Source organism: Marmota flaviventris, chromosome 9 (assembly GCF_047511675.1).
Source record: "Marmota flaviventris isolate mMarFla1 chromosome 9, mMarFla1.hap1, whole genome shotgun sequence".
NCBI lineage: Eukaryota > Metazoa > Chordata > Mammalia > Rodentia > Sciuridae > Marmota > Marmota flaviventris.
In genome coordinates, this window is record NC_092506.1 from 70,240,632 (window position 1) to 70,384,810 (window position 144,179).

The following is a 144,179-nucleotide window of genomic DNA, read 5'->3' on the forward strand; positions in this document are numbered from 1 at the left end:
TTGGCCTTGTATTTTATTTTATTTGTTTTAATATTATTTATTAGCACAGTAACAAATGCAGACATAAGAAGTCTACAACATACAACCAATCCACTGAGTGACTCCTATTTCACACCCTAACAGCTTAAGGTATTTCACTACAGGTTTTCACAAGTCCTGATTTAAACCTTTTAAGTGGATTTACATATAAAATAAAATACATTAACTACTGATCTCCTACATGGTGTCTTATATATATGAGATGACAATGTCTAAAAACTGTTAAATAACAATGTTCTCTTTCAGGAAGGGGAAAAAATTCCAGATTTTTTTAAAAACAAAAAGTATGTAGTCTTAGGACTTTTACATAAATGACCATATGTGTAACCTGTACAAAATTAAGCTGTTTTAAAATTAGACTATAAGTAATTGAACCCAAATGTCTAAATGTACATTCTTTTCCGTACTATATTTCAGCTAATATTGCAAAACTATTGACAGTTTTAAAAGTTGCTGTTATCAATTTTGTCTTCTGTAGCAAGATACCTTAAGTTACAACAAAATCTTAGGAAATAAGACTAAATAATATCTGTTATAGAAATACCCTACCCTTTACCAGCTCCCACCCTCCCCCACCCCATGAAAATCATAAGCAGCTCTCTTCTGTGACAGACAAATAATGTAAGAATTTTGAAAACCCAATTTATGTAGCGTATCTCTTGGTCCACCGTCTGGCCATTCTGTCATGTTCTGCTCTGTTGGTCATATACTGAGTGGCAATACTTCCCACCAAGGGATCAGCAGGATTACAGTCTGTAAGAAGTGAGCAGGTAGAAAGGAGAACTGTAGGAATGGTTAGTGCTGGACTCCAATTATCTTTCAATATATCCAAGCAAATAACTTCTTGACTATTAATATTACACCAGGGATAGATTCTTGTTCAAAATGTAACCTTTGGAGGCTTGAAGGGATATTCTGATGTAAAAGTGATATCGAGGAAAAATACACCACCATCGTACACAGATCCTGGAGGCCCTAGAACGGTTGATCTCCATTCACAGATGTTATCACCTTTGGGACCAGCACTGCAGTTTGGTGGAGGGTCTAAAGTGATGTCTGCCAGTTCCTTCTGAATCCCCTTGGTGCTGGTGGAAATGAGCTTGGAGTTTTTGCTCATGCTGACTCGACTCTCCTTCTTCTGGGGGGGTGTTTGTTTCTTTCTCAGTTTGCTGGTTGGAAGACAAAGTTGAGGAGGAGGAGCTGGCGCTGGCCCTCAAATCATCATCCGACAGAGCAAACCCCCTACCCCACCCCGCAAACCACCCTCTCTTTGTGTCTGGCTCCTCAGTGATGCTGCAGCTGCAGCTGCGGCTGGGCCTGGCCACTCAAGCGCAGCAACAGAAACTATTAAGCAGGCAATGGCTTCTGTATTTTATTTTAAAGAGAGAGAGAGAGAGAAGAAACCACTTGAGTAGCTCCCATTCCTTCCCTTCATCAAACATACAAATCTATAGCCATTTGGCTTCCCCTCTTGTTATAACCACGAAGCATGAATTCTGCTAACAATGGTCTTCACATTTGGATTCTACTCTCTCTTGTCCTCATTCTCTCCTACTCTCTCTTGCATCTTTTCTCTCCTCCTCTAGTGGGTTTTTTCTACATCATCATTTATATGTTATCATAACTCCTGGGTTTTTTTTAAGAAAACTTTCTTTGTTCTCATATTACCCTCCTCTAGCTATTGCCTTCATTTTTCTTCACAGTAAAACTTGCCAAAAAGTTAAAAATAATATCTACCTTATCTAAAAGGACATGACCAACAAATATTAAGCACCTTTCACCAGATTGTATCTATTCCAAATGTTCAATAAATAATTGCAAGAACAGGAATAAATTAATAATCGCTACTGACACCGAAATTTCCTTATAGATACCAGCACAGCACTTAGCAGTATAAGGAGAGTCTCTCTTTTTCCCATATGAGGATGCTATGAAGTTGGTACTTATTTTATTCCAATTTTTAAAATTGTGTATTTGAAGCTTTAAAAGTCAAATTTGCCCAAGGTCACACAATTAATAGAAGACATGACTTGGACTTTCTTATGTCTAGCTCCACAGTAAAAGATTAAATTCCCTGGAACTCACCCCATCTTCTATTGCTTTAGCACCCTCTACATACCTCTAACTCACAAGAAAAGAGCTTTTACAAGAGGTAAAGGAATACCAGGAAGCATTTCTGTGAAGCTGGATGATCCTGGCACAACTTCTGATTCCTCAGGATATCAAATCATGGGCAGATCCACTAGGAAAATTCCAAGGGAAAAAAATATTTTTATGGGGAAAACTAGATTTAACTCACAGTAAAAAAAAAAAATGGAGAAAATCTTATGTGGAGGATTAAATAAGGTAAAAGAGGCTCTAATGAGAAGAATATAGTTTAGAAGAGAGGCTAGATCTGAGTATGGGTTAAGAAGAGAAGAAGGTGGACAGATGGTTACCTTTTCATGGCTGAATGGATGCACCTTGTGGAAGAGGATAAATTGTGGGAATCATTGACATAAATTCTTAAGAGGACATGAGATAATGTGACCCAGGACGATGAGCCCACTGTGACCTTAGTGTAGGTATTTAAATTGCTCCTATGAATTCATTTAGGGAAAGCACCCAGCACAGTGCCCAGTATCTAGTCAGAGACAAACTGTGGCTATTACTATTATTATTCAGGATTCATCACATAGCGGTTATTGAATAAATGGAAACTGCCTTTTTATAGTAAAGTTTTAGAATTGTGTATTAGCAGAATCCCCCATGTATCAGAGATGAGTGGAAATGGCTAACATTTTTTTTCATTCTTACATATTTTTATTTTACTTAGTTATTTACAACGCCAGGATATACCCTGACATTATCACAAAACCATGGAACCGAACCCGCTCCAATTTAGTCCCCAGAACTTCCCCCTACTCCTGTCCCCAGCTCCCCTCCCTCCACTCCACCAATCCCTCTTCAATCCATTTACAATTTACTTTTAAAAAAAAAAAAAAACAATGTCTCTTAGGTATACCCAGTGCTGGGACTCACCATGCCACATCCAAGCATCCACACATGAAAGTTTAGTCAGACATAGAATGAAATGGACATAATTTTCCTATGTTTATATATGAATACACCACCAATGTAACTCCACATCATGTTTAAACACAAGAATGGGATTCTAATTAGAATAAGTTATACTCCATGTATATATGTCAAAATATACTCTACTGTCATGTATATCTAAAAAGAACAAATAAAAAAGAAAGCTCAGATTCATTCTACTGTTCTTCCCTTTCTAACCCCTTCTCTATCTTGCTAAATCCTCTTTATCTATTCCACTGATCTTTATTTTGATGAAATTCCTTCTCTTTCTTTTTTCTTTTCTCTCTTTTTTAACTCCCTTCTTTATTTTGAATTGACGTCCATTAGACCTTTGACTTTTGAGTACTGGCTTATTTCATTTAGCCGGATAGTCTCTAGTTCCCTTCATTTACCAGAAAATACCATAAAGTCATTCTTTATGGTTGAGTAATACTCCATTGTGTGTGTGTGTATATATATATATATATATATATATATATAATATTTTTTATCCCGTCACCTGTTGAGGGGCACCTACATTGGCTCCATAGCTTAACTACTGTGAACTGTGCTGCTATAAACATTGATGTGGCTGTGTCACTGTAGTATGCTGATTTAAAAATCTGTTGGATACATGTCAAAAAGTGAAGTAAAGCACTTACTCATTTGGTTTTCTCAGAAATTCCTTAGAGAAGATATAAATATTATCCACATTTTCAGGAAAGCTAAATAGTTTATATAAGATCAGGCTGTAAATAGTTGTTACAGGCAGGACCAAACTCATGTTTTTAATCACCATCCCATAATTATCAATAAAGTTATTAGGTATTATGCAATCTGTTTCTCTAGTGCATATAATAAGGTTCAGAAACATTACAAAATGGGGGGGTAGACAGGAAGAAGGAGAGGGAGAGAGGGAGGAAAATCATACCAACAAAACCTCATTAACTCTAGCTCAACATAAATGGAAGAGAAAATGGATAAGAATCAGAAAACATTCAGCGAATGAGGCAGTGAACCCACTCTCCATATTAAGCCTGACAAGTTGACTGGCAGCATTGGAACATCCTCCAAGATGTTCTAAATCAATGGGGAAATTTCAGGACCAGAGGGAAAGATGAATGTGAAAGAATGCTTCAGAAGTGTTCCCATTAGATAACAAAAAGTCAAGTGGGAAACATGGCAAGTTAAAATACACTGACTGCAAAATCAATAACCATTTGAAGAATGTAGCTTGAATGTTTCAGAGGCCAGAACGCCCTTCCACGAAAGAAAGAAAGAAAGAAAGAAAAAATTGAAGAAAGTGTGAAAGACTAAGTACATCTAGCAAAGGCAGGAGAAAAAAATATATCAAAGATGGGGAAGGGTTGCCTAATCCTACTGTGTATCAAACATTTAATTCTATATCTGCTCTTTGAAATATGTTAAATATGCCCATTTGACACAAGAACATTGAAGCTTAGAAAGGCAAAGAAAACTTCCCAAGGTCATTCAGCTATTGTGGGGAGTTGCAAGCACAGCTACTAAGGATCAGAACATGAGAAATCTTGACTTATAAACCCATGATCTTTTCATTCCCAGGGATGAAAAAAGAAATAGACAGATATGGAGAGCCTGTTCAAGAGGTTTATCAAGGAGAAGAAAATGGCATGGAGTCTCAAATCTTTTCTTTCCTGCAAGGTGGTATGAGTTCTCATACCTCAGAATTACAATTCCATTTTTTTACATCTCTACTTGCGGGATATTTGGCCTATTATGGATCAGTATCAGGTACTGTGGATACTCCTCAGGTTCCTTGGATCTTTTTCCGTTTTTGTATTTTTCATGGAACTAAACACAAGGTAGATAAGTTAGGGGCTGGGACTGGTAGAAAACACATGAAAATACACACACACACACACACACACACACACATTTCCTTTTCTTATTTAAAGAAGGCCTCACAGAGGAGGAGCAGTTAGAGCTTTCTCACCATAGCTTAACCAACAGGTGTCTACAGGTGCCAGTTTTATTACTCATGCAAGGCAGGGCTCTTCTGTATCTAACAAAGCTTCTTTATGATGCACCACATCTTCTTAGAGTTCATATCACTTTTCTAGAAGAACTTAATCCTCTTAAGGGATATTTAAAGATATCAAGAACATCGTGATTCATTCTCTCGCTCGCTCTCTCTCTCTCTCTCTCTCTCTCTCTCTCCCCAAAACTTTAGGGACTGTTCTTGCAATATTTCACTCCTGGTACTAAATTCTTTTCCAGATAAAGTTCTGGGTAGAAAATGATAGAAAGTCCAATTCAAATGACTTAAGCAATAAGACAAATTTATTGTTTTATGAAACAATTCATATAAATCCTAAATAAGGTGATTCCAGAGTTGGTTAATTCAGTTACTCAATGTTCTTAAAGACAAGTTTTCCATCCTCAACATATCAGTTTTGATCTCAAGGTAGCTCCTGCTATAATTTAAAGAGGCTGCTGTATTTTTCTAGGTTCCCAAATAAGCACAATAATGCATTCTTTTTAGAAAGAAGGAAAACTTTCCTAGAGTTTTGTCACTGGACTTCTTGCCTTGTCTCAGTGCCCAGGATTGGCTTGCAAGAAATTTGGAAAAATGTAAGTTCAATGAGGGAACGTTGCATCTTGGATTCACTTCAGTAGGCACAGAATTCACAATATTTGTTGTGAATTATATTTAAACAACTATTTAATTTTATAATTTGCAATAATAAGAAAAAAACAGTGATAATATAGTATATCTGTTGAGACCTACATTCAAATGGCCCTGGATTATTTTTTGTGCCCTCTTTTGGGATGCCAGGTGAACAAACTTAGAATAATAATAAATCTACATTCATAAAACATTTTTATCATTGCTTCATATAAAGTTGTTTATTCACTTATTTATTAACAATGTAATAGAAATCCATGAACTCATCACTAAAAACAAAATTTAAGATCATAACTATAACCTACATCTAACCTATGGACACTCCCATAACCACTTTTCCTGTCTAACTTCATCCAAGATAATCATCCTAATGAATTATATCGATAGTCCCTTGATTTTCTTTCATTTTTCTAGTTTATCATGTATTTGCATATTCTAAAAACATTTTTACTTTATCATCTTCAACTTCAAAAAAAATAGAACCACTGATAAGTAATATTTGGGCATTTATTTCAAACTTGATATTGTATTTGCTAATGTTCCCCCACATTTTCACAGGTCATCATAGTCTATTCACTTTGACACTTATGCAATAGTCCACTCTGCAAATGTATTTTCCTATTTCCCTGTTGTTTATCACTTGAGCCATTTCACATATTTCTACTATTGTAAAAATAGCCATTGTAAACAGCTGGTATCACTCCCATTGTATGCATGTAGGAGTTTCTCTTGGGTATTTACACCTCTATGTGGTTTTGCTGGATCAGGAGGTACATGAATAATCGAACCTGGTAGGGTAAAGAAAACTGTCTTCTGAAGTAGCTGAACCAATTTACATGTCTAATAGCAACTTCTAACAGAATGAGAAGCTCCATAACACCCCCCCAGTATATGGTGCTATCATTTCTCTGGTTTCATTTTTTCTATTTGTGCTTTCTTTGTTGATTTTCAGAGTACACCTCCCCCCCCACACACACATACATGTGCCTATGCACACATATGTTTGATCCAATCCCTCATATGTTTGATCCAATCCCTTTATTATTTGTCCCTGTATGTGGGTAAGTAACTTAATCTATCTCTTCCTCAATTTTTCACCTAAAAAATAAGGTAAAATACAGTTCTTACCTCATAGAGTTGTTTTGAATAATAAATGAGTTAATATAGAGAGGCGTCATCCTTGCATAAAAGACAAATAAATACCATGTCCCTGAACGGCCCCTCTTCATTTCCAAGAATCTAGTCAAGTTAAGAGAACAATGAGAATGAGTCTGGGCTAGAATGTACAAGTAAGTATTATCTTAAAAAGCACTGGCTTTCTTTCACATATGATGGGAGTCAGAACAAGTTAATGTTATCTGTATAAAGCTGTTTTCTTGCATGCACACCAAGTTCTTTGAGATGCTGGTCATACAATGGGACAAAACAAGCAAAGTTGATGCTGCTTCTGTAATTTCACCTATAAAGCACCTGGTGTGGATCAGAGAACTGTGGACAGAGAAAGGCTCATTCAGCTGCCTGCCACTGGGAAAAGCATGGTGGGGTCATAAAGGCACTATATTCTGGCAAAGTACCATGTGAAACAGGTGCACCTGTACACCAGAAAGTCCATAGCTACTGGACTTTCTGGCAAAGCACCTGCCCAGCATGATGCCACTGGGTCCTCCCTGTAAGAATTTCTCAAAAAACCTTATGTCTTACATCGCAACTCTGGGTCTTTTTTTGGTCTCTTGGCCACCTATCCATCTGCCGCTGGACAGTGGATGGCACAAAGAGCAATTCACATGGTAGCTGACATACAATTAAAGTGTTAGCTCTCATTATCACATGGAACCTACTATGTGCTATGTCTTAAAATGCCTTATCTCATTTACCTCACAAAATCCTATGAGGTACTGATGTTATCATTCCCACTTTACAAATAAACAAGTTACAATTTTAAAAAGTCAAATAATTTGCCCAATATCATACAGTTAGGATTTGAGAGGACTAGAGTAAGCCCTCCCAAAATCTGACACAGAACCTCTGTTTTTAACGATATTGCCTCTTTTCTTCACCATGAAATTGAAACACTCCTGTGAAATTTTGCAACAGGAGAAAGATACTTGAAAGTGACACTCTGACCCATTACATATGTGAAAATAGAGTTTCTACCTTTCAGAGCAGTTAATGAAATTCAGAATGGTCAGTATATATAGTGGTAACAACTGGCACATAATGTGTGGTAATAAGTGCTAGTTACAATTATTATTTTCTCATAATATCTCACAAATTCAATGTGACTAGTCTACTACCTATTTCATCAATGGGAATGTGAAGCTTCAAGAGGGTAACTTGCCTAAGAAAATGTGCTACCAGACTCCTAACAGACCTATATGCTTGCCTGATTGTAAAGTCTATGCACATCTTACAATAACAAATGGATGAAGTTCTGTGCCAAAGAAGAGGAATTATATAGCCTATGTGGGGACATGCAAATGTGGACAACTGCTGTTATTAAGAAACAACCTAAAAAATATGGAAAAGAATTAAGTCAAATTCCAAACAAATGGATCTACCTAGATCATCTCACTGAAAATTTTTCATTCCTACTTAAGGTCAGGTCATTGTTTCCATGTTGTACACAGAGAAAGAAATTAAGATATATTTAGGATACTTCAATAAATATATGCATACTACAGTAACTGTGATAAGTATCAGGAGTGGTGAATATGGCCCTTAGAATATTAAATCCTGTGGCATATGATTCATGTCAAAATTATCTACTTTATAGTCTTCACTTCTACCTACATAAATAGTATGAACATTTTCCCATATTTGAAAGGCTTTGGGTTGAAAGATGAAATTGATTTGTTCTGTATGACTCCAAAGAAGAGATCTAAGACCAATGTATGGGGCATTACTGCTATTAAAAATAAACTAACATTTATTAAGCAATTATTATCCATCAGGCAATGTGCTAAGTACTTTATGTGAATCATTTCATTTAATCCTGACAATGATGTAAGTGGTAGGTTTCATTCTGTGGATGAAAAAACAGAGGGTTAGAGCAGTTAAATGATTTGTTAGTAATTTATGACTGATGAACAGTGGATTCTAACTCAGGATTGCTGATATCCAAAAATGCATATTCTCTACCACAATGGTATATGCTTAAAAGTAAGAAAAGCATTGAAACAGAGCTGTCTGAACAGTGTCATGTCTCCATTGCCAGAGGTATAAAAGAAAGGGCTGGGAAACCATTTGACTGGATTCTATTAAAGTGATTTGAATATTTATTAATTCAACCCATATCTATTAAACGCTGACTTTATAGAAGTCACTATCTAATAAGCTAAGGATTAAATTAAAAGCAGGATTCTTTTCAAGAAATTGGATTTAAGTGCGAATGAATACTAAACTAAATGATTCTTTAGTTTCTCTAGCCATGTAATTCTATGATTCATTATTTCCTTTATTTCAAATAATGCTAGTAGTTCCTAAAACAATGAAAACAGAAGGAACTTCTGTAAATCCAGCTGATTATTCTCTTTCTCAATATTTTGCTCACTCTCCTAGTCAATATGATGATTTTAATTGTGTTCAATGCCACTTGGAGTTGAGAAGTGAAATCCAGGCATCTCTGCAGCTTTTGAAATCTCACACTGTGATGTAGAGTGAGCCGCCCGTTTCCTAAGTATGTGGTTATGTTCTCACTGCAATTTCATCAGAGATAGGAGATTATCCATTTTTCTGCTTGAAATAATCATTTCATTTCTTGTCTTCAGTTTCAATAGCTTATATATTTGGATAACAAGAGTATAGACATCACTTTTGTTTCTTCTATTTACCAAACATTATGAGACATTTCCCCACAAATGACGGAGCACATTGAAAGGAATTACACAAGTGCCAACATTTCCTAACTCATTAAAAGTCTATTGAATTTTTCAATTATATACTTGGAGAAGATTTTATAACTAAAGTGGTTTTGAAAAAATCATTCATGGTCATTTTTACATTATGCAGTTTCTGGCAAAGATATAGCCACAAAGAAGGATATTTCCATAGTCATCAGATTTTATTGATTCTGTGCATCTGATAGGAAAGTGGCAACTGATTATTACAAAGTTGGGCAGTAATCCTTATGATCCAATTTGTATTTTGTGACTTAAGTGTATGTCACACCACAAAAATAGAAGAGCAAGGAAACGCTATGAGGCATTGAAAAACAGCTTAAAACTTTCAATGGTTCCACCATTGCCCACAGTGGCTTTTCATCAGATTGGTCCATAGAGCTTTGAATATAACATTCATGGGAGTCTCACTTTTCAGCTTTTTAACTCAGGAGGCCTGCCGTGAGCCTAGACATCAGAAACACATTTGAAGTCTACTGTCTTAAAGAAGAACTACTGATTTGCCTAAAAGGATCCAGAGTCCTTAGCATGGTCCTAGAATCATGATGTTTAAATACCACATTCCATCCTCATTTCTCAACTACCTCATACTGAACTATTGAATCATACTGAACTATTTGCTGTTTTTTGAAAGCATCATGATTTTGCTTGCAATGTCCTCTTTGCTGGAGTAAACTTTTCCCCCTTGAATACGTGGTGTATTATGTCTTCCCTGCTAGTGTGTGAGCTCCCGGAAGTCAAGTTCCATAGTCTATTATTTATCTCTTATCCATAATGCTTGGACAACTAGCTACTAGTGGTTCATGCTAAATTACTCTTTATTGAATGAAAAACCAAGTGAATGAGTAAATGGCATCATGATCTACACAATCTTTTTTTTTTTTTTTTTTTTTTTTTTTTTATTGGTTGTTCAAAACATTACACAGCTCATGACATATCATCTTCCATACATTTGATTCAAGTGGGTTATGAACTCCCATTTTTTACCCCAAATACAAGTTGCAGAATCACATCGGTTACACATCCACATTTTTACATAATACCATATTAGTGACTGTTGTATTCTGCTACCTTTCCTATCCCCTACTATCCCCCCTCCCCTTCCCTCTCATCTTCCCTCTCTACCCCATCTGCTGTTGTTTAATTCTCTCCCTTGTTTTTTTTTTCCCCCCTTTCCCCTCACTAACTCTTATATGTAATTTTGTGTAACAATGAGGGTCTCCTTCCATTTCCATAGTTTCCCTTCTCTCTCCCTTTCTCTCCCCCCACTCGTCTCTGTTTAATGTTAATCTTTTCCTCATGCTCTTCTTCCCTGTTCTGATCTTAGTTGCTCTCTTTATATCAAGGAAGACATTTGGCATTTGTTTTTTAAGGATTGGCTAGCTTCACTTAGCATAATCTGCTCTAATGCCATCCATTTATCTGCAAAATCCATGATTTTGTCATTTTTTAGTGCTGCGTAATACTCCATTGTGTATAAATGCCACAGTTTTTTAATCCATTCATCTATTGAAGGGCATCTGGGTTGATTCCAAAGTCTAGTTATTGTGAATTGTGCTGCCATGATCATTGATGTGGCAGTATCCCTATAGTATGCTCTTTTAAGGTCCTCAGGGAATAGACCGAGAAGGGCGATAGCTGGGTCAAATGGTGGTTCCATTCCCAGCTTTCCTAGGAATCTCCATACTGCTTTCCATATTGGCCGCACCAGTTTGCAGTTCCACCAGCAATGTACAAGCGTACCCTTTTCCCCACATCCTCGCCAGCACTTATTGTTGCTTGACTTCATAATGGCTGCCAATCTTACTGGAGTGAGATGGTATCTTAGGGTGGTTTTGATTTGCATTTCTCTGACTGCTAGAGATGGTGAGCATTTTTTCATGTACTTATTGATAGATTGTATGTCCTCCTCTGAGAAGTGTCTGTTCAGGTCCTTCGCCCATTTGTTGATAGGGTTGTTTGTTATCTTGTTGTTTAATTTTTTGAGTTCTTTGTATATTCTGGATGTTAGGGCTCTATCTGAAGTGTGAGGAGTAAAGATTTGTTCCCAGGATGTAGGTTCCCTATTTACCTCTCTTATTGTTTCTCTTGCTGAGAGAAAACTTTTTAGTTTGAGTAAGTCCCATTTGTTGATTCTAGTTATTAACTTTTGTGCTATGGGCGTCCTATTAAGGAATTTGGAGCCCGACCCCACAATGTGTAGATTGAAGCCAACTTTTTCTTCTATCAGGTGCAGAGTCTCTGATTTGATATCTAGGTCCTTGATCCATTTTGAATTTACTTTTGTGCATGGCGAGAGAAAGGGGTTCAGCTTCATTTTGTTGCATATGGATTTCCAGTTTTCCCAGCACCATTTGTTGAAGATGCTATCCTTTCTCCATTGCATGTTTTTAGCGCCTTTATCAAATATAAGAAAGTTGTAATTTTGTGGATTGGTCTCTGTGTCCTCTATTCTGTACCATTGATCCACCTTCCTGTTTTGGTACCAGTACCATGCTGTTTTTGTTACTATTGCTCTGTAGTACAGTTTGAAATCTGGTATCGCTATACCTCCCGATTCACACTTCCTGCTTAGAATTGCTTTTGCTATTCTGGGTCTTTTGTTTTTCCATATGAATTTCATGATAGCTTTATCTATTTCTACCAGAAATGCCGTTGGGATTTTGATTGGCATTGCATTGAACCTGTAGAGAACTTTTGGTAATATCGCCATTTTGATGATGTTGGTTCTGCCTATCCATGAACAGGGTACATTTTTCCATCTTCTAAGATCTTCTTCTATCTCTCTCTTTAGGGTTCTGTAGTTTTCATTGTATAAATCTTTCACCTCTTTTGTTAGGTTGATTCCCAAGTATTTTATTTTTTTTGAGGATATTGTGAATGGGGTGGTTTTCCTCATTTCCATTTCAGAAGTTTTGTTACTGATATACAGGAATGCCTTTGATTTATGCGTGTTGATTTTATATCCTGCCACTTTGCTGAATTCATTTATCAGTTCTAGTAGTTTCTTTGTAGACCCTTTTGGGTCTTCTAAGTATAGGATCATATCGTCCGCAAATAGTGATATTTTAAGTTCTTCTTTTCCTATTTTTATGCCTTTAATTTCTCTTGTCTGTCTAATTGCTCTGGCTAGTATTTCAAGGACTAAATTAAATAGAAGAGGTGAGAGAGGGCATCCCTGTCTTGTTCCAGATTTTAGCGGGAATGCCTTCAGTTTTTCTCCATTTAGAATGATGCTAGCCTGAGGCTTAGCATATATAGCTTTTACAATGTTGAGGTAAGTTCCTGTTATCCCCAGTTTTTCTAGTGTTTTGAACATAAAAGGATGCTGTACTTTGTCGAATGCTTTTTCTGCATCTATCGAGACGATCATATGGTTCTTATCTTTAAGTCTATTGATGTGGTGAATAATATTTATTGATTTCCGTATATTGAACCAACCTTGCATCCCAGGGATGAATCCTACTTGATCATGGTGCACAATTTTTTTGATATGCTTTTGTATTCGATTCGCCAGGATTTTATTGAGAATTTTTGCATCTATGTTCATTAGAGATATTGGTCTATAGTTTTCTTTCTTTGAAGTGTCTTTGTCTGGTTTCGGGATCAGGGTGATGTTGGCCTCATAGAATGAATTTGGAAGAGCTCCTTCTTTTTCTACTTCTTGAAATAGCTTGAAAAGTATTGGTATTAATTCTTCTTTGAAGGTTTTGTAAAACTCCGCTGTATACCCATCTGGTCCAGGGCTTTTTTTGGTTGGTAGTCTTTTGATGGCTTCTTCTATTTCTTCCTTTGTTATTGGTCTGTTTAAATTGTGTGTGTCTTCCTGACTCAATCTGGGCAGCTCATATGACTTAAGAAATTTATCGATGTCTTCACTGTCTTCTATTTTATTAGAATATAGGGTTTCAAAATACTTTCTAATTATCTTCTGTATTTCTGTAGTGTCTGTTGCTACACAATCTTTTAAGCTAAAACTTTGAATCCTAGACTTTTCTCTGGTGTCCGGTCATCATAGTCATGAAGTTACCTAGAGCTGAGGATTCCACAGCTATAGGATTTGTTTTGATACTTTACTCCTGTTCTTTCTAATTACAAATACAGAAAAGTTTTGTCCATGGACTAGTGTCAACTTTATGCCCCTTTATGATACCACATGGTCTTTGGTCAAGTCTAGACACCCTGTCATGCTCTACAAGGCTTTTTATGCTCTGTTTCTACCTGCCAGTAGGCCATTTTCACATGATTACCATAATCATAACTCACCATCCAGCCACATGGACCACTCAGACCTTCAAGATGGGCCATTATCTCATTCTCACCACTGTGTTTTTATGTATATTTTGCATATATTTTTTCCTTCTTTAAAATCTTTTCACCCTGGTATATTTCACCTGCCATAAAAAATTTTCAGCTCAGCTGTTCAGCTTTCCTGGAAATTTTCCTCAGCAAATTCTCCCCCTCCCGATATGTCAGCTTTTTATCACTGTGACCAAAAGACCAAAAAGAACAACTTAGAAAAGTTTATTTGGGTTCATGTTTTCAGAGGTTCAGTCTATGGTTGAACAACTCCATAGCTCTGGGCCCAAGATGAGGCAGAATATCACAGTGGAAGAGCATGGTAGAGGAAAGCTGCTCAGCGCATGACAGCCAGGAAGACGAAGACGAAGACGAAGAAAGACAGACTGACAGACAGAGACAAAAAGCATGCAAGGTGCCAGGGACAAAATATAAACTCCAAAGATATGCCCCCAGTGACCTACTTTCTCCAGCTGTACCAACAGTTACCACCCAACTAATCCATTCAAGTGGATCAATCTACTGATTATGTAAAATCTCTCATAATCTAATTATTTCAAATCTGAACATTCTTGCTTTGAGGGGCACCTCATAGCCAAATTATAACAGTCTTGCTAGTTGCACATCCTCCTGGTAGTCCTAGGTTCAGATGATTGCACAGCTATCTGTCTTATCTGTCTTTCCCAATAGTCTAAGGAATTTTCAATGAAGAGATTCTGGCACCTAGGGCAGACATATTTCATGTGATTCTGACAACTCTACAAGTTGTATCTGTAATGTAACTCAAGACTTTCCTTCCATCAACTTGTTTAAAATGCATTTAGTTTGATGATGTAAACATAGTTTTCCTTAAATTAATATCATCTGGAAAACATTTTAATGAAAGATATTATATTATAATGAGAGATGAAATTTGAGAATTAAAAATCAGGAGATATTTTATCAGGAAAATGTCTTCCAAGAGGGTTTTTGCAGAATGCACCTGCGGAATTGAAGGTCTTCTTTTATAACATAAACACTGTGCTAGACACAGAGTACACAAAGGTAATTCCTACCCTCAAAGAGTTAGCAACTAAATTTAATTATTAAATATGAACCACAGTATCAATATTGATCAATTCTGACCACAATTCTGAGCACAAATGTGCTCAGAAGTAATTTTGCATAGTCATAGAAGCTTAAACAAATTTGTGTTCTCTGTTTCCTCTTTTTCTGATTGTAAATCCCACTTTATTCAAGATGCCTTTAACTCATTTATTCATTCACTTAATAAATATTTCCTGATCATGTCTCAGGCACTTTGCTGAGCTCAGATAGTTCAAAAATCACAATAAGATAAATACTTTTCCTTAAGTCATTTATAATAAAAAGAATTAAATATAATAAACATAGTAAACCTAAAAACAAAGCTAACTTTACATAAGGTTAAGGAACAGCTGCAAAGTGAAGATAAGATTTTACAGAAGTCTTGAGGAAACAGAATTTGCCAGAGATTTGTTTATTAGAGGCAATGACAGAGTTGAACATATAATTTGTTTTTACCGGGTACAAGAACCAATAACCTCCAGCTGTTCACACACAATTAGTAACCAATAAAGGTGACAACTTTTCTAAAGATAGGTGCTTGGTATTTCCCTCACTAGATTCCTATGGATTATTTTCCCAGGCTCTTGACTTTTTTATTTATTTTTGGTTCTCAAATAATAAATGTATATATTTATAGGGTTCAAGGTAATGTTTTATATATGTAGACATCATATAAAATTAAATCAAGATAATTAACATATCCATCACCTCACCTACTTATTTTTCAAAAATGTATTTAGTTGATGAAAATTATATAACTTTATAATGTATGTGTTACTTGGAAATATGTATATATTATGAATGACTAATTAACTAATGTCACCATGATGTACAAAAATAGATATCATGAATTCACACTTGGAATTAAAATTCTGTTTCTCTTGACCAACATCTCTCTAATCCCAGCCAACCCCACCCCAGCACATTGTAAACAACATTCTACTCTTTGCTTCTATTTGGTTAATTTTTTTAAATTACACATATAAGTGAGATCATCTGGTATTTTTCTTTCTTAAATTTTTTAAAAGTGTTCTTCCAAGATAGATTTCTAAACCAAATAACAAACTATTATTTTCTCTATTTTATTCATATTGGTTACAGGATTTTCAACAAACCTTTATATATGTATAGGGAACACTCAACAAACTATATTAGCTATATTTGTTTTCCTATGCCATAAAACCTTTGACTTGAGAACAACTTTGCTTTTACCACATTTTGCAAACTTGGATTGTCCCATGCCTTCCAAACATTAAAAAGTGGGAGTTATGGAAGAGAAAGAGTTTCACAAAAGTTCTAACACATCTGGACAGCATCTCAGTAAATAGTTGATCTACATCTTTTAAATACTTACTGAGACAAGTAAGAAGACTTGTGAAATATACCAATTTGGAATTTTTTTCTTAAATTTCATCTTTCTAACTGCAAATGTAATATATTCACATAGTAAAAAAATACAGAAAAATAATAATAATCACAATGGCTGTCATCTAGTGAACACTTTCCTTTCTTTGGGCCCTCCATTATGTTGTGCATGTATTATCTCACATAATCTTCATCAGGACATAGAGAGGTGTGTATCAAAATTACCTTATTTTATAGTAAAGGAAAGGGGGCAGCAGCAAAGAGTAGTGCCTAATTAAAAACTTAGGGTGTCTTACTGCAAATCTCACACTCATCTTCCACAAGGCAAGCACCACTTCACCTAGTTGCTCATTTTTCTTCTTTACTTAATTAGTGTATTTACTCATTTAAATATTACTTTTTTTATTAATTCCTGCCATTTTATTTTATTTGTTGTGGTTTTTAAAATTAATTTCTTTTTAATTTATATATGATAGCAGGATGCATTACAATTCTTATTAAACATATAGAGCACAATTTTTCATATCTCTGGTTGTACACAAAGTATATTCATACCAATTCATGTCTTCATACATGTACTTTGGATAATGATGTCCATCACATTCCCTGCTGGTGTCCCTCAATGTATGCTACTGAATCTAAAGGTGATGGCAGCAATAGCCAACGTAGCTCAAGATAATAGTTGAGATGCCCTAAGATGGAAGCAATGTCTTACAGATATGGGGCTGAAAGGGTGGGCCTCACACTCTTTTTGGGATGCTTGCTGTGAGATGCAGCTGCTTCTAGGCCCTGTCTGTTGTCAAAATGTTAGGGGCTACTGCGTGGGGAAGGCTATGGTGATGACTGCAGTGTCCCAAGATGGAAATGGGTTGGGCCTAGGCTCCCAAGTGGGTGGGGGGTAGGGGGATAAACTAGGACCTACCCTGGACCTGGGTCCTGCACAAAGTAGTTGTGGGCAGATCTGGGCCGGGTCTGGACTCCAATGGTAGTCTTCTGGCCAGTAGGGGTGGTCCTGTGCTGGAGGCTGGGCTCTGGGTAAGAAAGACAGTCTCTGCCCTAACAGAATCTGCATTCTACTAGAAACAGTAGACATTCCATAACTAATAATGAATGTGATAGTATAACAAAGGAAAAGTATGGAGTGAGTTAGGAATTTGTAACCAGGAGACCAAATCTAATCTGATGGATTACAGGCTTTCCCAAACCATCTATGTCAGCATTATTTACACGTAGTTGAATAATACGATTTCTGACATTATATGTTACTTTGGTCATTTAATGCTATATCCTGAGTGTTCCCTGAGTAATAAAATGTTTGTTTTAACTTCCTACATAATATTTAGACATAGAAATGCATCCATTTATTTAACTATTTCCTATTATTGGGAAATTTGTTAGTTGCCTATTTTTCTTTGTTATAAGCAATAATATATAACTTTGTTGCAAAAAGCTCTTTCTATATGTCAGATAATTTCCTTGGGAAAAAAGAATTTTAAAATTGGAAAACTAGAGTATTGTAGAATTTTGGAAAGCATATTTGCTAAATGCATGAATATATAAATGAATAGTAATAAGAAAATTGTCACCATTTCAATTTGAAAGATGTGTAGGGCTGTTCTAAGAGAAAGGAGTGGGTGCTAGGCAGTTCTTACTGACTCAAGTCCAAATTTTCATTGTTGACCAAAAAGAAACACTGTTAGAATCTTCATTAGTTACACTTCAATGTGTACTTTTGTATAGAACTACATTCCTTCATTAGCATACAATATCTTCCTTCTCAGTCTTTACTGCCTGGAGTCAAATTCTGCATGTCATATAATCACCAATAGGAAATGTGGTTGTGGCTCTCATGCACATTCCCTGTCTCCCCCACTGATAGAGGAGAGCTATGGAGAGAAGCTATACAACCACTCACACCTTTGCTAACTTCTTAGGTTCCAATTTTCTTATCTTAAAACTGAGGAATAACATATCTGGCTTTGTGGCTGTTAAGATGTTGAAAGATTGAAGATGGAGAACATCCACACGCTGCAGCCAACTGTGCATCTGGCACTGTAAGGTGCTTTATCTGTTGAATATAATTTCCACAATGGTGGCTTTGGTAGTGTTCAGTTCATTTGTCAAGAAAAAATAAGTGAGGAAAGGGGACCAAGAGGGAGGGAATGACAGCTAAAGGGCACAGGGTTTCTTCTTGAGGTTATAAAAATGTTCTAAAGTCAACTTCTGTGATGGTTATATATAGTATTAAATATACAAAATACTATTAAATTGTGCTCTTTCAAATGAGTTTTTAAACGAGTTATTAAGCTAAAATATCACTCTAGTCAGACAGATTCTGGCGTATGTAAGACTATATTTTAATTACTAAATAAATATTTACTAAGCACCTGCTACATGACAGGAACTATTCTTAAGATAAAGTAATGTATATGCCAAATAAATTCCTGCCTTTATGAAGCAGGCCCAAAACATATGAATATATAATAAATAAACACCAGGCATAATTTCTATGAAAAAAAGAGAGAAAGTCCAAAGACTATTTTAAGTAAGGGGAAGGAAAGACAGCTCTGTACAGGTATCATATAAATGAAACTGAATGACATAAAGTAGCAGCTAAGGCAGAGGGAAGGGCAAGTACAGTGGGCCTAAATAAAAAATAACTATGTCACATTCAAGAAATAGGGAAAAATCTATCATGTCAGTTTGTGCTACTGCCAAATTTAATATTTGCTTCTTATCTGTATTCTCATTATAATCCCAGTTCTTTGCTGATTTCACAAAATGGCACAATTTCACCAGAAATAATTTTTGAATTATAATAGCATTTTGGGGAACTTTTTATATAACCAAAATTCCCCATTTGGAGGTATCTTAGAGCTAAAAGGTAGCAAAATTCCTAAAAATCAACCATTTTCTCTCTTCTCTGGGAATAAAAAGATTGCTTTAAAAAAATTCTTCAGTGAAGCTTCATTATGATCACATACTATATATATATATATATATATATATATATATATATATATATATATATATATATTGCATATGTGTGTGTGCATATCTGTATGTATTTCAAAATACCTTCTTCAAAAATTTATTTGCCCAAAGCTGACAAAATTTTAGAAACAATTCTTTTTTTCCTTAAACATCTTTTCAATTTTTTTGATTAACATATAATAATTGTTCATATTCACAGGGTACAGTGCAATACTTCAATATAGTATTTTCTGATTTAATTAGCACAATTAGCCTTTTCTTTTTCTTATCATTACTTTGAAGTTCTCTCTTCCAGTTATTTCTAAAATATATAACAGATTATTATGTACAATAGCATCACACTATTCTATAGAATACTATTGCTCCAGTTTTCTGCCACATAATGTAATGAAACAGTTATTACTAATTACTTCTATCTGTGTATCAGTAGCTGTTATACAACCTTTCACTATTCCCTTTCTCTACCCTCACCCCTCCCTGTCTTTAGCAATCACTATTATGCATTCCAATCAAATTTTTCAAATGCCACATATTAGAAAGAACATGAAGTATTTCTTTTTGTATCACTTATTTCATTCATTTACGTTCCATCCATTTTGGTACAAATGTTATTATTTTTTTGTTAGTGAATGATAGTCCATTTCTTTATTCACTCATCCACTGACTTGAATCTAAGCTAATTCCATATATTGGGTATTGTGAATAGTGCAACGATAAACTTAGGTATGCAAGTGTCTCTTTGATAGGCTGATTTCATTTCCTTTGTATATTTCTCAGAAGTGGAATCACTGAACAATATGTTGGATCTATTTTTCATTTGGGGAGAGGAACCTCCATACTGTTCTCTGTGGTGGCTACACTAATTCACATCCTCATTGATAGCGTATGAAAGTACCTTTTCTCCATATCTTCACTAGCATTTGGTATTTTTCTTTTGTCATTTTGATAATAGCCATTCTAACTGGGGCAACATGATATCTCATTGTGATTTTGACTGCATTTCCCTGACAGATAATAAAGTTGAGTCTTTTTTCATCACTTTATTGTCTATTTGAATATCTTTCTTTGAGAAGTGTCTTTTCACATTCTTTCCCCATTTTTAATTGGATTATTTGGGTCTTTTGTTATTATTAAGTTTTTCAAAGTCCTTGTATATTCTGTATATCCATCCCTTCTCAGATTTATAGTTTGCATTATTTTCTCCCAGCTGTGAGTTGTCTCTTCACACTGTTTCTTTTGACATACAGAATTTTCTTAGTTTGATATAATTCCACTTGACTATTTTTTTTTTGCTTTTGTTTCCTGTGCTTTGGGAGTATTATCTAAAAATACCATTGCCTATACCAATGTCTTGAAGTGTTTCCTTCTAGTATTTTCATAATTTCATGTCTTACAAGCAAAAGTCTTGTTGCTCTAATCATTGCCTATATCCCACAGTATATTTTCCTCTTTTCAATAGTTTTCCTATCATTTCTTTAGATCATCTTCCCCTTTCTTCCAAATCTTCTTATCTAAAGCCTACCTCCAACCCTCATTTCCATACTAAAAGTCACAATTTCCTTTAAAAAGTATATCACCAAAACAGGAATATACACATGGAAGGCAGGTTTTAATCTCTGGATTCAGTCTTACTTACAGTAAAACATCACATTTTCTCAACCTCTAAGAGAAAAGACAGAAATATACTAAGTAACTTCAATAATACTATAAATTTACTATTCTAACCTCCCTGACCTATGATAATTAATTCTTGCATTAGTGGGTTCATTCAACATTTAATGCTGGGGCAAACACACTACTACTACTACTACTACTACTACCACCACCACCACCACCACCAATACAAACAACTTATTGGAAATACTTAAAAATGTGAAGTTATTCTTGAGACCCATCAAAGGGAACAGAGATGCCAAATAGCACAAAATGTGGGATAACCCTTACTGAGGATTGCATTTGTTATATTTCCAGCAAAGAATTACCTGATATTTTTTTTTATTGGTTGTTCAAAACATTACAAAGCTCATGACATATCATCTTCCATACATTTGATTCAAGTGGGTTATGAACTCCCATTTTTTACCCCAAATACAAGTTGCAGAATCACATCGGTTACACATCCACATTTTTACATAATACCATATTAATGACTGTTGTATTCTGCTACCTATCCTATCCCCTACTATCCCCCCTCCCCTTCCCTCTCATCTTCCCTCTCTACCCCATCTGCTGTTGTTTAATTCTCTTCCTTGTTTTTTTCCCCTTTCCCCTCACAAACTCTTATATGTAATTTTGTGTAACAATGAGGGTCTCCTTCCATTTCCATAGTTTCCCTTCTCTCTCCCTTTCTCTCTCCCCACAGAATTACCTGATATTAATCTAGTCTACCAAGCAAAGAAAAGGCAAATCCAACATAGGTTTTAGAATCATTTTTTCAATAATTTCAGTCAACCCTGAGAGATAGAACCACCAGCAGATGTTTCTGCTATACTCTGCTCATTTTTAATGACTGGCCTTAAGCTAGAAAGCAGAACTTGAAAACAAATACTAGAATGGGAAATAATTCTCCTAACAGAAATTTAGCAATTTCTCAAATATATCCAGAGGGTCTTAGAACAAAATAGAAGACTCAAATACAAATCAATGACTTTTCAAAGTAAAACAATTGAATAGGCCCAAACCATCTTGGATTCCCCCAAGCAAAGAGCCCACATCTAGAGAGAAAGATTGATATTTGGGATGATCCATGTCTTAAGATGCTTTGAAAAGGGCAATTATCTCTAAATATAAAATGGAACCCCAGCAAAATGATTAAGCACACAAGGAACCTCTAGATGGTAAAGGAAGTAACATCTAAAAGCAGACATTCTTTTAAGAGTAGATTATCTAGAAACTAAGAGACTCTGGTTCATCATTATGTCAAGCAGATAATCCTTTAAAAGGTACTTGCCATTGTGAGGCTCTTCAAATGCCCAGATCTTTTATGTGCTTAAATAAGCCATTATATAAGGCCAAAATTCAGTCCCATCATCAAAAACCAAGTGCTACAAACTATATGGGTGTGAGTTATATGAAGATAATTTGTGACATCCCCAAAGACAACTGGCTGTTACCACTAGATGATCTCAAGTAGAACCTTGCTTAGATCTTGCATAAAATCAACACCACATCAAGGACAAAGTGCCCATTATAAACCATTGCTGTTGGGTGAATTTTAGAAAAATCATCAAAATGACTCTCTTACATGCCTTTCCTGCTAAAACATAATCCTGGCACTGTAATGGTAAGACATGAATGGAAAAAAAAACTCCAGGATTAATTTGGCCTTTCTTATTCTGATTGTTGTATGCTGTTTTTCAGTATTGTAAAAGTTTTTTTTTTCCTGTCAAAAACAACACCTCCAAAAGCCTCACAAAGCTATTTGATTTTGTGTTTCTTCCTTGGAGAATCTCAACTACATTTCCAGGACTCCCTTTACTAGAATAGTCACTAAAGAGCTTTGCAAGCAATTATACTTCTTGAGGCATTGTCCTTAATTTTCAAAAATTAATAAAATTAGAGATGAAAAAGAAGTAATCACCACAGACATCTCAGAAATCCAGCAGATCATTGGGACTATTTTGAAAACATATACTCCAATAAATTGGAAAGCCTAGTAGAAATGGGTACATTAATAAACAAATACAATCTGCCAAAACTGAATAAAGACATAGCAAATCTAAAGAGACAAATACTTTATAATGAGTTACAAGCAGTAATAAAAGGCCTTCCAACAAGGAAAAGCCCAGAACCAGATGGATTCTTGGTTTAATTCTAAAAGAGAAAAAAAGAAAAAATATAGTTTAAAAAAGAACTAATGTCAATACTCCCCAAATTATTCTATGAAATACGAATGGAACATTTTCAAATTCATTCTATGAAGCCAGTATCACACTCATACCAAAACCAGATAAGGACACATCAAGGAAAGAAAACTACAGACCAATATCTCTGATAAACTTAGATGCAAAAATTACTAGCAAATATTATTCAATAACATAATGAGAAGATTGAACACCACAACCAAGTTGGTTGTATACAATAAATGCAAGGATGGTTTTATATATGCAAATCAATAAATGTAATTTATCACATTAACAGAATTGAGGACAAAAAACAAGTAATCTCAATAGATGCAGAAGAAGGCCTTCAACAGAATTCAGCACCCATTATAATAAAAGCCTGAAGAAACTAGGGATAGAAAGAACTCAACATCATAAATATTATATATGAAAAATCCAAAGCCAACCTCATTGTAAATAGGGGAAAACTGAAAGCATTTCCTCGAAACTCTGGAACAAAACAAGGATGTTTATTTTCACCACTCCTATTTAATATACTAGAAATTCTAACTAGAATAATTAGGCAAACGAAGGAAATAATATGAAAGTAGGAAGGGAAGAAGTTAAATTATCATTGTTTGCAGAGGGTACAATCCTATACCTAGAAGATTCAAAAATACTCCACCAGAAGACTGCTTGCACTAATAAACAAATATGGCAAAGTAGCAGGTTATAAAATCAACAACAACAAAAAATCAATAGCATTCTTATTTTTTTTTAATTTTTTATTGTTGGCTGTTCAAAACATTACATAGTTCTTGATATATCATATTTCACACTTTGATTCAAGTGGGTTATGAGCTCCCATTTTTACCCCATATACAGATTGCAGAATTACATCAGTTACACATCCATTGATTTACATATTGCCATACTAGTGTCTGTTGTGTTCTGCTGCCTTTCCTATCCTCTACTATCCCCCCTCCCCTCCCCTCCCCTCCCCTCTTCTCTCTCTGCCCCCTCTACTGACATTCATTTGTCCCCCTTGTATTATTTTTCCCTTTCCCCTCACTTCCTCTTGTATGTACTTTTGTATAACTCTGAGGGACCTTCCATTTCCATGCAATTTCCCTTCTCTCTCCCTTTCCCTCCCACCTCTCATCCCTGTTTAATGTTAATCTTCTTCTCCTGCTCTTCGATCCTACTCTGTTCTTAGTTACTCTCCTTATATCAAAGAAGACATTTGGCATTTGTTTTTTAGGGATTGGCTAGCTTCACTTAGCATAATCTGCTCTATTGCCATCCATTTCCCTGTAAATTCTATGATTTTGTCATTTTTTAATGCAGAGTAATACTCCATTGTGTATAAATGCCACATTTTTTTTATCCATTCATCTATTGAAGGGCATCTAGGTTGGTTCCACAGTCTTGCTATTGTGAATTGTGCTGCTATGAACATCGATGTAGCAGTGCCCCTGTAGCATGCTCTTTTTAGGTCTTTAGGGAATAGACCGAGAAGGGGAATAGCTGGGTCAAATGGTGGCTCCATTCCCAGCTTTCCAAGAAATCTCCATACTGCTTTCCAAATTGGCTGCACCAATTTGCAGTCCCACCAGCAATGTACAAGTGTACCCTTTTCCCCATATCCTCGCCAGCACTTGTTGTTGTTTGACTTCATAATGGCTGCCAATCTAACTGGAGTGAGATGGTATCTTAGGGTGGTTTTGATTTGCATTTCTCTGACTGCTAGAGATGGTGAGCATTTTTTCATGTACTTGTTGATTGATTGTATGTCCTCCTCTGAGAAGTGTCTGTTCAGGTCCTTGGCCCATTTGTTGATTGGGTTGTTTGTTCTCTTATTGTCTAATTTTTTGAGTTCTTTGTATACTCTGGATATTAGGGCTCTATCTGAAGTGTGAGGAGTAAAGATTTGTTCCCAGGATGTAGGCTCTCTATTTACCTCTCTTATTGTTTCTTTTCAATAGCATTCTTATATATCAACAATGAATCTTCTGGGGAAAAAAATAAGGAAAAAAATTCCTTTTACAATAGCCTTAAAAAAAATACCTAGGAATAAATCTAACCAAGAAAATGAAAGATCTCTACAATAAAAACTATAGAACATTGAAAAAAGAAATTGAAGATCTCAGAAGATGTAAAAACCTCCTGTGTTCACAGATATGCAGAATGAATATTGTTAATATGGTCATACTACTAAAAGCAATACATAGATTCAATGTAATACCCATCAAAATTCCCATGACATTGTTCACAGGGAAGTGCTAACTTATGCTTGAGCTCCAGCAAAGATGGGCTAACTGACACCTGTCCCCAGAACAGTGATGGGTAAAGCTCCAGTTATCTGCAGTATCCAGGATGGAAGCTTCTGTGCCACAGAAAGCCAGCACCCACAGGCCACACAGTTTCAGATAGTCACCAAGTGCTTAGATAGAGCACTACATAGGAACAAACAGAGGGGAGCAAATGCACATAAACTCACTGCCACCAACCTGAGGAGTTCAGACAAAGGAGGTCCAAATGATAATCTACCTCACTCATGGTGATGGAACCCTGGTGATCTTCAGCAGCCAGAGTGAAGACGTTTGTGCCAGATATTGCCCAGAAAGAGCCTGCATTAAGAGGCTCCACAGTTTCAGACAGCCACAAAGATCATTGTTGCTATGAAGAAGCCCCTACCCACAGCACTTAGCAATAGTCCTGAGCCTGCACCCCGCACCCCAGGAACCCCCCCCCCCCAAACAAACAAACAAAAAAAAAACAGTAGATGAAACACCCTCTAAGCATATATACTCAGGTCTCTGGGATGACAAAGCACCAGCTGGTGAGAAAACCATAGCAACTAGGGAAGTAACTCCTGTACCCCAGCACTTCTATGGGAATCCACAACTGTGAGGGGCAGAGTCACCAGTTGACTCAATTCTCATTCATGTGCACTAACCCACAGAAGGCAATTCCTGGGGAAATCCCTAACAGTCAAAAGAGAACCTTGTGCATACCCAATGGCACTACATTCCTAGAGGCCTACAGAGGAATATCCAACAGAAATCAATCACCACCCAGTGTGCTCAGATACAAGCCCACTGGTCTGTAACCTGTGAACTCCAGAGGAAGCAGCAGACCCTCACACCCACCCGCCATGGCCCACCTCACACAACATCCAACACACTATAGTATCTACCTTAGATCACCACACCCACACATTCTGAAATATATACAGGGAGCCCTTGGGTTGGGCAGCACTGGATTCATGAAAATTTTTCCAGGAAGGCACACAACACTGCATCTACTAACAGAATGACCTGACCACTAAGTGACAGACAATTAAGGACCATCTCTTCTGACCCAACAGAAAGCTAGTATGTACCTGAATACACCAAAAATTGAGATGAAGACTCCTAGAATTGTACCAGAAGGAAGCAAATGTGCCCACAATCTGTACACCCAGAGAAATTTAAAGGTAAAGTTGCAGAGCAATGAGTATCTTGTAAATATCCCAAATCCTGATGAAATCCAAATTAGTAAAACATAATAAGAAATCTCTCATATTGGCATGGATTATCATAAATAATTCTAATGCCAATTTTGATCTTACAGATATTATTTTTCATACTGAATAGACAGATACTCCCCTACTATTCACTATTGCTGCTCTCAACACATTTGATTGTATCCTTCTAATTTTTTTAAGTATTAACTGGAATCATTCTTTATTTACTTTCCTATCTCAAGTTTACACTTGCTCTTCTTAGTCTTTCTTTTCATCTTGCATTACCTACTCCTTTTTCAAACCTCCCCACATTATTTCTTCATTTTATCACATTTTGTATTTTTCCTTTCTATCTTTTCTGTTTCTTTTTCCCATTACCCTTCCAATACCTAATTAATGTAATAGTAATTTTACTAACTTTAATAGCTAACTTCTCAACCTATTCCAAAACATGAATATAATTTTATACCTAGATTAGAGGAACTGTGGAGATCATTTTCAGTAAGTATTTTTTATCTAATTTTATTAGTACATGACTTTGCTCTGACTCAATTATAGTTAATAGAGTTTAGTATCTTCACCTCAAAGTGATGGCACAGCAGCATAGCAGAGTATAAATATTGAGTGAGAATATCAGATATTCATCCAACCTGGGCTCCTGCTATAGTTTGGATTAAGGTGTTCCCCAAAATCTCATGTGTGAGACAATGCAAGAAGATTTTGAGGTGAAATAATTATGTTTTGAGAGCCTTAACCCAACAGTGCCTTAATCCCTTTTTAGGGATTAACTGCATAGTGATTGTAGGCAAGAAGGGTATGGCTGAGGAGGTAGATCTCTGTGGGCATGATTTTTAGGTTTATATTTTGTCCTGGACAAGTGAAACACAATCATTCTCTCTCTCTCTCTCTCTCTCTCTCTCTCTCTCTCTCTCTCTCTCTCTCTCACACACACACACACACACACACACACACAAAAATGGCAAGTCACATTTAGATGTAGGCCAATTAGGATTTCATCTGATTTCTCAGACTTCTCCCTCTCCCTCTCTCTCTCCCTCTTCCTTTCCCTCTCCCTCTCCCTCACTCTCTCCCTCTCCCTCTCCCTCTCCCTCTCCTTCTGGGTAATGTCCTGAGCTACTTTCTTCCACCACACTCTTCCTCCATGATATTCTGCCTCACCTTGAGCCCTGGGGAATGGAATCAACAATCTATGGATCAAGACCTCTGAAACTATGAACTCCAAAATAAACTTTTCTTCTTTTAATTGTTATTGTGAGGTCTTTTGGTCACAGTAGGAAAAATCTGATTAAAACAGAAATTGGTACCAAGATGAGGCCCAGACATTGGACACAGAACTACAGGACTTCTTTGCCCAGCTGAATTTCTGTCTTGCTTTGGTCCTATCCCTTCTTTTTATGCCCCTATTTTCCTGTATTAAAATGTTTATATTCTGTACCTTTATATAGTGGATACATGTAACTTGCTTTTGATTTTATAGGCGCTCACCTTGAGATTTTACCTTGAGTCTCAGAGGAGACTTTGGAATTGGACTTTGGGGCAATCCTGAAACTGTTAAGACTACGGGGACTCTTGGAAATAGACTAAATGTATTTTGCATTGTGAGGTTAACATGAGCTTCTGGGGGTTAGTGGTGGAATGTTATGGTTTGGATGTGAGGTTTTCCCCAAAAGCTCAGGTGTGAGATGATGCAAGAAGATTTAGAGTTGAAATGATTAGGTTATAAGAGCCGTAATCTAATCAGTGCATTAATTCTCTTCAGGGATTAACTGAGTAGTGATTGTAGGCAGGTAGGGTGAAGCTGGAGGTGAATCCCTAGGAGCATGCCTTTGGTGTTTCTCCTGAGTGGAACATTCTCTTTCTGTCTACTTCCTGGTAATGTCCTGAGTTCCTTTCCTCTACTGCAGTCTTTCTCCAGGATATTCTGCCTCATCTTGAGCCACAAGGAATGAACTCAACCATCCATGGATTAAGACCTGTGAAACCATGAGCCCCAAAATAATGTTCTCCCTCCTCTAATTGTTCTTGAAGGTCTTTTGGTCACAGCAGTGAAAAGGCTGTCTAAAACAGCTAGTAAGAGAAAGAAACTCACCAAGTAATCTCTTGCATTAAAGTAGAACTGATAATAATTCCAGCAGATGGATAGACATACAAACAAAATGAAAAAGCAAGAGAACAAACCACTACAAACAGTCTACAACACTTCAACAACTAATCCCTTGACACCACAGAAGAGGAAACATTGGAGAAAGAATTTAGGAAGTTCAGAGTTCAAGTGTTCAATGAACTAAAAGAAAATGTAAGGAATTAACAAAGAGAGAAAATATAGGAAATAAAACATCATATCAATAAAAACATAGCTACACTGAAAAAGAACCAAAGAAAAAGCTTGGGAATGAAAGACTCAATAAATCAAATGAAAAATTCAGTTGAAAGCATTATCAATAGCTTATACCACTTAGAAGACAAAATCTCAGGCATTAAAGACAAAGCACATAATCTTGAAAATTAAGTTGATGATAAAGAAAAATGTTAAAAGACCCTGACTAAAATATTCAAGAAATTTAAAGTAACATTAAGAGATCAAACATAAGAAATATTGGTGTAGAAGAAGGCACCAAAATAAAAACAAAAGGAATGCAAAAGCTTTTCAATGAAATAATATCAGAAAAAGATTCCAAACCTTAGGAATGCAATGTAAATACAAATACAAAGTCAAATAAGCAAGGTCAAAAAGATCCTACGACACATCATTATTAAAACACCTAACATACAGAATAAGGATAGAACTTTAAAAGCCAAATGACAAAAATGGCAGGTCACATTTAGATGTAGGCCAATTAGGATTTCAAATGATTTCTCAGACCAGACCCTAAAAGATAGGTCTTGGAATAATATCTACCAAGCCCTGAAAGATAACAGATATAAATCAAGATTGCTATATCCAGCAAAATTATCCTTCAGAATTAAATATGAAATAAAAAACAATCTATGATAAGCATAAACTGCAATCTTTAACCATAAAGCCAGTATCACCACACACTCAAAGATATATATCATGCAAAAGAAGTAAAAAATAAATATCAGAGCCAGCATGTGGAAGAATCTCACCAGGAGAACAGTCAACTAACAGGAAATCAAGTCTGAAGTAAGCTTTGGAAATAAATCAAAACGGAAGCAAATAAAAATTATCTGTCTATAATAACATGGAATATAAACGGTCTAAACTATTCAACCAAGAGATGTAGTTTTATATAATGCATTTAAAAACAAGACCCAACCATATGCTGTTTACAAGCAGTTCACAAAGACCTCTGAAGGCCATAGGTAAGAGGATGGTGGGGCAAAAGTTATGCCACACAAGTGGAGAGTGAAAGCCAGACAAAGCTATTCTTGTTTTTAACGAATAGACTTCAAGCTGAAATTAATCAGAAGAGATAAAGAAGGTTAACCCATACTGGCTAAAGGAATCATCTGACAGCAAGACATAATGATTTTAAATAGTTATGCCTTAAATTTTGGTATATCTACATCCATATAAATACAATGGACTCCAATACAATAATACTGGTTGACATCAAACACCAATCTATTGATAAACCAGACATAAACTAAGTAAAATCTCCCCAGACTAAAATATACTACTGATCAACTATAAGATAGTTGTAACTTTGTGGATTAGTCTCTGTGTCCTCTATTCTGTACCATTGGTCCACCCGCCTGTTTTGGTACCAGTACCATGCTGTTTTTGTTACTATTGCTCTGTAGTATAGTTTGAAATCTGGTATAAAGGGGCTAAAAGCATGCAATGGAGGAAGGATAGGATCTTCAACAAATGGTGCTGGGAAAACTGGAAATCCATATGCAACAAAATGAAACTGAATCCCCTTCTCTCGCCATACACAAAAGTTAACTCAAAATGGATCAAGGAGCTTGATATCAAATCAGAGACACGGCATCTGATAGAAGAAAAAGTTGGCTCTGATCTACATATTGTGGGGTCGGGCCCCAAATTCCTCAATAGGACACCCATAGCACAAGAGTTAATAACTAGAATCAACAAATGGGACTTACTCAAACTAAAAAATTTTTTTCTCCGCAAAAGAAATAATAAGAGAGGTAAATAGGGAGCCTACATCATGGGAACAAATCTTTACTCCTCATACTTCAGATAGAGCCCTAATATCCAGAGTATACAAAGAACTCAAAAAATTAAACAATAAGAAAACAAATAACCCAATCAACAAATGGGCCAAGGACCTGAACAGACACTTCTCAGAGGAGGACATACAATCAATCAACAAGTACATGAAAAAATGCTCACCATCTCTAGCAGTCAGAGAAATGCAAATCAAAACCACCCTAAGATACCATCTCACTCCAGTAAGATTGGCAGCCATTATGAAGTCAAACAACAAGTGCTGGAGAGGATGTGGGGAAAAGGGTACTCTTGTACATTGCTGGTGGGACTGCAAATTGGTGTGGCCAATTTGGAAAGCAGTATGGAGATTTCTTGGAGAGCTAGGAATGGAACCACCATTTGACCCAGCTATTCCCCTTCTCGGTCTATTCCCTAAAGACCTAAAAAGAGCATGCTACAGGGACACTGCTACATCAATGTTCATAGCAGCACAATTCACAATAGCAAGACTGTGGAACCAACCTAGATGCCCTTCAATAGACGAATGGATAAAAAAAAATGTGGCATTTATACACAATTGAGTATTACTCTGCATTAAAAAATGACAAAATCATAGAATTTGCAGGGAAATGGATGGCATTAGAGCAGATTATGCTAAGTGAAGCTAGCCAATCCCTAAAAAACAAATGCCAAATGTCTTCTTTGATATAAGGAGAGTAACTAAGAATAGAGTTAGGACAAGAGCATGAGAAGAAGATTAACATTAAACTGGGATGAGAGGTGGGAGGGAAAGGGAGAGAGAAGGGAAATTGCATGGAAACGGAAGGAGACCCTCAGGGTTATACAAAATTACATACAAGAGGAAGTGAGGGGAAAGGGAAAAATAATACAAGGGGCAGAAATGAATGAGAGTAGAGGGGGTAGAGAGATAAGAGGGGAGGGGAGGGGAGGGGAGGGGGGATAGTAGAGGATAGGAAAAGCAGAAGAATACAACAGACACTAGTCTGGCAATATGTAAAACAGTTGATGTGTAACCAATGTGATTCTGCAATCTGTATATGGGGTAAAAATGGGAGTTCATAACCCACTTGAATCAAAATGTGAAATATGATATATCAAGAACCATGTAATGTTTTGAACAACCAACAATAAAAATTATTAAAAAAAAGAAATTATTTTAATACCTGAAGATTAAATAATATACTTTTGAATAAGGAGTAAATCATAGAGGAAATACAGGAAAAAAAATTTAAAATTGTTCAAAATAAATAAAATCAGACATACAACATATCAAAATCTCTGGGACAGTATGAATGCAGTTCTAAGAGAAAAGTTTATATCACTGAGTGCCTACATTTAAAAAAAGAAAGATCAGCTAGGCATGGAGGGGCATGCCTGTAATCTTAGCAGCTCAGAAGGCTGAGGCAGGAGGAACACAGGTTTGAAGCCAGCCTCAGAAAATTAGCAAGGTTGTAAGTAACCTAGTGAGATTCTGTCTCAAAATTCAAAATAAATAAATAAATAAATAAAAAGGGCTGGGCATGTGGCTTAGTCGTTAAGGACCCCAGTGTTCAATCCCCAGTACCAAAATTTTTAAAAACGCAAGAAAACAATATAATGTTACATATCAAGGGTCTGTAAAAGGAAGAACAAACTAACTCCCAAATCAGTAGAAGATAGGAAAAAAATAAGACGAGAATTTAAATGAATGAAATTGAAAGAAAAAAAAAAAAGGATCAATGCAAGAAAGAATTGGTTCTTTGAAAAGATAAATAAGACTGTTAAACATTTAGCCAACTAATCAAAAGAAAGAGAGAGAACACTCAACACAACAAAATTAGATATGCAAAAGTAGATATCAATCAGACACTTCTTTTTTTCCCACATTTTTATTGGTGTATTATAGTCATTTATATTGATTTAAATTGTTGTTATATTTTCATACGTGCACACAATACAACAATATAATTTGGCCAATATCACTCTCCAGCATTTCCCCCATCCCTGCCTACTGCCCAATTCTTTGTCCCTTTTCTCTACTGATCTCCTTTTGATTTTGTGGGTATACATTCCACTTTTTTCTTTTTATTCTCTAGCTTCCACAAATGAGAGAAAATATACAACTGTTAACCTTCTAAGTTTTACTTATTTTACTTAACATCATTATGTCTCTAGTTCCACACATTTTCCTGAAAATGACATAATCTCATTTTTCTTTATGGCTGAATAAAACTCTATTTTGTATACATGCCTCATTTTCTTTATCTACTCATCCATTGATGGAAATCTTGTTCTATATATTGGCTATTGTTAATTGTGTTACTATAAACAGGAATATGCATGTTTCACTGGAGTAAGATGACTTTAATTCTTCAGGGTAAATACCGAGAAGTGGTATAACTGAGTCATATGGTGGTTCCATGCCTAGTTTTTTATTGCCTAGTTTTATATTGATTTCCATAGTAACTGAACTAACTTATAAACCCACCAAAAATGTAAAAATGTTCCTTTTTTCCTAATCCTCTCCAGCATTTATTACTATTTGTATTCTCAATGACTGCCATCCTAAATGGTGTAAGATAAAATCTCAGTATAGTTTTGATTTGAATTTCCATAATTGCTAATAATATTGAACATTTTTGTATGTATTTGTTGGCCATTTCTATTTTAAAGGAATAAAGTTGACAAATAAAATACAAATTTTTAAAGGAATAAAATCAGACAAGAGTCATTGTTTCTAGTTGTCATGAAAATGCAACTTAATTATGAAAGTAGCACATTCTATACAGTATTTTAACTGATAATGCTCATGATTATAGTGAATCAAACATTTAAAGATACCATTTATGGGCGGGCATGGTGGTGCACATCTACAATCTTAGCAGCTTGGGAGGTTGAGGCAGGAAGATCTTGAGTCCAAAGCCAGCCTCAACAAATTATTGAGGACTTAACCAACTCAGTGAGAACCTGTTTCTAAATAAAATATAAAAAAGGGCTGTGGATGTGGTTCAGAGGTTAAGTGCCCCTGGGTTCAATCCTAGTACCAAAAAAAAAAAAAAAAAAACTACTGGTGGAATATTACCAAAATCTTGGTATATATTGAATATTCTACCCATGCTAAGAATCACAGGATGTTTTTTATAGTTATGCCTCAACAATTCCCTTTGTAGAAATACACTCCCAAGGGATGTTTTGAAAATCAATTTATAAACAATATTCAACATAGCATTATTTTTTGTTTATTTGTTTTAACCACAAGTATTTATTGATGGATCAAAGAATACAACTATAATAGGACAATAAGGCACAACTGTGGATTAAAAGTTTGCTATACAGCCAAAGGAATGGGGAAGCTATAATCTTAGGAACCTTAAAAATGCAAATCAAGGAGACTCTGAAGTACCTCTCTAGCCATCAGTAGCAGACAATTCTTTCCTTTTATACAATTCCTATATTACATCACTTGATCACAAAACTGATACTTCCTAAAGAATTTCTTATTCATTTATACTTGAGCCATCAAGCCTGGCCACTCCCCTGTTCCCCACCTTTATCCATCCCTTTGTATTAATATTTGTTAGCAATTCCCTTCCTAAAGATTGGTTAACACATCTTGAATAGCCTTCTGAAGCAAAGGAAACAAGCAAGCAAACAACGAGTCAGAGAAAATCAGCCAAGGGCAGATAAATGAATAGACTCACAGACATACATAGGATGTCAATGGCCAAATTCAATGAAGTCTAATTAAGCTGACTTTGGCAGAGAAGTTGCTCTGGCTCACTCAAAGGCCTATAATGCCACCTTACATTGTCTTACCAGGGCCAGATCCCTTGTTTTTAAGGGATCAGTGGTGGCCTGTACAAGGAGCTATCAACATAGCAATATTTAAAAGCACAAAGATTCAGAGACAACTCTAGTACCTAGTTATAGGAAAATAATTACATTAGTCATGAAAGACTGAACATAAGTCAGACCATGCTTTGAATGCTATCCTAAATTTTGGCAATTTTTTTACATTCAGAGTTCTACCTCCTAATATAGAGGTAGAACAACTAGCATTCCCAGAAACCTGTTAACTTGGATGCAGGTGTGTGACTCATAGTCAGAGAAGAACTGGAGGAAATGAGCAGTATTTGTGGGCCACTGGACAGGAGGAAAACAATCTTCAGCCAGCTCAGTAATGGATACGCTCGTACTTTGGTGATGGTAGCAGTGGAGCACACAGGAAGAGAAGTGGCTTTGAAGTTAAAAGTTTAATTTGGCTAGGCTTTTCTAAACATCAGATTCCAGATGAAAGTGATTACAGACCAACTACAAAGAGAACCTGAGTTGCTTTGGAGTATTTATAACTATTTAGCATTAATTCTAAAATTGGTACATTCACTACTTTTTAATCTCTTTCAATTATCATGATAATTCTTACTCATTCAAATGCATTGTTCCCTACATAAGCAACTGGAATATTTCCATAAGTACTTACACTGATGACAACTGAACAATTTCAACTTAGGTCAGAAAGGAGGGATTCAGAAGAAAACCCAAGTGTTTGAGCAGCTCCTATTTAGAATTAAGAAGCATGGGACCTATTAACCTGAATTTTCTTCTTAAATTTTCACAATCACCCAGAAAATTGGATACTAACATGCCCACTTGACAAAACAGAAGCTAATGACCGAACAATCAGCTAAGTCACTTCTCTAATAGAAAAGAGTGTTCACTTTCACAAGAAAAAACATGTCCATTTTTCCAGATGAAGAAAGAAAGCCAGAATCACAAGCTGGGATCTGGTGGATCCAGGTTCAGCCCTGGATCAATTGCTATTTTATCATCACTTAGTCTAATGATATATGCATAGTGAACTGTCAATTCCTGACAGTTTTCATTATTATTAAGATTTGAACTAATATCTGCCTGTCTCTGAAGTTCACCTGCATCAGAATCTATCACACTGCCTCCTAAATTTCATTGAGGTTGGTGTATACACATATGTCCTCAGTAATAAAAGATATTCAGTATATTTGATGCCCCTTGGACATTGATATTGGCTCACTTCTAGACTGAGGTCATATTTATTCAGAATTTGAAATTGCACAGGGTTGATAATACATTACACAGGAACTACTCCAACCCACTCTTCACCTTCCATGCTAAGTGACATGAAAATGATTTCTAGCTGGTAATTTACGACTGCTAATTTACCTTACCAATATTTTATGAATATGTATTGAATAATTTTACATCAACAGCTTGTTATAAATAAAAAGATGATTGATATTCATCAAAGCCCACAGAATCAATTTTCAATCTCCTGCCTCAAACACAATGTCACTTTGTGATTGTTAGATTTGCAATGACATTAAATGTCTGTCTTGTGAAGTTCCAGTGATGATGCAGGACAGGTACTTACTCAAACAAGTCATCTCTCAGTTACAGCAACAGAATAAGGCAAAAAGGAGAAAGTGGGAATAAAAAAAAATTAAAAAAACCTCTATTAACATTACTTGACAGGTGGCAAAGTATGATGATTACAACAAGGGCTTCTAGAGCCAGACTGCATGGGTTCTAATCTCAGCACTATAACATTACTAGTTGGGTGACCTTGGACAAACAATATAATCCTGCAACTCTAAAGTAGCGTGGTAACAGTACTTTCTGCATTGGTTTATAAAACCTGAAGACTAAAATTTTTAAAACATTTAGGAGAGAATCTGGCATATAGAAAACACTATGCAAATATAACCTAACACAGCAATTATTTGCCATCAGAGGACTTTGGGGGGGGGCAGTTAGAATTTATACTGCTGCACAGGCATAATGTTATATTATGTTAGAATGTGTTTTAGAATATTTATTGTCACTGGTATGAACTTTGACATACTGAAATACCTTATAGCTATGAAAGGTAGTAATTACTGGCAGTCAGACTAATGCAGGGGAGGAGGTACAGGTGTACCTGGGTTTGAATCACAATTCCCCTTGTATGTGACCTAGTGAAAGTTATTTACCTTCCGCAAGTCTCAATTTTTTCATATGTAAAATATGGGTGATAATACTGAAGATTCAAAGTAACGATTATTATAGGGCATATACACCTGTTAACCCAAAATAAAGTATGCATTCAATAAATGTTGATTTTTCTGGATAATTCAATTATCAATTGAATGTCTTTTCAAAGCTTTCTATATGCCATATGCTTGAAATAGGGGAAAAATCTATTTCTTAAGGAGTTTACAGTATATTGAGAAAGAAGGTAGGTCTGGTAAGTGCTATAATACAGGTAAGAGTATAATGCTATGGGATTACAGCAAAAGGGCACCCAAATTGGCCATGGCACAAGTGAGGTAAGGCTGGACAAGGTTAAGAGGAGGGGAAGCCTGAGTTATAAGGAGTTGAATTATATATGATTATCAGATTGACAAGGTGGAGTTACAAGAAAAGGATGACCAAAATCAATAACAAGCCAGAAAACAGTTTGAAACTCTATAAACAAAATTGATGGACTGAAGGAAAGGATTTGTGTTTTAGTCACCTTTTAGTCAGGGCTCACGGTTTCAGAGGTCTCAATCCTAGACAGCCGGCTCCATTCTTCAGGGTTCCAGTCAAGACAGGAACAACATGGCAGAAGAGTGTAGCAAAGGGAAGTAGCTTCCATGGTGATCAGGAAGCAGAGAGAGAGATTCCACTAGCAGATACAAATATATACCCAAAGCCACATCCCAATTCCCACCTCCTCCAGCCACACCCTACCACTTCAGTTACCACTCAGTAGTTAATCCTTATCAGGGAACTAAATCACTGACTGGGTTAAAAATTTTACAACCCGGGGCTGGGGATGTGGCTCAAGCGGTAGCGTGCTCGCCTGGCATGCGTGCGGCCCGGGTTTGATCCTCAGCACCACATACAAACAAAGATGTTGTGTCCGCCGAAAACTAAAAAAATTAATAAATAAAAATAAACAAAAATTCTCTCTCTCTCTCTAAAAAAAATAAAAAATAAATAAAAGGCACTTATTTGATTCCTTAAAAAAAAAGAGAGAGAGAATTTTACAACCCAATCGTTTCTATTCTGAATCTTCTTGCATTGTCTCACATGTGAGCTTTTACGGGACATCTCACATCCATTGGTCTTTATCTTTCTTTGCCTTGTTCTAACTTAATTTAAACATGTCTTTAACTTCTAATTCTAACCTCAACCTTTTATTTCCCTCAATCTGATTTAGATGTTTATTTTAGCATCCCAATCATCATTTTAGGCTATTCAAATTCATCAAGGTTGTTCCTACAGTCAATCCTGCATTCCAACTATTTCTACTGCCTGCAAGGCTCTTCCCTTGATTGTAGATGATTAATTCTATCCTTTTATCTAAATCTTGGCTTAAATTCTCATTCATAATAGCCTGTTTGTTACTTGGTAGTAATTTTTAATTTATTTATTTATTATAATTAGATGCATATAATAACAGAATGCATTTTGATTCATTGTACACAATTACAGCACAACTTTTCATTTCTCTGGTTGTACATGATGTAGTGTTGAACCATGTGTGCAGTCATACATGTACATACATACATTCCACCATCTTTCCTGCCCCCATGTACCCTCCCCTTTTTTCCTCCCCTTTGCCCAACATAGTTCCTTCATTTTTCCCATGCTTCCCACCTATGAGTCAGCATCCACTTATCAGAGAGAACATTTGGCCTTTGGCTTTTGGGAATTGGCTTACTTCACTTAGCATGATATTCTCCAACTCCATCCATTTACCTGAAAATGCCATAATTTTATTCTCTTTTAATGCTGAGTTATATTCCATTGTGTATATATACCACAGTTTCTTTACCCATTCATATATTGAAAGGCATCTAGGTTGGTTCCACAGTTTAGATATTGTGAATTGACCTGCTATAAACATTGATATAGCTGTGACTATAGTATGCTGATATAAATCCTTTGGTTATAGACCGAGGAGTGGGATAGCTAGGTCAAATGGTGGTTCCATTCCAAGTTTCCTAAAGAATCTCCATACTGCTTCCCAGATTGATTGCACCATTTGCAGTCCCACCAGCAATGGATGAGTGTGCCTTTTCCCCCATATCTTCACCAACACTTCTTGTTGTTTGAATTCTTGATAACTGCCATTCTGATTGGTATGAGATGAAATCTTAGAGTAGTTTTGATTTGTATTTCTCTAATTACTAGAGTGTTGAACATTTTTTCATATATTTGTTAATTGAATATATTATCTTCTTCTGAGAAGAGTCTGTTCAGCTCCTTAGCCCATTGATTGGTTTTTTTTTTTTTTTTTTTTTTTTTGGTGTTAAGTTTCTTGAGTTCTTTATATATCCTGAAGATTACTGCTCTATCTGATGTTCAGGTGACAAAAAATTTGTTCCCAAAATGTAGGCTCTCTCTTCACCTCATTGTTTGTTTCTTTTGCTGAGAAGAATCTTTTTAGTGTAAATCCATCACATTTATTGATTCTTGGTTTTATTTCTTGCACTTTAGGAGTCTTGTTAAGGAATCTGGGGCCTAATCCAATGTGGTGAAGATTTGGGCCTACTTTTTCATCTATTAGGCACAGAGTCTCTGGTCTAATTCCCAGGTCCTTGATCCACTTTGAGTTAAGTTGTGTGCATGATGGGAGACAGGAATTTAGTTTCATTTTGATGCATATGGATTTCCAGTTCTCACAGCACCATTTGTTGTTGGTAGTATTTTTGTTGCTATTACTAATATTGTTTTGCATCTTTCATGCCTTATAACAATGCATTTATTTATTTATTATTTATTTTTATATTATTTAATTCCTGTCTTAATAGTGGACTGAAAGCCTCCCAAGGGTGGAAAACATGCCTATTTTTGTAACTAATCATCCCCTAGAAGAAGTTCAGAAATAAAGCCAATACTGAGTAACTGCTATTAAAAGGCTGAATTTGTAACTTCATTGGCTACATATTCTTGCCTCTGCAATTTTATTTACTATTTTCTTGTTCAAGATTTTTTTCTCTTTTGAAAAATATTTTAAACATTTTTTACATTTAAGTGTTGTGAACTTTTATGTCATTATTTTGTTACTATGAGATGCTCATTTTTTTAATTCATCATTTCATTAAATTGATATAGCAAATTTCCCGGCCCTTTCATTATTTCTCAGAGAAGCTTCCCATATTCTGGTTAATATAAATGGGGCTGTAATGAACTCCTCCTCCCTGGGCTATAGTTGATTGAACACATGTGACACCTGGCTCAAAGCTAATCAACTCATTGACTAGCCAGCAACCTAGCCAGCATACCCTTTACCTCTTGGAAATCTCCACCAAGTTGTTGCAATGAGGTAAGATCATGGAGAATTAACATCAGCAGCCAGACTCTCCTTGTATGTGTCAACTGGGAAGAAGTATGAGCTCCTATTCAGAAATAAGCATGGGAGCAGGACAGGTATACAAAGAGGTAGAGACTAAGAAGCAGGGAGCTCCCCAGTTGGGTCTCCACAGAATACTCCTGTGAGGTTTTACTGAGCCCTTCCAATAGCTCTCTTTTTCTTGAATCTACTTAGAGTAAGTTTTGATTCCATGCATCCCAAAGATCCCCAACTAAGACAATCACCTTGTAGGAGGCAGATAGAAAAGAGGGAACAGAGGGCACCATGAGGAAGCCCTGGTCTAAACCAGCAAAGACATTCACTGTCTTTGGTCCTTCCAGCACCTAGAACCCACATTTATCCTAAAATAAGTTACTAAAGTAAGTTCCTAGGCTTTGCTGATATGTAGATATCATGAGGAGAACATGAGACAGGAGACTGAGTTGACATTTGCATTGAAGTTTTTATTAATAATTAACTGAAGTTTAGAAGAAATTGAGAAGTTACATTCACATTTATTCAGGCTTTTGGAATATGGAGGGTTGGTTAGAAACTATATTAGATGTGACCTTTATCCCTCCAGAAAGGGTGAAAGCCATAGCAAGTTAATCTCCCAGGCACCAAAGAAGTAATGAATTTCCAAAGTCCATGGATCTTTGTCTATTCAAAGACAGATCTTCTGGGATTTTTTTTTCTTATTTCTTCAGTTCTTTTCCTCAGTATCAAGATTTTCTAACTCCTATATTGAAAGACTTTTTTTTCAGTCATATTTATTTAAAATCAGTTTCTCCCTGCCACAATATTTTCTCTGGGCTTCCTTGTTTTTCGAGGAGGTGGAAAGAAACAGAAGAGGAAAAGGAAAAGAACAGTAATGGAAGGAGCACTTCAGCAGTGTTACCTCACCCTTCTCCGTTATATAATGCAACTCCAAATGTGAGCTCTAGCAGAGCAAGGGTTTGTCTATTTGTATCACCAGCTCCTGGAAGAGTACATAGTATATCATAGGCCCTTGATACATTTTGATTGTTATTAAATTAATTATTCTGTTTAAAAAATGATCATGAAACAGCCCTCTGACCACTCAACTATAAAAGTACAACAGAAGCTTTCAGGTTCTGCAACCAGACAAACAACACAGCTATGTTTCCCTGACTGTTGTTGCAATAACATACATGGTTATGGTTTATAACTCACAACTATCCTGTAAAACATTTTTATATGAAAGTCTCTTGAGTTATGCATTGAATTTTCCCCATTGTTTGGGGGATTTTAATTGTGCCAAATAGCACTATAATTTACTATAAAATTTATTTCTAAGAAATTATGCTCTGAAGACTAGAGATGTGACTCAGTGGTAGAATGCTTACCTACATGCATCAAGCCTGGGTTCAATCCCCAGAACCATAAAAAATGAAGAAATTGTGCTCTGAAACATGGATGCAAATGTAGGTTACATTAAGACCATATTAAAGCATAAAAAATGCATAAGCTGATTATGATAAAATTGTAAACCCATGAGCTCTGGATGCAGCTCATACTAGAGAATTTGTCTAGCATGCTCAAGACTTTAAATTTCTTACCCAGCAGTAATAAAATAAAAAGGAAAGAAAAATAAAAAAGGGGGATCCAACATGGCGGCCGGCGAGGAAGCAGCACTTTCAGTATCTCCACATTAACGGGATCAGAAAGACCCATTAATACACCTAAATTCTACCTACTGAGGAACTTCTAGCAAAATTCTGCTGAAAGGAGACCTGCCGGGAATTAGTAAGTTTATTAGAGGTGACAGTTTGTCCCAGACGAGTGAATCTTGACCACGCGGCGCAGAGGTCCAGTCCCGTGGCCTCCGCCTGCCCAGCTCTGCAAGCGGCCCCCGGCAGCCCGGCACGGTGAGAAGGGTCCCCGCCCTCCCGGCTCTGCTGGCGGCCCCGCTCCCGCTGCAAACGGCCCCCCCCCTGCCAGCCCGGCTCTGCGAACGCCCCCTCCCACCCGGCAAACGGCCCCCGTTTGGTCCAGAAACGGCTCTGGACCAACAGGATTGAGAGACTGTCAACACACTGAGGGCAAAACTCAGCCCGGAGGGCACAGCTTTGCCTACAAGAAGAGAAGAAAATGGATCGCTAAGACCTAATTTTATTTCTTATTTTATTTTTTCTCTCCCTTTTCCCCTTTTTCTTTCCCCTTCCAAGTTTTATTGTTCTGTCCATTCTCCTCTATGCTATCTATCTCCCTCTCCTTCTTTCTTTTCAAGAGCACCTTCCTTCCCCTTCCCCCCAACTTTCATCCCAAGCATTACATCCTCCATTTCATGTAACTGTCTAAATGCAAACAGGTGAATGTTTCGAGGCCGTCTATAGTGCTCCTAAATACCTAGCTACTACCAACACCCTGATCCAATTGACGGTTAGTATCCCCCTTCAGTAGAGCAATCTTCTAAAGTAGCCAAGGCATACTAACCCTTATACCTTCATAGCACCTAACCTAAAGTCCTAAGAACAAACAACAAATCACTATATGCATACAAAATCCGGAAGCCCTTTATAAATTGAATGAACCAGCTCTAAAGTACAATAAAGCCCAACATCTCTAGGCATAATCTCCCACCACAAAGGAGAGACAACAGAGATATACAAAGCCAAAACAAATGTATAGGAGAAAGCAGTTACAAAGCAGTCAAACAGAGCTGGAAAGTAACGTGAACAACATGAAAAAACAAGGGAAAAAAGGATTACAGATAATGCAGGACAACTTAAATCTACAGGAGGACCTAGAAGCATCAGAAACATGGACAGGGTAGGAAATCAAGGCATACCTAACTCAGATGGAACGGAATATTAGAGAAGACATGAGACAGCAAGTCCAAGTATTGAAAGTATATTTTGAAAACGAACTAAACAAACAAATTCAAACTGCAAAGAACGAACTTTACCAGGAGATAGAGATCTTAAAAAAAAAACAAACAGTAATTTTAGAAATGCAAGAAACCATAAACCAGATTAAAAACGCTAACGAGAATATTACAAATAGACTAGATCAAGTAGAAGTCAGAACATCAGATAATGAAGAAAAAGTTTATCAACTTGAAAAGAATATAGTCAACACAGAAAAGATGCTTAAATCTCATGAGCAATCTATCCAAGAGATATGGGACCTCATCAAAAAACCAAATTTGAGAGTCATTGGGATAGAAGAAGGCACAGAGGTTCAAACCAAAGGAATGGACAACTTATTAAATGAAATAATCCTAGAAAACTTCCCAGAGATTAAAGATGGAATGGACTGCCAAATCCTGGAAGCCTACAGGACCCCAAATATCCAAAACCGTAATGGACCAACTCCAAGACATATAATTATGAAGATAGCCAACATACAGAACAAGGAGAGAATATTAAAAGCTACGAGAGAAAGGAGGCAGATTACATTCAGGGGTAAACCAATTAGGTTAACGGCTGATTTTTCATCACAGACTTTGAAAGCGAGAAGATCCTGGAACAATGTATTTCAAACGCTGAAAAATAATGGATTCCAACCAAGAATACTGTATCCAGCAAAATTAAGCTTCAGATTTGACAATGAAATTAAAATCTTTCATGATAAACAAAAGCTAAAAGAATACACAGCCAGAAAACCAGCACTGCAAAGCATTTTGGGCAAAATTCTACAAGAAGAGGAATGGAAAAATAGTGCCCAAAACTAACAGCGGGAGGTATCTCAGTAAAGGGGGAGGAAAATAACCAAAAAGTAAAAACTAGCCAAACTAAAATAAATAAACATGACTGGAAGTACAAATCATATTTCAATTGTAACCTTAAATGTTAATGGACTAAACTCACCAATCAAGAGACACAAGCTAGTAACCTGGATCAAAAAAACAAATCCAACAATATGCTGCCTTCAAGACACTCACATGATAGGAAAAGACATACACAGGCTGAAGGTGAAAGGTTGGGAAAAATCATACCACTCACATGGCCCTCGGAAGCAAGCAGGAGTGGCCATACTCATATCGAATAAAATCAACTTCAAACCTAAGTTAATCAAAAGGGATAAAGAAAGTCACTATATCCTGTTAAAAGGAACCATCCACCAACAAGACATAACAATTATCAATTTGTATGCACCAAACAATGGTGCGGCAACGTTCATAAAACAAACTCTCCTCAAGTTCAAGAGTCAAATAGTCCACAACACAATAATAATGGGTGACTTCAACACACCGCTCTCGCCATTAGACAGATCCTCCAGACAAAAGCTGAATAAAGAAACTATAGAACTCAATGACACAATCAATAACCTAGACTTAACCGACATATATAGAATATATCAATCATCATCAAGTGGATACACATTCTTCTCAGCAGCACATGGATCTTACTCAAAAATAGATCATATATTATGCCATAGGGCAACTCTTAGTAAATATAAAGGTGTGGAGATAATACGATGCACCATATCTGATCATAATGGAATGAAACTGGAAATCAATGATAAAAGAAGGAAGGAAAAATCCTGCATCACATGGAAAATAAACAATATGTTACTGAATGATCAATGGGTTACAGAAGACATAAAGGAGGAAATCAAAAAATTCTTAGAGATAAACGACAATTCAGACACAACATACCGGAATCTATGGGACACAATGAAAGCAGTTTTAAGAGGGAAATTCATTTCCTGGAGTTCATTCCTCAAGAAAAGAAAAAACCAACAAATAAATGAACTCACACTACATCTCAAAACCCTAGAAAAGGAAGAGCAAAACAACAGCAAATATAGCAGAAGACAAGAAATAATTAAAATCAGAGCGGAAATCAACGAAATTGAAACAAAAAAAAATCATTGAAAAAACTGATAAAACTAAAAGTTGGTTCTTTGAAAAAATAAATAAGATCGGCAGACCCTTAGCCATGCTAACGAAGAGAAGAAGAGAGAAAACTCAAATTACTAACATACAGGATGAAAAAGGCAATATCACAACAGACACTATGGAAATACAGAAGATAATTAGAAAGTATTTTGAAACCCTATATTCTAATAAAATAGAAGACAGTGAAGATATCGATAAATTTCTTAAGTCATATGATCTGCCCAGATTGAGTCAGGAAAGCACACACAATTTAAACAGACCAATAACAAAGGAAGAAATAGAAGAAGCCATCAAAAGACTACCAACCAAGAAAAGCCCTGGACTGGATGGGTATACAGCGGAGTTTTACAAAACCTTCAAAGAAGAATTAATACCAATACTTTTCAAGCTATTTCAAGAAATAGAAAAAGAAGGAGCTCTTCCAAATTCATTCTATGAGGCCAACATCACCCTGATCCCGAAACCAGACAAAGACACTTCAAAGAAAGAAAACTGTAGACCAATATCTCTAATGAACATAGATGCAAAAATTCTCAATAAAATCCTGGCGAATCGAATACAAAAGCATATCAAAAAATTGTGCACCATGATCAAGTAGGATTCATCCCTGGGATGCAAGGTTGGTTCAATATACGGAAATCAATAAATGTTATTCACCACATCAATAGACTTAAAGATAAGAACCATATGATCATCTCGATAGATGCAGAAAAAGCATTCGACAAAGTACAGCATCCTTTATGTTCAAAACACTAGAAAAACTACGGATAACAGGAACTTACCTCAACATTGTAAAAGCTATATATGCTAAGCCTCAGGCTAACATCATTCTAAATGGAGAAAAACTGAAGGCATTCCCGCTAAAATCTGGAACAAGACAGGGATGCCCTCTCTTGCCACTTCTATTTAATTTAGTCCTTGAAATACTAGCCAGAGCAATTAGACAGACAAAAGAAATTAAAGGCATAAAAATAGGAAAAGAAGAACTTAAAATATCACTATTTGCAGTTGACATGATCCTATACCTAGAAGACCCAAAAGGGTCCACAAAGAAACTACTAGAACTAATAAATGAATTCAGCAAAGTGGCAGGATATAAAATCAACACGCATAAATCAAAGGCATTCCTGTATATCAGCAACAAAACTTCTGAAATGGAAATGAGGAAAACCACCCCATTCACAATATCCTCAAAAAAAATAAAATACTTGGGAATCAACCTAACAAAAGAGGTGAAAGATTTATACAATGAAAACTACAGAACCCTAAAGAGAGAGATGGAAGAAGATCTTAGAAGATGGAAAAATGTACCCTGTTCATGGATAGGCAGAACCAACATCATCAAAATGGCGATATTACCCAAAGTTCTCTACAGGTTCAACACAATGCGAATCAAAATCCCAACGGCATTTCTTGTAGAAATAGATAAAGCTATCATGAAATTCATATGGAAAAACAAAAGACCCAGAATAGCAAAAGCAAGTCTAAGCAGGAAGTGTGAATCAGGAGGTATAGCGATACCAGATTTCAAACTGTACTACAGAGCAATAGTAACAAAAACAGCATGGTACTGGTACCAAAACAGGCAGGTGGACCAATGGTACAGAATAGAGGACACAGAGACCAATCCACAAAATTACAACTTTCTTATATTTGATAAAGGGGCTAAAAGTATGCAATGGAGAAAGGATAGCATCTTCAACAAATGGTGCTTGGAAAACTGGAAATCCATATGCAACAAAATGAAACTGAATCCCCTTCTCTTGCCATGCACAAAAGTTAACTCAAAATGGATTAAGGAGCTTGATATCAAATCAGAGACTCTGTATCTGATAGAAGAAAAAGTTGGCTCCGATCTACATATTGTGGGGTCGGGCTCGAAATTCCTTAATATGACACCCATAGCACAAGAGTTAACAACAAGAATCAACAAATGGGAATTACTTAAACTAAAAAGTTTTTTCTCAGAAAGAGAAACAATAAGAGAGGTTCATAGGGAGCCTACATCCTGGGAACAAATTTTTACTCCTCACACTTCAGATAGAGCCCTAATATCCAGAGTATACAAAGAACTCACAAAATTAAACAGTAAGATAACAAATAACCCTATCAACAAATGGGCCAAGGACCTGAACAGATACTTCTCAGAGGAGGACATACAATCAATCAATAAGTACATGAAAAAATGCTCACCATCTCTAGCAGTCAGAGAAATGCAAATCAAAACCACCCTAAGATACCATCTCACTCCAGTAAGATTGGCAGCCATTATGAAGTCAAACAACAATAAGTGCTGGCGAGGATGTGGAGAAAAGGGTACACTTGTACATTGCTAGTGGGACTGAAAATTGGTGAGGCCAATATGGAAAGCAGTATGGAGATTCCTGGGAAACCTGGGAATGGAACCACCATTTGACCCAGCTATCACCCTTCTCGGTCTATTCCCTGAGGACCTTAAAAGAGCATACTATAGGGATACTGCCACATCAATGATCATAGCAGCACAATTCACAATAGTTAGACTCTGGAATCAACCTAGATGCCCTTCAATAGATGAATGGGTAAAAAAAATATGTGGCATTTATACACAATGGAGTATTACGTAGCACTAAAAAACGACAAAATCATGGATTTTGCAGGGAAATGGATGGCATTAGAGCAGATTATGCTAAGTGAAGCTAGCCAATCCTTAAAAAAAAATGCCAAATGTCTTCTTTGATATAAAGAGAGCAACTAAGAAAAGAACAGGGAAGAAGAGCATGAGGAAAAGATTAACATTAAACAGAGACGAGTGGGTGGAGAGAAAGGGAGAGAGAAGGGAAACTGTATGGAAATGGAAGGAGACCCTCATTGTTACACAAAATTACATATAAGAGTTTGTGAGGGGAAAGGGAAAAAAAACAAGGGAGAGAATTAAACAACAGCAGATCGGGTAGAGAGGGAAGATGAGAGGGAAGGGGAGGGGGGGATAGTAGGGGATAGGAAAGGCAGCAGAATACAACAGTCATTAATATGGTATTATGTAAAAATGTGGATGTGTAACCGATGTGATTCTGCAACTTGTATTTGGGGCAAAAATGGGAGTTCATAACCCACTTGAATCAAATGTATGAAAGATGATATGTCATGAGCTTTGTAATGTTTTGAACAACCAATAAAAAAAAATAAAAATAAAAAATAAAAAAGAAACATACAAACAAAGAAAAATATCATAAATCCCGAATCAAAAGGCTGGAAGTGAAGACATCTACTCCAATTTTCTGGCTTCTAATGTATGAAAAAGGATGCATGAAGTTGATAATATGAAGATTTAAAATCTCTTTTGTACCATAACACATTTTTAAAAAATAATAAAAGGGAGAATAAAATTGTATCAAATATTTACAAAAAATATTATTCAAGGAAATAACTATTAGATCGAAAGTCCTTATAAAGTAAAAAAAAAAGCACTGGGATCATAACAGAATAACAAAGAATACAAATGAAAAAAGTCACAAAAGAGGAAACACAGTTAATAATAAAACATGTAAATATTATTTAATAAAGTAACTTCAATTATAGCAATATAGTAATTAACTATATCAAGAGTGAGGTAACATCTTTCATGTTATATATGTCTTTAGTGAATTTACTCATTGTGGAAAGCAATAAAGTATAACTTTTCTATATGGTTCGTAATGTTTTATTCTGTTTCCTCTCTTTGGAAAAACACTAGAAATCAAGGGCATGAAAACAAACTTATTGACACTAATCATATCTCTGGAATTCAAAATATAGAAAAAGTCCAATCCAAGAAGAAGTTAATCACAGAATTACTTATACTGATGACAAAAATGGAAATAAGCAACTTAATTATTCAACCTTGAGAAATGATGAAGTAAATTCTGATACCAATTTACTGAAATATTATGCAGTCATTAAAAATTCAGGTTTTGAATACTACTCAAAATGCAAACTAACCATTAACTGAACAAAGCCAGATATAAAAATATCATGTGGATTTTTATAACAGTTCTCTAACATAAATTAAAACAAATATTCATGAAAATTTCTGAGATGCAACACACCAAATAATAATAGTAACAGTAGAAATAATAATAATCAAGCTAAGAACATAGAGATCCATTCCATTCAAACTGACACAAGCCCATATCCAAAAAGCCGGGAAATTATTAGCCACTAGAAACAAATAAACAACTGAATAAGTATATAAATCTACATTAAACATGTAAAAAATCAAAAATATAATGAAATGATGGCTCAATACTTTCACAGGCTACAGAAACTTTCTGTGATAAAATCAGAAAAAAATGGGAGGAAACTATTAAGAAGTTGATTTATGACTACAAAAAAAAGTATAATAGATTGTCTTTTAAAGGTTTACCAAAATGGTATTCTGTTGCAAATAATCTCAGCAAACCCACCCCAGGTTTTAGTATACCCATGTCTCTCATAATAAAGCTAAATTTATCTTTTTACAGTTTGCTAATCTTTTTATTATTAACTATCAGTAAAGATGAAATTATGATCTATAATAGAGCTATAAATTCTATATAAACATATAGCATCATAACAGAAATATTTATATTATTTTAAACCAAATCTGATTACATACACTTTCACCTTCAAGAAGTTCAATGATGTAACTAAACCAAGTTTATTCAGAAAAGAAAAAAAAAAGATCCCTACTTAGATACTTCTCTTTTTCTTTTCATGAAAAAAAAGATGAAAATCCTAAAATTTCCTCCTATTCTGTACTATCAAAGTGTAAGACCTGGTAGATAGCACGATTTTAATGGAGTGCTCCAATTAGCTATTGGTTCTAGAAAGTGTGCCTGGAAGTCACTAAAGCAATGAAAAATTTCAAAAGAGAAAAAAAAATATATAAGAAATTGAAATGTGATTGTCTCTTGAAGCAAAGATATGAATAAGCCTGGCAGAAGACTGAAACTTAGTGAGATATAATGAAAGAATTTTTAAGAAAGAAGATGTCTAATCTTGGATTTTATATTTTTAAAGTCTCCAAAGCAAAAACTCCTCTGTAAAGAAAGGGTACTACAACATGTATGCTCTTTGTGAATGGCTTGAGGAGAAACTATGGAAAAGAGGACCATGTATCTTATTCAAATTGGTGGTAATAAACTGGTAAACAAGAAGGTACAGTGATGTGGAATGTTTTTGGACTTGTGGGGCCATAAGCCCTGGGAAGGCTAGGGATGTCTGTCTTATTCTTCACAGCTTAGAAATTGAGCCAAAACTGAGCAGATCTCAAACAAGTACATACTAAAAAAATGAACAAACTACCATTGATAGGCAAACACCAAACACAGCAATGTGAGAACACAGGGCAGAAAGTGTTCAACTCTTCCTGGAAATAGGAAGAAATATTTCTGAAGCTTAATTGGATAAGGTCCAATTTGAGGAAACTTTTGAGCTGTTCAGAAAGCAGCAAGATGAATGAATTCTAGCCAGAGAGGACAATACATCCAGGAGCACAGATGGGGACATGGCCTGGTGCATCTGGGGATCTAAGGATTGTTTGGTGTGCCTCAATCTCAGAGTACACATGAGAGTGTGAGAGAGTACCAGGAGAAAGACTGAAAGACAAGTAGAGGCCAAATCCTACAGACCATATTCCATTGGGTTTGTAAATTTTCCTACAGAGAAATGGTCCTGTACATATGGGAAAAAAAGTAAGATTATTATCTCTTTTGTTCAGGACACTACACTCTGATGAATACAATTCCTGAAAGAACCCCTGTGGTAATTTGGATATGCACTCTCATCCATGCTAAAGAAAATGACAGTTGGCACCATCTAAAACATGTTCATTAGATGCCCAGAGGTATGGGGCACTTCAGCTCACAGGTCAGCAGCACAACACACCAGACAATGAGACAAGGAGACTCCCTTGCCTGTCAGTGCAGTGTCAATAGAGATCAGATGATGCCGGGATGAGATAACATCCCTTTATACTCATAAATTGATACACATAAAATCATAATTGAAATCCTAATACATCTAGGAGAAAAACCTAATTAGGATCATAAGAGTGTAGCACTGAAATATAAGGAGCGTAGGAAAAGAAGCTCCAGGTCTTTTGATTATCGTATGCCTAAAATCTGCATATTCATGCTCATCTGGAAACTTGCCGTGAGCAATGTGGTCCTTATGCTCCTTCTGCAACTGCCATATTCCTTCCCCCACCCCTTGATCCTTCAAGTAAATATTTGATTTTTTTTTAAAAGAAGCAAGAAGTCCCCAAAAAAACCAAAGGCTGAATGTTCTCTCTGATATGTGGATGCTAACACACAAGATGGGAGAACAGGGGCAGAATAGAAGTTCATTGGAGCAGATAAGGGGAAATGAAGGGAAGGGCATGGGATTAGGAAAGACAATGGAATGAATCCGACATAACTTTCCTATGTTCCCATATGAATACACCACCAGTGAAACTCCACATCATGTACAACCACAAATATGGGAAATTTATACTCCATGTATGTATGATATGTCCAAATATACTCTATTGTCATGTATATCTACAGAGAACAAATTTAAAAATTGCAAAAAAATAAAAAGAAGCAAGTAATGGCAAGGGTGGGAAAGCAAAATTTCATCACTGTATTTTGAAGTCTCAAACAAAATTGACAATTCAACTTTCCTTATTCTTTCATATGCTGTTAATTTTTCCTGACATTAGTGGCAATTCATGATATTTTTGTGTAGGGTTCTGTGTTTGGGGTTGGGGTATCTGATAACTTCATGATTGTGGCATGCTTGGTGGCTAGGAAGTTTCTGTGCAAAGACACAGAATGCCTTGCTGCTGGGAAAACTTCTGTGCAAAGACACAGGATGCCTGGCTGCTATAGCAATGTTCTTCATGAGGAGGCTCTGTGTTAGAGTCTTATCAGCCTTGACCTCTATCTCAAGCACACAGCTCCTAGGATTAAAGGGACTCTCTTGTAAGACAACCACAATGTTTCACTGAACCTAAACCTGCCCACATAACAGTACCTTTATACAATGAACTTCCTTGAGAGCTACACAAAGCTCTTATCATTGCACATTGCATCATAGTATGTAACTGAGGAATAAGCTGCATAATGTTGCTAAATCTGTAACCTGCCTAGTAATACAATGAACAATATGTACTAATGATGCCAATAACCTAAAGGAACCTATTGATAAAGAGGTTAAATAAAGCATGACAGCTTGGCCCTTCTGCCATTCTGCCATCATTCTTTCCTGCCTCTGCATCTTGTCTCTGTGTCTCTTTTTATTTTCCTTACATTTTTGCAAAACTATAGACCAATGATAAAGACCCAGAAGGCAGGTACAGTAGCCTAGTGAAAAGGAAAGGGAGAGAGGACAGCTGACAAGAAGCCCTAGGACAGAGTCCATAGAATATTAACAGGACTATGAAGAGATATCTGGGGTTCAAGAACCAGAATGAGCCAGGCACAATGACACATGCCTTAATCCCAGCAGCTCAGGAGGCTAAGGCAAAGACAATCACAAATTCTAAGTCAACCTCAGCAATTTAACAAAGCTCTAAGCAACTCAGTAAGACTCTGTCTCTAAATAAAATATAAAAAAGGGCTGGGGATGTGGCTTACTGGTTGAGCACCCCTGGGTTCAATCCCTCATTTTAAAAAAAACTAGAATGGACAAAATATTTGATCTTATTTTTGCTTATCACTAATTGAAATTCAGCATTTTCATAAACTATAAATTACAAAGCAGATAAATGTCACTTTATCACCAGGAGAAAAGATAAATATTTTCATGTAGGATAGCCACTTACACCAATCACCATTTTGAACTTTCAGTAGTATTTAGACTTGTCCCTAGTCACACTGAATCACAGTCTTTCTGTCTAGCAACAGGACTAGTTTTCATGTCAGGTCTGGAAGCCCAACTCTCTAAAATATTCTATAAGTTTGTTATTTAGTTTATAGTCATTACATTCCATTGAAATTTCACCTCACTGCAGTTAAAATGGCAATCATCAAGAATACAAATAAAAATAAATGCTGGCAAGTATGTAGAGGAAAAGATACACTCATACATTCTTGGCAGGCCTGCAAATTAGTAGGCCAATTTGGAAAGCAGTATAGAGATTCCTCACTATCTATCCTGTCACAGCTATCCCACTCCTTGGTATTACAGAGAAGATCTAAAATCATCATACTACAGTAAGACAGTCACATCAATGTTTATAGCAGTGCAATTTACAACAGCCAACTTATGGAACCAGCTAGGTATCTTTCAACAGATGAATGGATAAAGAAAATGTGGTACATGTATGAAGTGCTACTCAGCATAAAGAATGAAATTATGGTATTTGCTGGTAAATGGATGAAACTAGTGAACATCATGCTAAGTGAAATAAGCCAGAATCAAAAAGTGAAGAGTCAAATGTTTTCTATCATATGCTGAAACTAAAGCAAAGTAAGCAGGGAAAAAGTGGGGTGGGGACTGATTTCCATGAAAATAGAAACAAGATCAGTGAAGTAAAGGAAGGGGACTGAGGGGGATAGAGGAAGGAAAGGGAAAGGGAAGAACTGCAGAATGAATTTGACCAAATAATATAATATTCATATATATATATATTTATCCTCCATAATTTTATATATCTTTTACAATTAAAAAATTGTAAGTGCTCTAAAAGCTATATTAGACTGTCAAAAAAGTGTGCACCACACACACAAGATGATCTCTTGGCATAGCATAAATTATCTTCTAGAAATTAAGAGACACAAATCATTATCATCTTTCTTTCTATATTCAATTTGGTGTCTTTAAAAGGTAAATTAGGGGTAAAGTGAAAGGTTGGTAGCCCCCACTAATTAGAATGAAAGCAATAGGACTAGTTTTCATATCAGATCTGGAAGCACAACTCTCTCTCTCTCCCCATATATATATATATGGAGGGAGGGAGAGAGAGAGAGAGAGAGAAAGAGAGAGAGAGAGAGAGATGGATAGATATATTCACCACAATGAATTCTGCCTTTATGCATATCTACAAAGCACCTATTTATAAAACAGATAAATAAACACAAGTCCAGTATAGTAGAGGAAAGGAAACAGGGAAAAGGAGAAGGGAAGGGAAAAAAGAAGTACTGGAGATTGAATAGAGCAAATTATATTCCATGTATGTATAAATAAGTCAAAGTGAACCCCACTATAATGCAATAGCTATAATGCACTAATAAAATGTTTTTAAAATATCTACATTTTTTAATGATCAGTAACCCCTGAAATAAGAAGTGTTTCTCTAGATTTTTTTCCTTTAGAAACAAATAGGAAGAAAAACAAGCAAGGAGAGTTACAAGCAACCAAGAATGGAGCAGGGAGCAAAGACGTAGCTTCCAAAAAGAGATGAGCACTCTAAAACCCCTGGGCCTATCAGAGTAAGACAAGAGGGCACACACCAAGTGCCACTCTGTGATTGGAGAAAAGGACACTAAGGTTAGGAACCATGTGCTACTCTCCCAAATTTTCTCAAGAAATTCCAAAGACAGAAAATTTGCCAAGAAGCTACTGTGCACAATTTCTAGGAATACTTCCATATTCGGATGCAACATTTATTAAAGCCCCTGCATAACATGGCCACTGTGGCTTTCTTCTAATTCTGGAATATAATTGATTTTAGAAGTCCAAAACCCCTTCATCGTTCTCACTGCCACATTGCTTGCTTCCCACTAAGTCCTATGAAAGGGACAGAGAACTTCCACGCTGGTGTAAAATGCTGATTCCCCATAGGAACTTGGAAGTCCCCATTCTCAAGAATACTGGGTTTCTGAAGAGAGAGGAAAAGGGAAAGAAGCAGCATTTCTTCAGTGCCAGACATGTGATGAATATTTATTTTAGTTAATCCTTAAGGCAATAATTTAGGGAAATATTACTATCACCATTTTTCAGCAAACTCAAACTCAAAGGAATTAATTAATTTACTCAAGTTTGTATAAAGCAGTCAAGGCTACTTGGCTCCAAACCTCTTATTCTATATCTGCTGTGCTCTTTAGAATCGTAAACAAGAATTCACATTACAGAACCAAATCCAGGCTTCTTCAATTCCACAGAATCATGATTTTGATTGGATTTTTTATCTCACTATGCCTCAATTAGTTCATTTGTAAGATGTGGATGACATTATTTACTTCACTTAACACAATGCATTTAACACATAATAAGTGGACAATAAAAGTAAACTATTTCATCATGACACAGGGGAAAAAACTAAGAAAGAGAAGGCAGCAAGAAACCAAAGACAGCAAGCCAGGACCTTGTGTCTCACATGATTTGCACAGCATTTTGATCCATTTTATAATTCAGAAAACACTTATTGCATGTACAATAAATACAAAGGACTCTGAAACACACAAAGATGGCTTGAACCAGTTTCAAATTTTGAAGATTTGTCCCCTAAGAATTATTGAGATATTACCATGGACTATGCGAGTGAGATTACATAAATGTAAAGCCAGAGTTTCATTACATTGTATTGTAATTTGGGGCTTGACATGCTTCTCTTCATTTATACAGAGGATCTCTTGAAAGCAGAAACTCTTAGACTGTATTACCTTCTCAGTGTCAATCCCAGTTCCCTGAACACGTTTACTTAGCAACCATTTCAGAAAGAAGGGAGGGGAGGTGGGAAGTAAGAAGAAAGTGGAAAAGAAAGAAGCAAGAGCAGGAACAGATAAGGGAGAGGATCTACAAGGCAGCACAATCAGAGGGTTGTGGTATGTCAGAGGCAGGCAAAATTAACTGTCTGGGAGGATTGTGGCATTTGACATAGATAAGGTATTTTCAGGGATAAGTTGATACTTAGTCATTCATTATGCCTGATGCATAGGAAAACTCAATAAATGTGTATGCATTGGATGAGTGAATGGATTAATAGCACAGGGCGTGAGAGAATCTTGAGAAATCACTGTAGGACTTTGGGCATGCCATTTATCTTTCCAGTTAGACTGTTCAGCTCTCCAGACGAAAGAAATCACAGGCCCGTGCTTTTTAATGTCTCCTACAAACATTTTCATTCCCAAATTAATTTTGTCAGTTTATTATCTGAAAAATATAAAAGAGAGTAACTTTACACTCTGCTAGATGATAACTAACCCACACTTTATAATTCTATGCTACCCTGTGGCTTCATGTAGATAATTTGCAAACACTGGGCACATAAAGAGTTATAGGCTCTACAACTTTTTATAATGTCTGAGATTCGTTTAACATGCTAAACCAGAAAAAAAAATGTATCTAGTGCTTTTTAAATGACACATTTTCATGTCCCAGGGAAGTAGGAAGGCCTGCACAGTAAAAATCAAGAAGCTGACAAGTTACATGAGCAACCTTCTTTGTATCTTTCCTGGACTAGCAGCTTCGATGTTCTGCCTCATTAAATAAAACTGCTTTCTATTCCCTGTGCTATTGAAAAGACAGGTCATAATACCTGAGAACTGAACCGACATTTAGAGCTCATTCTCCCCCCTACAGATGTTCAGCAGTGAGAGCACAGTCTGAAACAAAGATGGTGAGCAAGGGGAAAGGACAAGATAAGATGGGAAATTATTTAAATGCATCCTCTGCAGAGACTATTAAGGTCATCTAACAATGTTATGACTCCTTGAGGAAAAGAGTGGGTGGGAGAAAGGAAGAGAGGCACTCAATAAGGGAGAAAAAAAGAAGGAAATAATATGGTAGGCTGCAGCTTGCAATTTTCAAAAAGGGAATATTTGCATTTACTGAGATGTATTCTGTATGAAATCCTGGGCAAGGCATTGCAGATACTGAGATACATGAGTCACAGTCCCTGTCTGTGAGCTCTTATAATATAATGTGAAAACAGGTTTGTAAGCAGATGTCTTCATTGTAATACAAGGGCCATATTAGAGGCTTTTACACCATGCGTCAAGACTCGGAACTTTCAGTGAGCCAGTAACATGAGGAAGAACAAAACTTATGTGAATTCTAGCACTGCCATTTATCGTCTTGTGAATTTTTGCCCAAATTACATAATTTCATTTAGCTTTTTCTTCCTATTTTAATAGTAACTAACTTCTAAGGACTGTTGAGGATATTAGATGAGACAACATACGTGAAAGTTTTTATCTCACAGCATGCACCATAGAAGTTATAATGTGTGCTTGCTATATTCTTTGAGAATAGTCAATTCTGTTCTAGAAGACAATAAAAATAAAGAGAATTAATGAAATCTATTAGAAATGTTAAGCTTGAACCAGAAATCAGCAAGTACTTTGTAAAACATAGGTAGAATTCACAAGATATAATATCAATAGTAAGTAATTTAGAAACTCAAAAGACAAGTTCAAAATGGATAGAATACACAGAATGTATGAGAGAATATATCCAAAACCTGTAATCGCTCCTAGGCTAATTAACAAGTTACAGCTAAGCCAGGTATACTTGCTCCTGCACCTCTTAAAAGACCAGTTTTGTATTTGGACCCCAGGTGCCTTCTGTTTGTTGGTACCTGGGGCTCTTTTGTCCAAATTTCAATTCTGGTCTTTGTATACAGAACATCAAGGAGGAAGGCTGAGACAATGGGGAGAGACAGACAGACAGAGACAAACATCTACAGAAAATAGACACATAGCATAACTTGGGTATTGTGATCTATACATATCAATTGCATTTTAGACCAAGTCTATTAGTTCACCTGATCTCTTTCCCCTAGCTTCTGTTTTACTTGCTCTCACTGTTTTGAATTAATTTGCCACTCAAGCATGTCCATTTAGTCTGTGAACCTTTCTATCTCATGACCTCTGAGATTGCCTAGTAGCTTAAAAGGACACTGCCATTGCTTCAAGATAATTTCCCACATGTCAAAACTTGTGCATATTACTTCCTTCCCTTCTTCTATCTTACTGAAATATAACTCAAGAATAAGTCACAGCACGTTTTGGAATTGGTATGGGTCGATTACATTTTTCTATTTGATTCTATTTGTAAAACATACACCTATCTTTGCATGTTCCACTCACAGCTTATGCTGCAGAAGCATCCCCTCACACAACGCCATCCCTCTGGTGGTAGCACATGGTTTAGGGATAGCTTGAGTCCAACATCAGCCAATCATTAGTTGACTGGTGACTGAAATTAATGAGATCCAGGTCAGAAAGGTTAGCTAGACAAGTCATATAAAATGTTGAGAATATGAACCTGAGAAATTGTTGTCAGTTATAAAGATGAATTAATTGAAGTTGGTAGAATATGTTATGGCTGAAGGCTGGTATAGAATGCAGGTTAAAAGATGAGTCATTTTCAGTATGATGAAAAAGGAAGAGAATGTTGGTCTATAGAATGAAAGAAAGAAGAAGATTCACAGATAGCAGAAAAGATGCCACTGAAGAGCAACCACAGATTCCTCATGGATCAGAAGGATGAGAAATTTTGCCTTAGTTGCAACTTTCAATTTCTTTAGTGAGGTCCGGACATTCAGAAGCTCCCCTTCTGGGCTCTCCATTCCAGCAGAGTATAAGAAACTTCCATTTACTTTGTAGCAGGATTTTATTTAGTGTTTCTCTTTTTGCTTTTAATAATCAAAACAAGCTTTTATTAAAATATTACTTGTTGATTTTAATGTTCCCAAAAAGTCTCACTCAAAAGCCACTTGCACATCTAATTTTAAGAGTGCATGTTGATGATAGAAATATATAACTCAACTGGCACAGTGTTGCTTATACATTTTAGTGTTACCATATTTGTATGTCATAAAAGACACTAGCAATGCAGACCTTGGTGAATTAAGAGTGTTTGTTGACAGCAGTGAAGCATCCACAAGAAACTTGGGGCTCCTTCACCTCTCCCAACTGCAAAACTCCATCCCAATGGCCTTCCCAGGTCAGTCTCATGCTACTGGACAGGTTAATGACAGGAAAAAAAAGTAGCACATTGCCAAACTTGCCTGGTTTATAGAAATGCCAAGAAAAACTTTCATCAGTTAGCAAACAGTATGAGAGACAAGGAATGTTGCAGTTCCAGAAAACTTATTCCATTTGGCAATGGGAAAACGTTTGGCCCAGTTATGATTTCTTTAAAAAGTTAATTATCAAAAAAACATTATCTACTTAAATTCTGACTTTATTGGAAATAAATTGTTAGCATTTGACAAATTCACAAAAATCTTTGTAAGCGTGTCACAGAGAACCTAAGTTTTATTATACATGTTTTACTACTGAATTGATTTCTAGCACTAAAAATTATTTCTAACTAAAAAAAAAAACTTTAAATGGGAGATTTTAATGTTGCTTTAACCTCTTTGCACCTCTACTACATTTCCCAGCACTGTTTTAGTGACTTTTGACATATCAAGTGTTATCCTCATGTATAAAATCGTAAACTGAAATTCGGAAAAATTATATTACTTGTATTACTTGCCCAAGGGCACACAGCAAGTAAATTACAGAGCTCATATCCTAATTAAATTGTGTCTGGCTCCAAATCTAGCTTTTTCCATTTCATCATGCTACTTCAACTCAATATGATATGTTAAGCTGATGCTATTAAAGCAATAAAATGTGTTTGAGTTTAATCATTTTTATGGAAACATGTTTGACTGGTTCCAGCCTTACTCAAACACAATAAACTGTTTAGACTTTTTCATTGACTCAGATCATCAAGATCACTGATACTAACTAAAATGTTAAAAAAAAAAAGTGTTGGTCCAGGACTCTCGATGGAGATAGAACTTATTACCTTTAAAATAAATAACTTTCCATCATCACAGAGATGTCCCATCATAGGTCTACTAAATGAACAAGGGCCGCGGAAACTCAGCATCTCCAAAACTATATTCACTTTCTCCAAACTTCCCATTTCCAAAAATACAATGATAAACTGATCTGCCTTGTACTTTCCTGAATCAATGAATGGGATGACCATTCACTCTGTGTACCACAGTATAATTCTGGAAATCACCCTAACTCCTGTTTTTGATCCCCAACATCTAATGTGTTCCTGAGCTGGATAAACTCCTGCTGTTTCTTATCTCTGCCTTGCATTGTGTCCTTAGAAGCTGGCTCAATATGAAGGGTATCAGTGAATTTACATGCAAAGTCCCAGGAAGGCATCAAGGAGAAGGAAGAAAAAGAAGTCAGGTAGTTATGCCCAAGTCCCCACCCCTCCATTACCCTGTGAACTGGACCCTGTCACAGAGCCTGTCAGTTTTCCCACACAGCACTTCCTTGCCAGGTTCCAGTGATTATTCTCTTCACTTGCTAGGGATGGAAATAACTTCCCATTCTGTCTGTCTCCTTTATGAATCATCAACATTCTGCCCTCACCTTTGTAAACAGTTTCTTTATTTAAACTGTATAATAAACAAACTAGTTTGAAATATGTCCTCAATTTCTCATATTCTGATTAATACATAATTTAAACCTATGCAGTTTTATTATATGCATTTTTCAAATTTGTCCACTTCTCTTCAATACTAATGCCTTTGCTCTTGTTTGGAACTTCCTCCTTTACATCCTGGATTTCAGAAATGGCCTCTTGCTTAGACTCTAATCCATTCTCCATTTTCTTATTTAGAAATGTCTTTCTTATTTAGTAATGTCTTTCTAAAAACTAAATTTAGGAGCTAGAATTTTAGTTCAGTGGTAGAGCATTTGCCTAGCATGTTCAAGGTCCTGAGTTCAATTCCCAGCACACAAAAAAATAATACAATAAAAAACAAATCTTATCAACTCATAATATCACTGTCCTGCCTAAAATCCCTCGGTAATCCCCCATTGTGCCATGGTAACTGCAAAGTCCTCAGGATGTGCTACAAGTTCCATTGATCATCTGGACAATATTCCTCATGAAGTCTATTGCTCAACAACCCTCCTATGTATACCCTGGAGTGCTGTTTTAGTAAAGTTTCTTAGTAGTTCAACAGATATCCACAATGCTTAATCCCCCAACCCAATACACTCTTACCTAATTCATTTATTCTGTCCAGATCAACCTTCCCACTCAACCTCAATTGCCTAACTCCTACTCCTACTTCAGGATGAACTTTGGGGAGCTGCTGAGACCTCCTTCCATTCCGAAGTAATATAGTTGTTTTTTTCTCTGTGGTCCCAGATACTTATCTCTGTCATAATACTAATCAAACCACTTGCCCCCACTAGACAACAGTTTCCCTGAAGACAATAAAGAAGTCTAGTATCTCTGTACCCATAGTTTCAGAAGAGTACTTGACAGAGAATGCATATCCAATAAAGATTTGTTGCATGAATTAAATTAATTGCCCCAAATATTTCTCCCAGCAAAACACGAACTCTACATTTTCCCTATATCCCCCTTATCAGGGTGTTTTGGGTACAGAAGTGTTTGTGCTCTGTGTGTTTATCTGAAATATGAAGTGATGTTGATTTGTATGCATATTTATATTTCAGGCAGTCACATTGTGCTATGCTTTAGTAATAGCTGTATAATTCTCCCACTGGGAAAGCAGTTTCTATAATTGCAGCTGCTGATTTCTTTTTATATATTTTATATTTTATGTACTGAAATCAAATTAAGAAAGAAAATTCTTCTGAAATGAGATTTCTGGCCCTGAAAACAATAAATCCAAAGGTAGGAACCTATCTATCCCGGAGAAATATCAGGTAAATTACCACCAGAGATTGTAAATTGCCTGAGAAAATACAACTTTTAATTCACCCACATAGAACAGGATATAAAGTTAGAACAAAGATGATATGAAGAAGTCTAACAAAGGTCAATCTAGAATCTTGAACTTGGTGGATTTAATTGCTGAGATAACTACACAGAAATAGCACCATCATCTATTATGAATATCAGTGTCATAGCTGATCTTCTTCTTTCTGAGCTCTTTTTGCCTATTGGCAGGCTCCATGGTTGTAGTTTGCAGGAAGTATGGTATAGGATTGTCTTTCTTTATCTATAATAAAATGCTGCTTGTTGTAGGATCTCTGACAAACACGTTGCCCCTCTTCTCTCAGAAGCCATAAACCTCCTGTGTTGTGAGAATGCATTTTTTTCCATCTGTCAGGTGCCTATTGCTGCCTACCATATTGCTACTACTAAGTGACTTAAATCCACATGATTTATATCACAATTCTGTGAGTTTGTAAAGTGATCTAAACTCAGCTGGGGGATTCTTTTGCTTTTCTACTCCTATGAGGTCTTTGGTCAACAGGTAGGTTTCATCTGAGGTAGCCCAGAGACTAGGATCTCTCTCCACATAGGCCTTGCTCTCCAGCATGCAGGATTCACGGCCTAGGTGGCTCCTAATCACCTGTTCTGTGGGCCAGGCATGTTGGGGTTCTGCCAAAGCCATTTCTCATTATCCTATGCAGGTTCAGAGCACTTTTGGCATGGGTATATCTTGTCTCTAATCCCAATCTGCCTTTGGATGCATGGAGACTGACAAAGAGTTGGAACAACTGTGAGATTCTAGCCAGGGCCACTCCCCAGTGAAACTCAATGGTTTTTTCCCAACTTCTCTACTGACTACCCATATGGGGTATCCTGTGGAAACTGGTCCATCAAGCAGCACTGAACTAAAGCCCCAATAACACATGCACCTCCTAATGAGCTGTGTTGCACCCTCCCACACTCGCTCCTCCTGAGCACACCCCTCCCCTCACCCATCAGATTCTAAGATTGAGAGGGGGACATAGGGTGGTTTGTAAGGAAATGCCTGGGTTCTCTCTGTTCACATTTTAAGCCTTTATAAGCTTGTAGGGATTCTTCCCATAGTTGTTTCTATGCTCCTGTGGCAAAAAGAGACACATATTCCCATAACCCTCTGAAGGTTCCTTTGGCCCGCATCAGGTGTAAACTTTTTATCCCAGCCTTTACCCCTACTGTTCTTCTACTGCCAAACATAATCTCAATATCAACTCTCTATCTGATAAAGAATCATGGCCATCAGAGGGAAATACAAATCTTAATACCATTCTACAGCTCAGCCTATTCTATAAAAAGGAAGAAAATAGTCCAATGTTCCTATGTGCAGGCCTAAGGACTTCTCAGACCTTGTTTAAAAAACATGAATTGCACCAAAAATTTAAATTAGACTCAGCTATGATCTTCCATTCTAGGTGAGGCCAAATCTATCCCACCCCAAGGTCATTAACTAATGGGAGGCTCAACACAGACAGATCAAATTCATTGCAAAAAGAGGTCCCATGTTCTCCCAGGCATTACAAATCACATGGTAAGGGTAAATAATCTAGAGGCTTACATCTTTTTCATGACCACCCATGAAAAAGCACATAGGTTATGACCCATGTCATAAGGTAGCAGTTAAATTCAGAGGTCATGCATGGAAGTAGGGGCAGAAACTGCTGGCCACTAAAGGCTCCAATATCAGGGAGATGTCACCTAGCCAAAGAGACCGTTCCTCAGTGCAGGCACCTATGGAATCTGAACTCTTCCATTTGTTTGTTTCATGTTGCTCAGAGAGCAGCCTCATCCTCAAAAGTAATGAGAGATAATGTCTCACAATTTTCTGCATCCAAACTTGGCCTGATTACCAACTGGGGAAAAAAATGGTTAAATGCCCTGTGCATGAGGTTTTGCACAAAACAGCAACTTCCCTTACTTAGCTTCTACCCAATCTCTATCTCTCCAAGGCTTGAATTTGAAATGTAAATTGCAGAGGTTTATAGGGATTGCAGAGTTTACAAGACTTACAAGGCTTGAAGAGAACAAAATGACCCAAAGGAAAAAAAAGTGTCACTTTGAAATTCAAGCCACTGTGAGACCTAAATGGCTGGCTACCTTATCTGCTCTCTCATTCTACCACCCTGCTTTCTTTCTTTCTTTTTTTTTTTTGAGTATTAATTGTAACTTTTATTTTATTTCATTTTATTTATTTATATTGATTTTATTTTTTTAAATACATGATAGCAGAATGCATTACAATTCTTATTACACATATAGAGCACCCTGTTTTCTTAACAAGTTCCTTCCTAAACACTACAGCACAAGGAAGGAAGAAGGAATGATCTCATATACAAGTCTTCTTTACCTTGAGAACCTTTACCTAAGGATTTCAAGGCTTCCTCATTCTTTGAATATCTGAACTGGCTGTAATCTGAGCCAAAAAAAAAAAAAAAACAGTGAACTTTGATCTGATATATTCTTCATTCTCCTTTACTAGAGTAATTATGGCCAGGTCATTTTTTTATTTTTTTAGAACTCCTGCTTTTTAAAACTCTATATTTTTGAGCTCATGGTTTTATGGTGAATTCACACTTGATCTTGCATACCTACATTAATATAGTTTTCTGATCAGTTTTATTTTATCTAACTACATAGGTTTTTACACTCTTTTTTCAGAGGCCAATTTTTCAAGGATTAGCTCTCAAATGTATTGGAAAATCTCCTTTTACAAAATCCTAAAGACACAGACATGGTGATGTTGAGAATAAATTTGACAGGTGCCGCAGTCTGGCTGGGCACAATTCAGGAGCCACTTGTCAAAAGAAAGAAACTTTATTTTTAGAACCACACACACCAAACAAAACAGCTCCTCAGGAAAAACCCTCAGAGCCCAACTGCCACCACCGGCTTCTCCTCAGCCTCTCAACCTCCCACACTCCTCCTGCTCTTGAGGCCAATTGGCTGGGTCGCGTGGGAGGAGCCAATAAAAAGTCCCCCAATGAGCAGCTCCTTAGTCTGAAAGGGCCGGGAAACAGCCCAATGAGCATCACAGCAGAGGAGCCAATCAGCTAGAAGTTGCTGGGGCCGCTGTGAGCCAATCATCAGCTGGCAGTCTGAAAGTTTGCTGGGGCCCCTTCGGCTGTGGCTCTCAACAGACAGGCATGGAGGATAAGTGGCCACCTGAACCTTTGATTTCAGTGTCTGTCACGGCTGTCAGACTTTATACCTACCATTTCCAACTGTACAGGCCTGAACTATGTTTAAGTCATAAAGTGAAAGTCTCATAAGCTCTATTTTAATTTCTAACAAGTTAAACATAATAGAGCTTTTAATAAACATTTGTAGCATTGCCTCATACCTGTGGAGATCAACCTACAAATAGCTACAAGATCTCTGTCTCTTGTCTGTTTTATGTATGTATGCACACCTCTCTCTGTATTATACTGTATCTACATGTGTGCTTGTATCCAAATATCATGTACATGGTGTCAAAATTGGTATAGAAAAATGAGTGCCCATAAATCAAAATTTAAAAGACAAATAAATCTAAACACCTTTTAGTTCACAAGACTTAAAAAGTTTCAATTTAAATTAGATAAACTGATGGGAGTAAAGATGTTTTTAAAATTACTAACAGAAAGTTTTCTAGGTGGTCAATTAACAGAGTATTGATTTCTATAAAATATCTGGAATATAATATCCATTGCTTCTAGGATTTTTCTTCAACCAGGAAAATATAGCTAGTACTGTTGACTACATTTATTTGATATCTTGGTTTTTATAGTTAAAAATGAATAAATTAGATTTAACATCAATGTGATTAATTTTCATAAATGTGTTACAAGAGACATCTGATTAATTTACAAAGTTAAAGTGCTAAAATACCAACTGTTACATATAAAATCAAGAACTTTTGACTTAGAGGCAGCGGAAGATGGCAGCGAGGGGAGTGCATTGCCCCCGTGTGCTGCTTCACTGTGTGGGAGTATGACAAGTCAGGACGGCTAAAGGCTATCTTGTTAGGAATTTCCAGCAATAGTGGGGTGCTCCAGAACCTGGAGGAAGGATTTCCATCGCACGAGGATCAGCTACGGGGACTCAAACACGAGAGGTTTGTCGCACGGAGGGTAACACTGCATATTCAGCAAATCGCCCCGCGGCTAGAGTCTGCAGCACGTGCTGGGAAACGAGGAGATAGCGACGCAGGGATACAGCGCTGCAGTTTCTGCCAGCCGTGCAAGCACCGTACTCAGGGCTGAATTCTGGGTTTCAGACGGGGGAAGAAAGCGGTCCATCTCTGTTCTCCACACCGGTCAGACCACAGAGGAGGCCAGCAGCCACCAAGTTGGAAAGCTGACGTCACCATCCCTGTTTTCGACTGACCGCAGCTCATTCAGCCATAGAACAGGTAATTTCAGGCTGCCATTCGCCTGCGGCTTGCAGACAGATTGCTAGGGTTCAGTGCCTGGGGGCTTCTTAGAACCTGATCTTATCGGAGCGAACACCGAGCGCGGAGTGGCCGAGTTCCGGTTCCCGGAACCGCCCTGGCCCAGGGCTGGGGAGCCTGCGGAGGCTGCTTCTTGGACCCTGCTCCTATCAGAGCATACACCAAGCACTAAGCGGCCGAATTCCGGCTCCCGGAACTGAGCCCACGGGGACTGCTTCTTGGAGCCTACTCTTATCGGAGCTTACACCGAGCACGGAGCGGCCGAGTTCCGGCTCCCGGAACTGCCCTGGCCCAGGGCTAGGAGCCCACAGAAACTGCTTCTCGGTCTGGGTCCTGCTGAGGGCCGGTCAGGACTCACCCGTTGCTTTGGTTGCCCGGCAAGGGGAACGAAATGCTGCCATTCGCATAGGATACCAACATGGCAGAGATCTGATGTCATCAGAAAGCGGTGGAGGAGAGAACTTCATCAATACCAGCGGCGACAGAAACAGTTGGTCTCCTGGTAGGGGGGGTGAGGCACAGACACCCAAGTCTCCTCAATTTGTCGTCGAGCCAGAGGGGAGGAGCCAGGCTGCCGCCAGCGCCTGGAGCAGGCCCAGCGGCTCGCCAGCGTGGTGACCGCGTGACCCCAATTGGAGAGGGGGCGGAGCGGAGCCGCCACCCGCACCCGCAAGGTGGGCAGACCCGCGACCCAGTGGTACATGGGCGTGGTAGGAGGGGCAGGGCAGAGCCACTGCCCGCGCTTGCAAGGTAAACAGACCTGTCATAGACTGGCGGGTCAGGCGCCGTGGCCTGCCAGTGTGGTACACACGTCACCCCAACTGGAGTAGGGGCAGAGCAGATCCTTCTCCCATGCCCAGATCAGGCCCTGCCAGTGTGGTGGCCACGTGACCCCAATTGGAGTGGGGGCGGAGCGGAACCGCCACCCGTGCCCGCAGGGTGAGCAGACCTGTGACCAACCTGCAGATCAGGCCCAGGGGTCCGCAGGCGTGGTAGGAGGTTCAGGGCAGATCCGCCGCCCGCCCCTCCAAGGTAGGCAGACCTGCGACAGACCGGCGGATCAGGCCCAGGAGCCTGCCGGCGTGGTACACACACCACCCTAAATGGAGTAGGGGCAGAGCAGAGTCGCCGCCCGTGCCAGGAACAGGCCCAGCGTCCTGCAGGCGGGGTAGTCACGACACCCCAATTGGAGTAGGGGCAGAGCAGAGCCGCCACCCGTGCCCGAAAGGTGGGCAGATCTGCGACCGACCAGCGGGACAGGCCCAGTGGCCTGCCGGTACGACAGACACGTCACCCCATTTGGAGTAGGGGCAGAGTAGAGCCACCGCCCGCGCCTGCAGGGTAGGCAAACCTGCAACCGACCGGCGGATCAGGCCCGGTGGCCTGCCGGCGTGGTACACTCGTCACCCCAATTGGAGTAGGGGCAGAACAGAGCCGCCACCAGCGCCCAGAACAGGCCCAGTGACCTGCCGGCGTGGTAGCCACGACACCCCAATTGGAATAAGGAGAGAGCAGAGCCGCCGCCCGCGCCTGCAGGAAAGATACGCAAGCAGTATGAAAAGACAAGGAAAGAAATGACCATAAGCAATGCAGGTCAACGCAACTTTAGAAGAGGTAACAGCTGCAGCAGATGCAATGTCAGATAAAGAATTCAGGATATACATGCTTCAGATGATCTGGAGTATCAAGGAAGACATTAGACAGCAAAATCAGACAATGAAAGATCACTTGGACAATGAATTACGCAAACAAATCCAGGAAGCAAAGCATCAACTATACAGGGAGATAGAGGTTATAAAAAACAAACAGAAATCCTAGAAATGCAGGAAGCAATAAACCAACTTAAAAACTCAATGGAGAATACTACCAGCAGAGTAGAACACTTAGAAGATAGAACATCAGACAATGAAGACAAAGAATTTCAACTGGAACAGAACATAGACAGCTCAGCAAGACTGTTAAGAAACCATGAGCAGAACATCCAAGAAATATGGGATAACATTAAGAGACCAAACTTAAGAGTCATTGGATACAGGAAGGTACAGACCTCCAAACCAAAGGAATGAGCAGTCTATTCAATGAAATAATACGAGAAAACTTCCCAGACTTGAAGAATGAGACAGAATCCCAAATCCTAGAAGCCTACAGGACGCCGAATGTGCAAAATCATAAGAGATCCACACCTAGACACATTATAATGAAGATGCCCAACATACAGAATAAGGAGAGAATTTTAAAAGCTACAAGAGAAAGGAAGCAGATCACATTTAGGGGTAAGCCAATCAGGATAACAGCTGATCTTTCAACACAGACTCTGAAAGCTAGAAGATCCTGGAATAACATATTTCAAACACTGAAAGAAAATGGGTTTCAACCAAGAATTGTGTATCCAGCGAAATTAAGCTTCAGGATGGAAGATGAAATTAAAACCTTCCACGATAAACAAAAGTTAAAAGAATTTGCAGCTAGAAAACCATCTCTTCAAAACATCCTTGGCAAAACATTACAGGAAGAGGAAATGGAAAATAACAATGAAAACCAACAGTGGGAGGTAGGACAGTAAAGGGGGGGGGAAATAATCAAAGAGGAAAACAAACCATGTTTAGTAACAGAAATAAACAAATATGGCTGGAAGAACAACCCATATCTCTATAATAACCCTAAATGTTAATGGCTTAAACTCACCAATTAAGAGACACAGGCTAGTAGAATGGATCACAAAACAAGACCCAACAATATGCTGCCTACAGGAGACGCATTTGATAGGAAAAGACATACATAGGCTGAAGGTGAAAGGTTGGGAAAAATCATATCACTCATATGGACTTCGGAAACAAGCAGGAGTGTCCATACTCATATCAAATAAAATAGATTTCAAGCCAAAGTTAATCAAAAGGGATAAAGAGGGCCACTACATACTGCTTAAGGGAACCATACACCAACAAGACATAACAATCATAAATATTTATGCCCCAAACAATGGTGAAGCTATGTTCGTCAAACAAACTCTTCTCAAGTTCAAGAGTCTAATAGACCACCATACCATAATCATGGGAGATTTCAACACACCTCTCTCGCCACTGGACAGATCTTCCAAACAAAAGTTGAATAAGGAAACTATAGAACTCAATAACACAATTAATAACCTAGACTTAATTGACATATATAGAGTATACCACCCAACATCAAGCAGTTATACTTTTTTCTCAGCAGCACATGGATCCTTCTCAAAAATAGATCATATATTATGTCACAGGGCAACTCTTAGACAATATAAAGGAGTAGAGATAATACCATGCATCTTATCTGATCATAATGGAATGAAACTGAAAATCAACGATAAAAGAAGGAAGGAAAAAGCATACATCACTTGGAGAATGAACAATAGGTTACTGAATGATCAATGGGTTATAGAACACATCAAGGAGGAAGTTAAAAAATTCTTAGAGATAAATGAAAACACAGACACAACATATCGGAATCTATGGGACACATTGAAAGCAGTTCTAAGAGGAAAATTCATTGCTTGGAGTTCATTCCTTAAAAAAAGAAAAAACCAACAAATAAATGATCTCATACTTCATCTCAAAATCCTTGAAAAAGAAGAGCAAAACAACAGCAAAAGAAGTAGAAGGCAAGAGATAATTAAAATCCGAGCTGAAATTAATGAAATCGAAACAAAAGAAACAATTGAAAAAATTGACAAAACTAAAAGTTGGTTCTTTGAAAAAATAAACAAAATCGACAGACCCTTAGCGATGCTAGCGAAGAGAAGAAGAGAGAGAACTCAAATTACTAGCATACGGGATGAAAAAGGCAATATCACAACAGACACTTCAGAAATACCGAAGATAATCAAAAACTATTTTGAATCCTTATACTCCAATAAATTAGAAGATAGTGAAGGCATAGATAAATTTCTTAAGTCATATGATCTGCCCAGATTGAGTCAGGAGGATATAGACAACCTAAACAGACCAATATCAATTGAGGAAATAGAAGAAACCATAAAAAGACTACCAACTAAGAAAAGCCCAGGACCGGATGGGTATACAGCAGAATTTTACAAAACCTTTAAAGAGGAACTAATACCAATACTTTTCAAGCTACTTCAGGAAATAGAAAAAGAGGGAGAACTTCCAAATTCATTCTATGAGGCCAACATCACCCTGATACCTAAACCAGATAAAGACACTTCAAAGAAAGAAAACTACAGACCAATATCTCTAATGAACCTAGATGCAAAAATCCTCAATAAAATTCTGGCAAATCGGATACAAAAACATATCAAAAAAATTGTGCACCATGATCAAGTAGCATTCATCCCTGGGATGCAAGGCTGGTTCAATATAAGGAAATCAATAAATGTTATTCACCACATCAATAGACTTAAAAATAAGAACCATATGATCATCTCGATAGATGCGGAAAAAGCATTCGACAAAGTACAGCATCCCTTTATGTTCAAAACTCTAGAAAAACTAGGGATAACAGGAACATACCTCAATATTGTAAAAGCAATCTATGCTAAGCCTCAGGCTAGCATCATTCTGAATGGAGAAAAACTGAAGGCATTCCCTCTAAAATCTGGAACAAGACAGGGATGCCCTCTCTCTCCACTTCTGTTCAACATAGTTCTCGAAACACTGGCCAGAGCAATTAGACAGACGAAAGAAATTAAAGGCATAAAAATAGGAAAAGAAGAACTTAAATTATCACTATTTGCAGATGATATGATTCTATACCTAGCAGACCCAAAAGGCTCTACAAAGAAACTATTAGAGCTAATAAATGAATTCAGCAAAGTGGCAGGATATAAAATCAACACGCATAAATCAAAGGCATTCCTGTATATCAGCGACAAATCCTCTGAAATGGAAATGAGGACAACCACTCCATTCACAATATCCTCAAAAAAAATAAAATACTTGGGAATCAACCTAACAAAAGAGGAGAAAGACTTATACAATGAAAACTACAGAACCCTAAAGAGAGAAATAGAAGAAGATCTTAGAAGATGGAAAAATATACCCTGTTCATGGATAGGCAGAACTAACATCATCAAAATGGCGATATTACCAAAAGTTCTCTATAGGTTTAATGCAATGCCAATCAAAATCCCAACGGCATTTCTTGTAGAAATAGAGAAAGCAATCATGAAATTCATATGGAAAAATAAAAGACCCAGAATAGCAAAAACAATGCTAAGCAGGAAGTGTGAATCAGGCGGTATAGCGATACCAGACTTCAAACTATACTACAGAGCAATAGTAACAAAAACAGCGTGGTACTGGTACCAAAACAGGAGGGTGGACCAATGGTACAGAATAGAGGACACAGAAACCAATCCACAAAACTACAACTATCTTATATTTGATAAAGGGGCTAAAAGCATGCAATGGAGGAAGGATAGCATCTTCAACAAATGGTGCTTAGAAAACTGGAAATCCATATGCAACAAAATGAAACTGAATCCCTTTCTCTCGCCATGCACAAAAGTGAATTCAAAATGGATCAAGGAGCTTGATATCAAATCAGAGACACGCCATCTGATAGAAGAAAAAGTTGGCTACGATCTACATTCAGTGGGGTCGGGCTCCAAATTCCTCAGTAGGACACCCATAGCACAAAAGTTAATAACTAGAATCAACAAATGGGACTTACTCAAACTAAAAAGTTTTTTCTCAGCAAAAGAAACAATAAGAGAGGTAAATAGGGAGCCTACACCCTGGGAACAAATCTTTACTCCTCACACTTCAGATAGAGCCCTAATATCCAGAGTATACAAAGAACTCAAAAAATTAGACAATAAGAGAACAAACAACCCAATCAACAAATGGGCCAAGGACCTGAACAGACACTTCTCAGAGGAGGACATACAAGGTGTTTTAAAAACACCTTGGCCGTTCAATGTCAAAATCCAGTCAATCAACAAGTACATGAAAAAATGCTCACCATCTCTAGCTGTCAGAGAAATGCAAATCAACACCACCCTAAGTTACCATCTCACTCCAGTTAGATTGGCAGCCATTATGAAGTCAAACAACAACAAGTGCTGGCGAGGATGTGGGGAAAAGGGTACACTTGTACATTGCTGGTGGGAATGCAGATTGGTGCATCCAATTTGGAAAGCAGTATGGAGATTTCTTAGAAAGCTGGGAATGGAGCCACCATTTGACCCAGCTCTTCCCCTTCTTGGTCTATTCCCTAAAGACCTAAAAAGAGCATGCTACAGGGACACTGCTACATCTATGTTCATAGCAGCACAATTCACAATAGCAAGACTGTGGAACCAACCTAGATGCCCTTCAATAGACGAATGGATAAAAAAAATGTGGCATTTATACACAATGGAGTATTACTCTGCATTAAAAAATGACAAAATCATAGAATTTGCAGGGAAATGGATGGCATTAGAGCAGATTATGCTAAGTGAAGCTAGCCAATCCCTAAAAAACAAATGCCAAATGTCTTCTTTGATATAAGGAGAGTAACTAAGATCAGAGTAGGGACGAAGAGCAGGAGAAGAAGATTAACATTTAACAGGAATGAGAGGTGGGTGGGAAAGGGAGAGAGAAGGGAAATTGCATGGAAATGGAAGGAGACCCTCAGGGTTATACAGTGGAGGGGGTAGAGAGAGAGGAGGGGAGGGGAGGGGAGAGGTGGGAAGGGGGGAGGGGGGAGGATGGGAAAGGCAGCGGAGCACAACAGACACTAGTATGGCAATATGTAAATCAATGAATGTGTAACTGATGTGATTCTGCAATCTGTGTATGGGGTGAAGGTGGGAGTTCATAACCCACTTGAATCAAAGTGTGGAATATGATATGTCAAGAAATTTGTAATGTTTTGAACAACCAACAATAAAAAATTTTAAAAAAAAGAACTTTTGACTTCTTAAATTTCATAAGGTAATATATTTACAAAGAGTAAATATATTTACAAATAGTAAATTTACAGAGTTTTCGGTTGAGTTTTAATTAAAGTACTATAAAAACATAAAGAAATTTCATCTTATTAAAATGGAATAATTTGTCTAAACTCAGAAATTTTACAATGGTTGTTTCAGAATGTAAATTTCAAAATGAGTCAACAGCTAGGAAAGAGATATTCAAATGTTCTAGATATGTAAATATGTTTTAATATGAAAGTAAAAGGAAAAAGAAATATTTCTAGATGATAAAGTCTTTGTGTGATAAAGTAAAAAGTTATAGAATGTAAAGGTTGCAGAAGGTTTGTGAGGGTAAATTTTAAAAAGTTTGTGTGTAACTAAGTTATTTATATATAATTAGCACAATCAGTTGAAATTATTCAAGGTTTCTTCATCAGGTCAGATATTTATGAACTGCTATAAACCAAAGTTTAGTCCTCTATGTGTTGAAGTAACAAAGATTTCTTAAAACATTAATCTGCTCCTATCTATCAAGATAATTTCTTGTGTCTGTTAAATATTATTCTTTAAAGAAACTGGACTTGTACAACTGTCATTAAACAATAATTATTAGAGTATTATACTAATTAGAGTCAATTCTTTAAGGTGAACTTCATTAATATAAGAACATCAGTGTAATTTTAGTGCTGTTACTGTATTCTTGGTATAATAGAAGTATTTATATATTCTAAGCATACAAGTCTTTAATGTGTAAGATTTAAAAGAACATTTTACCAAGCTTGGGTTCTTCAAATTAAAGTTTAAAGTAAAGTTTGGGGATTATAAAAATTATGTTTCTTGGTTCATAGCTATTATACAAACTAAACATGTTTTTACTCTTGTTAATTTCACTTTGTATTTTCTTTGTAAACTTTATAACTATTATCTGTTAGTGACTTACAGAAGTATAACTTCTAATAAAACAACCAGAGTTAATTTGAGATAATAGGCCATTGCCTATCAGACAAAATGTAAGGATGAATTCTAGTACTAATACTGACCTCAATTAAATGGAAGGGGTAAATAATTGTAAGGTTATAAACATTAAAATTAAAACCCAGTATTCTTACTTTAAGACTGGTAAAATTGGCTTGCTGACTGTTTAAAATCAAAATTTGGAGACAAAAGGAAATAAAAAGATAAAGAAAGAAAATAGCCAATATTTGGCTCTTTCCCTCTGGGTCAGTTTAAGCCCAGGAAACAAAGGGATTTCTTTGCAACTCTGGACCACATGACCTCCCAATCAGGAGAATCAATGAGAGCTTAGAGAATGGAAATATGACCGGTACACTGCTACAAAGAGGAGGGTTGTTGGAGAGCAAGATGTCCCTAATGCTTCAAAGAGAAGACAAAAAGTCACGGAGACATTGACCTATCCTGGCAGATGGCAATAGATGAGCTAAAAGGCTTCTCTCAAGTTCTCAAGAGTGACCCCCTGAGGGAACTCAGCTGACTCTTAACAACAGATAGGAACAAGGTCAATTTGATCATCTTGGTCTTAAACACCCAGCAAAAACAGTTATAACCAGCTGGACATGGTGGTGCATACCTTTAATCCCAGCAGCTCAGGAGGCTGAGGCAGGAGAATCATGAGTTCAAAACCAGCCTCAGCAATAGCAGGCACTAAGCAACTCAATGAGACTCTGTCTCTATGTACAATACAAAATAGGCTGGAGATGTGGCTCAGTGGTTGAGTGCCCCTGAGTTCAATCCCCAGTACCCCACCACCACCTACCAAAAATAAATAAATAACAGTTATAACCAAAGTAGAGCCATACCTGGGCATTTAAAAAGGAAAGACAATAGTTCTTTTAACCTAAGATGTACATTTGTGTTATCCCCACCAAGAGTAAATAAGACTGGAGGCTACGAAAGAGAGATTCTTAAACAGAATGCCTGATAACTATCAAAAGAGACTATCAGAGTCATAAGTGGTTTTTTAGTCAATTTAAAGCCTACAAATCTCCTAACCTTCTACACAGGTACTCTTTTTTTAATATTTTTTTTAGTTGTACACAATACCTTTATTTTGTTTGTTTTTATGTGGAGCTGAGGATCAAACCCAGGTCCTCGAATGTGCTAGGTGAGTGCTCTACCACTGAGCCACAACTCCAGCCCCTACACAGGCAGTGTTAATCTGTGTTTGCTAGTATGATTATCTAGCCCTAAGTGACAAAAATAAAGGGATGTTCACTAAACACAGAAGTTATGCCAATAGAAAGGTATTTTACAAAAATCAGATGACATTAGATATCTTAACTATATCTTATGGGAGCATCTCTGACATTATAAAAACTGTTATGTTTACATTCTCTGACAATCTAACAAATATCATTAAAGATTTACATTCCAAAAATAGAAGCCATGTCCTCACTAGACTTATTATAGGAACAACTTCTTAGCTCTTGCACCTCTTATTGAGAGATTCCTGGTTTGTATCATCATGATGATATTTATTGACGTGTTCCAGATGCTATAATATTTATTTTATATTAATCTCATTCCAGTACTCATGTCTTTTTGTTTCTCTCATAGAACCTCCCACTTCCCAAATGACTTTACAACCTGTTGCTTCCAAATCAGACTTTTGCCACAGACCCCTCAACTGACCCAAAACATTCCTAAAAGGGAAGCCCAGACTGCTTGCCCCACATCACCCCCTGTCAGCCTGAAACAGCCAAAGTGGTCATTATCCATTTCCCCTACAACAGTAAGTGTTCCATTATCATAGGGGGGATTAAAGCTGGGGCAAAGGACAGTCAGTGTAGGTAGTGAATTTGGATCAGGAAGATGGGGGCTGACTCAAAGGAAATAAAATTCTAAGACCTCTAGAGCACTTCCCCCTTATCCAACATATTGCCAAGGTTACCTGCATCTAGGGAATTGTTTCTCCCTGCAATGAGCTATTAATGAGTAGCCCCTGGGTTGCCTGTACCCCTGAACTGCTCCTTTCCTGCCCTTCAATCATTCCACCTTTTAGGTCACATAGGCAAGATGGAAGGAGGGGTCATGGGAACAGAGGAAATCTGAAATCTATAAAGGGGAGGTCTCCCCCACTCCTTCAGGCACCAGCTTTGGACCCCCTCCTCTGCAGAGGATCCCCCCATCCCCCTCACCCTTACCCTTGCCCTCTCCCTCTCCCTCTGTCTCTCTCCTATCCTTTAAATAAAACTTTTTGCTCTTGACTTGGTGTTTCTCAGGTGTTCAATTGTCAACATAGGGGAACAGGACTTGGAACACTAGTATCATCTCTGGTTTCACTACCTGCTCTTACTCACATGGAATCAGAATTCCAGGAGCAGAAAGAAAGGACAAGCTACAAAGCCAAAGCACTTCTCAAACCTTATCTCAAGTATTTACTACTTTCCCATTAGTCAAAGAAAGGTATATAGCAAAACCTAGAGTCAGTGTGAAAAGACACTAGCAAAAGTTATGGACACAAAAGGCGTGAACAAATTGTGGACTTTTATGACAATAATCAACCATGCCATTTCTGATATTTTCTTCTATGTAGTAGAAGCTAGATCATTTGATATTATTTGCCTCTGTCTACTTTCTGCTCCTCACTAGAAAGTATGAATGATCGTGTGTGTGTGTGTGTGTGTGTGTGTGTGTAAATTTGAGAGAAAATAAAGAAAACATGCTCAGCTAGTTCTCTTTTTCCCATTTGGAATGGGTCTGCCTACAGAGAGCACACATTCCCCCTTTACTTTAAGAGCTGCCTGTATCAGTTGAATTCACAGGGTCAGTAGGAGAGAATCCATTTTCTGCAAATACAATGCACATTCTCTAATACCTAAATTTGGTCAATAAAAAAGGCAGGCCCTGCTTACTTAGTCTTCTTATTTTTCAGTTGGTTCAGAAATCAAAGAAGATCCTAAATTTTCCATCCTAACCCTCCCAAGTACAAAAGCATACCAGAATTTGAATGAGATATATCAGCTATTATGCCAAAATGGCAGTTCCTAAATTGTGCTCTATATGTGTAATATGAAATGAATTGCATTCTGCCATCATGTAAAAAAATGGCAGTTCCTTTGACTAAAAATAATTTTTAAAATAAATAAATAAAAAGTAAATTGATAATAGAATTCCCTGGAATGACCATAGAAACTCCATTTGGACAATGGAGACAATTATGAGGCAAAGTCTTTGAGAAAATACTTGAGCTTAAAGCACAGAACAAAACTTAAAGAGGTCTAATATCATTACGGAATCCAGATAAAGATAATGAACCAGTGCAGTGAAGCAGGAAAAAATCCAAACCCAAGAACATCTAGTGAGGGTGACTATGGCTGTGTCCATCAAAAGAATTAGAGTTCAGAATAAACACAAAATTAGCCAATACTGGGCTGGCAGAACCTACATGTGTATAGAGTTGCCCCTTCATATCCACAGCAGATATATCCACAAATACCAAAATTAGATGCTCAAGTCCCCTAAATAAAAGGCAGAGTAGTTGTACACAAGCTACTGATATCCTCCCACATGCCTCAAATCGTGTCAAGATAACTTATAATATCTAATACAACATAATGCTATTTAAACTGTTGTTATATGATTTCTTTTAGAAATAAAGAGAAGGAAAAAAGCTTGCACACAGATGCATTATTTTATTTTTTCAAATATTTTTAATATTTGAAATATTTTAAATATCTACTGTTAGTTGAATTATGGATGTAGAACTTACCGATCAATACATAACCCAATGATACAGAGAGTTGACTGTACATAAAGAGAGGGGTACACTGAAAAAAGAATTCTAACTATTCCTATACTTCTTAGGTAGTTTATAAATTTCAAAATTATCCAAAAATACAAAACTAACTATAACATATAACGTGTCTCATTTTATAAATGAAAGAACAAAAGAGATTAAAGGAAATTAGGGAATTTTCTCAAATGTGTAGTAAGTAATTTAGTCTTTCCCAGAAAGATATCTGGCATTTGTCCTCACCTTCTGGCACATGAAGTGCCTGGAGCTAGCCAAAATAGTAACAGTGTAATTTAAGATAGATACTTTGATCCATACAAATCCTGTGATTTAGGGTAGGGACTTAGTGGTTCAAACTGAATACTAGAAACTAGATCAACTTCATGGGCAATCAATCCACCATGCCAACATAATGAAGCCCCAGGCTGTACACCAAGGCTTGGGTGAGCTTCCCTGGTTGGTAATTCTCCATACATATTGTAATACATTGATACCAAGAGTAAAAACACATCCTGGTTACAAAGGAGAGGACAATAAAAGCTTCACACTGGTCTCCCTCTGTACTCTATTCGATGTATGTCTTCTGCCCACTGACCTAAATCCCACAATAAACCATGAGCATTGATGATAAAAGCTTCTAGTGAATTTTATGAAACTTTCTAGAAACTATCTAACTTGAGGTGTTTTGGGAACCCTTCCATCAAACTTGCAATTGGTGTTTGAAGTGAGGGAAGATTTGTGGAAGACTGTTTGCCCTCTAAATAAATAGTAGACCCTAATCTCTCACATCAGGGTAACCTAAGAATCACTATAAATGGCTCTGCAATTTAAAAACTGTACAACTCTAACATGTGCTGTTTACACAGAGCATAACAACACCACCAAGTGAGATGAGTAGAAGTACTACTCCATAGCTCTCTTAACACACATATCTTCATTCTTCTCCCTCTTTATTCTCCAGCTTTTGATAATCAGCTCCTTCCCCATAGGGGAATGGAATGGAATAGAAAATAATAAAATCTACACAGTCACAAAACTTAATCCTTAAACACAGTGATTCTGGTTTTCTGTCTTCTGCAGTTTATGCTACCAAGTAAAAATGATAGAGAATATGTGAAATGGATATCTTAATAACAAGGATTTAGATCCTCATTATTTTCTTTATATATAATGATGGGGCACAGCAATGATAGATATCAGTTTTTAAAAACACCTTGGCCGTTCAATGTCAAAATCCAATATTAGTTGATAATAGTACTATTGGTAATAAGCACTAAATCTAACACAATCCAGAATGAAGCAAAGCAAAAAAAAATTAAAAAGCACCCTATGATCAAGTCTCTTGAGGTGGCTGTGCAAAATCTGACATTTAATTTAAAAAGCATGGAGGCATGATGGAAAAGCATCTCTATGTGGAGAGTAGAAAGCAGTGGTGCATTTTATTTGACATGGTGGATTTGCTTTCCTTTATTTTCATATTTTAATAAGTTCAACTCATGAAAGCATAATGAAAATAGAAAGATCAGCTATAATCAGGATGCATGGACATTTGGGGATCTTGATTTAAAAAGCAGTTGCCCTCCTAAGTCTTTCAACAAAATGTAAATTAAACAGATGAAATTGCCTAAAACATCACTGATTCCCAAGGGAATGTAATCATGCTTAAATGCCAACACTAAATTAATCAGAGAAACAGAATGTGGAGATGAGAAATTTCATTTTAAGCAGCTTCATGTTTCATTAAAGTAAGTGGACATGGCAGGTCAGGTTAAGACTTTGCAAAGAATGATTTGAAAATCAAAAGGCAAAGGTTTTCATCTCAAACCTACACAGTCACAAAAACTATTGAAATAGAGCTGAGTAGTAATTCATGTGCATAGTATGTTCCATAGTTGATCAGTTTCCCAAGACACATTTTTTCTCAATGCAGGGTTCTGTAAACGTATATTAATATTTGTATAAATATGTTCTTTCTTCAAAATAGCTTAATTTTAGTTTTATATATTGTACTTGAATTGCTTATAAACAATCATGTTCTTCAAAAGCTAAACTAGTCTACAAAAATAAATTGAGTTGCCAATTGAAACATGGTATGTATTTAACTCAGAACAAGCAGAGAAAAGAATTTGGACAGGATGGTAAATGGATAGAAATTCTGTCATAATTCATTTATTTGTTCAACAAATGTTGTTTGACTGCTTTTTTTTCTGTACCACACACTGTTTTAGATGTTTGGCATACACATGAAACACATAAACACACGGAAATAAGACCCTTAGATTTAAAAAGGAAATTAAACGGTGTAGCATAATATAATAACCGTAATGTAATAAACAGGGAAAAGAAGAGAGGACACAAGTCATGGCATTATCAGAGTAGGCCTCATGTGAATGGAACTTAAAGGTGAGACAGTCACCCTTGAGATGTCTGTGATGTTCTCCAGACAGAGGGAATATTCACTATGCCAAAGGCATATTTTGTGAAGTTGAGGTGGAAGAAAACCAGGATGTCTGAACAAAGAGAAGGGCAGAGTAGCAGGAGATGAGGTCAGAAAGGTAGTATAAGGCCAGATCACATAGGGTCTCATAGCCCATTGGAAGGATTTTAGTTTTTACTCTGGATAAAGTACTCATGGAAAATATTGATTTTTTAGCAGAAGGGTAAACATAATCTAACTTATCTGGCTACTATGTTGAAAATAGACTAAGCAGGTCTAGTCAAGGATAGAAGCAGGCAAACTTTTTAGTAGACTTGTAGTAATCTGGATAGAAGCAGGGAGATTTGCAGTAATTCAGGTACAAGTTACTAGTCTTTCTCTTTTGGCCTGTTACTCAGCATTATATCCCATGTTTAACCAACTAACAACCAGCCTTGTATTTGTTGGGCCCTGTATTTCCATTTGTATCATAGTCTACATTACAGTACAACCCTCTTGTTCACTTTTCCCCTCCTTGAGTGAGGAACTTGGGAGCAAAGATTTATTTCAGACATTTTGTTTTGTTTCCACCAAGAGCCTAGAACCTAACACAATACCTAATGTAGAAGGTATGTTAATTGAATATATTGGGGGCAAATTGATTTACTAAATCTTCAGATCAAAGGAGAAATCCATTTAACTGAAGACAGGAGAGAAAAGCCATATTTCATACACTTTTGTGCAGCAAGAGTTGGAATTAGAGAATAATAGAAAAATTTCAATCTCATATGACTGTACCTCTCAATTGGGGAACATACAAAATTACTTAGCATTTACTCTGTATGAAGCACTTTAAATATATTATCTTATTTTATTTATTCAATAAACTTACAGTTATCAATAATTCACCTCATTTTACAAATGAACAGGCTGAGTAGTAAATGGAAAATCAGGAATTTAAGCCAGATGTGTCTGACTCAAAAATTCATCCTTCCACTACCCCATTTCTGTGCCTAATGTTATCAGGACTCTAAGAATTACAGAAAAAGTCCAATATGAAACTAAAACAGTGTTCTCAACTGTTTTCAAGTTGATATATTAATCACCAGCCGCCCTCATCCCCGCTGCCTCTCTGTTTTAAACATGTCGTAGTTAAGGAAGACCACAGAAAATTAAAGTCAAAAAAGGATGAGAACAACATTCACAGTACCAGACTAGCCCTTGGATATCCCTACAGTTTACTCTGACCCTTTTTCAGTACTCTAGGCCACTGTCCTCCTTATCACCTACGGCCTAAAGTTCTAGTTGGAGAAATGCTATAGGAGATTACTTATGCCCAATAGGGGATGACAATCTGGTCTAATATCAGCCTGAAGAAAGCCAGCCATTTAGGGACAACACAAACAGGGAATCAAGAAATGGTCTCCACCGGGGTGCAAACACTACCACTAATACAGTCAGGAGAGGGAGCTAGGGGTGTAAGCCGGTGCAGAGCATTTGCCTAGAATGCAGGAAACCCTGGGCTCAATCCCCAGCACCAAGGGACAAAAAAAGAAGGAAAGAGAGAGAGAAAACATGCGCATGCATGCACTGGGGACTCACAGAAATTATTTAAACTCTCTGAGCCTCAGTTTTGTATCAGGAAAAAAAGGAAAGGAATATTTTTCCTCCTTAGAACAGTGGGCAGCTAGGAGGATGGAAGAGGTAGTAAATGACAAAGTACCTCAGAATCTAGGGCTACTATTTTAACTGAACCTTGGTCCATAGTGACTATTTCTGAGGTTCAGTTTGTGTAACCTCTCTGCCTAGTGTGTGATAAATATAAGGAATGATCACAGTTTGTAGCCAAAAAATCTAAATATTTGTGATAAGACCTGGAAATAATTGAGGAAGGAACAAAAGGATTAATCAAATAACTCCATAGGAGAGTTCCTTTAAGTACAAAAGGATCTGATGAACTTCAAATGAATAGAAGGGAATCCTTAAAACAAACAAAACCACAAAGAACACCTATGGTAGGTTATAAAAATTGCTACAATTATTTTCAGTTCCTTCTTTCAAGATTTCAAATTTCTCCCCCCATAAATCTTGGCTAATAATATCCTTTGGATAGTTGTACACTATGAAGGTGATATTAGGAGTTCTAAGCCTGAGCCTCGAGAGGCTTTTGACTCTTCTACTTTCTCTCTAGGATCCTTGCCACTGGCACCATCATAAGTCCAGGCTTGTCTGATAATATAGACCACACAGAGGTAAGATACCCTGAGCAATGTTGGAACAGCCAGCTCCCAGACAACCCTGTTGACCACATACATACCCATCAGAGAGTCCAGCCAAGATCAGCAAGGTCTAACAATATTCAAAAATCCCAGCCCAAACTGCTGACCCCAAATGCATGAGTTCACTAAACAGTTGTTTTTAAGCTACTTTAGGGAGAAATGTATCACAGAGCATTACTGACTGATCCAACAACAAAGCATACAGGAATAGGAATTTGCAGCAGCATCTGAATTGCTTCCATACCTATCATGTCCTGTCACTGGAAAGATTAGATTTGCTAGTCATGGAAGTAGACTGGAGATGGACAAATAAGCAGAGCTCTCCATTGCCTCTGAACAAGTAAGCTTGACATGATAGTGTGAGGGAATTTAAAATGTTCGTTGTACCTGCTCACAACTGAATCTCTAATAAGGAGAAAAAACAGTGGGGCAAGAAACAGGAAGGAGGAACAGTAGACTCTATATGAGCTGAAAGCTTCCTGGAAAGGAACCCAATAATTCAGCCTTCAATGAGTCACTTAGTTCACTTGGATGGGGACTCAGCACAAACACTAATCTCACAATGTAATGAGGCAGAGCCCATTTTCTGCCTACCCAGTGGAAAGTGAAATTGCAATCCTCCTCTGTTGTAAATCAAAATGCCTTCCTAACATCAGTTGTTAATAATAAATGCATATTTCCTATTTTACCACCATCTCTTTAGAATTCACACATTAAAAGACTTATTTATATAATATTCTGTTTTGCTTAAATTCATCTTCAAGACTTTCCCATAGGGTACTGAGCCTCTTGTCTAAATAGATATTTTGTAAGTAATGAAGCTTAGATTATTAAAAAAAATCCAGAAATCTAATCTTAAAGTACCTGACAAACCCATTTTAGTTTTTAAATATATAACATTAGTTCAAAGAATGAATTTCCTAGCTCTTATTTTCTAGTAACTCCAATTCTAGTAACAGCATTTATTTGCGGGGTGGGGGGGAGGAATAGAAAAGAAAGACAAGATAGCAAGTGACAATATCTATAATATAGTGTCATCTTATTAAATGTCATGTAGACACTTTGACTTTTTCTGTTTGTTCAACTTGAGGCTTAACATAATTAACCTTCATCCTGGAAAATGGTCCATCTTCTACCTCAGTTTGTTAGAACTAATTTTCTCTGCCAACAAGAGCATCTCCACTGTCATCCCCACTGCCATGGATTTTCCTGGGATTCAGAAAAAATAAAACTAAAAAAAATTTCTCATAAAGAAAAGTGTGGCCCATCATAGCCCGTGGAGTATTGTTTGAAATACATAAGTAGGTGAAGACATCTCTTCTGTCCTTGAGGAGCCTGTCATTGAGCTCGGACTAACACACATGAAAACTGATAAAATAATTAAGTGCTGAATTGAAAGGTCTGTGGAGAGAAGTGCCACTATGGGGTAAAAAGCCATTTACTAACCTTACCCTACATGCAAGTGTGTTGCAAATATTCTCTCATCCAATTATCCCAGTAATCCTAAACAGAAAGTATTACAAGCATTTAATAATAGGAAATTTGAGGGGGAGAATATTTAGGAAACTTCTCCAAGGTGACCCAACTAATAAGAAACAAATCAGAATTCAGGTTCAAATGTTTCTGTCTAAAAAACTGTGCCTTTCTTCCCACACCACATGGCCCCTCGAAAACCAGAGCAGAAAGGAAGTTACTTTGTACCTCTTCAAGACTCCCTGTACACTATATCTATATGCCTTTTCTGAGTTCTTATACTTTCTTCTGTGTTTATGATAGCTATGGATGAAAAGTACAAGCTTTGGAGTGTCAGAAAGATAAGATTTCAAAATCTCTGCCCCTGGTTAGCTGAAAGAGGGTAGGCAAGTCATTTAACCTTGAATAATATCTATCTCACAGCATTGATAGAGCAGGAAATAAAATTAACTCATCTACTCATTAAGTCTTGCGGACCTACTATGTTATAAGAATTATTGTAGATCTTGTCACAACATTGGGAAAAAGAGACAAAAATCCTTGCCATCGTGATGCTCACATTGTTCGTAAAGGCAGCAGATGGTAAGTTAATGGATCGTATAAATTTCATCAGGGTAAGTTCTATGATGAAACACAGAGCAAGGTAAGCAGGTAAAGAATACAATGGAATCATTCATTAAGCACACAGTAGGCACTTGCCACCCAACTAAATAATGTGGAAGCTCACATAAATCCATGCCCAACTTAAGGTGCTTGTGGTACAATGCTGAGTAAATCTAGAGGCAAGAGCAGAATAATCATCCTAGCCTGTGAAAATCTGGATATAGGGCAGTCTTCCTATACTCGACACTGTACTGGGCTTTGGGGATGAACATAAGAGTCAGAGAGAGTCTTTGTCCTTAAGAAAATGACCACATTGGAGAAAGGAAAACAAGCACTCTATCAGGAATAATGCAAAGATTTCAAAGAATGAGGTCGGGCCTCTAAGAAGACACCAAACCAAGGTCTTCAGCGTGAAAAGACAGGAGCCACCCATTCTGCTAAGTAGGTCCAGGGAAAGTTTTTGACTCCTAAGAACTTACTGTGGAGGGACCCAATATGCACACCTATTTAGCATAATATTAATGGTTAAAAATCTAGTTGGCACCCAACCCTGCTGCTTTCTAATTAAGTGAACATAAGCAAGTTACTTTGTCTTCTTTTCTCAAAATTTTATTTGTAAAATGGGTACAATAATACCTATTACATACAGATGCTAAAAAATGAATATAAATAATATCTGTTTAAATAAGGTACTTTAGCATTGTGTCTGGCTACATTATGCCCTCAATAAATAAGAGCCTCTTTTTTTCTTTTACAATTACTCATAAAACAGTGGAGAATTTAACTGGAACAGCCTAATAGTCTAAAGTTTACTGGAAAGTGAAGAAAGAAATCTAATAGACAATGGCAGGATACTAAACAAGATGGTGACAACTTCCCAAATAGCTCCACATGGAGACTGATGATTTATAAATACAGTGCATGCTGGAGCGTATTAGCTCACCCTCCAAGCCTGAATTCCTCCTGAGACCTTACCTTGGTGAATGCCTCCCCTGTCCCCTACCCATCTAAACCACAAACACTTAAATCAACTCAGCCATACTCCTTACCTTTCAGTCACCAAGTTCCATAGAATCCACTTGCTCACTATCTCCCCCTCCTCTCTATTCCAGTCAATGAGAATGTCACTTCTGTGGTGGCTGAGTCCTCCAACATCTCTCATCTGGATTAAGGCAAGAGGGAACAAACTGGTCATCTTGACTTCCTCCAGTTCTCAGTCCTTCAAATATCATCTCCACAGCAAACCCATAGGGATCTTTCTAAAGCATAAAATCTGATCATTTGTTCACCTTTTTAAATATTTCAATTGTTTTCAATGTCTATGATAAGGGCAAAACTATTTACACTTGTCTTTGTTACCTGGATTCTGCCTTATCCCATCCACAAGCCACCACCATGGTGAACGCTGACTGTCCCCAGGCATGCCAGGCTAGTTTGTGTGTATTTGTCAGTGCCCTTTCCTCCATGCTTCCCGATGGGAGATTGTGAAATACCTGTTCCCCAAGAGGCTCTGTAAAACAAATGACCATTAGTCAAATAAGCTTTAGAAAAACTGCACATCTTTTTTCTCCTGGACATTGTTGAGGTTGTAAGATTTCCCATATTCAGAAGTTTATTTAATTTTGTTTAACCCTTCATTAAAATATTTTTGAAACACATATTGGAAACTATTTACATGCTAGATGTATGATACTTACTCAGTGTTTCATCAGGTTGAATTCTGAGCCTGATAAATTTTTAATACCATAATATCCAGGATATAATCATGGGGTTGGTTCTCACTTTGTTTATTTGGTTAATTGGTTGGTTTCACAGTGCTGAAGATCAAAACCCTGGGCCTCACACATGCCAGGCAGGTGCTCTACCACTAAGCCATAGCCTTTTGTTCTAATTTTATTGATTCCCATTTGCAAATTTGGGTGGACTTTGGAAAGCTTAATCAAGATAAAGCATTTCAGGCATGAATATTACTAACCATAACAGTATGATCTTAAGATTGATACATTGATAATTCTGTACATAAGAAGTGAGATGTGCAGAAATATCCCTAAGTGTGCACTTAAATCTGCTACTCCAATGAGAATTTACCTATTGTGTCATTTGTTTTGGTACTGCTGTTAACTTTAATAAGACATTCAAACCCAAATCAAATTAGCAATTGCCTGCTGTTGTTCCTTCTAACCATCTAAGTCCTCTGGAGAATGGACAAGGCTATATGAAGTATCAACACGGGCAAAACAAGGAAAAGACAAGTGCTGAATATTATCACTAAATCTGAGTCCAAAAAAGGGGAAGGGAGGGGATATATAAGAGTCTCTCCAATTCAGTCTAGTTCACACAAGCAGAGCATCTTTTTATTATGGGGACTCAAAGCAGCAAATACAGAACAAAAAAGATATCACTCCAGCATAGAAAAATGGGTGCCTAGAACTAGAGAGACTTAGGATCAAAACCTAACCTATTGGTGTGCTGGGAGCCATTAGCCAAGTAGGTATGACAATTTCCTTGCCAGCGTACCCCATGTTGCTTAGTGGAAGGACTCGTGGAAATAGGACATTTTGCAGTGACATTGCATGTAGGTGACCTTGCTCAAGGACCAAGGTGGATTAGGGTGTTCCCAGTTTAGGATAATCGGGTTTAGGGCTTTCCAGGTTTAAGATTGTTCCTGCTGGGAATAGGGCGTATCCTGCTGCCTGAGTTCCCCTTGAGTTCTCACGGGATTCAGACAGTATTTTTTGGGAGACAGAAGCCCAGTGGGAGTGGATTTGGGCAGAGAACGTGGATTTCCCCAGAACGTGTTAGTAGATGGCTGGTGTGAGTTCGGGAATAAAGAGTTGCTGTTTGAATCTACAAGCTATGTGGTGGCTCGTGATTGTGTGCCCAGCCAGACTGCGGCATTTGTGTCCAGCCAGACTGCGGCATTTGGGGTTCCTGTGCGGGGAACATCTAAAGCTTGGAGGTAAGTGAAATTGCTCGCCCCTGAGGAAGAGCGAAAGAATGGGTGACCAATTCAAAAAACAATGTGTTATTGTTTTGATTTATTTTGTTTTTATTTCAAGTTGCCTGTTCCTAGAAATTTCTCAGGCAAACTGGGGAAAACGGTTGACTCAAGGTTTGAAGTTGTTCGCCTCCGAGGAAGAGAAATTGTTAGAGGAAAGAGGCACCCCAGTAAGACCAAGAACAGTTAAGGCATATGTTGATACAATACAAAAATGTAGCCCATGGCTTTTTAAAGACGAGTTATTAAGTATATCAATGGGACCATCATGGTATCCTGTAGAAGGATTTTTCTTCAACAAGAAAGAGATGGCTAATTCTGTTTACTACATTTGTCTAAGATCTTGGTTTTTACAGACATCTGATTAATTTACAAAGCTAAAGTGTTAAAATATCAACCACTAAATATGAAATCAAGTACTCTTTACTTATTAAGTTCCATAAGGTAATATATTTAAACATTATATGTGTTTTCATAAATTGGTAAATGGAAAAATGTTTAATATTGCTTTGTGTCTGTGTCTTTGCTAAAACAAGGTTACTAAGTGTTAAGATTCTATCATGTGTAATTTATATACAAAGAGTAGACAAATTTTCAGTTGGGTTTCAATTATAGTATTATAGTATCATAAAAAACATGAAAGTCTTTCATCTTATTAAAGTGGAGTAATTTGTCTAAATCAGAAATTTTATAAGAGTTGTTTCAAAATGTGAATTTATAAAAAGGGTTAACGGTTAAAAAAGAGAGAAAAAGATTCAAGATGTGGAAATACATTTTAATATAAAAGGATAAAGGAAAAAGAAATGTTTCTAGATGAGATAATCTCTATGTGGTAAAGTAAAAGTTGTAAAATGCCATTTAAAAAGATTTTGAGGAAACTAGACTTACTTTAAAAGCTTGAGAAAGGAAGAAAGAAGAAAAAGGTATTTGTACATGGCAGATTGAGACAAAGCTTCTCAATGGAGTTAAAAAAAAAAAAGCCTTTGGTTGAAGGGCAGCCATGTAAACTAACATTGAAGCGATTTAAACAAAATCTAAGCCTCGTTTAAAAGAGTGAAGTTGTAGGTGGTGAAAAAGTACATTTAAAAGTACAGTATAGATGATAATTAAAACGTTAAATTGAAGGTGGTCGAGATACCTTCATGGCGGAAAAAAGATTGCTTTATTGCATCATTCGAAGCCTAGTTAATCTTAAAGGCATTACTTAAAAAAATGGGAAGATAATAGGATAAAAGATACTTAGATAAAGAAGATCAAAAAGTGAAAAACTTTAAAGACAGAAGTATACAAAGTTAAAAAGAAAAAAGATAAAGAAGATGTAGAAAGATAAAAAAATGTAGGAAGACAAGAATTTTAAACCCACAAAATAGGAAGAAAAAATAAATAGGAGGAAAAAAAGCAACTAAGGGTGAATATACTAACCTTAAAGGAAAACTAGAAGATAAAAACAAGATAAAAATGGTTAAAAATGTCAAGTAAAGGTATTTCAGATAGAAAATGCAAAAAGCTAAGACAACTATTAGATACAGACATATACTTATTAAAGCAAAAAGAGGGAATTGGAAAGGGGTATATATCCCCCAAAGATAAACTTAAAATAACCCTTTTTACTCTAAACTTTTTAAATTTGGATTCATCAGGACTTAGTGCTGCGGAAAGGCATATGTATCCAAAAAATGTACATAAGCCTAAGGTACTTTGGAAAGATATTCTAACAGGACAATTGAAAGGTCCTGACCCAGTGATTGTCTGGAGTCGGGGTTTTGTTTGTGTGTTTCCACAAGGAGAACAGCAGCCGATTTGGATTCCAGAGAGATTAACTAAAACAATTTCTACAGATCGAAAAGAAGATGACTTGACTCAAATCCATAACAGCTGATATCCAGAACTCCAGCTTGGCCATTCTTACATCTGCGACAGTGATTCACCAGTGATGCAATTTTTATTTCCTTGCCAGCGCACCCCATGTTAATTGTGGTAGTGCTGACATATCTTTGCTGATGGTGTCACCAGTGATGCAATTTTTCCCAAGGAGCCGTCAATTGGCTTGGTGTCGTGGCATTTCTGTATCCTCCTCCCTTCTGCTAGTGATGGTCTAAAATTTGGGGGCCAATGGCTATATGCTGGACCGGTAGTCAGTGACGGGTATGATCCAATTGCAGTGGTATCAACCTAAGACAGGAGGCTGACGCCTAAAGGTCAGTTTTCCGATGACGGGTAAGAACCATATGTTGAATTGGACAACCTACCAGGCACGGTCCTTAAGCCACATTAACCTCACTCCCCCACTGGCACCAAGGCCAAATTTGGGGGCCAACAGAGGTGAGGCAAAGAACCTCACCCCCCCACTGGTGCATAGACCTATCCACAAGTATGGCTGTATGCTGGACCGGTAGTCAGTGACGGGTATGATTCAATTGCAGTGGTATCAACCTAAGACAGGAGGCTGATGCCTAAAGGTCAGTTTTCCAATGACGGGTAAGAACCATATGTTGAATTGGACAACCTACCAGGCACGGTCCTTAAGCCACATTGCTTGTTGTTTAATTAATCAGAAGGGGGGAGATGCTGGGAGCCATTAGCCAAGTAGGTATGACAATTTCCTTGCCAGCGTACCCCATGTCGCTTAGTGGAAGGACTCGTGGAAATAGGACATTTTGCAGTGACATTGCATGTAGGTGACCTTGCTCAAGGACCAGGGCGGATTAGGGTGTTCCCGGTTTAGGATAATCGGGTTTAGGGCGTTCCCGGTTTAGGTTCCAGGTTTAAGGTTTAAGATTATTCCTGCTAGGAATAGGGTGTATCCTGCTGCCTGAGTTCCCCTTGAGTTCTCACGGGATTCAGACAGTATTTTTTGGGAGACAGAAGCCCAGTGGGAGTGGATTTGGGCAGAGAACGTGGATTTCCCCAGAACGTGTTTGTAGACGGCTTGTGTGAGTTCGGGAATAAAGAGTTGCTGTTTGAATCTACAAGCTGTGTGGTGGCTCGTGATTGTGTGCCCAGCCAGACTGCGGCATTTGTGCCCAGCCAGACTGCAGCATTGGTGTGTGAACCTAAATTTCTTAATCTCTTTGAAGTCAGTTTGTAAAAACTTAGGGCAATAATACAAATCCTACAGTGTTATTTCAAGGTCTGAGAAATAAAATATACAATAAAACACCTAGAGTGATACCTATAACTTAATAGATGCTCAATAAATATTAGCTTTGTTCCACTTTTCTTTTCCATTCTACCTTGTAAAATTCCCACTGATATGTGCCCTAATCCTCATTTCACTATCATGAGCATCTTTATCTTTGTCTACAAAATAAAGTTAAGTCTGTCCTAAATCATAAACCAGATTGACAAACTATATTCCACAGGCCAAATCTGACTGACCACATGTTTTCACATATAGTTTTATTTGAACAGGCCACCCCCATAGCTTTAGACATTGCCCATCACCCATCAGCAACAGATTCTAGCAGTTGACAGGGACCTTATATATCAGCCATCTGTTGTCACTATAAAAGATTACAACTAATGGCATAAAATACATTTACTACCTTATAATTTCCAAGTTAAAAGTCCAACATAGGTCTCAGTCAGCTGACATCGAGGTGTTAGCAGGCCTGCATTTCATTTTAGAGGCTCCAGTGGAGACTCAATATCCTTGCCCTCTCCAGCTTCCAGAATCTGCCATGCTTTGGCTCATGGCCCACTGTCTCCATCTTCAAAACCAGCCACAGCCAGCCAGGGCTTTCTCACATTACATCACCCTTCTCTTCTGCCACCATTTTCTACTTTTAAGGACTCTTGTGATTGCACTGGGCAGGATACCCAGATAACCCAGTATAATCTCTCTAATGTCAACTGACTAGCAACCTTAATTTCCCTTTGCCAGGTGACATGACATGCACAGGCTCTGGGGATTAGGATATGGACATCTTTGGGAAGCTTTTATTCTTCCTACTACATCATATAGCCCAGAATTTAATATTTGCTATCAGTCCTTCAGAGTAACAGTTTTCCAGCCCATGTCCTAAACCTTGGCTCGAGTTGATGACATATATACAGGGCAGATAAATATGTACAAGGCTACCCAGGAGACGATACAAGTTCAGTGCCAGGAAACTGCAATAAAGTGAGCCATACAAAAAATTTGGCTTCTCACTATATATAAAAGTTATGTTTACATTATACCATAGTCTATTAAATGTGCAACAACATTATTTTTAAAAGACAGGCCACATACCTTAATTTAAAAATACTTTATTACTAAAAATGCTAATAATCACCTAAGCTATGGGAGGTTGGGGGAGAATGGCTCCAAAAGACTCACTCAGTGCAGGATTGCCATAAATCTTCAATTTTTTTTTTAAAAAGCAGTACCTGTGATGCTAAATAAAGTGAACTGCAATAAAATGATGTATGCCTGTATTATTCAGCTACCTGGAATAAAAAGATGAGCAAGATACTGCTCCCAACTTCACTGGTAGATAAATACACATGAGCTCTCATAGAGGCAATCATGCAGAAAGGTTAATGACAAGGGCTTGGGAGTGGGAAAAACCTGTATTTGAATCACTGCTCTTCAACTTACTTACTGGGTTTCTTTACCTGTACAAATATGTCTATATGCCTCAGTTTCTTTACCTGTACAAATATGTCTACTTGATATGGTTGCTATGAAAATCAAATGCTGATAACGGACTTAACATAGTCTCTGAGGAATAGTAATTTGTCAGTTAAGTATAATTTTATAAATAAGATAAAATAGAAATTCCAAGGAAAATTACTCTTTTGCTCATCTTCAAAAAATATTTGAAGAGATATCTCAGTGAGATCAAAGAATATGGAAGAATTGTCTTCCTCAGCCTAGTATTCCTAACATTGGCATTGCCAACACTGGAGATGCCAACAATGTTGCCAATGGAAACAACAAATTCCCCTTCTCCTGGCTGCCTGAAGTCCAGCCACAGTAGATTTTACCATCCACCTGTGGCTCCTTACAGTTGAAGAGGCACTGGTGTCATTTGTTTAGACTGACCAATAAATAAATAAACAAGGGATGGAGGAGTTTTGAAGTCACAGCCTTTCAATTATTCAGATATTCTAAATTGAAGCCACTGGAGGGGCCAGGTCAAAACCTAGACAACCCACACATAACTCCAGGTAAGGGGATCCCTTGATCTGGGACCCAGGTATTGGATGACCCATGTTTCACGACAACTGTTTGTTTGTTTCTTTCCTAAGAAATATTTTCCTTGCTGGTTATGGTGGCACATGCCTGAAATCACAGTGGCTCAGGAGGCTGAGGCAGGAGGATCTCGAGTTTAAAGGCAACCTCAACAAAAATGGGATGTTAAGCAACTCAGTGAAACCCTGTCTCTAGATAAAATACAAAAGAGGGCTGGGAATGTGGCTCGGTGGCCGAGTGCCCCTGAGTTCAATCCCCAGTACCTCACCATCCTCTAAAAAAGAAAGAAATTTTTTCTCTACATTTTAGTAACCCTTTGAGAAACAGGACTTACAGAAGAGGATTATGCAAGCTGCATCCCTTCTATATGCCTCACCAAGATTGAAAGATGTAGGATTGGGAAGCATACTCAGAAGAAAGAGCAAACACATCTTTTGGCAGGGAAATCAAAGAAATACTGCTTCTGTTTAAATTTATTTAACCCACATTCACCCAAAGTGGCAGTTTCTAGAATCCAGACAGGCCAGATAGACCTGCTAACTGCTCTACCTCATCCCTTTTGCTCAGATGGTATAGTATGAGGAAGTATTTACAACTGCCTGTAATCCCTGAATTGAAAAAGTATTATGCTTGGGAGAAACACTCAACTCAACCCCTGGAGAGCTTAACCAGGTCAGTCCCCATCCTGTCTTCAAGATGATCCAATATGAATACTGTTTTGAGACAGGGTTTTGCTAAGTTGCTAAGCCTGGCCTTAAACTTGAGCTCCTCCTGCTTCAGCCTCCAGAGTACCTGGTATTACAGGTGTGTGACATGGTTGGCATCCACTTGAGACATAAGAGAAAGCCCCAGCACTCCTCAAGAAGCTATTTTTATTTTTATTTTCCTTCTTGGAAAGCCAAGACACCTCACAGCCAGTTGTAGCCAGCTCAGACTTTTGCTTTGGCTGTGTCAAGCGTCAGCCTGGGTCTATCCCAATTGATCCCATCCCTCTGCCACCACCTCAGCTATCCCCAATCTGGTCTTCAAGAAGTCTCTCCTCTACCCATGATTGAATAAAAAGCCCGTGATCAGCTGGAAGGACATTGCACATGCATGAGCCAGCCGTTTCTTCTATATAAGCAGTCTTCCCTTTGGGTGTATTGAAAGTCTATGTACTGCTTCCCCTTATGCTGCAGCATAAGTCCTAATAAAACCTCTTTCAGATGAACTTTTGAGTTCATTTTAATAGAATAATGGATTTCATTGTGGCATATTCACACATTTATATAACATTCTTTGATCATATCCACCCCCACTTTACCTTCCCTACCCTCCTCTCCCTCTGATTCTCTCCTTCTATTCTAATAGTCTCCCTTCTACTTTCAGATGGATTTTATATTGCCTGTTCATTATTTCTATGAATACAGCAAGCTGAGCTGGTAACACTGAAGCAGTTAGCTGCCAGAGAGTCCTGAAGAAGGGTGAAGGAGGGCAAAAGAGAGTTTCTAGGAGCTGCTAGCTACAGCCACTGGAAGAATTCCAGAAAGCTCCTGGTAGCTGCAGGTTCTGGTTGCCAGCAAAGTAACAAGGAGGCCATGGGGCATTTCAAAGTTTTGAGCTGTTAACACTAAGGGAGCTGCACTTTGCCAGTTCATCATTTCTATCCAAATTAAGCAAATGAACCCTCAGCTGACTGGTAACACAGTCACTGCCAGGGAGTCCTGAGCTCTGGCCCATATTCTACCTTCCTTCTCTCAGCACATCTGAGGTTTATGGAAGACAGGGATCATCTGGGGAAAAGTACAGTATTTTTTAGCTATGTGAACAATACTTAGGCACATGCTACAAAGCTGAGGGTAAAAACCTGAGTCAGGTTGCAGGCATAACTTAATTTATTATTTTGAAATATTTATATATGTGGCATATGGGCTTTCATTTATACTATTGCCTGAAAATGTTAAAGAAAGTTCTGTTTACTTTCCACCTCCCAATCATAGCACCCATCTCTGATCTCCTTTTCTTGTATACTCTTAGGAATGGATTCTGGACCACTAATGAATATATCTCTGAAGCAAGAAAGAAGCAATGTCTGTGAGGTGCTGATGGTTTTTCCAAGCCAACATGAACCACCTTTGCTGAAATAAGTACCCTTTTTAATAGCAGTAGATCTCTTGGCTATGGAACTGTTACCATTTGAATACAAAGTGTCCCATGAAAAGCTTGTGTGCTAGACAATGCAGGAATGTTCAGATTGGAAATTAATAGATTATGAGAACTGTGACCTCGTCATTGGATTAATTAATTTGATGGATTAATAATTTCAAAGGACCACTGGGTGGTAACTATAGGCAGGTTGGGTATGGCTGGAGGAAGTAGGTTTTGGGGGTGTGCCCTTAGAGATTACACTTCATCCCTAGTGCACTCGCCTTACCCATGCTGTGAGCTGAACTGCTTTCCTCCACAAAGCCCTTCTGTTGCAGTCACTCTTTTTCGTCACTGTGACCAAAATACCTGACAAGAACAATTTTAGAGGAGGAAAGTTTATTTGGCATTCACAATTTCAGAGATCTCATCCCACAGATGGCTGACTCCACCTGAGCCAGAACATCATAGCAGAAGAGCCAGCCAGCAGCTCAGGACATGGCAATCAGAAAGCAGAAAGTGCTCCATTCACCAAAGACAAAATATAAGCCCCAAAGACATGCCCCAGAAACCTTTCCACTCCAGCCACAGCCTACCTACAAGTTTATCCGTGTCAGTAGATTAATCCACTGATTAGATTAAAGCTCTCATAACCCAATCCTTTCACCTCTAAACTTTCTTGCATTATCTCACACATGAACTTTTGTGACATACTTCACATCTAAACCATAATACCTTCCACCAGGACGTTCTGCCTTACCTTGGGCCCAGAACAAAGGAATTGGCCAACTCTGGACTAAACATCTGACACTGTGAATCTGAAATAAATGTTTCTTCTTCTAAGGTCTTCTTGGCAGGAATTTTGGTCACAGAGATGAAAAGATTAAAGTTGTTATCTTTGCTTATAGCAAACCTATTTAGGGGTATATAAATTCATATAATCTGAAGAGAAAATAAGTCAAATAGTAAGAAAAAAATGATAAAGCCCAACCACAAATGTGTACTAAAAAAATGAAGAGCTATCTTTATATGATCGAAACTATGTTATTTTCTGAGTCCAAGTGAGTTGTAGGAGAAAGACCAAAGGATATTCATGTACCAAGCAAAAAAAAAAAAAAAAGCAAACATTTATCCATATTGAAGGTGGGCAATGGGAGAAAAGGAGAACAAAAATCAATATGTTTAAAATAAAAAGCTGCCTTGCAGTTTCAGGTAAGTCTTCAACTGTCAATTTGATTGCTTGATCAATGCAGCAAGATCCAGGTAGTTTAATTGAAGAAAATTAGTCCTTAAAAGCTTGTTGCTGCAAAGGGATACTGCTGCTGGTAAATTCAACTATCCCTCTAGCTGCAGTTACTTCTTTTTCAGAAAAGAGAGTGGAGCCTCATATGAGGATGTCATAGAAAACTGACATACACAAGATTCTGAATGAAATGAAAATGTCTGACTCCTTGGCACTAACGGTGAGTCTGAGTGGACATAAGAACATTTTTCAAAACAATTTTAAACTATTATTTCCCTGATAAAGAGTATTTTTTAAATTATTTTTAACTATGCTATGTTTTGCTTTGGTTTTGTTTAATCCAGCAAACACTTTTTTCAAATACCAAATGGATAGTGAAGGTGCCAGACTCTATAATTTCCAACATAATCAACATGAGCCCCTGCCTATAAGGAATTGATAGTCTAATCAGAAGTGAAGTAGAAAAGTCTATGAAGGGGCTGGGATTGTAGCTCAGTGGTTGAGCATTTGCCTCGCATGTGTGAGGCACTAGGTTGGATCGGCAGCACCACATAAATAAATGAATAAAATAAAGATATTGTGTCCATCTACAACTAAAAAAAGTTTCAAAGAAAAGTCAATGAAGAGTTAGAGAGAGGACACTGTCTTACTCCAAAGTAAGGTTATCTAGCCTAGTCTGGATTCTTGTCATACAAATTAAAACTAATCCAGGATGGAGCTCAATATTGTTTGTCTGACAGAATAAACTTGCCAGTCCTCCTATCTACATCTCATCCAACACCTTTTATTAGAAGAAGACTCAAAATCAAAATTTAAATCAGATATAGCAACTTCAAGCTGACACCATAGCCCCCCCCCCCCCGCCCCCCGCTTAAGGTAGCAAAGAGGATGTCCCCTAGCTATCAGTAAGGAGGAACAAGAAAAAAACAAGTGATTCTCAGCCTAGTAGCAAGGGAATCTTTAAGATCAAAGATCAAACCATTGCAACAGGATAAATATCCTTTCATTAACAGACACCACCAGAGCCTAACCTTTGGTGCAGGACCACCCCTTCCAACCAGCAGACTATCATGGGAGGTCAAGCCCAGCAGCCCAGATCCACCCATTCCAACTTATGCAGGACCCAGACTCAGGATGCAGTGCATTGAGGGACACCAGAAGGGTCTAGAAGCCCAACATCAAGATGAGTACAGACAATCTGCACGGGTACTACAAGAATATAGGAAAGAAACTGTAATATCTCAGATCGACATTGCAAGAAAGGAAGACACATAGACAACATGAAAAAACAAGGGAGGAAAGTGCCCCAAACAAACCAGGACACTATAATAACAAAACCCATGGACAGCAAAGTTGATGAAATGTCAGAGAAGGAGTTCAGAAGGTTCATAATTAAAATGATCTGTGAATTAAAGAATGACATAAATGAGCAAATATAAGCAAAAATTGATCACTCCAACAATGAGATAATAGAGCAAATACAGGTAGAAAAAGATTACTTCAAGAGAGAGATAGATACCCTGAAAAAAAAAATAGTCAGAAATCCTTGAAATGAAGGAAAAAATAAATCAAATAAAAAACTCAATAGAAAGCATAACCAACAGAATAGATCACTTGGAAGAAAGAATATCATATAATGAAGACAAAGTATATAATCTGGAAAATAAAGTTGGTCACACAGTGAAAAAAGTTAGAAACCATGAACAAAACATCCAAAAATTATGGGACAGCATCAAAAGACTAAATCTAAGAATCATTGAGATAGAGGAAGGCACAGAGTTTCAAACCAAAGGAATGCACAATCTCTTCAATGAGATAATATCAGAAAATTTCCCAAGCATGAAGAACAAATTGGAAAACCAAATACAAGAGGCTTACAGGACACCAAATGTACAAAATTACAACAGATCTACACCAAAGCAGATGCTAATTCATAATGGGGGGGCGCAGCTAGGGAAGAATAGATGTACTCTAGATTAGTCAAAGGGGAGTGAAGAGAGGGGACGGGGTCCAGAAGTAGAAAGGATAGTATAAAGAACTGGACATTATTACCCTATGTGCATATATGACTACACAACCTGTGTAATTCTACATCATGTTCCACCAGAAGAATGAGAAGTTATACTCCAGGTGTATGTATGATTATGTATAACTAATTTGAACAAATAAAAAAATTTATAGCTTTGTCCTAGCTGATAAAATGCCAACAAATTCACTAGCATATTAATAACTGAACTTTTTAGAGTTTAAAAGTGTGGCAGGTAAAGGGAGTAACAACATGATATCTTCATTTCAAAAATACCTGTATTTCCCTGGATATTTCATGGAGAATAACTTAGAGGCAGGGATGAATGCAGGTATCCCAGGTAGAAGATCAATGTATTAATCCTGTTCAAAGTTGATAACATCCAGGCCTAGGGCATTAATTTTTGATTTGGTATTTTAGCCTATGTATTTTACATTCCAGTCCTGCCTCATCCTAGGCAATGGATGAGAAAAGACCCCATGTTACAAACAAATTTTTCTCAATTTTATTGAATAAAAAAAAACAGTTGATGAAACAGATTAAGTCATTCAAGTGTCTGCAGCACCTGCATGTGTTGGGAAATTCCATTTAGGGAGAAGCACCTCTAGCCATCAATCCATGGCAGCACAGAGGTATTTGAAAATAAATTCACTGGCGAGGCCATCCAGGGACAATGGAAGGCTACAGGAGTTATCTGGAGCATCAGCATGCTGCACACAGAGCTAAATCTGAGGATCATGAACAGGATTGCAAAATTTCACAATACAAAAAAGTGTCAGGTTCCTGCCAAAAGCATGTGTGAGAGCAAAGCTAATGAAATCACACACCTGGGAGCAATTTAGAGTCAATGAAAATGAGCCTGGACAAGTGAAAACAAATAAAGTTAATGAAGAGAAGGAAAAATAATGTACTTTTAGTTCCATTTTTTTTCAACTAATAGCAAAGGAGCAGTAGCCATCAGAAACATTAATCTTATCGCAAGTATTTTCTCCATAAAGTGATGAGAAGATATTTAAGAAGAATTCCAGTCTTACAGCTTATTTTAAATTTAAAGAAATTATTAATAATCCATTATGTGCTAGAAAACAAAGACCTAATAATGACTAAAATGTGCTTTGGCCCTCCAAGCACTCCAGTGGAAAGGGAAAGCAGGAATTTAAACTGGTAGCTATGAAAATAGCAACTTTATAGACAAGGGTACCCGTATATTATTAACTCTTTTAAATATTAGGCAACTCTGAGGGGCAGATATAATTGTTGACACTTTTATGATTAAAGACATTTTTACTCAAAGAGATTATATCGATTACCCAAGATCATATACTCAGATAACAATAGAGTCTCACTAACTATAAAGCTTACATTCTTTCCATTCTACCACAAAGTCTTCAAAAATAAGAAGTGATACAGGCTATTCACAGGAACAAGATGATACCATGAAGGTGTCTAGAACACCAGCTAGATTGGCCAAAGAAAAGAATATAGGTAGATAACTGCTACTCCACAGCCAGCAAAAGAATAATAAAAGCTTAGGTGTTGGTCACCAAAGAAAATGGGACACACACACACACACACACACTTGTGCACTCAAAATGTAATTTTAATCAGTCATAAAGAAAAATGAAATTATACCATTTATTTCATTTGTAGGAATGCAGATAAAACTGGACAACATCATACTAAGTGAAATAAGCCAGATTCAGAAAGTCAAGAGCTATATTTTTCTCTCATATGTAGAAGCTAGAGAGAAAAGGTGGAGGGGGAGAATGATTTCAGAAAAATAGAAGGGAGACCAGAAGATTAAGATAAGGAAGGAGGAGAGACAGAGGGAAGGAATGGGAATGTGAATAAATCCAAATAATGCTATGAACCGGTATGAATATATCACAATGATGCCTACTAGTATATATGCTTATAATTCACCAATAAAACTTTTTTCATTGCCTGATGAATATGAGTAGATACTTTGTTTTCTTACAAAATTATATGAAATGTCTTATTCATGAGTCTATTTGGGGTTTTTTTGTTGTTGTTGTTTGGGGTTTTCGTTTTGTTTTGTTTTTGCATCATGAGACTCTGTCACTTTATTTTTATTTATCAATGAGATTGAAAATAATAAATAATTTGTATTTATTAATTAGACTTTGGGGCATTATTCTTTTATGAAATAATTGCTCAAATCCTCTGCCCAGTATTTATTCTTTTTCCTAATACGCCTTAAGAGTTTTTTTCTCGTTTGTTTATTAGTTCTAGCTTTATTAAGTTCTATATTGACAAATAAGATGTTCAAGATGTACAGCATGACTTGCTATATTTATATATTATGAAATGCTTTACAATAGTTAGTTATGTGAGTATATTACTATACAAATTTCAAGCATGCAATGTGGTTTTCTTGTTTTGTGGGGCCAGAGATCAAACCCAGAGCCTCATGCATTCTACCCACAAAGGTGCATCTTGAGCCCTAGTATTGTTAACTATTGTCACCGTACTGTACATTAGATCCTAAGAACTTACCACTTAAAATTCACCACCATCACTAGTGGGCATTTATTAAATACAAATTATCTTTGCATCATAAATAAGGTAAAGGTCTTCAGTGGCTAGTGTGACGTGGTACATTCTACAGTCATTGAATGGGGAAATGAATGCAACAGAAATAAAGATAATTTATAGAATGTGGTAAAAAAAATAAAAGGTAGAATTATAAGGCTAGGTCCCAGACCTCAAATCTAAAAGGTAATCATGGCACCATGATTGGAAAACGCAGCAAAAAGGAGAAGTATCTGCAAGATGGCAAGAATGATATAGGGAGACAAATCATTGATTATCTTCTAGCTTATATTCCATATTAGTAAAATGGAGATGACATTTTCTAATGAGGTTATTGTAAGAACCAAATTAATGAATGATAACATCCATGATAAGTAGTAAAGTTATAAATAAAAATAGAAATCCTTATTATCATCAGGTACTTTCTGGTAGGCAGAACTCTAAAAGTGCCCCACCACCACCATGAGTCCCATCCTGTGGTGACTCAATAAGACATAACTCCAGGAACTGCTATGAATGAACTCTGTAAACAGAATTAAGGTTACTAATCAGCAGACATTAATAATCAGGAACATTACCCAGATCATCCAGGGAAGCCCAATGTAATCACACGGATACTTAAAAGCACAAGAGGAAAGCGGAAGAATGAATTGTAAAGATTCACCAAGGACCTGAACAGACACTTCTCAGAAGAGGATATACAATCAATCAACAAATATATGAAAAAAAAATGTTCATCATCTCTAGCAATTAGAGAAATGCAAATCAAAATTGCTCTAAGATGTCATCTCACTCCTGTCAGAATGGCAGCTATTATGAAGACAAATATCAATAAATGTTGGCGAGGATGTGGGGACCTATCTCAGTCCCTAGAAGACTACATAGAACTCAATTCTAGCAATAACCCAAACTTGAAAGCAGATCCTTCCGCAGAGCCTACAAAAATGGAGGGCAATTTTGCTGACCCCTAGATTATGCCCTAGAGAGACTCTAAGAAGAGAAGCAGCTGAGCTTTGTACCTGGACTTCTGACTTCAGAAACTGAGATGGAAGGTTGTGGTGTTGTGATTGTGATAACTTGTCACAGCATCAATTAAAAAACTAATGCATACTTTGGATTATTATGTATCCATCTAACTCCTTATCCAAACAATGTCCTCTGATCATTTTTACCCAGATTTTTTTTCCTAAATCCATTCCATCTTAAGAAGTCCTGAAATTGGCCCCTGAAAACACTTAGTATTTCACCAGCTAATTTAAAATTTCACCAGCTAATTTGTACAGATGCAGGTTTAAACATATACTAGTGAAGTGTTAAGACTGATTCTTCACACTGGAAAATAGGTAACATTGAACTCTAGAATTGCAAATAGTTGATATTTTATTAAAAATATTAATTTCAACTACATTTTGAAGTTTAAAATGTTCACTTTCACTTCAGCAACTTTAATATCCCCAAATATTGCCCCACACCTGTTTACAGCTCTTGTGAATATCATGTTGTTATGAGAACCCTGGGAACCACATATTAAAAACAAAGGGAAACAGTTCCTAATGGATGCTGGGCAATCCTATAAAACAGTTTGTTTTAGGCAAAAATCTATTACATTCAAGCTACCTATGAGGAAAGATTTGATAAGATAGTTATTTTGCCTTTTCTTATTACCTAAAGTTTCTGCTACTCAAATTCTCCCCACATTTAAAAGAGCTATCCATCTCTGACATGAATTGAAGAAGACCCATGAAACCTCATCTTCAAATTCATGTAGTTGCCTTTTATTTAGAGAACACAGGTCAAGAGATACAGAAGAGCTTCCCTTGGGGCTTAAATGGTAGTAAACTCAAGAACTGATTTTCAGGATAATGAATTGCAATGTGCCCATGTTGAGCATGAGATTGTAGGTGAAAGAGGTCTCCATGTCCTCTTCAAAACATTTCATTTTCACGTGTTTGTTATTTGCAGGGCCAACTAACCACAGGGATCTGTATAGGGACTCCTCTACAGGGCTTACAGGTGACACTCTCCCTGAAGATGTTTGTTAGTCTGATACCAAAGATACACTTCCCTGTGATTACTTTCCTGAATATCACATCACTGTCAAGATTAGGGAAGTCTCCCTGAAATGATGAACAATAGAAATTTAAATTTGTATCCTTAAGCCACAGATGTCACATATGCGTGCACATAGGCACTCCCATGCACACAGACACATACACACACACACACACACACACACACAGAGGATTCTATGCAAACTGTAAAATCTGTAAACAACTTTCTAAAAATAAAAGTATGTTAATTGATTTTCTCCTAATTTAATCAAAATTTGCATTATGTAGTTGGGTCAAGAGGTAGATACTCTATTGATCAATAAAGGCCAAATGCAGTATTACTTCTGAAAGTGTCACCACAATGTTGTTAGGATAATCCTAATTACAAACGCAAGTTGAAAGCACTATGTGCCTGGAAAAAATCTTAAATTCACAACAGAAACATAGAACTTGAATAAAGGATCCATTAGAAAAATGTGCTTTCAGATTGATGATAAACGCTTCACTCATCACTTTTATTGCCAGACTCAAATGATTAGCAGATGGTTTTAGCAATTAATTTGCATTCAGCACTCAAGTATTGAACAGTTAACATGCATGCAGTGCATTTTTCTTTGGTATTTTCCCAATAAAACAAATGTGGATTTAAATATTCTATGCTCTGTTTTTCTTTCCAAAGATCTCTATAAGTTAATCTTCCTCTTCATCACATCTTTCTTCCCCTTCTTCATTTCCTCTTCCTCTTTCTTCTTAGGTTTCCATTCAAGGTCTCTTTGGCCTCTACTGCAGCACAGAGGGGTGAGGAATGAATAATTGTAATGTGATGTTTTATACATGACATGTCAAAGCCTACATATACATGTAATAGTAATGTTCCTTGGATATGGACATTCAGGTTCACACTAAAGTTTAAACAGAAAGAAGCATATTACTATGTAATGAACTTTAGATCCAGACAGCCATGGGATGAAGCAACAGTTCTTCTACTTGCTAGTCATGCAATATTGAACAGTTTAAATAAATTCTCAGAAACTTAGGGCTCAGTTGATAATGTGTGCATAATTAAATGTATGTTTTAAGCTATTTTAAGCACTAAAAAATGATCAAGGATATAAATCACATAGCACAATACATTACCCACATAATTTTATGCTTCAATTTGACTGGGCTAAGGGGTGCCCAGATAGCTGGTAAAGCATTATCTGCGAGGATATTTTTTGAAGAGATGAAGATTTAAATCAGTAGAATGAGTTCAGAAAATTCATGTATAATCTGGAATCCTATGAAGTTCTCTGGATCCCTCTTGCCTATTCTCTTTCTCCATTCCCCAACCACACTTGTCTCCACAGGTGATACACTTCTTCCCACAGAGCCTTTACCCTCAGCCTGGAATGTTCTTGTCTACCCTCCCCTTACTCCCTTTTGCTTATTCCTCATTGTCTTTCCAATCTCAGTTTATTCATCAACAAGAGTCTTCTTTGCCAAGGGAAATGTAAATCAAAATTACAATGTGGTATCACCTCACACCCACTAGAACATCTGTTATCAAAAAGACAAAAGGCCACAAGTTCTGGGGAGGATATGGAGAAAAGGGAAATCGTGTATACTGTTGGTGGGAATGTAAATTGGTACAGCCACTGTGATTCAAAATATTAAAAACAGAACTACCCTATGATACAGCAATTCCACCACTGGGTATTTATCCAAGGGAAATAAAGTCAGTATGTCACAGAGACATCTGTTCTCCCATGTTGATTACAGCATTATTCACAAGCCAAGAAATGGAATCAACCTAAGTGTCCATCAACAAATGAATAAAATATGGTCTGTTTACACTATGGAATAATATTCAGCCATAAAAATGAAGGAAATCCTGTCCTTTGTAACAACACAGATGAACCTAAAGAAAGTTAGGTTAGATAAAATAAGCCAGGCATAGAAAGAAAATACCACATGATCTGACCCAGGTGATGTTTTGTCAGCTTTTTTATGCTGTGGCTGTAAGACCTGGCAAGAACAATTTTAAAGAGGAAAGGTTTATTTGCGGGCTCACAGTTTCAGAGAGATAGCTAGCTCCATTCCTCAGGATTGGAGGTAAGACAGAACAGGGTGGAAGAGTGTGGCAGAGAGAAGTAGTTCAAGACATCACTCCAGGAAGCAGAGAGAGACACCACTCGCCAGATACAAAATACATACACCAAAATGCTCACCTCCTCCAGCCACACCCTTTCTGCCTTCAATTACCATTCAGTGAACTCCCATCAGAGATTAATTCCTTGATTGGATTAAGGCTTTCATAACCCAATCATTTCACCTCTGAATGTTCTTGCATTGTATCATACTATGGGGGGAGATTTGGGGGGGGGGCCTAATATCTACACCATAACAGGTATAATCTTGAAAAGTTGATCTCGTAGAAATAGAGGATAGAAGAGTGGCTACCAGGGATAGGAATAACTAAGGTTAAGGGGTTTGGGGTCACAAGGGGTTGGTCAAAAGGTACAACATTTAAGTTAGGAGGAATAAAGTCAAGAGATCTATGGTACAACATAGTGACTGTAGTTAATAACATGTTGTATTCTTGAAAAATGCTACAACTGGATGTAAAGTGTTCTCACCACAAAAATGATAGCTACAGTAGCACATACCTATAATCCCAGCTTCTGGGGCGCTGAGGCAAGGGGATCTTGAGTTCAAAGACAGCTTCAGCAACTGTTCAAAGACAGTCACTTCATGAGGCCCAAAGCAACTCAGTGAGAGCCTATCTCTAAATAAAAAATACAAAAATGGGCTGGGGATAAGGCTCAGTGGTTAAGGGCCCCTGGGTTCAATCCTTGGTACCAAAAAAAAAAAGATAGCTATATGAGGAAATGTGTGTGATAATTGTCTAGATTTAGTCATTCTACAACACACATACATTTCAAAATGCAAAATGTCATGACTACATACACAGTGAATACATATAATTTTATCTGTAAATTTTAAAGCTAAAATAATTTTTAAAAGCCAATACAATAAAAACATTATGTTGGTGATGAAAATAAATCTTTAGAAATATCAACAAAAAAAGCCTTCTTTGGCATATTCCAGGCTGGGTTAGTTCCCTCATTATTCACTTTTAGAATACTCTAGAATATTTTTATTATAACAATTGCCACCATTATGATTAAATATTAATTGTTGTATTATTAGCTGCGTTTTAACTAGCTCCCAAATGAAAATATGAGTCTCCTAAGGAAGTGAATAAAATATTTTACTTAACACTATAGCCACACAGCCTAACAAAACAAATACTTGTTAAATGAATAAATTAACAAACAAATAAAGGAATGTGGAGTTCTCAGTTCCCTCAAAACCCATTTTCATTTTAGTCAAGTATGGAAAGGGTCTCTTAACATAATAATACAACAAAGCTGTTTATGAAATATTGCCAACTTTAGGAAGAAAAAAAATCGGTCTAACATAGGGAATCTGGACTATGGAACTTAAAGGGAAAACTCAGGACAAAAGAGGTGAAGAGTTTTAGTAATCTCAATAAGAATCTTTAAAAATGTAGAGAGATGATATATAGGAAAAGGATTTCCAGGAAACCATAGAGGACTGAAATGGACCCAAAGAGGAATCATAGGTGAATATTTGACAGCATGCTCTGAACTCAGAGTCAATTTTAAATTTAGCTACAAATAAGATTGCATTCTTCGAGCTGGGGCTATAGCTCAGTGGTAGAGTGCTTGCCTAGCACATGTGAGGCACTGGGTTTGATCCTCAGCACCACATAATAAAAAATAAATAAATAAAATAAAGGTATTGTGTCCATCTACAACTAAAAAAAAATTTTAAAAAGAAAAAGATTGCCTTCCTCAAGGTAATGAACTAGTGAACTACCTAAGCATTTCCAAACTTTGTGTGCATGATCTCAGAAGTACAGATTTTTTTAAACCTCCTTATTTGGACCTTAAAAAAATGTAGACTGGGTTCAACTTTAGTTTCCATCCTCCCCATCCAATAGTACCAGGAACATGAAACAGCTCCTCTCCCCACACTCTGATGTACCATATACACTCTGCTGCCTCCAAAAGTCAACACCATTCCCCCTTGGGCCGCAAAGCCCACCTTCACAGTTGGATCTGAATTGAAAATGTCCTTCAAAACCCAGCTCAAGTGCTGGATCTCTACTGAATATTCCCCTAAGTCTTCCAACCAGAAGCCATCTCCTGTCTTTCTACTGAACCCCCATAGTCTTTTGTTGTCATTATTATCCTTGGATAGAACATCAATCTGGTTCTCTGTTGCCAATGATAAACACCAATTTATGCTTGTTATCCCCAGTATAATTATTAATAGTAGATATTTGTCTTTCAAAAAATATACAGGTTTTGATGGTAACTAGGAGCCATCCTATTTATAGATACTCAAAGGAGTCCCATTTGACACAACAGCTACTCTTGGAGTCTTCCCTTATCTCCAACTTATGGCTCCAGTGGTATGTGTGGTCAATCCTAACTAACTGAAATCAACTTGACTGCTCAATGCAACTGATCTTAGAACACTTAGAGATTTTCAGTAAATATACTACTTAATAAAATAGGTGATGCCAGCATAGAGATAAAAGAAAAGCTAGGTAAGAGCCATTCATTGTTTCTACAGTTATTTGTTGAACACATAACACTGAGCTAGGCATTATATAGATGTTAATTCCTGTTCCACTCTTCCCTCAAGGAACATGATATCTAGCAGAAATCTAGGATTCAATAATGAAGATATTCATATGCAATGATAATCTACATGGTTTTGTACTTTATGCCTTTTCCTCCATCTGCCTGGAATTACCTTACTCCAAAAACCTACCTACTTGATGAATTACCAATTATCTTTGGAAATTTACTTGGACTCCAGAGAGTGACATCAGCAAGACATCATATTTCCACCATCATCCCTCCATAAAAGCATTGATACAGACAACTATTAACAAATGAGAATACTTTTATGGGAATGCAGGGACCCAGGAGACAAGTCCCAGCACACCAATGGATAATAAACTCTGAGAAATAATACATTGAAGAGGATAACAAGAAGTTTCACATCACCCATGTCACCCCTTACCCAAAGCAGAAAAGGTAAATGTCAAGAGGAGGCCTCAGGTCTCAATTTTTCCAATGGAGAAAGAGAAGGAGTAGTCAGTGAGTGATCAGCTCCCCAGCTCCCCAGGCTATGAGATATACTTCCCAAGAGACTCACTTCTTTCTTTACCAAAATACTGAGGTAATCAGCAAAGTTGGATGGTAGAGAAAGTCTGGGAACAGGGAAGAAAAGCTACAGAGCCTACTAACCACACTACAGACTTCATTTGGAAGCTCAGAACAAGCATCTTGAGATGACATGCTGACAGAATGCTGCCATTGGCCCATGGACTCTCCAAACATTCCTTGTACCTCATTCCCCCCATGACTTTTTTCCTGTGGACAGGAATCCAAGCATCTCACCGTCAGCCAGTCAACCCTCTATCTCACTCACTCACTGGATGTTAAGTTCCTTGATAAAAAGGACCATAACTTATATTAGAACATTTGATACATCCAAGAAATTTCTGGTCAAACTGAACTAAGCAAAAGACTAAAAATTTATCAGCAGTTACCAGTACAGACTGACACCCACATCTATAATTGAACTCTTCTAAACTCACCTTTAACCTGCAAATTTTAGAAATATGCAGGCTGATTGACCTAGAATTTTTATCTCCCAAACCAGTTCTGATTACTTAAAAGTGGCTACTTGGGTTTACCCCGACACTGCAGCTGCCCACTAGAGGCCTTTTTTTTAGGTGCAGCTTACCATTGACATCACTGACACCAACCCACCACCCACTACAGCTGCCACCGTTGCCCAGAGGTCTGCTACCAGGAAGACTTCAGGTTTGATTCCATGTGTTTTCATTCATCTTGGGACGCCAGGTCTGGGGTATGTCAGCAGATTTGCTGCCACTGCCATCTTGAGGTGCAGCTGCCTCTGTCTGGGGATGCCAGCTAGGACCTGGAGTTCCAGTTTCAGAGTGCCTGTGGGTTTGGCTGTGCCTGGGTTCTTCCAGCTGGGAGGCTGGTGGCACCATTTTGCTGATGCTTCTCAGGGTTGCTCCTCTGTGTGAGCATATCCCTGGTGGCCTCTCTACAAATTGGAGTGACATTGAGATCTTGGGACTGCACCATGGCTGAGTTTGGGGTGTCTGAAACTCAGATCCATGGGACAGTGACTGGATCTGTGAGGGCTAGTCTGGGCCTGGCAATCCCATGAGAATTCAGAGACATAGCTGAGAAATTTCTTTATGGTTTTATTGCCCCAGTGGACATTAAATTAGTAATATTTTTGGTTTCCTTTTTTCACTGATTTTGAACTATCTTTGTTAACCTATTCCTTCCCTCATTTATGCATTAATGAAAATTATAGCACCTGATTTCTATGCATTTATTTGAGAATTATATTTCTAATACTTTAAATATTATAATTTGATTCCTTTTCTTCCCCTTCCTGTAATCTCTCTTCGTGTTCTGTAAGTATACATCCTATATTTTTGCCATTGTGGCATTCTTAGTGTTTAGCCTGTGCAGACTCACAGAAGTTGTAATAAATGTATGTTAAATAAATAAGTAAATGAATGTGCAATAGTGGATTTGTGGCATTTATATATCTGAGATTCTGGAGTGTCGGATGAGCTGTCTCCTTGGTCATGAAAGTGATCTAAGGTGATAACAGGTATCAGGGTGGAGAGGTACATGGCAATCCAGGTGCCAAAGTCTGATCTTAACAAACCGGAAGCATTTCATCCCTAGAGAAGGACAAAGGTCTGTAAATAGTGGTAGGAACTGAATGGAGTGTAAGGAAAGTGGGGTATTTGATGGGGGGGTAGGTTTCAGGTTTTAATTAAGACAAGAAAGTAGATGGAACTTGAGGGGAGAGACGGAAAACGTTGAGGAGGCAGGCCGCTCCGCGCAGACGGAAGGAGGAGCCCTGGCTCCCATACCACTCTTCAGGTTAGTTATGCCACTGTCCTTGGTGACCTCAGTGTCCACATGGACAAGCAATCCAAAACATTTGTCTTCATGAAACTCTTGTCAATAAATATTTATTGAATTATTTCTTAGTTAAACTTACTATATGAGGCAGTAAGTTTTGAGTGATTAGAAAAAAATCATACCTCCCATCTTCATAAAACTTACTCTGTAATGAGTTACACTGACACTAAATAAATAAATACAAAGAAAACAGATACTTACATTTGGTTAGGTACCAAGGTTATGAAAACAACAAGGTTCTATAACAGAGAATAGTGGTAAAATCTAATTCAGCTAAGGGGCCAGTAAAAGAAGCTTCTCTAAGGAAGTAGTTTTGTAGCAAAAATTAGAAGAGTAAGTAGGCATTATCCAGATGAAGAATAGAGAAAATAATTGAAAGAGACAATAGGACCTTGCATAAATAGGAAAGAAGGTAGAATGTAGATGACCAGATATGTCAAAATCATGCCTATCTATAGGGAATTCCCATCTGTGTTTAAGTTTAAAAGAATTATTTCAGCAGGACACTTAGGTAACAAATGTTTTTTTAAATATAAATATATATATACATATATATTAATTATATATACATATATTTTTTTTTAATTGTAGATGGACACAATACCTTTATTTTATTTTTATGTGGTGCTGAGGATCAAACCCAATGCCTCACTCATGCTAGGCGAGTACTCTACCACTGAGCCACAACCCCAGCCCCAATTTTTTGTTGTTGTTTTGTTTTCAGCAATATTTATTGGAAATAGCACTGCTTCCTGGCTGAGAGTTACCTAATAAAATATCTGAGGAGGAACCTTGAAAAGGCAGAGTAGGAGATATTGGTGTATTGGAGATCTAGAGAGGAGATTTGATAGTATTTTTTGATGAAGAGTCCTCAAGGAGATGTTAAGTAGAATGGGGACTGGAAAAGCCTGGTGAGGAAAGGAAAGGAGGAAGTAGAAAAAAGAGAGGGAAAATCGGTCCTGTCTAAAGGCTGCTGTGGTGTGATGGAAGAGAGCAGAAGCAGGAGTGGAGCATAGCTGGTAGAGGAGCAATCTGCCAAGGTTCCAAGTAAGTAAGGGAAGAGAGAAAACTGACCTGCTATGGACACTTGCTCTTCTGTTCTGATTCAGGATCGGGTTCCAGATGGAACATGTCGCGTTCATCTTTGCAGAATCTCTGAATAGGAGCAATGTGGTTACCTGGAACAGGCCATGTTGGTCCTGGGTCTGAAACTCAGACACAGGTGGAATTTAATCTCCACGAGAGTTTATCCATTGGACCTGTGGCTGAGGGAAACAGCCCTCTGACCTGCACTCCAGTTGGATTTCTTTGGTCTCAGTAACATCCACATGGAAGTGAGGAACTGAACCTAGAGCTGAGAAGAAGAAGAGATGCCAGGACTAAGCCATTTCCAACACACAGACCCCTGTGTTCCCCCTAAAGAGCCGGCACTGATGACCAGATTGTAGTATGTAGAACAGAAACTGAGGCTCTGGAAAATTGGCATCAATGGATGAGGATCCAGGTAAGAGATGAGTCCAATACTGCTCATTTTTTTTCTTTTATTTCTTTCTTTTTTTTTTTTTTTTTGGTACCAGGGATCGACCCTAGGGGCAGCTAACCACCCAGCAACCAGCTACATTCTCAGCACTTCTTAGTTTTTCATTTTGAGACCAGGTCTCACTAAGATGCTTAGGGCCTTGCTAAGTTGCTGTGGGTGGCTTTGACCTTGCACTCCTCCTGCCTCAGCTTCTAAAGCTGCGGGGATTACAAGCATGTACCACTGCGCTCAGCTTTGCACATTTCTTGACTCCCACCGTGACTCTATTTTTTTATGTTTATTCCTAAACCCTGAAGGTAGCCTGATCCTAGCAGTGGTATATAAAATTATGCGACAGGCTGAGGTATTAGTCACCTGCATTTCTATTACAACCTCTTTATATTTCCAAGGAACATGGGTCAGAGAAGGAAATCCATCTGGGAGTAAACTCACCCTGAGGGGGTGAGTGTCAAGGGCAGAACCTGGGCCATTACCTGCCACTTTCAGTTTGGTCAATCTATCACTGTGGAAGGAGTCATGCTGAAACCCACAGTGATTCTGCCCATCATCAGAGGTTTAGATGTTGAAGATTATCAGGATCACAATGCCTTTACTGATAGCATCTCTCACAAGCTTTGTCCTCCCTGAGTACTCCTCCATGACTTCCCCAGGCTGACTGCTCCCATCCTTGTACAGGTGTACAATCTGGGAGGACAGGGAGCAGGACCAGCTTATCTGCATGTTCTCAGCACTCTGATGAGATGAGAGAAAGCAAGGCAGCTCTGCTTCACCACCCAGCACAGCCACCACAGGCTCATGGGACCCTTGGATTTGGAATGCCCCTGAAAAAAAGAGAAACGGAGATGGAGTCAGGGAGGATTGAGGTCAAGAAAGGGGCAAGAGATGTTGAAAATAGGAACAGTGGGCCTGGGCTAGAGGGAAGCTCACAAGGCACCTAGGGATGCAATTGCAGGGGCGGCAAGTCCCTAGGAGTGAGGGCTTCTTTAAATTTTGTGCCTTGGAAATGTTACCTAACTCACCTAGTTCCTTATGGGAGCGGGAGGTTGACGAGGACCCGAAAAGTTAGATTGCTGGATTTGGGAAATGGATGTAATAAGGTGAATTCTATCAGTATCTTAGTATTATAACTCTGAGATATAAGGCAAGGGGCAGAATAGAAGGGAACACAGAAATCTCACTCCCAGGCAGGAGGGGCACATCTTATCTACAGTGCTAATGTTAGGAACAGACTGAGCTTCTTGTTCCTTTTCCTACACATTTCAGGACTCTGGTTTTCAGGCCACTCAGAAACACCCAGGCTTCCACAGTCTTGCTGTTCCTCACACATCTTAGTATCTTAGCTTGCCCACGGGAGGATTCTGATGTTCCCTACCAAGACATGAAAAATATGGTTACTAGCAGTGAAGAAGGGACTGTAGCGCACTCAGAAGCCACTATGATGAGGGATTTGGTGGCTACAGCTATGAAGTTTGCTTTCCTGGGCCCAGGGCCCAGAGAGCCAGTTGCTCAGAGCTTATCTAGGAAGGAGTTGGCCCAAAGAATAGAGAGGAAGAGAATTCCAAAGGTCATGCTCTCTTCATATCAAAAGATATATTCTTTATATGTGGGTGAATGAATCTTGAGCAATGGAGAAATGTGATATAACTATACAGGGTCTTAGATGGCCATGGCAGCAACTGCAAAGACAGAGAATGTAATTTTTTATAGAGTAGGAAGTAAATCCTGACACATGGAAAAAAAACGATTCCACTTTTTCACATTGTAGTAAACTGGAAGGAGATTTGTAGATTTTTACATAGGCTTAATTAAAAATTACATTTAAAATATCCTATGATTATGATAAGACAATGAAGTAGAAATTATTAGGAAGCATGTTAAATATTAAATTTCAAAGGAATAAGTATAAATACTCTAAATTTTTATAACATTTGATATTGCTTCAGTAAATACCTTTATTTCACATTTTATACTTGAAATTACTACAGATAATTATCAATTATGATTATTAAGCATGATCTTTTCAACTTCATGATATTCACCATTGGTGAGATATTTTATTTGTTCAAGTTGATGATATAAATTTTAAAATATTTTTATTCTCATTTTGAATCACATTTAAGGAATTAAATAGTTCTTTTCTTTACAATATAATATATACATATTATATATGCATAAATTTGAAATCCAATTAATTTTTCTTATTGTTCAAGATAATAATGATCACAGAAAGTTATTTTGTGGATATTGACAAATGAATTCTGAAGTTTTATATAGAAAGGCAGGCAAAAGACCAAGTAGCCAAAATAATACTGAAGGAAAAGAACAAAATTGGAGGATTGATATTACCTGATTTCAAACTTACTATAAAGCTTTAGAAGTCAAGACAGTTTGGTATTTGTGAAAGAATAAACAGATAGACCATTGGAATAGAATGAAGGGCCCAGAAATAGATGCATACTTATATAGCCAATTGATCTTTTTTTAAATATTTTTTTAGTTGTAGATGGACACAATACCTTAATTTATTTATTTATGTGGTGTCGAGGATTGAACCCAGTGCCTCAAACAGGCTGTGTAACAGCACTTCCATTGAGCCACAACCCCAGCCCTAGTTAATTGATCTTGACAAAGGAGTAAAAGTAATACAATGGAACAAAGATAGTCCTTTCAATAAATGGTGTTGGAACAATCAGACACTCACATGTGAAAACCTGACTCTAGATACAGACATTACCTCCTTCACAAAAATGAACTCAAAGTGGACCATAGACCCAAATGTAAAAATAAAACTACAAAAATTCTAGAAGTAACATAGAAAAGTAATCTAGATGACCTTGAGTTTGATGAAGGCTTTTTAGATACATCAAAGGCATGACCCATGGAAAGAAAAAACTGATAAGGTCAATTCATTAAAATTTAAAAAAAAATAAAATTTTAGTTTGCAGGAAGTATATGCTGTGTTAAAATAATTACTTTGAAATGAGTTTTGTATATCATTTACAAATTGACAGAAACATCTGAATAAGATCAAAATTTGTATTCTGTTACTTTGAACTCCACGTAGGACCACTGGCCTAGACTCCTTGGTCTCCTTCTCTCTATTGAATCAAAGATAGGGTCAAATCTGTGCTCTTTAGATGCCTGTGCCTTGAACTTCTCCAGGAGCTCTATGATCTCTTTTTTATTGATAGAAGCATTCAGTGCAGTTGACTGGTGGAGATGCTCGCTAGGCAGTTGAGCATTTCCTTGGTCAAGCAGAATGTATAGTTGCTGTAGCTGAATAAAGGTTACCAGATGTTCACTCTTATCTTTGCTGCTCATCTTGCACCACCATCTAAGTGACTAATCTGGTAAAAAAGACCAGCCTAAGACATTTTGAAGACATTCTGAAAAAAATGAAGTTCAACTCGTATGTTTTACATTGGGCGGGGCAGGGGGTGCATCTGAATCCAAATATTGTGAAAGTTTAGGAAATGGCAGGCTACCAAAAAAATTTTTGGCAACTATCTCACTAGGGCAAAAGAAGCTGAATTTTTTCCAGCTGAAAGAACCAGATACCCATCAGAAGCAAGGAAGGGAATATTTGTGGAATTAATGCATAGATCTAAGAAGCTGTTGATAAAGAGGGTAGAGACTCTTAACAAAGAATCTCAGTGCTCTTCAAATAAATGTCTTTATACCAAAATCTCTTTATACAAACTCACTGCAAGATTAAATATTTGATCCAGTATTTCCTTTGTCTTTCTCCCACACCACATATATTTATGATGGAATTCGAAGGAAATGCTTAAAAAAGGAAAACAAGAGTAAGTCTTATTGTTTTGTAAAGTTCAGGAGCTGATGAAGTATGAGGTCTGCGATTCTTTAAAACAACTCTCCTGGGTGGCACATTACACTTGCAGTTAGAAGTCTTACCTGTTAAGAACTCAAATTTAGAACAATCAGATTGCCGTCTCCCAACCACAATTTTCTTTGCATTCTTGAACAATCCCTCTAGGATACTCACTGGTCTCCTCTTAACTACTTTGCAGGGCTCCATCTACATCACCAGTCAGTTGAAGGAAGAAAAAGAAAGATTTTCCACAGCACTTTCACTTCGAATAGCCATACCCACATGCACCTCTGCCCTGAACATGTTCATAAAAGGGGTGTCACTAGAAACAGCTAAATTTCTTCACACAGCTTGGTTGAGGTACAAGTCACATGTCATAAAATTTACACTTTAAAAGCATACAATCTTCTTTCCCTGTGGATTTTCTTATCTTGAACATGTCATATAAATGGAATCCCAATTTGTGAACTTTTGTGTTTGGCTTCTTTCACTTGGCATAATTCATTGAAAGTTCATCCATGTTGTAGCATGTATTAGCACTTCAATCCTTTAAATCCCATTACATGGTCATACATTTTGTTTATTTATAAGTTGGTGGGCATTTGAGTTTATTTCCTTTTTAGCTATTATGAGCAATGTTTTTATGTATATTCATATATAAATTTTGGTATGGATATATCTTTTTGATTCTCCTAGGTGAGGAATTTCTGAGTCAGAGGGTAACTCTATGTTAATATTTTGAGGAACTGTCAAACTGTTCTCCAGAGTGGCTGCACTATTTTGCATTTGCACCAGTAATGTGTGAGAGTTCCAAATTTTCCACATTTTTGTTTCATTTTGTCTTATTTTATTTTATTTTATATTTTTCAGATACAAGAGATTGAACCCAGGGTTGCTCTAATACTAAGCTACATCCCCAGTTCTTTTTATATATTTTTTAAATTTTGAGACAGAGTCTTGCTAACTTGCCCAGACTGGTCTTGAACTTGAAATCCTCCTGCCTTGGCCTCCTGAGTTGCTGGGATCACAGGTGTGTGCCACCATGCCAGGCTCTCCATATTATTGGCAGCACTTTTTATTATTTTTCTTCTTTTTATTTTAGCTATGTCTATGGTTTAAATATTTGTCCCCTCCAAAACAAAAATAAAAACAAAACAATAAGACTTATTCCTGTCTTCCTTTTATAAACACTTCCTTTGAATTCCATCATAAATATGTGTGGTATGGGAGAAAGACAAAGGAAATACTGGATCAAATATTTTAATCTTGTAGTGAGTTTGTATAAAGAGATTTTTTGGTATAAAGATATTTATTTGAAGAGCACTGAGATTCTTTGTTAAGAGTCTCTACCATCTTTATCCACAGCTTCTTAAATTTACTTTAATTTAATTTAATTCTGAAATTTAATTGCCATTATGGTGTTATCAAGAGGTGGGGCTATTAAGGGGCTATTAGGCTAAGAGAGGAGTCTACCCTCATGAATGAAGTCATGTCACTATGATGAGAGGGGTGAATTATCATTGGAGCAGGGTCCTGACTGATAAAGGGATAACATTAGGCCCCCCTTGTTGTCTATCTCTCGCCCTCTCTGTCACCCCTCCACCATCCTTTGTTGGGATGTGCTGAATCAGGAAGATGAGAAAGGAAAACTGACATCTTGCCTTTAAGTTAATACTGTTCACTTATAAGGCCAAAAAAAATCATGGAACATAGCCATACTTTGCACTTTGAGAAAAAACATTAAATTGATTAATAGTTCTGCTTAACATTAGTTTCTAAAATAGACATAACTTTGGATCCATTGTAAGATACTAAGTCTCTTGAAAAATAACTGTATGACTAACTATTTTTTAATGTATGGAGTTTTTCATTGTTTAATATTTGGTTAAACAATCATAGCACAAGGCCAAGAGAAAAAAAAGGATAATAAAATCAAGAAAAAGCTTAGGTACATGGCGAACTCTTTTGCAATGCTCACTTTTGCAGGTGTGTAGTACATATATTATTATCAGGTTGAGGAGCTCCTATCAATGAGAATAATGAATAAACGACTCTAACTTAGTGCTTTTTTTCTTTAAATATTTCTATTATTTTTATTGAGTTATAAGAGTTCTTTTGGAAGCTGGCCTCTTTGCAAGCAACTACTCTCAGCATTCAAATTTGTCTCTGAATCTTTTTTTTTTCATAGCCTGGAGGGGACAGATATTTAAACCATAGACATAGCTAAAATAAAAAGAAGAAAAATAATAGTGGGAATAATGAGTTTGTCCCACAATTATACCTTTTATCTGAATATTGAAAAATTACACTGCCTCTGTGGGGAGTTTATGAAAGTAAAACAAAAGACTGGCAATAAATGTTAAATATCAAATAAAGCTTTTTAATAAAATGTATTTAAATATAAGAAATTATTTTTAACTGTTCTAGAAACCAATATTTAGGAATGTGTCATCAGCTCTATCCTTTGCTTCATCAGCTGAAATAGTAAAGATTATATCATATAATTTGAGTTCCTTTAGCATGTCTATATTTTGAACATTTCCTTACTTGCTGGTATATCCCAGGTTCAAGTTGTACTTTACCTTCGAAGTCCTGGAATCAGCCGGTTATGCCTTGAGGCATTCACAGACCCTCTAAATGCATAGAACTAGAGAACCCACTTTTATATCTGTATCTCTTTCTATATCTATCTTTTTTTAACTTATAAAATTTATTTTATTTTAATTTTTTACATGAGCTCTCTTATTATTTTTGCATTACAATTCTTAATACACCTTTATAGCACAATTTATCATATTTCTGATTGTATATAAGGTATGGTTACAGTTTTTATTGAGTTTATTATGAAACGTGAGTTAACGTCAAAGCCTCCAATTATAATCTAATACATCCAAGCTTATGCTCATTCTCTTTCCCTTCAATATTTGTAACTCTCTTCTCTGTAAGCCAGAACCCTAACTCTTGTTGTCATTACTATGTTCAATTTTTGATCAGTGCCCCTTATAAAGCTGATTTCTCATCTCCGCTGCTTCTCCTTCAGAATGCTGAGTATTCTGTCCACGACGATGCCCTCCTCACCTTGCTTGGGCTCTGATAATTCCTGTCATACTCAGTTCCTCATTGTGCTCTGGTCTTCCCTTCCAAGGTGAAATCTACCCTAGTGGACTTCCTCCCCACGACTGCCTCCATGAGTGACACCCCAACTGCTTGGCTCTGACTACTTTGTTCCTCTCCACCTAAATCTTTAGATCTGAGTTCTTCAGGATGGGAAGGAAAGTAGAAAGAAAGGAAAAAGGAAGGGAAGAGGAGGGGAAGGGGGATGGGGAAAGCTATGTGTTGCTTTTTTATATAGAAGAAAGACAACTGTGAGAGCCTAGACCACCTCCTGCACAATCTGAAGAATGGGTGCACAAGTACATGTGGAATTTGAGGCCATAGACAATCGTCTGGCTAAAAGTACCGCCATCTGAGTTCTCTTGAAGAGCCTTTTCATGGCATCAGGCATATCTATAATTTGGAGACCACAAATGTAGGCATCACTAAGTAAGTGCAAAGGAAACACCTAGAAGACACTTTCCACTTCAGAACCCTGGCAAGCAGTATCTCAAACCTCTTAATTAGCATCGTTCTTGTGCCCTAGACTCTAGTTTTCTACCGCTTTCCTTCCTTCTATCCTTTCATCCTGCTCTCCTACCCAGAAGTACCCCTCTCTCTGTCCTCGCCTCCTCTGTACACTAGAACCTTGCATGGGACAATGGTGTGCCCCTTTCTTTAAGCTTCCTCTTTCCTCAACTTGGGGAAGGATGCTCTTTATAGATAGGCACCTCAGGAGAGACTTCCCTACACATTTCCTGCAGGTTTCTGATTATCCAGGGTATCTCTGGTTCGAATTTTTTCTTTTGGGGATTCAGGACTGGAGCAGTAGTTGTCTGAGTTAGAGGAGAAAACAAAAGGAAGTTGGAAGGAGCCCTGAGCAGGGATCAAGTCGGATTATCTACGAAAGAAGCCCACTGGCAGTACTAAGTTCAACAAAGCAGCATTATTGGATAAGTTTTATAACCACCATTGTAGAGAACAAAACTGAAAATAAGAGAAATAACTACAAAGGAAAAAAATCAAAAAGCACAGATTAGACAGGCTGATTTCATATAAATTAATGATTAACAACCTCAACAGAGCCTGAAACACTCCATGGTCATTATACTAGTTTTCTCTAATATCTTCCTTCATCCACTTTCTGTAAAGGCTTTGCACATCTTTTTCTCTCTTCTGTCAAAAATAAAATTTAGAGCAAAGTTAGAAATCTGCTAAAAGTTTATTTTATACACACAAGACAAAACCAAACCCTAGAGAGTTTACAAACTGGAAGACTTTGAACTTAAAGTGTAGGAAGCTCCCTTAAGCACTAGTATTTTCTCCATACCCATATTCAGAGGGTCATGCCACAGAAAAAGCAGGCAGAGAGATGAGTGTTGGGAGAAAGAAAGTCTCTATTCAAGTATGCAAAGAATGGAGAGGAGGGAGCTCACAAATTAGCCTCTCATCTCCAGGGAGTTGAAGGATCACAGGTATAGGGTAGGGAGAAAGGTAGGCTAATGAAGGGGAGGAAAGTTTTATGTCTCTTCTGAGAATAGGCAAAAATAATCCAGAAATTCAGGTGCCACCTCTTTCTATTTCTGTTTTAGTCACATTTTTCAATGCTGTGACCTAAAGACCTGACAAAAACAATGTAGACTAGGAAAAGTTTATTTTGGCTCACAGTTCAGAGGTCCAGTTGATAGCTGGCCAACTCCATTCTTCAAGGTCCCAGTGAGGCAGAACACCATGACAGAAGGCCATGGCAGATGAAAGGGCTCAGTACAGGGCAGAAAGAAGCAGAAAGAGAGAGCTCAACTCACCAGGGACAAAATATAAACCCCAGGGCCACACCCCCAGCCACTTTTCTCCAGCCACGCCCTACCTGCCTACAGTTACCACCCAATTAATCCATATCAGTGGATCCCTCCACTATTAGGTTATAGCTCTTGTAATCTTATCATTTCCCCTCTAAACATTCTTGCATTGTCTCACAAATGAGCTTTGGAAGTCACCTCATATCTAAACCATAACAATTCCTTTTATGGTCTGGTGTTTCTGGTCATGGTGGCTGGTAGGTGTCCTTAGCCTTGAAGATACTAGGCAAGTCTAAATCAAGTTAACCCTATATTCCAGTTTTGGACAAAACATTTCTCAAATTATCAAGATGTTTACATGCAGTATTGATTAGAAAATGGTAAGTGTCCTGCTGATTTGGTGGCAATTCTGATTCTGGTCTTCCCTAACCCACCTGCTGCTATTTACTCCTTGAAGTCCTTGTAACTACCCTATGGGTTCCCTCCAGGCTGGATACTTGTATTCAGTGGGAGAGAGAGTGGCGTGCATTTTCTGTAGCATACCTGGAAATGGAACCTTAGAACATATTTTATTTTACAGTTTGTCAGTGTGATATAGAACATTTGGTTAGTGGGTCTGCTGTGCGCTCTTGTCTCAGCCCTGCAAATGTAGGGGATAGGTAGGCACCGTTATAAAGATTCAAGGAAAGGGAAGAAGCAGAGAGAATGATGTATTTGCAAAGTATCTATCAGTATTAGATGTCAAAGAAATATCTGATATTTGTATGAATTCCACAAAACACCTAGGATGTGGTCTTTGAATTAATGTTGCGTTACCTTTAATTCAGGAAAATCCCAGGCTTCTGAGATGACTGATCTCATATTTTACATAATTCTGTGAGGGATTTCTTCATGGTATTGGTTTAAAATTTCTCTCATAGCTTTTTTCTTATATTCTTTTTATTTAATTTACAAAAAATTCTAACCTCCAAATTAATTTTACACCCAACTAATATGTAACAGTCTAGTTTAAAAAAAGAAGAACTGGTTCAGCCCACTCTTCGAACTTTGCAAATGAACATACTGACAATCTGAAGTCCAAGGTCATATAGCTAGTTGTTAGCAAAGCTAGGGCTCTGGACTCCTAGAGTTGTTTCTAGTGAGTCTCTCTCCTTTCCCTAACTCAAGCCATTCCTTTAATTCAACTGGAGTGCTTAGTATGTGCAAGACATTTTGTGAAGCAGTTTCAATAGATAGAAATAAGGTGTACACTTTGCCCCTGTGACCTTTATGCTTACGTGGAGTTTAAATATAAAAACAAAGATAATATAAGGCAGAAAGTTACTAGTGGTAAAGAGATAAAGATAAGGTGCTAGAAGAATTTAGAGAGGAGGGAGTGATTACTATTAGTTGAAAAGATATAAAAGAAGTGACTTTTTTCACATTTTTATTAGTTGTTCAAAACATTACAAAGCTCTTGACATATCATATTTCATACATTTGATTCAAACAGATTATGAACTCCCATTTTTACCCCGTATACATATTGCAGATTCACATCGGTTACACATCCACTTTTTTGCATAATGCCATACTAGTGTATGTTGTATTCTGCTGCCTTTCCTATCTTCTACTATCCCCCCTCCCCTCCCCTCCCCTCCACTCCCATCTTCTCTCTCTACCCCATCTACAGTAATTCATTTCTCTCTCTTGTTTTTTTCCCCTTTCCCCTCACTTCTGTAATTTTTGTATAACAATGAGGGTCTCCTTCCTTTACCATGCAATTTCCCTTCTCTCTCTCTTTCCCTCCCCCCTCTCGTCCCTGTTTAATGGTGATCTTCTTCTCATGCTTTTCCTCCCTATTCTATTCTTAGTTGCTCTCCTTATATCAAAGATGACATTTGGCATTTGTTTTTTAGGGATTGGCTAGCTTCACTTAGCATAATCTGCTCTAGTGCCATACATTTCCCTGCAAAATCCATGATTTTGTCATTTTTTAGTGCAGAGTAATACTCCATTGTGTATAAATGCCACATTTTTTTTATCCATTCATCTATTGAAGGGCATCTGGGTTGGTTCCACAGTCTTGCTATTGTGAATTGTGCTGCTATGAACATCGATGTAGCAGTGTCCCTGTAGCATGCTCTTTTTAGGTCTTTAGGGAATAGACCGAGAAGGGGAATAGCTGGGTCAAATGGTGGCTCCATTCCCAGCTTTCCAAGAAATCTCCATACTGCTTTCCAAATTGGCTGCACCAATTTGTAGCCCCACCAGCAATGTACAAGTGTACCCTTTTCCCCACACCCTCACCAGCACTTGTTGTTGTTTGACTTCATAATGGCTGCCAATCTTACTGGAGTGAGATGGTATCTTAGGGTGGTTTTGATTTGCATTTCTCTGACTGCTAGAGATGGTGAGCATTTTTTCATGTACTTGTTGATTGATTGTATGTCCTCCTTTGAGAAGTGTCTGTTCAGGTCCTTGGCCCATTTGTTGATTGGGTTATTTGTTATCTTATTGTTTAATTTTTTGAGTTCTTTGGATACTCTGTATATTAGGGCTCTATCTGAAGTGTGAGGAGTAAAAATTTGTTCCCAGGATGTAGGCTCCCTATGAACCTCTCTTATTGTTTCCTTTGCTGAGAAAAAACTTTTTAGTTTAAGTAAGTCCCATTTGTTGATTCTTGTTGTTGACTCTTGTGCTGTGGGTGTCATATTAAGGAATTTGGAGCCCGACCCCACAATATGTAGATCGGAGCCAACTTTTTCTTCTATCAGATACAGAGTCTCTGATTTGATATCAAGCTCCTTGATCCATTTTGAGTTAACTTTTGTGAATGGCAAGAGAAGGGGATTCAGTTTCATTTTGTTGCATATGGATTTCCAGTTTTCCCAGCACCATTTGTTGAAGATGCTACCCTTCCTCTATTGCATGCTTTTAGCCCCTTTATCAAATATAAGATAGTTGTAACTTTGTGGATTAGTCTCTGTGTCCTCTATTCTGTACCATTGGTCCACCCGCCTGTTTTGATACAAGTACCATGCTGTTTTTGTTACTATTGCTCTGTAGTATAGTTTGAAATCTGGTATCGCTATACCGCCAGATTCACACTTCCTACTTAGAGTTTCTTTTGCTAGTCTGGGTCTTTTATTTTTCCATATGAATTTCATGATTGCTTTATCTATTTCTACAAGAAATGCCATTGGGATTTTTATTGGCATTGCATTAAACCTATAGAGAACTTTTGGTAATATCGCCATTTTGATGATGTTAGTTCTGCCTATCCAAGAACAGGGTATATTTTTCTATCTTCTAAGATCTTCTTCTATGTCTCTCTTTAGGGTTCTGTAGTTTTCATTGTATAAATCTTTCACCTCTTTTGTTAGGTTGATTCCCAAGTATTTTAATTTTTTTGAGGATATTGTGAATGGAGTGTTTTTCCTCATTTCCATTTCAGAAGTTTTGTCGCTGATATACAGGAATGCCTTTGATTTATGCGTGTTGATTTTATATCCTGCCACTTTGCTGAATTCATTTATTAGTTCTACTAGTTTCTTTGTAGACCCTTTTGGGTCTTCTAGGTATAGAATCATATCATACGCAAATAGTGATAATTTAAGTTCTTCTTTTACTATTTTTATGCCTTTAATTTCTTTCGTCTAATTGCTCTGGCCAGTATTTCAAGAACTACATTGAATAGAATTGGTGAGAGAGGGCATCCCTGTCTTGTTCCAGATTTTAGAGGGAATGCCTTCAATTTTTCTCCATTCAGAATGATGCTAGCCTGAGGCTTAGCATAGATAGCTTTTACAATGTTAAGGTAAGTTCCTGTTATCCCTAGTTTTTCTAGTGTTTTGAACATAAAAGGATTCTGTACTTTGTTGAATGCTTTTTCTGCATCTATCGAGATGATCATATGGTTCTTATCTTTAAGTCTATTGATGTGGTGAATAACATTTATTGATTTCCGTATATTGAACCATCCTTGCATCCCAGGAATGAATCCTATTTGATCATGGTGCACAATTTTTTTGATGTATTTTTGTATCCGATTAGCCAGAATTTTATTGAGGATTTTTGCATCTAGGTTCATTAGAGATATTGGTCTGTAGTTTTCTTTCTTTGAAGTGTCTTTGTCTGGTGTTGGAATCAGGGTGATGTTGGCCTCATAGAATAAATTTGGAAGAGCTCCCTCTTTTTCTATTTCCTGAAATAACTTGAAAATTATTGGTATTAATTCTTCTTTAAAGGTTTTGTAAAACTCCGTTGTATACCCATCCAGTCCTGGGCTTTTCTTGGTTGGTAGTCTTTTGATTGCTTCTTCTATTTCATCCATTGATATTGGTCTGTTCAAATTGTGTGTATCCTCCTGACTCAGTCTGGGCAAATCATATGACTTAAGAAATTTATCGATATCTTCACTATCTTCTATTTTATTGGAATATAGGGTTTCAAAATAATTTCTAATTGTCTTCTGTGTTTCCATAGCATCTGTTGTGATATTGCCTTTTTCATCCCGTATGTTAGTAATTTGAGTTCTCTCTCTTCTTCTCTTCATTAGCATGGCTAAGGGTCTGTCGATCTTACTTACTTTTTTCGAAGAACCAACTTTTAGTTTTGTCAATTTTTTCAATAGTTTCTTTTGTTTCAATTTCGTTGATTTCCGCTCTGATTTTAATTATTTCTTGCCTTCTGCTACATTTGCTGTTGTTTTGCTCTTCCTTTTCTAGGGCTTTGAGATGAAGTGTGAGCTCATTTATTTGTTGTTTTTTTCTTTTTTGGAGGAATGACCTCCAGGCAATGAATTTCCCTCTTAAAATTGCTTTCATTGTGTCCCATAGATTCCGATATGTTGTGTCTGTATTTTCATTTATCTCTAAGAATTTTTTAATTTCCTCCTTTATGTCTTCTGTAACCCATTGATCATTCAGTAACATATTGTTTCTTTTCCATGTGATGTAGGATTTTTCCTTCCTTCTTTCATCATTGATTTCCAGTTTCATTCCACTATGATCAGATAAAATGCATGGTATTATCTCCACCCCTTTATATTTACTGAGGGTTGCCCTATGGCATAATATATGGTCTATTTTTGAGAAGGATCCATGTGCTGCTGAGAAAAAAGTATATCCACTTGATGATGGTTGATATATTCTATATATGTCAGTTAAGTCTAGGTTATTGATTGTGTTATTGAGTTCTATAATTTCTTTATTCAACTTTTGTTTGGAGGATCTGTCCAATGGTGAGAGAGGTGTGTTGAAGTCACCCATAATTATTGTGTTGTGGTCTATTTGATTCTTGAACTTGAGGAGAGTTTGTTTTATGAATGTCGCAGCACCATTATTTGGTGCATAAATATTGATAATTGTTATGTCCTGTTGGTTAATGGTTCCTTTTAACAGTATATAATGTCCTTCCTTATCCCTTTTGATTAACTTTGTCTTGAAGTCGATTTTATTCAATATGAGGATGGCCACCCCTGCTTGCTTACGAGGACCGTGTGCGTGCTATGTTTTTTCCCAACCTTTCACCTTCAGCCTGTGTATGTCTTTTCAAATCAGATGTGTCTCCTGGAGGCAGCATATTGTTGGATTTGTTTTTTTAATCCATGTTACCAGCCTATGTCACTTTATTGGTGAGTTTAAGCCATTAACGTTTAGAGTTACTATTGATATATGGTTTGTACTTCCAGCCATGTTTGATTATTTATCTTTTTTTTATTTTAATTTGGTTTGTTTCTCCATGATTAGCTTTCCCCCTGCCCTCTTGCTTTACTGAGGTACTTCCCACTGTTGGTTTTGGTTATTGTTTCATTTCTTCCTCGTTGTAGTGTTTTGCTCAAGATTCTTTGCAATGCTGGTTTTCTGGCTGCAAATTCTTTTAACTTTTGTTTATCCTGAAAGATTTTTATTTCGTTGTTGTACCTGAAGCTTAATTTTGCTGGATACAAAATTCTTTGTTGGCATCCATTGTCTTTCAGTTTTTGAAATACGTTGTTCCAGGATCTTCTCACTTTCAGCATCTGTGATGAAAAATCCGTTGTTAACCTTATTGGTTTACCCCTGAATGTAATCTGCCTCCTTTCTCCTGTAGCTTTTAATATTTTCTCTTTGTTCTGTATATTGGATATCTTCATAACAATGTGTCTTGGTGTTGGTCTACTATGATTTTGTATGCTCGGTGTCCTGTATGCATCTACAATTTGTACATACATTTCCTTTTTTATATCTGGAAAGTTTTCTATAATTATTTCATTCAGCAGGTTGCTCATTCCCTTGGTTTGAACATCTATACCTTCCTCTATCCCGATGACTCTTAAGGTTGTTTTTTTTATGTTATCCCATATCTCTTGGATGTTTTTCTCGTGATTTTTTACCAGCCTTTCTGAGTTGGCTAGACTCTTTTCAAGATGATATATTTTGTCTTCATTATCTGATGTTCTGGCTTCTACTTGCTCCACTCTGTTAGTGATACTCTCATTTGAGTTTTTATTTAGTTTATAGTTTCCTTCATTTCTAGAATTACTGATTGATTTTTTTAATAATCTCTATCTCCTGATAAAGATGCTTCTTTGATTCTTTTATCTGTTTATGTAATTCATTTTCAATGTGTTCTTTCATTGTTTGAATTTGCTGTCTCATGTCCTCTTTAAGATTCCATTCCATCTGTCTAAGGTATTCCTTGAGTTCTTTATTTGACCATTTTTCTGATGCTTCTAGGTCCTCCTGTATATTTAGGCTGTCCTGCATTGTTTGTACTCCTTTTCTTCCTTGCTTTTTCATGCTATTCATGTTACTTCTTGTTCTGTTTGACTGCTGAGTTACTGTTTATTCTTATAAATTTATTTGGTTTTGTTTGTCTCTGGAGTCTCTCTTTTGTGATGGGAAACTATGACTAGAGATGATGAGTTTTGTTACACTTTAATGCAGATTCATTCATTTCCTAAACTGTGTACAGATTCTGATGGCATACAGCGGTCTGCGATTTGGTCTTGGGACTTATATTTAGGTCAAATGATGTGATGGTATTGAGGTTGGTATCTCTTGGCAACCTTGGAAGGTTGCTCTACTGATGAGGGATATTAACAGGAGAATGATCTGGAGTATTTGGGGGTAGCTAGGGACTTGGTAGCACTGTATAACGCCTTGGAACATTTACCTATACATATTTAGTAAATTATACATAAACAGTGTCATGATGCTTGGGAGGAAAAGTATTAGAAGGGAAGGAAAGAAGTCACTAAAGAGAATGAGAGTAAACAGGTAGAATTCAAGAAAAGGGGAATAAGGAAATTGAGAAGAAATGAAAAGAAAAAAAAAGAGAAAAGAAAAAAAGAAAAATTTAAAAAAAATAATCAAAAAAATAAAAATAAAAAATAATAAAAAATAAAAATAAAAACAATTTAAAAAAAACAAAATAATAAAAAAAATTTTAAATTGCAGTCTTAGAGTTCAATTAACTTCTTTTCCAGTAGGTGGAGCTGTGCCCTCCGGGCCAAGCTTCTCCTCTCAATACACTGGAACCAATCACTGTGCAGCAGCTCCTCCTCCCCGACTGGGCAGGCCTCCAATCCTGAGTGCCTAGGGCCTTTACTTGTGTCTTGTTACTTCCCCACTTTTCCTCAAGCCAGGCCCCGCTCATCAGTGACACTCACCACAATACTGACTACACGCCAGGTCTGCTGCTCCTGGGAGCCCTATTTTCTTGAACGACTGGGCACACTCTCCCTGTTTGCCAGTCCCTCAGACCCTAAGGTTGTGGAGCTTGGGGCTGAGAACCCTCAGCATATTTTGCTTGCCCTCCAGTAACCACGCCCCCAGTAGCTGGTGCAAGAGACCTCAGTTGTCAGCACTGGTGGGAGCGGTAGCCGGGGGTCCCGCGCTGTGGGTCCCACGCTGCTGTTCCCTTGGTCTGACTATTGCGCTCACGGGAGAGCTGGGAGGGGCCCTTGAGGTTTCCCGCTGTGTGGACGGGGGGGCTAGGGGGTTACACACCTGCCGCCACTGGTTTCAATGAAGTTATCTCCTCCGCCACATTCTGGTGATGTCAGTTCTCTGCCATGGTGATATCCCATGCGAATGGCGACAGTTCATTCCCTTTGCCGGGTGACTGATGCAATGGATGGGTCCTGACCTGCTCTCCCAAGCCCCGTCTCAATCCTGTGGCCACTGCCTATGGAGGCTCGGTTGGTATTAACCTCCGCAGGATCAGGAAAAGCCAACAAGTTGTTTCAGCGGGATCGGGATCGTTTAGTGCTGAGTCACAGCGGTTTGTCTGCAAGACTCAGGTGAACGGGAGCCTGAATTCAGCCGCTCCAAGCTCAGTGTGTGTTCTGAGAGGCGCAGATTGTTCGCCCCAGATCCACGTCAGCTCAGCATTGCCTAGTGCTCCTGAGCAAACAGCATTTTGACGGTTTAAGACTCCCTATGCCCGTGTAGCTGAAGAGGTCAGAGACTTGATCTCTCCGCGCCCCGCCGCCATGTTGGATCGCCCCAACAAATCAAGAAGTGACTTTTTAAAAAAATTATTCGAATTGGTTATACATGATGATAGAATGCACTTTGGCATATCATACATAAATGGAGTATAATTTAGCATTCTTCTGTTTGTACATGATATAGAATCACAATGTTCATATAGTCATGTATGTATATAGGGTAATAATGCCTGATTCATCCTACTACCTTTCCTATCCCTATACCCCCTACTCCCCTCTACCTAAAGTAGCTTTAGTCTTCCCTAGCAACCTCCTACCCCCACAAATTGTGAATTAGCATCATCATATAAGAGAAAGCAGATGGCCTTTAGTTTGGGGGCATTGGGTTATTTCACCAGCTCCATCCATTCACCAGCAAAGCCATCATTTCATTCTTCTTTAAGACTGAGCAATATTCCATTGTGTACATATACCTCAGTTTCTTTATCCATTCCCCTGCTGAAGGACACCTAAGTTGGTTTCATAGTTTAGCTATTGTGAGTTGAGGTGCTATAAACATTGATGTGGCTGTATCACTGTTGCATGCTGATTTTAAGTCCTTTGGGTAGGGGGTGGGATAGTTGGGTTAATGGTGGTTCCATTCCAAGTTTTCTGAAGAATCTCCATATTGCTTTCCATAATGGTTGCAACAATTTGCAGTCCCACCAGAAGCAGGAAGCATCACAATACCAGATCATAAACCATACTACAGAGCCATAGAAACAAAAATGGCATGATATTGGTACCAATACAGACACACAGACCAATGGTGCAGAAGAGAAGACAGAGACAATCTCACATAAATACAATTATCTCATACTAGACAAAGATGCCAAAAACATCATTAGAAAAAAGATAGCCTATTCAACAAATGTTGCTATGAAAATTGGAAATCCATATGTAACAAAATTAAATTAAACCCCTATATCTGACACTAAGTGAAACTCAACTCAAAGTAGATCAAAGACTAATGGCACTAAAAGAAGAAAAAGTAGGCCCAAATCTTCACCATGTCAGCCTTGGATCTGACTTCCTTAACAAGACTCCTAAAGTATAAGAAGTAAAATCAAGAATCAGTAAATGGGAGGCTGGGGCTGGTGTTCAGTGGTAGAGCACGCACCTCTCAGGTGTGCAACCCTGGGTTTGATCCTCAGCGTCACATAAAAATAAATAAATAAAATAAAGGTATTTTTAAAAAGAATCAATAAATGGGATGGTTTCAAACTAAAAAGCTTCTTCGCAGTAAAGGGAAACAATGACATGAAGAGAGAGCCTATAGAATGGGAGAAAATCTTTGCCACATGCATCTCAGATAAAGCATTAATCTCCAGGATATATAAAGAACTCAAAAAACTTAACACCAAAGAAACAAATAACCCAGTCAATAAATGGGATAAGGAACTGAACAGACACTTAACAGAAGAAGAAATATGATCAATCAACAAATATATGGAAAAATGTTCACCATCTCTAGAAATTAGAGAAATGAAAATCAAAACTACCCTAAGATTTCATCTCACTCCAGTCAGAATGGCAATTATCAAGAATACAAGCAACAATAAATGTTGGCAAGGATGTGGGGAAAAGGTTCACTCATACATTGCTGGTGGGACTGCAAAATTGGTGCAACCAATGGAAAGCAGTATGGAGATTCCTCAGAACACTTGGAATGGAACCACCATTTGACCTAACTATCCCACTCCTCATTTGACACCCAAAGGACTTAAAATCAGCATATTAAAGTGATCTAACCACACCAATGTTTATAGCAACTCAACTCACAATTGCTAAACTATGGAACCAATCTAGGTATCCTACAGCAGGAGAATGGATAAAGAATCTGTGAGATATATATAATGAATATTATTACTCCGCCTTAAAGAAGAATGAAATTGCAGATAAATGATGCAGCTGGAGAATATTGTGCTAAGCAAAGTAAGCTAATTCCATAAAACCAAAGGCTGAATGCTTTCTCTGATATGCAGATGCTAATTCACAATAGGGGTCGGGGCTAGGGAAGAATTACCTTAGATTTGGTGGAAGGGAGTAAAGGAGCATGAAGGTAGGAAGGGTAATAGAATGCAACAGACATTATTTCCCTATGACTGCATGACCAGTGTGATTCTACAACATATATAACCAGAAAAATGAGAAATTATACTCCATTTATGTATGATGTGTCAAAATGCATATATGCATTCTATGGTCGTGTATAACTAATTAAAACAATGTTTTTAAAAAAGTACCATCTTGAGAAGGATAGTGGAACAGGATCCAAGCTCAATAAGAAACCAAGTTGTAGTTAATTAACTGTGTTTGAAAAAGTAGCAAGAGCAAAGAGTAAGAGACAAGATGTTTGTATTTACCATCATGGCACTGAGTTACTTCCTGTCACAGTACTGCGAAAGAATGCATACATTTCCACTAATGCACAAACATGTATGCACATGCACCCTTACACTCAGAAACAAAGGGAACAGTCTTGCTTTCCCAGAATCCTCAAATCAAAACTTTCAGAAATGTTATGAATAGCATTCAAAAGGCCTTAAGCATAAAAAGGGATTTTTGTCAGTTTTGTTCAGCTGTATATCAGTCAGCCATGCCGGATACTCAATAAGTACTTTTTAAATGAAAGAATGCAGCTTAAAGTTTACTACCAGCTGAGTGCAAAGGTTCATGCCTATAATCTCAGTTACTCAGGAGGCTGAGGCAGGAGAATCACAATTTTGAGACCAGCCTCAGCAACTTAGTGAGACCCTGTCTGAAAATTAAAAGTAAAAAGGGCTGGGAATGTAGCTCAGAGGTAAAGTGCTCCTAGGTTCAATTCCCAGTACCACAAAAAAAAAGATAGTACTGCTAATTTGATATTTTAGGTGTATAACCTAAATTTGGATATTTTAGGTGCATGATATTGGCTACTCTAGGTAAGCAGCATTTGCTGTACTGACTCCAGGAGAAAAAGCAGTATGTTTACAAAAACTAAAATTATGTAGAGATTTTTTGGGGATGCTTTTGTACCTTTGCACATGCTTTTCCCCTTGATCTGGAAGTACTTTCTCATGCTCCATCTAGAAGACTCCTATTCACACTATAAGGACCAGCTTAAAAGTCAACCCTCTATAAAACCTGAGCTCCCAAGCAGAGAATACTGTGATCCTGCAGCAGTATTGACTCATATCCTTCATATGGAGTCTGTGTCTTCAACTCCAGTCAGATAAAATCTTTTCAAATGAAGGCAATTCTTCTTTAAAATGGCTTTCCTTTTTCCTTTCAAAGGCACAAAATGCACTAGATGCATTCCTGAACATGATTAGGAGAAAAGAAAACCAACTAAAAGCTTTTACAAGATGCCTTTTCATCACTGCATGGCAGAGGATAAAATCAGTTCTTGTTATTCCTAAGACAGACAACCCTTTTTTGCCCCTTGGGTTCTATAGCTCTCAGTTCTTCCCATTGTTACAAACCATGACACAGCACGTTATTCACAAAAGAAAATTACTTTTTCAAAGGAGACATTGAAACTGCCCTTGCGACTGTGGTGGCTGCAGTTTGTGAAGGTCAGCTTGCTGAGGGCAGAGTCACAAGGCAATCCTCTCAAGCATCCTGGAGACTATCTATCACCTCTGTATTCAGACCATACATAAAAACCTTCCTTACAGCTTATATGCTAAAGAGCCTGCATCTGACCAGAGCCCCATCAGTGACAAGGAAACAGGGGAGGAAATGACTGAGGTTTGATTAAAGCCCATCCAGTGAGCAGTGAGTTCTCAGAGTTCTAAAATTCCCATAAGAAGGCACAACCCAGTAGCTGTCCAAAAGAAGAATGAGAATGACTGACTTACTCAAAAGTAATGTGCATCGCGATTTCTTGAGTGGTTCAATTTCTTCCTCACTTTTGTATTGACATATCTGTCTCCCTAAAGAGCATGAAGCATTACACTTATGATCAGAATAGTTCTCTGCTGCTTTGTTTTCACCCAGATGGAGTTGTTCAAGTAGTAGAAACTTACAGAGATCCTCTTCAACCCTCCCTTGTTCCTCTGTCATAGCCAAAAGACCTTGGTCATGAGACATGCTTGACCTTAATGCAATTCAAAAGGAAGAATAAAGCAAGCCTTAAGTAAAGTCTAAAGAACCCTGTTCAAAAGTGTCTTGGAAAACTCAAGACTGATCTAGCCTAGCATCAGCAGGAAAAGGGTCTGATGTCCTGGATAAGACACAGCAGCAGGACCCTGTGATCATTCATATATCTGTTGTCTCTATTCATCTGGTATATATCTCAGTTGTTGATGGACAGCAATCAGTTTCTTTTTTTTAATTTTCAGTTATAGATGAACATAATTCCTTTATTTTATTCATTTATATTCATGTGGTGCTCACACATGCTAGGCAAGCACTCTACCACTGAGTTTGTACCACTGAGCTACAAGCCCAGCCTATGGATCAGTTTTATATGCAGAGAATCTGAATTCAATTTGAGGCCATAGGAGTTGCCAATGATTAGAGATCTGTAGATTTACTTTCTTGAGGACTCAAGTAACTGCATGGGAAATAGCCATCCCCAAGGGGGAAAAAAATGCTTTATAGCATGGCTAGTCATAAAGGCTAAGCACACGCACAGTATCGAGGAAAAATGCCCCATAGACATGTCCAATCTCAAGCCTTATTCTAAGCACATATAGCACCATAAAGACAAAAAAATAAATAAAAATTTAAATTTAAAAACAAATAAAATTGAATTCAAAGCCCCCTGACATTTAGGGAATTTCAGCACTCCACAAACTTGGGGCTCATCAATTCACACACAAGGGGGACTGAAACTGGAAGTTGAACACCTTCGGTACATGTATCCCTAGCTGTGCTGGAAAGGTAAGAGCCTGCTCTTCTGAGCCCATCCTGACCTCAATCCACCTCTGGCTGGTGAACATAGGCTGTTGAGCTTGTCAAAATGGTGTAATAAATTGACCTAAGTGGATATGTGTCTGTATCATTCATTCAGTGAGTATTTACTGAGTACTTACAAAATGGAAGCCGCTCCACTGAGCTCTCAAGTTACAAAGGCAGCATTCTTCCTTGAAATCGAGTTCACAAGTTATCTGGAAACACAGAGAGTAAAGAACAAAATGCAACCTAATAAATACAACATTGGGGTAAGCAGAATATAAGAGCTGTGTATTAAAGAGGTGTCTAACTCAACTTGAAGACTTCAAGGAAGGACAGGAATGAAGTAATTCAATGACCCTGTTGTATTTTATTTGAATATGTCGCCTGAGTACTACACAGTGAGAAGGAATTAGTGAGAAGTGTGGGGGAACGGGCATTCTAGACAGGCAGATTGATAGGAGCAAAAGTGAAGACAAGGAAAAAACTGTGCACCGTAGGAATTACAAGCAATTCCATGTTGCTTGACAGTTTCTGAAACAGGGAGGGAAGGACCTGAGGCCAGAGAGGCAGATGGAAGCCACATGGAGGCATTGCAGGCCAGCTCAGTAGTCTTGGGTATCACCTCATGGGACATGGTGGGGCCACTCGATCCCTAATTAGCATAGCAAGTCAGACTGACACACAAGTCAAACAACTAAGAATATGTAGCCTTATTCCTCTAGAATCAGGGAATTTTATTTTATTTTTGGTTTGATTTGGTGCTAGGGGATTGAACCAAGGTGCATTTTACCACTGAACCACTTTTCCAATTCTTTTTTTAATTTTGAGACATGGTCTTGCTAAGTTGCTGAGGACCTTCACTAAGTTGCTGAGCCTGGCCTTGAACTTGTAATTCTCCTGCATCAGTCTCTCAAACGGCTGGGATTATAGGTATGTGCCACTGTGCCCAGCTAGAAGCAGTTTTTGATATTAAATAAATCCACCATTTAGTGTGTGATTGTAGAAAGTCAATTAACTTTTCTAAGACTTTTTTCCCATCTCTAGAATAGGGAATGACAATATCTTACTGAGTTCCTTGTGAGGATTAAATGAAATAAGACATTTAAATGTGATAGAGTCATAACTCAAAACCAGTCCAAAATCAGGGCTCTTGATAATTGTAACAGCTGCTTACTTTATGAGTTTTTTAATATAATTAAATAGTCATTATAGGGCTGAGGTTGTGGCTCAGTGGTAGAGTGCTCGCCTAGCACATACGAGGTGCTGTGTTGGATCCTCAGCACCATATAAAAATAAATAAAATAAAGGTATTGTGCCCAACTATAACAAAAAAATATTTTAAAAACAATCATTATAGAAATGAATATAAAGGAGATCCTTTTCTTCATCATTGAATTATTTAGAATAAAGTGAGATCACCCTTCCCTGTAGTTTTATCTGTAGGTCATCTTTACTCCCTCTGGTATGGTATCAATTACTTGCAGTTTATAGGAACTGACTGAATGAGAATTTGTATTTAATTGGAAAATCAGTGAATAGGAAGAGGGCACCAAGATCATGGAGACTGTATCACCCAGACCAATTCTGCTCCCTTGCCCTTCCTCTAAGTCTTCCATCATCAGATCAAACTTGCCAATTCTTTGGCAGTCTTAATTATGGACGCAGTCATTTGTCTTCAAATATCACAGCTCTGTAAAATCTATGCATCAATAAATACAGCTCAAAAGCTGTTTTCCACACTGCTGGAGAGTTAATTGCTTTTGTGGTTAAAGCAAATGTGGTCATTCTTTGCCTTTAAGGAGAATTTTCAAGGTCCCCAAGTGGCTAGAGGAATCCTATTAAGTCAAAGTTAAAAACACTATAGTTTTGGAACTAGGAGTGGTACCTCGAGAAAAAAAATCTACACTTTGGTTAGCTCTCCATAGCTAAAGAGTACCAAATGAAGCTTTCAGGGTTAGACAGAGTCGATTACTTCTCTTTTGAAATAGACATCTTTTTTGTGTGTGTGCCAATCGTTATTTCTTTAATCTATTTCCCCTTTTAGAAAGCACTTGCTGGATTTAAGACCTGTGGTAGAATGAAATAAAGGGAAGTAAAAAATAGTATCTAACTTCAGAATAACTGAAGGGGTAAATATGCTCAAAAATTTAGAAGCAAACACAAGGGCATGATGACAGGTCTGATTCAGTCCATAGGGAGTCAAAGAGTGGTAGATGATTCTGCTACAAGGTAAGGGTCACTAGAAGCACCATAAAGGTATGAAGCTTGAATTGAATCTCAAGGTGAATATATACTTGTCTGGTAATTAAGGTAATTAATTTATCTGACTTCCAGCATCCTCTTTGTTTAGCACTTGGGCATTTTCTATTTTTCTTGGTTTCTTCTTCAGTTGTGTGTGCAAAACAAAATTGTTATATTTTATCCAATATTTTCATAAGTTTGGAGCAGTGATTCCTTTTCATCTCAACTTGCCATATTCATGATTCCATCATCCTAAAACCAGTTATTATAGTTTGAAATTTTCTTCAGACCACTTAGGAAAAGCTATAATACATTCACAAAATACAATCTAAATTGTGATGCAAGAACCCCTGCACTCTCCTTGATTAACTCATTTTCTGATATAACCTGGAGTGATACATTCATTTCAGGATGTTTGAAAGGGAAACGGACAATATGATGGACTTCTGGGAAACACCAGACATGTGAAGAGTCCAGTAACTCTGTCATGGTGGGATTTCTTGAACAATGAAATGCTATTTAGCCTGAAGAAGAAACTCAGGGTATAGGATCCCCATCAACAAACATTCAATGGCCTGTCATGTGGAAGGAGAATTAGGGTTTTCTCAGGTAGTTCCAGAGGACAGATCCAAGACTGTGCTACAAAGAGCTAGAACTCAGGTAGATGAACTCTGACTCGTGTTATAACACCCTTGGATAAATAACTTCCCCCTGTGGACACCAGGATTCCCACCCAAAGAGTGAAGGTTTGAATCACATGACTGATCCACACAGACTTTGGTTCATTTCTTCCTAAACTTAATGAGGAAAAATTTTCTAGCAATGACTCAGTGGGCGCACCTGAGAAATAATTTTGATCACCTTTATTTCATCTCCCCTCAATTAATGTATTTCTCGTTTAGCTCCAAGATACAGATCTCATGCCAAATCTCCATGACCTCCTTTGAACCAGAAATTATGTAATAGAAATTCCTGAATAACAAATGGTATGGAGAAAGATAGTGAATTTAGAGGTGATACCAGGCCCAAGTTTCACCTTCCTAACTCCATCTTCAAATGTCATTTAACTTCTCCGAATATCAGTTCCCTTATTTATGGGAAATAATAATATGTACCTTAATGGGTTTTATGATTATTAAGATTTTAAAACCAATGAAAACATACCTGACATATGGTAGGCATTCAGTAAATGCTACTTAAATCCAAAAATCAAAACCAAATATTCTATATTGACAAAGAATAAATGGTGTCTATGACAACAGGGTATATTTTAATCCTTCCAACATGTTATACTTTTATGTGTTAACACTGCAAAATATCTTCTATTCCCATTATAATTTGCATGCATTCCAAATTCTACTAATTAATTATTTTTATACAAGGTACAGTTATCTAAATTACTCCAACACCTTAGGCATCTCTTGAAAATTATTTTTCCCTTGAATTGTTAAACCATGAGTTATCAAATCCCAGTCTCATAAATATTTGATTTAACAAAAAACAATTGCTATCCCCCCTGGTAGCCAATGTTTCTTCCAACTTATCTCCAGTCTCCTTCATTATCTCTTGGCACGGAGGGATTCCAGCCTCTCACAATTCCACAATCACACCAGAGCTGTATTTTATGAGTTGACATCTAGGCATCTATCTCCCAACACCTAAGAGGATCCTAACTTGGTAAACAATACAACTGGATTCATTAAAACTTTCTGACTCGTAACAACTCCATGAAAACTTCTTCTATTTTTCTGATGAGTTTTTGCTTTCCAGGCTCCTTTATCTTGAACCTATTTCAATCTGGTAAAGCTGTTCTTTCCTCTGAAAAACAGGAAATTAAAATCCTCTATAGTCCCTCGACATATAGGAATGACTGTTGATGGAATCATGAAGAATGGAATGGAAGTGACCAGAAACCAATTAATGTATGGAGTACAGTGATTAAAAATTGGGTTTGAACTTGGGTTCTAAAAGCACTAGTAGGATGACTTTCAACAGGTTGAGAATGCACTTAACCTTCAATTTGGATATTTCAAAATAGTTAGAAAACATTATCTTCAAATATACAGCAGAGGGAAAGAAAACTAAATGCTAGCCCAAACCCCACCCCAATTCCGGTTTCAAAAAAAGGCATGAAAGTCTGCCCAAGGAGACATCAAGAACAGCCTATAGGAAACAAAAAGGACAAATGTGGAAGTCCTTTAATCATAGATGGAGTGAATCCAAAGAAATCTGTTTTATTGTCTTTTAACCTTATTATGCTAAATGACCTCGAAAACAAAAAGCACATTACTATATTAAAACCAACCTATAATCTCACAATACAAGATGTGTGATGTAGACACCAGAACTGATGTGGCAAGTCCACAGACAGAAGCACAATACCTGATACTTCTTTTTTTCAATATTTTTTTAGTTGTAGATAGACATAATAATTTTATTTATTTCTTTATTATATGGTGCTAAAGGATCAAATCCGGTGCCTCACACATGCTAGGCTCACTGTACCACTGAGCCACAACCCCAGCCCCCTGATACTTCTTAAGCACTGACTTAGTGCTAAGGCCCATGCTGTGTGCTTTACATGCACACTTAAGTGCACAACTCATTGCATCCACCCCACTTCATGAGCACACACACCTCATTTAACAACCCACAAGGACGGTACTATGCTAGGACCCCCATTTAATCGAGATGTCTTAGTCTGGCTTCCACCTGAAAGAAAAACCTGAGACAATGGCTTACAGGCCATTTACAGTAGTAGCTAGAACTGGAACAGAGAAGAGGCCAAGAGAATATGAAGCAAGGAGAACACAAGAGGGAGCCCATAAAGGTGAAGTCACTAAGAGTTACAGAGATTGTCTTGCCCAAGATGACACAACTGAAAAGAGATGGAAATAATACTCACATCTAGTCCTCTATCCTGGGTCTTCTTCTCTTTCTATTCACCAAATAAAACAGCAGTTGAAGATGCAGAAGGTTGATTATCCATATGCACATTACTACCCCTCCATGGCATACTTCTTGCTTTCCTCTTCAGTGTCACTTGCCACCACTCTCCTCCTCATCACTTATCCTTCAGTTGTACCCAATGGAGGTACAGCTTCTCCTCAAAACATTTAGGAGCTTGCTTGCCTAATTTCACCAGCAGGCAACCTGGGTGACTCTAAGGCTAAGATTATCATCAATATTCCACACTGTATTTCTGCCTCTTCCTTTAAAGCAATTGACACTTGCATCAGTCAACACCAGCTGTGTGTGTTTGCTGGTTAGCATGAAACTAAAACTAAGCATTGCTCCAGGTTTGCATTATTGGTAGTAAGTGCTTTGGCCTAGGAACCAGGATCCCTGGATTCTAATCCTGAGTGCCTCTTATTCACTGTGAGGTTTGGGTTCTCCTGCCTGCATCCCCTTCCTCGCATTTTTAATTACTGAGTCAAAACAAATCCTCACTGAGGTCCCTTCCAAAAGTAATGGCCTATGCCTTTGAGGCTATTATACAAACAAACTGAAATTATCCTTTCCATTTTCTCTTCTCATCGTTCTTCTGTAGGATCAGAAAAGAAAGGCAGAATATTCCTGTGTTAAACAGAAAAGCCTAATAAAGCTCTGGCTTGATCAAAATTCTGGCTTACCCTGAGCAGGCATTCTGCAAGCATCAAAAGAAAAGATTGCTGGGATGGAGTATTACTCTGCATTAAAAAATGACAAAATCATAGAATTTGCAGGGAAATGGATGGCATTAGAGCAGATTATGCTAAGTGAAGCTAGCCAATCCCTAAAAAACAAATGCCAAATGTCTTCTTTGATATAAGGAGAGTAACTAAGAACAGAGTAGGGTCGAAGAGCATGAGAAGAAGATTAACATTAAACAGGGATGAGAGGTGGGAGGGAAAGGGAGAGAGAAGGGAAATTGCATGGAAATGGAAGGAGACCCTCAGGGTTATACAAAAGTACATACAAGAGGAAGTGAGGGGAAAGGGAAAAATAATACAAGGGGGACAAATGAATGACAGTAGAGGGGGCAGAGAGAGAAGATGGGAGGGGAGGGGAGGGGAGGGGTGATAGTAGAGGATAGGAAAGGCAGCAGAACACAACAGACACTAGTATGGCAATATGTAAATCAATGGATGTGTAACTGATGTGATTCTGCAATCTGTATATGGGGTAAAAATGGGAGTTCATAACCCGCTTGAATCAAAGTGTGAAATATGATATATCAAGAACTATGTAATGTTTTGAACAACTAACAATAAAAAATTTAAAAAATAATAAAATAAAATTACAAAAAAAAAAAAAAGAAAGAAAAGATTGCTGGGATGAGTCCTGTAGATCCAGGTAACTAGATCCTTCCCAAACTGAAATTCATAACCTTCTTTCCAAATCTGGACAGCTGTCCAATGAAAGAAAGTACTCAGAGTCTTACCACTATAGGAACATTATCCATTGGCACATGGATTTTTCAGGATAGAGAGAAACCAAAGAAGTCATCATTCTAAACTCCTCATTGTACAAAAGAAGTACATGAGGCTCAGAGGGAGACATGATTTCCCTGAGGCCCCACCTTGAGCCCCTCACTGAGATTAGCGTCCCAGTTGCCCCATGAGATCTCTCCTGGAGGAATAGGATTATTGCAAAAAAAAAAAGGCATTGAATTGGGAATTCAAGACCTGGGTTTGAGAAGTGGCTATTCTGTTTTCCAGTTACCTGTTCTTGCTCAAGTGTTGAGAGTGAAGAATACATGAGAACATTACAGAAACTTCCTAGAAGCCTAAACTGCAACATAGTAGGTATTTCATGATGTTTTTTTCAAATCTGAATCCCTCAGGGGAGTGCAGTTAAAATTTGTGAACTCATGTGAATATATTATATAAGATGTGAGTGATCTGGAAATAGAATTGTTATGTTTTTCTATAGTAAAACAAAGACCTTTTTAGATAAGATTGCAATGGATAAGAGAAGTTATTACTTTCCATCTCATGGATGATTTGTGGCCATATTTATGCTCTTAAACTACCAATGCATGCACCTCTACACCCAGATTGGGAGCCTTGCACACAAGCATCTTGATTTGAAAATAAATCCATTCTACCTGGACCAACCAGAAAGACAAGGTACACAACACTAAATAGCTTTGGTGTTGGCTGCCACTTACTGAATATAGCCAACTGAGCCAGCCCATCTCCAGAAATAATTTAAGATGCTCTTGACATAAGAAAACTCTGCTTATAATATTGCTAAATATTTTAAGGAAATCAAACTAAAATATACTGATGCTATAATACAGTTTTACACCCTTGAAGCTTCTGATGGAAAAAAAATCTGTAAAATACTTATTAACTTCTCATGGGATATTAAGATTGAGCAGGAGGGAAAACTAACACTACTGATGACTGTATGCCAAGCTCTTAGCGAGACATTTGATGTACATTATCTTGTCTAACTTCCCCTTTATCCCTACTTATCCCCATTTTGAAGAGGTTATCAAACTTCCCCCTTGGCCACCAGCCTGTAAATAAATGATCTGGAGTGAAATTGTTTCATCTTTCTAGTACATACAATCAAACCACTAGAAAACACTCTCACATGCACCACAGGATATACCTTGTTAATGAGGCAGGTCTGAAAGTCAAAGCAAAGATCTAAACCCCCATAACACCGTTTGGAAATTTAGGAGTCAACTTTAGATAATTGGAATCTTTTTCTTTCCCCACAATAAAAAGATAATTGCACCTTGGTGTGGAAAGAACTACACAAAGCATTTGTTTTAAATAAAGAGCCTAATATTTAAATACAAATTTTTGGACTCTTAAGTCCAATCTCTTCCTGCAGAGAGTCTGTCTCAAGAGAATCTAAATCAGAGTTCAGGTACCTGAAAAATAACAATATAGTAGTTTTAGTCTTGGTTGTTATGGGTGGCTTTTTTTTATGGGTGTCTTATTTATAACAGAAATTTATCTCTCACAGTTCTGGAGATTGGGAAGTCCAAGAACATAGCACAGAACAATTCAATGTTGGATTAGGGTTGCCTTCTATTTAATAGGCAATGGTGCCTGGCTAGCTATTTGAAGATTGTTTTACAAAGGCACTAATTTCAATCACGAGGGCTCCTGCCTTATGATCAGAACAGCTGCCAAAGGTCCCACATCCTATTACCACCACCTTGGAAGTTGGGATTACAACATATGAATTTTGGAGAGGCACAAATATTCACACCATGGTGCCTCTGAATCAGACACTGCCTTATGTAATGAGAAAATTTTCAGAAAATAAAACAATTCCAAGGCATCATTCCCAAAATGGGGTCAATATAGAAAATAATGTCATAATGAAAAAATTGACAAACAAGAAGTAATGACCAATTGTTTTGCAATTTTTCATCTATAAAATATGTATTAGCCCCTTGATGAAATCATCCCAAGCTATAAATAAGAGCAAAAAAGAAATCATGTTTATTGAATTGTAAAAGTTTTTTTTAATCTAGTAGTAACACTCTTGGGAATTGATATAAGAATCCCTAAAGGAAAAGCTGCCTGTGAATAGACATTCATTACAATGCCATTTAAACAGTGAAACATTGAAAATAAGCTACAAATATAACAGGGGATGGAATTATTAAATGAACTGTGTGATACACCAACCAGATTTTATGTGTATGTGTATATATAAAGTATATTTCTATATCAGACAAATTACATTCTCATATTGTGTGCATGTATGAATATGTAACAAATCCCACTATTATGTACACTTCTAATGTACCAATTAAGAATATGAGAGATCCAAGATGGCATGCTAAGAGGGAGGCTGTATTCTGTGTCTCTCTGTGACCTGGGATTCAAGTAGTGGGAATACTGTTTCTGTGCAAATGATTAGAGGACCCCCAATAGCTGCTCCCATGCAGGAGTCATGGCCACCCCACTGTTGCAGATCTCCAGGCCTCAGCACCTATGCAGGACTCCTAACTGCCCACCTGCACAGAAATCCCAGCCTTCACTTACATGCGGGACACCTGGCTGCTGCTCATGCATAGAAACTCCAGTCACCACTCCAATATGGACCTCCATCTACCAATGTGGGGCTCCCCCATCACCTCCATCTTGGGACACTGCAACCACTCCCACAGTCCCCTACACATGGTAGTCTGCACCCAGGGACACTGCACAGGGTCTGGAGACAGCTGCCAGCCACAACACTGCACGCCACAGAGCTGCATCTCTGAACAAGCTGCCCACTGCTACTGCCCAGCCCCACCCAACCAGACACCCCATTGCCGAAAGCAGCCTCCTCCATCCTGGGACACCTTCATCGCCATCTTTAGTTGGGGCAACGCCCAGCTTGGAACACTGGCTGGGGCTTAGAAGGAATATAAAGGTATCTTTAGTCTCCAACTCCCCCTTCTCCCAGGCAGCCACTAACCCTGCACAGCACTTGAGGCTACAGGTCCATAGCTCACAAAACCTGGTCCTGAACTGCCCAATACAAAATAGCTCTCCCTGACAGGTGTGCAGAGCGCAGCCCACAAGACCTCTGAAGAGAAGTTTCCTGACTGGGAAGTAGAAAGGTGCTGAGAGCCATTGCCAAGTAGGAATGACGCATGGCAATTTCTTTGTCAGCTTACTCCATGTTGCTTAGAGGAAGGACTCTCCATTGTGGAAATGGGCTTGCCTTTGGACCCAGGTCATTTGCAGTGACATTGCATGTATGTTTGAGTAAGGTGACCCTGCTCAAGGACCAGGGTGGATCCTGGTTTAGGGAGGATCTTGCTGGACTAAGCTGATCCAGGTTTAGGGTGTATCCTGCTGGGAATAGGGAGTATCCCGCTCCTTGGGTTTAGGGCAGTTCCAGGTTTAAGGTGGACCCTGCTGGGAATAGGGCGTATCCTGCTGCCTCAAGCGCCCACCCGCTCCTTGAGTTCCCGTTGAGTTCTCAAGGGATTCAGAGAGTATTTTGGGATGCAGAGTCCAGTGGAAGTGTGGATTTTGCCCAGAACGTGTTTGTAGAGTGCCGGTGTGAGTTCGGGGATAAAGAATTGCTGTTTGAATCTACAAGGCTGTGAGTGGCTCGTGATTTTGTGCCCAGCCAGACTGCGGCAGAAAGGGATGAGGTGAGTGAAATACAGTTTAGAGAACAAATTAGAAACCAGGAATTGTGAGGTTTAAAGGTGATATAAGGAGATAAGACCAGGTGCCCACATCACACAAGCAGACCCCAAAGGAGATCCTTGGGGTGTAGACTCCCATAGGGAACTGTCAAGTGCTACACCACACCTCCAGGAGTTCTGCCCCCAAGACCAACCCTCCCACCCTAATAATCTTCACCATCCTTAGGGTGGAGATGCCAGCAAATAACAGACAACTGCACCTACTGGAGGAGAAAGGAAGCTGGAAAGATACTGATCTCCAACAAAAATAATCCTTATGTCTTGTTTGAGATATTCTCTCTCTCTCTCTCTCTC

At 37.6% G+C, this 144,179-nt stretch overlaps 1 pseudogene; it reads right to left on the bottom strand.

Moving 5' to 3' along the window:
* Window positions 1-654: 654 nt before the first annotated feature.
* LOC114098622 (ubiquitin-conjugating enzyme E2 E1 pseudogene) lies at window positions 655-66,068 on the bottom strand (annotated as a pseudogene).
* Window positions 66,069-144,179: the final 78,111 nt, after the last annotated feature.